At 47.8% G+C, this 144179-nt stretch overlaps 1 protein-coding gene across 2 annotated transcripts; it reads left to right on the forward strand.

Moving 5' to 3' along the window:
- Positions 1-10289: 10289 nt before the first annotated feature.
- ST8SIA2 (ST8 alpha-N-acetyl-neuraminide alpha-2,8-sialyltransferase 2) lies at positions 10290-72977 on the forward strand (the record flags this gene model as incomplete). 2 transcript variants are annotated; one of them, XM_080808979.1, is made up of 6 exons in its annotated part: positions 10290-10387; positions 43972-44034; positions 47508-47636; positions 51369-51626; positions 57089-57382; positions 72692-72977. In XM_080808979.1, 6 exons carry the CDS (start codon positions 10290-10292, stop codon positions 72975-72977), a joined length of 1128 nt encoding a protein of 375 aa, XP_080665105.1. The 2 variants fall into 2 exon arrangements, with proteins under 2 accessions (XP_080665105.1, XP_080665106.1); XM_080808980.1 differs by lacking the exon at positions 43972-44034.
- Positions 72978-144179: the final 71202 nt, after the last annotated feature.

Here is a 144179-nt window from a genome sequence, read left to right on the forward strand (position 1 = left end):
GTGCCCCGAGAATATTATGTTTTGACATGAGCCTTGCTACAGAACGCAAAATCTTCCTGGAATACCGGAGAGTCAGGAAGCGGGCAATTCAGGTTTAGGGAGAAGGGCAATGCTGGAAGTGGGAGAGGTCCTTAGAAAAAGCCAGATGAAGTCCCTTAGAAACCTTCCAGGTTTTTAAATTACAAAGTAAGTACTACAGGACTCATCTTGAATGGTCCAAACCGGGGATTATTCACACAGAGACTGAGAGGAAAGGGAGGACATTGTCGAGAAAGTGTTCAGAGTCCTGCAATCAATGGTCCCTGTTTGACCTTCCCTATGGACGCAAGAACCACGATCCATACACACAACTGAATCGGTGCACGGGAGCCTGTGGGTCCCTCCAGTAAAATTTAGAGAGTTTGGCCGAGGATCTTATGGGCACTTAGAGGAGTGTAATAACCCACTATGGGGCCTTTCTGGATCTGAGACCCTGGCATTTTCCTTTTGGAATAACACTGAAAGATCAAGCTTCCTAATCCCTCTTGGACGTTCTGCTGTATCGGGAAAATCACATAGCGGTTTTCTGACTCAGTATGTGAGTAACCTAAATGCTCACGGGGGGTGCTGTTATGTACCCTGTCTACCTCTCGTGATGTCACATGACTGGAGGCCACGGCTGCTCCCAGGGCCACTCAGGAAAATTTATTAAACTGCTTTCTGACCGAAAGGGTGACCCAGCACTTATCTGTCATCTCAGTGAATTTCCAGAAACCTGCAAAATGGACGGTGTTTCCTCCCTTGGATCAAATCTGTAACTGGGGTTCTGTTACTGATCTAGGTCTTGGAAGCAAATAAATCATGGCTATTACCAATAATATGTTGATCCAAAGGCCAGTACACAGCCATAAATCTCCATAATCATGGGGAATTGTCAAAATTATCTCCCTGTTGGTAAACATTTACTCTGAGCTTTAGTTATTTTTTATTTTTATTTTCTTTTACTTAGAGAGGAGGAGAGAAGGAAGGGGAGGAAGGGAAAGGGAGAGGGAGAGAGAGAATCTTAAGCAGCAGGGAGCCTGACTCGGGGCTCAATCTCATGACACTGAGATCACGACCTGAGCCAAAATCTAGAGCCTGACACTTGACCGATGGAGCCACCCAGGCACCCCTAAGCTTTAGTTACATGCAGGATCCCAATGCTCTCCAAAAAATATTTGTAAACAAAAACCATGCAACACTACTAGGTCATAAAGATCATCTCCCTCTCCCTTCAAAATGTTAACTATGATAAATGTTAGGTAGTAATAATGCCTTCTTAGAATCTGAAAGAGTTTGAGACAATTTGGATTTTACAGTTTGGATTAAAAAAAAAACTGTCTAGGGAAACTTAAATTATTGCCTTCTTTTCCATTTCAATAAATTTCCTCCCACCAAAAAAAAAGGGGGGGATTGGATATTCTTTTTTTTTTTTTAATTTATTTATTGGACAGACAGAGATCACAAGTAGGCAGAGAGAGAGGAGGAAGCAGGCTTCCCGCAGAGCAGAGAGCCCAATACGGGGTTTGATCCCAGGACCCTGGGATCATGACCTGAGCCGAAGGCAGAGGCTTAAACCACTGAGCCATCCAGGCGCCCCAGGGGGGTGGATATTCTAAAATATGAAGTGGTCACAGAGCTGACTTCAAGGTGAGGATCATTCTTCCCAGAGAGAGCTTTGCACAGTAAAGTGATCTGATGATTACATAAAGCCAAGGACTTTATGTAATGACTTGAAGAGGAAGGATTATGACCCTTGATTATGACCCTCATGTTGGTCTGCCCCTCTGCCCCTCATTTTAACGTATCCTCAGTATCACTGTGTGCACAAAACCATGGGCGGCAGAGTTTGAGCCACAGTGAGGTCGAGGGGAGAGTCCGTCCCTTCAGCGCTGGGAGCTGGAGAGACCGGGATGCCGTGTTGGTGTGAAGCTACTGCTTGCTCTCCCTGCACACATCTCTCTGAGTCACCCCTTTGCTCCAAAACCTGGGACTTGCCCGTGACGCAGAACGATCAACAGAGAAGCCCAGGTTAGGTGACCATCGAGTGACATCAGGTGAGATCCTAGGAGAGGGACTCATCTCCGGGGCTTCCCAACGCCAGCGGGCCAAGTTCTTTAGACGGTGTTCTCCTTCCTCAGGAACCGCATCAGGAATATTGGGCAGCTGCTCACAAAACATCAAAGAAAGGTTGGAAATTGTTTGCAAAACCAATTTTCTTTACTAAATATGTGTGTTTCTCTTGGGTTATTAAGAAAAAATATTAAACTCTGGCAGAAAAAAAAATTCAGAGCAGTGCAAATAGGCACTACAAATTGTAATGACTTTTTTTCCCCCTGATTACAGAGTAATTTATGGTCATCATAGAAAATTGATAAAATGGGGGAAAGTGTGGAGAAAAATAAAGATCAACCCAAATTTCAGCATCCGGAGATAACTGCTTTTGCATTTTGTGTATATATATGCATATATATGCGTATATCCTTTCTATTTTTGCATTATCCTAAATAATAAGCAGAAGTCCATATGTAATGAACAGTTCCTTTATGCCAGCATGCTCCTAAGTACTTGAGTTATACGATCTTCATTCATTCTTACCAAAACTCATGAGCTAAGTGTTATTATCTTCTCCATTTAATATCGGGAAAACTGGAACTTAGATCTAGATCACACAAAAAGCTAAGTTCCGAACAGCCATCCGTGTGGTCTCAAAATCAGCTCAGAGCAAGAACTACTTGGAGTGTGGGCCAGGGACCATGTGTGAACTGGACGTTCCTGGTCCACGCTGAGATGAGCCTAGAAATTGAAGACAAGCCTTTAGAAACGTTCATAGAAGCTTCATGTGTTGTGGCCTCTGCGTGATCAGTGACTCCCTCAATGAAGAGTGTGCAGGTGCTGTGCTCGACGCACGTGGTGAGGGCCCATGATGTGAAATGCACACTGGTCACGTGGTGAGACACCTGTTACCCTGCAGTCGATGAGATTTAAGAACAAAGAAAAACCCTGGTCCTGTACCGTAAGTAGTTTGTGAAGTTCAGCTCTAAAAACCTTCTTTTTAAATGTAGGTGTTGTTATAATTCAGCTGCGGGGAAGGGAAGCCCGTGATCAGGAGGACGTGGCCATTAAAAAGATAATCTGTTATACAGGCCATGCCACACGGGAACACACGGAGAGGCTCCTGGTCAGTCGGCAGGCGGAGGAGAGGGACGAAAACGTGGGCAAGAGGCTTCCTCTTGGTTGTCCTGGGAAGGAAGGGGCGAGTCGGGGTAAACAGGTTTAGGATTCACTCTGTGTCATTTCGGTGGGCTGTGGGGCACAGGGGGTGTCCCTGGTTGTCTGGTGTAGGGCCTTGGGGTGATTTAGGGCAGGGGGATACTGGCCCAGAGAGTGAGAGCCAGTACAGGAAGTGGGTGGGGTGTGGGCTCTGGATTGGCTTGATTTGCATATAGAAGACTCACTCCGAGGCAAATCCCTCGCTCTCTCTGGGATTCACCAGCCCTGGGAGAGCAGTTTCCAAGGTCAGGGAAGGCCGGGATGTCAGCACATTAGAATAGAAGGATCTGCTTAGTACAAATCATGCCTCCCAGGATGCCTCCCTCCGGTGATAACAAGGAAAGAATGTGGCAAAATAGGGCACTAAGAAATAGGGAACTGGGGCGCCTGGGTGGCTCAGTGGGTTAAGCTTCTGCCTTTGGCTCAGGTCATGATCTTAGGGTCCTGGGATGGAGCCCCGCATTGGGATCTCTGCTCAGCAGGGAACCTGCTTCCACCTCCGCCGCCCCCACCCCACCCCACACCTGCCTCTCTGCCTACTTGTGATCTATGTCTGTCAAATAAATAAATAAAATCTTAAAAAAGAAAGAAAGAAAGAAATGGAGGGAGAGAGAACTATGACAGTATGAAACTCAGCTGCATGAACAGCTCTTGTACCTGGCATTTCTGCCCAAGACACAATCATCTTAAGGCAGAGCTAACGCAGAGAGAAAAACCCTGCGGTGGTCTTTTCCGTCCCCATTGTGGCAGAGCCCGCCCGTTGCCCCTCACATCTGCCCTTCTGTTGGTCCACAATGGGTTTCTCAGCTGAGCGCACAGAAGGCCAGAGTCCCCTGCAGCAAGGTGTAGCCGTAGGACAGTGTTCTGGACCAAGGGGAGTGAGCCCAGGCCCTGTGCTGTAGTTTTCCGGAACTTTCCTTTCTTTTTATCTCTTCCTCCATTCTACCCCTGGGAATCTGGAGGTGATGAGCAGTGAGAAAGGGCCGCATCAAAGGGATGGCACACAGAAAAGCTGGAAGGACCTGAATCCTAAAGACTTTAGGGAGCTCCGTGGCCAGACCAGCCCAGGCTGCCTACTGGGGGCATTTGCACATGAGAGAGAAACAAACTTGTTTTGAAGAAGCCATTGGCATTTGGGATTTACTTGCTTTACCTAATCCAAAAACACTCACTGTCTCTTGATCCTTCTGTGGTTTTCCAGTCTATGTCAAACCAGACTGGGGGAACTGGGAAGAGGGGATGAACAACCACAAAGACTCCATGTGGGGTAGGGAGATGTAGAAGAGGACTCCCAGTGGGACATTTTACAAGAAGCCTACTTGGGGCCCAGGGCACTCTCTTCCGGCCAGTGTGCTGTGCCAGGATCGGAGCACGTTCACTTTCTGTTGAATGCTGCCACGGCTTTGGAAACTCTCCCATCTGGAATTTCCTTTAGAAGTGGTATTTTGCCAAGCATGCTCACCAGTTCATTGGGACGATGCCAACTTCTTGTTGCCAGTGGTCACCAGTATCGTGCTGTGCAGCTTGCGCTGATCGTGAAACAGAGCCATTATTAGAAATCAAAGGCTGCAAACTTTCAACAACATAAATTTATTAAAACAAAGGCCAAACATGCTCAGAACTCATCACTTCCTAACTTTATTTTCTTCCTTTTACCATTTTCCGTCCCCTTGAGATGATCCATCTGCTGTACGTATGTGGTAGACATCCATGTCATGGCGGGTTAGGGCACACGCTTCCCAGTGTTTCTTTCAGTGACATGATAGTGGTGGCTTGAAATTGACCATGGGGGGAACATGGATTCATTGAATAATGTGGGACCAGAAGAGGAATAAATCTCCCTACCTCTTGGGACTTTCATTGAACTGTCATGGAAAATGACATGGAAGAGTGTAGGTACGGGAAACCTAGCACAGAGCTCAGCTCGGAGACAGGAGAGGCAGAATTCTGCTCTCAGTTCTCAAACTAGCAATGGACCCGTGGGCCATCTCTTGGTCTCTGGGTCCCAGGGTTTTCCATCTGTAAAAATTCCACAGGACTCCAACCTCCATAAGGGCAGAAACTGTGCCTAGAGTTTATTCGAGACAAGCCATGGTTGAGTGAGTGAAGGGACAGGGGTGCACCTTCTCTGTCCAATGCCCCAGCTCTGAGAATGCAGAGGTCCATGATCCAAACAGAGGCTAGAGAAAGTGACACGAGACAAGACAGAGAGCCAGGGAAGGCTAACCAGGGCCAACTTCCTTAGATGGTCTTGGGGAGGGTCATGCTGGAGTTTGGGCAAAACTGGATGAGCTGATTCAGAGATCCCAGTCGTAATTTCACTGAAGCACTGTTGGGAATCGTGAGAGGACGTTCCTTTTCATTTATCTCTGCCATCTGACCCTTGACTTCACGCTTTGGTTCAAAACCCTCTCGAATCCTGACTGAAGAATTTGGAAAAATCCCAGCAAAAAATTGAACCTCTGCCCCCCACCCTCTGCTATTACTTCCAGCTCCCCATGGAGCTCAAGCCCACGTCCCTCCCAAGGTCTCTTGCAGATAATCCCAGAAACATTTACAACACTTGCCTGGGTATATTTCTTTTCTTTCTTCAGCTAATATACAATTTTGCTATTTACAAAAGCTACAAATGGAATGCAAATGTGCCCATTTATTTTCCCATATTGTTATCACTGGATTCTGATTTTGAAGGGGGAAATGTTGCATTTGTGAGAACATTCAAATTTAGTGTAAATTTCGAAAGGGAAGACTGGTTCTCTCAGTTATGGGAGGTGCAGAAATACAATAGCCTATTAGTCTATTCCAACTAAGATACTTTGTGACTTTACACCCCCCCCCCCAGAAGACCTCCAACACTAAGAATCCACAGCTCCTCCTTCAGAGATGATGATAGAGCAAAACTGTTACCACTCTAGGTTTTTCTCGAACATTCTAAACGGCTTTCCAAGCGAGTTCAAGGGTGGTTCGGTACCGGGTCTCAGAATTTTGGATAAGAAAAATTATTATTTATTGTTGAGGTTTTTATTTAAAGATTGGGTTAAAAGGGCTGGTTTCTTCCGTGTAGACAGATGAAAATTGAAATTCACGGTTACAGTCTCACCAATGGTGGAGGGTGGGCAGTGAGTGAAGATAAATTTGTTTCCCTAAACTTGACGTACCAGAATGAAAGGGATTCAGTAAAAATCAAAGGTGGTGCCTATTTACAAATTCATTTAGAACCGTGCTGGAGAGGACCTTGGCATTCCCACAATCCCAGAAGTCACCAAGGCTCAGAGGAGGCCAGCTGCCTTAAAATTCCCTTTCTGCCAACAGAGGTATCTTGGGCAAGGGAGCCCCTTCTGAGCCTCAGTTTCCCCCATAGTAAGATATAGATGATGGTACCTGCGTAAAGGATTGCCAAGAGAAGTCTTTATTACCCCCCAAGAAGCAGTTCAGATGAAAACACTGTATCTGGGGTGAGAAGCGTGGAGAGGTTAGTTGATGTGTAAATGATACATATGGTTTTTGGGTTCTCGGGAATTTCACCTCTGGGTGGGGGTCCCCACTCTTGAGGTCAGCAGCTGGAAGGAGAAGCACACCTTTAGTCAGAGTCAGAGATAAGGAAGGGCTGCCCGATTCTGGGCCCTGCAGAGTTCCCTCCTCCTCTCTCCCTCATTCACATGAACCTCCCAGAGCCTTGTCAGTTGCCTAAATAGCTAATCTACTCTATTAATTTGAGTTAAAATGTTAATGGATGGTAATGACTTTTAATTTGCTGCCACTCCCATATAACTCTTGTATTTTAACCCAAATACTAAATAATTTAACCTAAAGAAGCGATTACTGTTTCTTAGAAAGACCAACGCAGGAAAAGGGACTCGTTTAAATAGAGAGGGCAGGAAGAGTGGAGGGACCTGGAGGGCTGAGCCAAGTGTGTGCCCACGTGGCCGTTTACATAGCATCAGCAGACATGACACTTGCTGCCAATTCAATCATCTTCCCTCTTTCCAGACCCCGGGAACAAACTCGGTTTTCAGAGACAACCTCAAGGCAGTGGGCGTGCACAGACCACCATAAAAAGGAGCTGGCCCATGCGGATGCAGACGCAAGTGCTGCTTCCAGACAGGGTCCTGTGGTCAACTATCACGAGGGTCCCTACCACTCTGAAAGGAAAAGCCCATCTCAGTGGCTCTCAGTGCAAGGATTACATGTTACAAAGCTAACTCTCTCCCAGCAGGTGCACTTGGTGGATGTTGCTCTGTGTGGGTCTGGTTACAAGGATTTCTCTAGAAGGGATGGACGGGTTCAACAGTTTCCACATTTCCGGTCCACTCAAAATGACTCTTCTCAAGTGAGTCCAAAGAAGGGAGACCCTGAGCCTGGGATGACCACTGGGCCACCTAACAGGAAATGGACACACTGTTGTAACAGGAGCAATTCTGATGAGTTTAGGATGACAGCAATCTCTCCATGATGTTCACAGTTAAGAGTTGGTAGAGAAGCACAGAGCAGCGAAGAGACAGGCCAGCCAGTTTCTTGTGGCTCTCTTGTGTGGTCTTATTAATCAATTATAAGCTATACGGGAGACCATAGCTGTACTGTAGCTTGCTCACATCCCGTACCATAATTACATCTGTCTTCCTTCTAAACCATGAACCACTAGAGGGCAGGAAATGCCTCTCTCTCTTTCTTTCCCTCTCTCCCCTTCTCTCTCTCTCTCTCTCTCTCTCTCTCTCTCTCTCACTCTCTCTCCTCTTTGTAGCTCTAGCCCCAAGCACAGAGTGTCTAGCATGGGGTAAGTGCTCAACAAACATGTCGAGTAACGGAATCAATGAATGAACGATTGAAATATGGAGCAGTGTAACAGGTGCACCCTGTTCTTAACCTCTCTCTGTTCAGATATCACGACCATTCAGAAAAACAAGACAAAAACAACCAATACAATTCTACCACTCCTTAACCACCCATGAAGTAGGACAAGGGAAAGATCAACGCACTCAGAAAACTTGGAGATGTGATGGTTAAACCATGTGGCCAGCCACATTGATGGTAAACCCTCTTTTGATGCCCGTTATCACCTCTCATGGACCCGGAGACGGACATCCAACACGGTACTCAACCTCACAAAATCTCACTCCAAGAAAAATAAGTGGGATTCTGGAGGAGCTCCCCGTAGGCGTGGAGGTGCACAGGTTTTGCGAGGGGCTAGGAAAGAAATGAAGTGCTGTCATGGGGATCGGTACACCCCTCCTCTGGGGAAAAGACATCTGTACCCCATGCCCAGAGCTTTCCCCCTTTCTCTGGACTGCTTCCCTCTCCTGCCCTCCAGGCAGGGTGATGGGAACTCCTCCTGCAGGGAAGATCTCGGCTTCCAGGGTCAACAAGAGCTGTCCAGCAGCGCCCCCCCCCCACGCCCCCCAGCTTGGAAGACTTCCTCCTGTCCTCTTCCTACACACAAAGAGGCAGAAGGATCCTGGGCACAGGCAGCCCTCTTACCTCCCCAAGGTGCCCCTGAAGGGACTTAGCCATTGACATCCGCCTCTTCAACCCCAGTGAGAACTGGCTCTGTGTGGGTGGTCCTGGGGGAAACAGCCAATCTGCACCATTCCCCCTCATTCCGCAGTCCTTTTCAGGCCATTAGGATACCCCATATCACTTCTTGAACAGGACCCTTTTCCCCAAACTCAGACCTCAAGGACCCTTTCATAAACCAGATGATCACTTCTGGGAAGTTACATTTCCTGATTTGAGGATTGTTACAATTAGTGCAAGAAAAAAAAATAGGTAATTATCTAATTCCAGTAAAACTTAATGGGGCCCTTCCCAGGCTAATGGCTGGTGCAGAATGTAATTTCAGTTAAATTGTCCAAGGCTGGGGAAGCGAAAAATATTCGGCTTGGGGGGCACTACTCCTTGTGGGAGCCATAATTTCTAGCAGGCCTTTAGATCAAGACAGGAGCCTCCCTCCCGGGTGGGGGGAGGGCGGGTACTGATTTTGCAAGGAGAGGGCAAGAGCTGGAGAGGGAAGCCCAGCCCCGAGTCAGAAGGGCCAGGGCAGAGGCTGGGCAGGGCCGACGCTGAGTCTGCCATTGTGGGTAGAGCAGCCGCTCCAGCAGAAGCCCAGAGTTCCAGCCAAGACTGCGCGACCTCAGGCAACTCAGGGAGCCTCTCCGGATCCAGTCTCTCGGTTCTATCAATGGTGACCAAGATGACCGCTCGGAGGGGGTGGTTTCTAGGGGGCTGAGCACCTCGCCCACAGATTGCAATCAGCATCTCCCACTGAAGTTGGCCTATCTTGGATATCTCTTCTCTCCTCCCCTTCCCCCACCACCCCTCCTAATTCGTCAACTGCTGAAACATCTGCCTGGTTGAAACCGCCTCCTCGCCGAGCGCTGGGGACTGTCCCCAGGTGTAGGTCTTTGTGTCGCCAAAACTTTGCGAGAAAGCGAGGGCGCTGGACAAAGAGCGAGCGCGGGAGGGCGTTTGCCAGCCGGCTGGGGACGCCGGGCGGTGCGCACTCTTCCCGGGGCTCTGCTCGGTACCCGGACGCCCGCGGTGCCCCGAGCCCAGCCTCCCCAGGCGGGGAGTGGCGGGTTCTGGCCACATCCCAGCGCCCTCGGGGACTGAAAGAAGCCAGGCGGGAGGAGCAAAGGCGGATGGCTGGACATAGGAGTTGACTAGGGTGGGAGGAGGCGAGCAGAGGCGCGGAGCAAAGCTGTCAAACTGCACTCGGAGCCCCGCGCGGGGCGGAGGAGGGAGGGGAAGGGAAGGGGAGGGAAGGAGGAGGGAGGGGAGAGGAGGGGCGGGCGAGAGCGGAGAGGGAGCGAGCGGGCTCGCCGCGCCTGAGCAACCCCTGTCTGCCGCTGTCGCCGCCGCCGCCGCCGGCCCGCACTCGCCCGGAGCGCAGGGTGTCTGCCCCGCTGCGCGCCGCGCGCGGAGGCTCCGGCGCCTGCCGCTGCGCCCTCCAGCCCCCGCTCCTCGCGCCGGCCCGCGCGGGTCCCGGCGGGCGCGAACCCACCATGCAGCTGCAGTTCCGGAGCTGGATGCTGGCTGCGCTCACGCTGCTCGTGGTCTTCCTCATCTTCGCAGACATCTCGGAGATCGAAGAAGAAATCGGGTAAATAGCGGCACTCGGGCCCGTGCAGAGCCCTGGCGGGATCTCTCCCACCCCGGTACTCCGCCCCCCACACCCGCTTTGTGTGCGCCGCGCCCCCCTAACGCTCAGCTGGAGAAGTGGGGGAAGGTTTTGGCCCGGGGAGGCGGTGCCGGGGGACCGGGACGGTTTGGGGCGCGGAGCACGGGGGCGCGGCTGCCGTGGGGAGTCCCCAAGCGGGGAGCACGGGCAGCCTCCAGCTGGCCCGCGTCAGGGAGCAGACTCGCCTACCCTACCCCCCTTCCCTAGCGTGTCCGCGAACGATGTCGCCGGGGTCGAGGGAGGGCGCCGGGGAGTGTCTGGGGTGGGCGGAGGGGCCGAGAGTGGAGGAGGCAGGAGTTTCTTTGTCTCCAGCTCGGCCGCTTTCTCGCCTTGGCAAAGTGGGCAGGGGGCGCGCGGGGATCTCTGCGCTGGGGGAGGGGATCCCCGGGTTGGAGCGGAGGGCGGGGGCTCTGCACTGGCTCCCTGGAAGGGGAGTGTCCCCAGTACCTACCGACTGGCACACGCTCCTCCCGCCCGCCCGGGAGCCCGGCGTTGGGGCGCCGGCTGGTACCGCTAGAGGCGAAGCGCGCGGGGCTGGGCTGAGACTCTCTCCCTCGCCTGGCTTTGGACGCTCAGCTAACCCCACGGCGCCCCCTGCGCCCACGGGTTCCCGTGCGCTCTCAGCGCGGAGACGGAGACCTTTCGGGAAAGTCTGTGTTGCCGCGGGGTCGTCTTCGGGGCCCCCAGGAGCGCGGTCTCGCCCCGGCTCCTCTCCCGATCTCTCCAGAGGTGGGAAGGGACCGCGAGCCCTTGCCCTGGCGCGGGACTTCCAGGAGTGCTCACTTGCGGCGCGGGACGCAGCCGCTGTCGGGCCGGGAGGCTGGGACTCGCGCCCCGCCCGGCAGCCTCCCCGCACGCTCCGCCGGGTCTCTCTGCTTCAGCGCCACAAAGAGCGTCCAATCCGCGGCGGGCAGGTGGGGAGGCAGCTAGGGTTCTGAGGGGCCCTGAGGAGAGCTTCCTGGCCCCGGGCTGGGAAAGGGTGAGGTCGCCGAGGGGGCAAAATGTCCCCTCCTCCTTGGGGCTGGAGCCGAGCCGGCGCCCTACTCGAGGCCCGCGCCGCGTGCGCCCCCTCCTTTGTCCCATTTGTTTCATTCATTATCAGCTGGAGTTGAGGGCCCGCTGAGCTGACAGGTCCCTCAAAAGGGAAATGACAGGATCCCAAGGCCCTAAGGACCCAAACCTGGGGCAGGCGCCACTTCCTACCCTCTCCTTTTCTCCCGGCCTCTTCGGCCTCTTCGCATCTCAGAAACCCAAGAATTCCTTCTGTGAGCTCCGCTGCCTTTCATGAACCCCTCTGCCTGCCTCCTCCTCTTCCTCATCCTCGGTTTCCCCACGAGCTCCGAAAACTTTCGCAAATACTGTTCAGTTAATACGTGACGTGCTCCCACGCAGAAATAGAGAAACACGTTACTTTCCATAGCTGTTTGCCCCAAAAAACAGGGTGGGAGAGGAAAGCGGGCAAGCCAAGTCTTGGATGATGGATGGCCCAGTGGGGAGGGCCTTCCTCTCTGTTCTCCCTCCCTTCTCCCAGCTGTGGGCTCTGCTTGGCCCAGATCACTTGCTGACCTTGACAGGTGAGAGGGAAGGACCAGCAGCTGCCCATTGTTCTGCTATAGAAACATAAGAAGTGCAGAGCTCATTCAGGCATCCCTGGCTTATCCATTCCCTGAACTTTGACTGAATAGCTTCTACATGCCAGGGACTTTTAATTTTTAAAATGCAATCAGGAAATCACTTTGCACATAATGCTTCACTTTCCTGCCCAATGTTTTGCAGAACCCCCACCCCCCCCCAACCCCACCCCACATCAGGTTATTTCAACAGGGTATCCAGGAATAAGTTCCTAGGCCAGAGCTAAGAAGGGCCTTTACCTATATATTTAAAACCCAGGGCTCCTCTGCTATGCCCTGGGACCTGCTTCATTGGGGAGGGGAGTATCTGTTTGGGCTGACGCTGGGAAAAATTGTCAGACGGGTCAAATGTGTAATCTTCTGTTGCATCACCCTTCCTTCTTGGTGTCCCTGTCCTCAGGCTGATCCCAGCTAGACCCGTTTTGACCCAGGCTTGAAACATCTTCCCCACTCACTCCCTCCCCCAGGCCCACTCCCAATCTGTCCCACACATGTTTAAGGGGAGTGGAGGCATATCTGGGATTTGCCATGGCTGGAGGAGGAAGGATATCTGGCAGAGGACCAGAATCCCAACAGGTGTGATGTCTGCTTAGAGGCTAGGTTCCAAGCTCAGTCACTTTAATCCTTGGAACCACCCCAACTTAGAGTGGTCAGCCAGGGCTCAGTGGGTTAAGGGCCCTGGCACAGTGGCCAGTGAGGGGTGCCAGGAGCAGGGCTCTGTCTTCCTCATCTTATTCCTTCCTGGGAGACCTGGACGCATATTCAAAACCATGGTGCCACTGCCCCAGCCATGCCCACCCTTCCCCAACTTGATCTCTTGAACCAGGGATGGGTGTTTCTGGAAGGGGGGACCCCATGGTGTTATTAGGAAGGGAGGAAGGAAGACATTTCTTTCTGGACTAAATAGTCAAGGATTAAGGAATGAAAAGTGAATGAGGGAAGAGAATTGCACACGCATTGTCTGGTGGAACAAAAGTGAGATACAGTTTTCTTAAGCTCTTGTACCCTTTTTTTCTAAAATGAAGCTATTGGTGTGGTAGTCTCAGAGGTCCTGTCCTGCACAAGGAATACAATGGGTTGCGAGGGGCAGGTTTTTCTTCCTGAAGCTTTTTCTGAGAGACTCGTTTCTTTTCCTCGGTGATGCTTTTCAACTTCTGACTTGCTTGCTTGTGGAAATGCCTCCCTGGGGCCAAGAGGGAAAAAGAAAGGTAGAAAGATGAGTTCTCTGCAGAGCACTCAAGCAAAGAGTGGATTCAAGTTCTACAGCAGACATTGGGCGGGGCTTTGATAAAACAGCCTCCATCCATTCATGCAGTGCCTCAATTTTTAGTCCAAGTTGTAGGCTAAAATGTTTCTTTCTGATTGTCCCCTGAACTTTAGTCTTGAGGGCAACCTACAAGAGAGGGGTGTGAGGCATGACTCTCTTGCCCACCAAGATGTCCCCAAATCCAGTGCACAGAGACATTCAATAAACTTCTATTGCACCGGCCCAGTGATGGGCACATAGAGCATCTTTGGGCAAAGCAGACACCCACAGACCCTTAGGATGGGAAGGAAGTGTGAGGTTCCCCCCAGGAAACTTCCCCTTTTTTTAAAGTTAGTGTAAATTTGACCCTGCGAAGCAATATCGCTTATCCAGTATCACACCCTGACCTGGTAAAGAGAGGACAGTCCTGCACAGGTCTCCTTATTTGCAACCCAATGCCCTCATCCCTGATTGAGTTCCTTGAACATAGTCTCTGGTTTAAACGAAGGTAAATAGTAATAATAGTAATAATCACGATAATGGTGAAGGTGAAGGTGATGATGGTCATTAGCATTTATTGGTTTATCGAGTGCTGGCTATGAGCCAAGAGCCATTCCAAGTGCTTCATTGATATTAACACACCTTTTCGTCATGGCAACACAGTGGTCACCTCCCCAGGGGCAACAAGACCTCCTACTGGCCAAACTCTGTGTGCCAGACACTGGGCTAATTACTCTAAAGTACTACTTCGCTCAATCCTACTGTATCTCTTTAAGCTAGGTGCTGTGGTTATCTCCAGATTGTCAGTGAGGAAACTGAGACTCAGAGAGGTTTGGTGATCAAGCAAGGGACCCTAGTTCTGTAAGAAGCCTCGCTAGACTGCCCTGTCCTCTGGGTTCTTTCACGCTGCGGTAATACTACAGAACGGGTCTCAGAACTTCACTCATTTCCCAGGGATGTTGCACAGGCCCAGAGTTTTCCTAAGACCATGGTCTGGCCTCAGCAGCTTGCAAAAAAGGGAAGGTGAGTGAAGGACACTGTGGGAAGGACAGAGGGCTCGTCTCCCCGAAATGCCCCTTTGGTCCCATCAAGTTCAGTGTGATGCCAGAGGACAGACGATGGCACTACCTGTCCCCTGGCTGGCCAGACAAACTCATGTGCCACAAGCAGGAGCATCCTAGACTCACAGGTGGGACCTTGGGCCGAAGCTTCTGGAGGGAAAACTCTTGTCCGTTTGCAAGTCTGATTTAGATGTCAGTTGAAAGAGAATTCTGACATCTACACACCATGTATTATTGGGCGTCTGGGGGCCTGGAGCAGGCGTGATAGTAGAGATATTTCACAGTGGGTCCCTGTGAGCACTGGCCCATTGGCATGGACATCTGACTGGTCAGCACAGATACCATCCAGTCACGCTGGCCAGGAGTATCAGTGCACCCCAAGCAGGCATCAGACTACAACTGCGGAGAATTAAGATGCGGGGCGGGCTAGCTCTGGTCCTTGGCTGTGACCAGGTCTGCGAGGAGGCAGCCACTGCAGCCATCCGCCAGGAGTGAGGTGAGGTGCACCTTTTGGTCCTGGATGAGTCCAGGCTGATGAGAAAGAAAACGAGCTCGTCTTTGAGTCCTGAAGTGCAGGGACCTTGTCAGGAGAATACATATTTGCTCAAGACAATGCAATCTTTTTTTCTTTTTTCTTTTTCTTTTTTTTTTTTTTGGAAAAAGCTCATTCTTCTTCCCAATCCTGGTGTACTTCCCTCTCGTATAAACATGACTGGAGGATAAAATAGGAGAGAAGGCTCTGGTTTTTAACTCACTTGCCCAAGTCCTGTTGCCAACTGTTCCTAGCATCAAATTTAAATTGTAAATAGATATCCATCTTGGAAACCAATTCACCACTCAGGGCCTCGTTCCCCCTTATAAAGCAGGGTTGCTAGGTTTTAAAATTGTTTAGGTTTTACAAATTGGCGATGTTGTAAATTGCAAATTATAAATACTTCTCAGAGAGAGTAGAATTCTAGAAAGGCTCCCATGCTTTGAGCGCGCCCTGGGCTCTAGCCATTCTGTTTTGCTCACAGTTTCCTGGAATGAGCCATGACTCCATGCCTCCGTGCTTTTGAACACATTTGTCCTCCTTTCAGGAAAAACCTCTTTGCACGCCCTATCCCTCCTGACTCCCACCCCACGCTCTGCTCCCTTCCCCTGACTCCACCATCAAGGCTAAGATCTGGCCGCAGTTCCTTTGTAAAGCATTGCCAGGGCCCAGACCCTCCTTGGACGGTCTGGGGTGGCCGTCCCTCCTGTGTGTTACCCTTAGCACGTGGTCATGCCAGTATCTACACCCATGGAGATGGGCTCAGCAGTTCTGTTTTATTTCTCTCTGCCCCCAGCCCCTGGTGAGGAGCATATGGCTTAGTGCATGAAAGCCATAATACTTTTTTCTGGACTAGATGTGGCCAAAATAAGCTTTCAGTCTTTCTGCTCCCAAAGGCCTATACTATTTTTTTTAAAGATTTTTTTTTATGTATTTGACACAGAGAGAGAGCACATGCAAGCACAAACAGGGGGAGAGGGAGCGGGAGAAGCAGGCTCCCCACTGCGCAGGGAACCCGATGTGGGGCTCGATCCCAAGACTCTGGGATCATGACCTGAGCCGACGGCAGACGCTTCACTGAATGAGCCACCCAGGGGCCCCTATACTATTCTAATAACAAGTAAACACCCTCTGCTTACTTGAAAGGTCCTCCTTTTCCACTTTGCCTGCCTTCTGTATCCGACACGGAGGACACAAGCTCAGTGAAGGGCGTTGTTCATCATCTCGGAATGTCGGAGGCCGGCCAGTGGAAAAGCCCTTTCTAGTTTGTAAAAGTAGAGGACTTAGTGGTTCTGTTTCCAACTGCCAGTTCAGATACAAACCAAAGCTGTCAAGACCCACCCCACGCTTCTGTTCAGCCTCTTATTCTCCAGGGAACCCTTTCTAGCCCTCTAGCCCCCAGTCACCGTCCTTCCGACTGGACAGAAAGTGCCAGCTCTGTCTGCCTTTGCCACCTTCATGCTTTCATACTGGCCTTAAGAGCAGACTTAACCGGGAGCCAACTGTTTCCTTCCAAGGGCTGGTCCCCAGAAAGGATGCTGGAAGTTGCATGTTTGACACATTGAGAGAGCAAGAAACATGAGGTCGGGCCACAGGGGGTTGCGGGGGGGCATTGCACATCAGGTGGCTGTCTCCTGCCAAGGGGTGGGGTGGGTGCATTTCTCCAAGAGAAGCCCCAGGGCGAGACACTTGGGTGCCATCTGCGTCCAGGAAACCCATCTCCTGTGTCTGAATGACTGCCGGTCTGGGGCTTGTCCTTAAGTGTTGAGATTAGTCACTCTCCTGGGTGGCAGCTGGGCTGGTTTTAAATTCTCCCCAGTGGCCTGCAATCCGTCACTCGGCTAGGAAGCCGCCCCGGTGTCCTGACGGGACCTGTTTGTCCCGGCGTTTTCTCAGCTTCAGCTGTCACAGACTTCGCGGGGGCGAAGGGAACTGCTCCATCCGGGGAGAGAGCAGTGGCCGTGACAAGCCGCGTATCCGCGTTCCACGCCAGGAGCTGCCCCTCCCGACGCTTGTCCACTTGGAATCCTGATTCGCGGCTCTCCACTCTGAGTCCCGCTCTGTGGACTGTGTGTGTGTGTGTGTGTGTGTGTGTGTGTGTGTGTGTGTGTGTGAGTTCCTAAATTGCTCTGCAAGGAGGCTCATGCTTTGTCGAGAGTTTCCCCAGCACCTTTTTCTGTTCTTCCTGGGGGAACCCAGAGGCCCCTCTCAGCCGTACCTCCCAGTCCCTTGTTGAGCCTCAAGGCGACAAATTTTCCTCCTCCTCCTCTGGCCTCTTAGTCAGCGACTGGGGGATCAAAATGACCCTGAGGTCAGTGGTCCCCAAGGCTGATCCGCCAGGGATCCAAAAGGGAGAAGAAAAGAAAGAAAGAAGAAAAAGAACAAGCCCAACGTACCCACGGTGATTATGCTGGTTAGGGTTACCGACCGCCACTCCTGAGAATGAGGCTCCTTTATTGTGAGATGGTGCTCTTTGTCCCTGTGGGGTATAAAGGTGTCCTCTCTTTCCTGAGAGAGAGCGATGGTCTTCTGTGGCCCAACAGGTTGGTGGCCCTACGACTCCCCGACGCTACCGATGCTACCGACCCCTGAAATCTGACAGTCTGGGGTCCGAGTTTGCCTTGAAGGGTAAGCAGAAGGGGTCGCTCCCCAAAGCACAGCTTCTCTCCCCACACATCCTTTCCTCCCAGAGGCCGACGCCACAGAGAATAACGCATCGCCCTGGGATGCCTGCTCCGCGCCGAACGATACCTGAAGCCCGTTAGCCTTCTTCGCACCTGTCCTGTCAGCGGTCGCGTGAGGTCTGTGCTGCTGTGTCCATTGTCCATCTGTGCCATTGCGCAGAGGAGGAAACCGAGGCACAGAGCAGTTAAAGAACACGACCGAGGTCACACTGCTCGTGAGCTGCAGAGCTGGGATTTGAACCCAGGCTGAGGGAAGCGAGGAGAACAATCCAGAAACCACGTGCTGAATGGCATCCAGTGGGGGAAGTCTGCAGGAGGCTAACGCTGGGAAACACGAAGGTCTGCGGGGAGCCGCGGTGCTGAGAGCGAGCTCCGGGGCCGTGTGCTAGCGCCAGGCTGGGGTGGCCATCCTGGCAGCCTGTGGACCGATGCCCCGTAGGGCTGCTGGCTCTGGATCACCTGTTGCACGATGGTGCCTCCCCCAGCCCCCCGCTTGCCCTCACCGAGTCTCCTCAGAGTGGTTCTGGAGCATGGCCTCGCGTGACTGTCTCATTGCCAGAGAGACTGAGACACACTGAAGGGAGAGGAGGACAACACAGATGATTAAGGCCAGGAGGAATTTCCTTCTGCGGAAAGACAGAAGGGCTGGTGCTTCCAGCTCCCTCGGGCTGGGAGGGGCCCTTTGAGGAAAGAAAGAAGGAAGGAGGGAGGGAGGCAAGAAGGAAGGAAGGAAGGAAGGAAGCTGGCAGGGACGGGACAGGCTAGTGCAGGGAGGAAGTACGTGGCCAGGGAGCCCTGTTTTCCAGGGACCGACAGGTGCCCGCCGTTCTGCTGGGGGTCCCACGGCTCCCTCCCTTAACCCCCACAGACACCCTGTTTGCCTATTTGCAGATGAGGGCGGGAGAGGTTCTAGGATTTGCTAAGGTCACACGGGCGGGAAACTGAGGCGCTGGAATCCTAGGCAGGTTTGCCTGGGCAGGCCCGAGCAGGCCTTAGCTACTTTCGGGAACTGGAATGATGGGGCAGCTGCTCCTGCTCCGACAGCTCCCTAGGCCTCCTCTGTATCCTCCGTACCACACAGAGGGTTTGGAAAGGGAAGCCGGGGACATCTGAGACCGCAGGGAAGGCTCACGGCAGGTCAGAGGAGCGCCCCCGACACCGTGGTGGCCGCTGCCCTGCGGTGCCCGGTTTCAGTGGATGCTGAGGAAGGGGCGGCCACACTCCGACTCTGCCCAGGGAGTCGTGGGCTTGTGCTGTTAGTTCCCCATCTCCGATTTCCAGAACAAGAACGTTGGCTGCGCTCGGAGGAGCGACACCCAGGATTAATTCACACCTTCTCTCTCGGTAAATGCCAGCATGGCTTAAATAATGAAGGGAGGAGGCATACGATCTCCGGAGAAAAGGAGCTGGTAAACGGATAGGGCCGGGGATAGGGCCGGGGACTTTCGGTTGCTGCTCTCCCAGAAGAAGCAAAGCCTGCCCGGCGCACTGGGGGCTCCAGTCGGTGAAGCACCTGCCTTCGGCCACGGTCATGATCCCGGGGTCCGGGGATCGAGTCCTCCGCGGGAGCCTGCTTCTGCCTCTCCCTCCGCCTGCCTCTCCCCTTGCTCGTGCGCTCCCTCGTGCTCTGTCAAGTAGATAAATAAAAGCTTTAAAATCAAGAAGGAGAAGCAGCAAAGCCCTTCCAACCGCACCTCCACGGTCCCCAAAACTTGGGAACTGACGCTCAGAGGACTCTGCATGATGTCTGACTGTACCGGGATCCACGAAGAGAAGCAAAGAGGAGGGCAAGACAGAACCCCCGAGGGCCGTATCTACCCCAGCCCAGGGCAGGATGCCTCTTAGGCCGCTGTATACAAGGACAGAACCAGGGCGGGCCGGCCTCGGCCATGGAACCAGCCAACCTCTGCGGCCCCTTCCCCACCCTGTCTGGTGCCCCCCAGTAAAGCTCTAATCTCCACCGGTGTCAAAATAACTCACTTAGGTCTTCACAGTCAATTTCTCCCAGTTGCGAGCGCAAGGGTAACCGTGGGAAGGTTGAGGCTCTCGTGTCTGGAGAAACACTTACTACCTGTGTGACCTCAGGCAGGTGATGTCACTTCTCAGAGCCCCAGCTTCCTAATCTAAATAACAGGGTTAATAATATCCGACTCACAGTGTTCTGAGGGTTAAATAAAACACACATCATGGGAGTGAAAAATTGTGCCGCCGTGATGGGAATCAGTACGGCGGTTCCTCCAAAAATTGGAAGTAGAATTACCATAGGACCCAGAAATCCCACTTCTGGGAGTGGACCCAGAAGAATTGAGAGCAGGGGCTTGAACAGGTGTTTGTACACCTGTGTTCAGTAGTATTTGCAGTAGCCAAAAGATGTCCAAGGATGCGTGAAAGGGTAAGTTAAGTATGGCGTATAGTATGAGGGAATATTATTCAGCCGTAAAAAGGAGGGACATTCTGGGACCACCTAGGTGGCTCAGCGGGTTAAAGTCTCTGCCTTTGGCTCAGGTCGTGATCTCGGGGTCCTGAGATCGAGCCCCGCATCGGGCTCTCTGCTCAGCAGGGAGGCTGCTTCCCCCTCTCTCTCTGCCTGCCTCTCTGCCTAATTGTGATCTCTGTCTGTCAAATAAATAAACAAATCTTTAAAAAAAAAAAAAAAAGGAGGGACATTCTGACACAGGCTACGACATGGATGGACCTTGAGGACACTATGCTAAGTGCAAAAAACCAGTCACAGAAAGATAGATACTGAACGATTCTACCTCCATGAGGTGCCCAGAGTCATCAAATTCCCAAGACAAAAAGCTGAATGGTGGTTGCTGGGGCTAGGGGGAGGAGGGAGCGACTATTTAAGGCATACGGAGTTTCAGTTTTGTGAGATGAGAAGAACTCTACAGATGGGTTGTACAACGTCCTGAATGTACTTAACACTAGTGAGCTGTACAGTTAAAAATGGTTAAGATGGGAGGTGTTATGTGACGTGTATTTTAACTACAATTAAAAACACGCATACAGATGCAAGCCACCAAAAAACACCGGGCAGGTGCTCAAGGCACATTGATTTATTTTAAGAGGGTAGTTCTGGTCTTAACCAAGCAACATCAGTGGGAGTATTCTTCAATTCAAGAAATAATATAGTACCAAAAAGCATGGTGGAGAGGAAGTCGAGGGAGAAAGGGAACAAGGAATATAGAGCTAGACTTACAGAAATACAAACCACTTGCTGGAGGGGGCTGAACACCCAACACCTGGGATTTGGAATTGTGGGAAGTGCAAACACGTAATTTCTTTGTGGCATTCTGTAAATACCTGCTGGCCTGCTGACCGGCCTGTCTTAAGTTCAGTGGGAGCAGCCCAGGCCGCGTGGAAGGCACGGAATGGTGGGAGGCCTAGGTAGGGTGTAGACAGCCCAAACCATCCTCCCACCCAGATCTAGTTCCCTAGCTGCCTCTTGCCTTACTATCTGCATCCCAGTAGCCTCAGTTAGTGTTTTTGGGTCAATGGTGAATCTGAAAAAAGAAGAGAGCCCCCAAATGCTAATCCCCAGAGATTTGGCTCTCTCTGGCCTAGGGAAGGCTGGGATACAGCTGTCTCCCTCGCTTTTAGGCTCAGGCCACACGGTTCCCCTAACACAGGAGGAATGAGGGAGTGCCGTGGATTGCAGGGACAGGAAGTGCGGAAGCTGTGGGTCAGCGTCCATGAGGGCTGTAAGATACAGTGTTTCTGACTCTGGAGTGCGGTCTGAGAGTCCAAATCTCGAACAAGTTCCAGGTGATCTGTTACCATTGGTCCCTCCAAGGACCCCATTTGGAGAACCACGGGGCTAGAGCCTTGTCACGCAAAGGGTGGCCCTTGGGCCAGCCACATGGCATCATCTGGAGTTTTGGTAAAAATGCAAAATCTTGGGCCTCACCCCAGAACCAGACCTAATGAAATTGAATCTGCATCATTACAAGACCCCAGGTGATTTGTATGCACACTCGCTCAACTGGTGGGTATAGCTGGTTTCCTGGCCTTCTGCAGACCCCCAGCCCAAGTCAGTGAGGTCGGCCCATCAGACCGGGGGAAACTTGTCAGAGGATCCCTGTTACCCGTCACAGAGTTGGCCTCAAATGGATGTCAGAAAAACTTACTAATAGTTATTCTTAGAGCCACTTGCTGGGTGCCCGTGTAAGCACCAGGAACTTTCCATACATTATTTCACACATTTATTATAAAACCCCAACAAAACCCACTTTGTGGAGAAGTAAACTGAGACTCCAGTACAGTAACTGCTTCCTAAACACAGAAAAAGAGAACTGAATTTTCTCAAGGTCTAGCTGGCCTGGAGTCTCCCGGTGCTGGAGATTTAGTCCCAGAGATTAGTTTGCTTCCCTCTCTTTGCCCCTCTCCCAGATGAGGCCCGAGACACGAGGCAAGGCAAGGAGAAGTCCCAACCAAGAGTGGAACTGATCTATGAAATCAGTCTTTAAGGAGACTGCAGTGTGTCTACACCGGAAACAACCTCGTGCCTGGGCTATAGCACATGATTGAAATTTCTGGAGAAGCTGGGCAGCGAGGCCGTCCTTGGCTGGATCATTAAGCCCCACTCATGAACTTGGCCGGGATGTAGTCATTCACACAGGAAATGCCCCCCTTTTCTAGCTGGTATGTACAGTAACACACCCCTGGGGTTCCTGGGTTTTTTGGGTGGTTTTGGTGGCTTACCCAGCCTACAGTCTCATCCCAAACTGTGCTCTGTTATAGAAAGCAGAGGAATTAAGGTGGGGGAGGCCACTGGGGGTGATCAAAGGCAGGTATAAGAAAGCCATTAGAACCAACCTGCTCCTTCAGGTAAAGACAGCCTCTGGGCAGGCTGGTAGCCAAGAATTTAATTGTATTTATTCTCGCCATTATTTTCTATTTAGGGCAAGGGATATTGGTATTCTATTTATGGCACTGATATAAAGATTCCTTTTATGATAAATTCATTTAAGTTTTTAAGCGAGTCATTATAAAGAAAAGTATTAAGTCAATAAAGTGCAGTTAGCAAAACGCCTGAAGGAAGATCCAGGAAAAGATTGACGTCCGCACAGTGATGATGCACTAGCCTTACTTCTTCCCAGTGATCGTTATCTGCCCCTTTGGTAGCAAAGCTGTGACAATCCTTGCAAAACTTCTACAGGAAGAGGAAGAGAGCTCATCTTCCTAGAAAGTGCCTGGTTACAGAGACACTTGCTCACGGTACCTGGGAAATTGCCCAGGGTACAAATAAGGAATTGGCCAATGAAACAGTCTTGTGAATGCTTTGAGAAGCAAGGGTAATTTAGGCCCGAGAGACCCCTCACCCCCAGCAACGCCACAAGGTGAGACCCCCATCTCACTGTCTCCTGGCACGCTCTACTTCTGCTTTGCGCCGTACCTTAGGCTTCGTGTATCTTGCGTGATCCCTTTCTTGCCTGTGGGATGGTGGCCGCAGGAGGCTGGGGCCACCGCAGCAGACCTGTGCTGCCTTGTGCCTCCAAGCTCTTGACACGGGCCTTGCAGAGACTAAGCCCTGGTTTGGAGAACAAAGGCAGGAAAGGAGAGAGGGCAGGAAAGGGGGGGGGATTCCTTCCTTGAGGCTCAGAAAGATCCCTGCCGCCTGCATCCTGGGATCATGTCTACATTTCTCTCCATGGCCGAAGGAGAGAAAATGTGAATTATATGAGCCCCCTCCCCCATAGAACTGTCTGATTCAAAATCCATTAAGTGCCATCCTACTTACAGATGAAGCCCACTTTCCTTTTGGCTGGTTCCATGCAGAAAGACCAGCCCCCCCCCCGTTAACATAAGTATCCCTCGCAGGGGAACTCGAGGTTCTATACGGTCTTCGTGGCCTGGTACACAGAAGCCAGAGGACTGGAAGGATGTGGCCAGAATCAGGAATCCGCTGGCAGGCTGAGATCAAGCTGATAACACGGAGATTAATAAGGGTCTGCAACCCCCTCCATCCTGTAGCACGAAGGAGGGTTTTTAAATCAATGCTGGTCTGGCTGGCTTAATAGTACCTAATCTTACCTTTTGAAGCTGGAACATTTGGGAGTTGAGATCAATGGAGAGAAAATAAAGTAAAATGTGTTGACTTCGGGATTTTTTAGTCTTCATCAAAGTGCCATTGTGTAGCATTGTTTTTATTTTCTGTCTTGGAAATCGGCGGAGATTAGCCACTGAGACCATCAGCCTGGACGAGGTGGTGAGGTTATTCGGTTTTGATTTTACTGTTTTCATCCACTGCAAGACAATCTCCGTGAGGGAAGAGTCCATTTCCGCCCCGTTCACCAACGTGTCCCCGGTGCATGGTGCGTGGTAAATGCTTAGGAACCAGTTTCTCAAATGCCACATTTCGGTGTAACCAGCACATGCTACCTACCATGGAGAAGTCCTCTGTCCACTGTCCAAACCTGCTTCCGGCAAAGTGCAGAAACAGCAGCCTTGCAAGGCACTCGAGGTGCCCCTGGACAAAAGAGTCCCTGGTACCGAGATGTTGTGACCGTTACCGAGAGCCTCATGTGCTTACCACAAAGCTGTATGAGTAAAATGGATTTGACTCACCGTCCATAGGTGCTCACAAGCCCTGTGTTGGAGGCTGGCACCATGCAAATCCGAACCCAGTACAGAAAAAAAGGCTCGAGGCGTTTGTGGTCTAACAGGGCAGAGACTTCTTAGGGGTTGATGACAGCTGTGTCTGGAGTGAGCAACAATCTGGGGATCGGGGCTTTGGTTATGGATTCGCCACCTGCAGGCCATTCACCTTAAGGGCAGGCCCAAAGCTCTCTGGGCCTCAGTTTCCCCATCTGTAGAATAAGCACGAGATGAGCCCACAGGTCTTCTCTAGCTCCAGTGCCTCACAGCTGGGTGCCTCCACGATGGGTTTCCCTGTTGGATGGAGTCCAGACTCACTGGAAATAGCAAATCCTTTTGTTATGCCTCTGAATTCCTTGCCCCGAAATTTTAGAGCAGGGCAATAAATAGGTGCTGGTCTATTTTCACCCACCAGCTGCTCTACATTACACAGAAAAAAAAAAAAAAAAAAACGGCCACCACCGGAGAAGGCAAACTAACATACTGAGCACCTGTTACCTGCCAGGCACTGCAGTAGACACTCTCACATCTCAACAAAGCACCTTATAAACTTACAAGAGAAGTTCAGTAACATCACTGTTTCCTGTCTTTCAGTACCACTTGGAGAATCATTATATTACAGCAGGATTGGTGTTCCAGATAAATTATGCTCAATATTCCATGTGTTAGAAAAGCACTAAGTGTGTGTAATAAAATATAAAAGGCTATTATCAAATATAGCTAAGTCGGAGGACTTTTGGAAGCTTTCTTCCTTTGGTTATCAGGAAGATTCATTGTCACCAACAAACCTCTCGTGTGTGCAATGGCAGTGCCTGTCCTCAGCGGTGAGCCCTGCCTTGTAATAAAAATGAAAGTGACATTGTTGTGCTAATGGTACCGATGATTCATACTACAGGAGCTCCAAAGAGGGCTGAGGACAAGAAAGACATTTCGCAGAGGAGGCAGGATCAGGGTGGCACTTGCGTCCAAGGATGGGTCCAAGGACTTAGCCAGAAAAAGAATGAAGGTGGTGATCCAGGTGGGGAGAATGGTCCAAGCCAAGGAAAGGGTGAGTGACAGCAAGGAGCTGGGCTGGAGTGGAGGCTTCAGGAGGGCCTGGAGGTGGAGGGAAATATGGCAGGACAGAGGGCTAGAGCCAAGCTGTCAGTGCTGACGCTATCATACTTGGTTCTTTTGGAAGCCACTTTAGATCAAGCTGGGGTCCAAAGACCTCTAAACATTCTGTGATTGATCTCAGGAGATCAATGAACCTCTTGGAAATTCTAGGCATCTTTCTGGACAAAGGATCCATATATTTTCAAGGATTCTCAAAGGGATCCTTAAAGCTGAAGAGAAGCAGGAAACCTTGAAGGGTTTTGAACAGGATTGTGCAGAGAATATGTGAGCTGCTGAGAGGGGAACGAGCTGGGGAGACCACTCAGGTCATCCACAGGAGGAGCGTGGAGGGTTAGGGTTGCAGTTGTGTCAATGGAAAGGAAGAGAGAGTTAGGGCATCATTGTACAGAGAAGAAGTAATAGCCCTTGGGGGACCATCCGTGGTGGCTAGGACCATGGTTTGGCCTTAAACATGGTGATTATAAAAGGATGGAGTTTGTCCATGTGGGAATGAAGACGTTTAAAAATCACTGCCTGAATCAACAATTATCAGAGCATTGGGACAAAAGGCTAGCTGGCCCATTTTCCTTTATTCTTCAAGTATGGCAACAAAGGCTCAAGATGGGAAGAGGTTGTCCATGGTCATGTACATGGCGGGCAACTGGGACCAAGCCATAAGAGAACAATATCTAGGAGGAGGCTTGTGGAAGGTGGAGATGGAGATTGGAAGCCATTTGTAGGGAGATGTTAGTTGAGGCCATGAATGGAGACAAAGAGAAGAAACAGAGACCCCAGGATTAAGACTTGGTCATTGCCCTCATTTAGAGGGTGGAAAGGAGAAGCCAAGGTAGCAAAGGCCATGGAGAAGGGTGGACAAAGATGAGAGGGGAACCAAGAGACCAAAGCAGTGAGCAAGAGAGGCAAGTGCTCCTGGCAGGTTTGAGGATGCTCGGGGCCCCTGGACTTAGCCATCAGCAGGTCCCTGGTGACATTTGGGACAATGATGAGATAAAAGAAGATTTCAAAGAGAGGTCCCTGGTCAAAGAGGTGGTGACTACCGTCTGGCTGCACCAGAGGTTTGAGAAGAAAGGTTTGGGGTGTGAAAAGCAGGCAGGAGGAGAATAGTTTACAAAGGAAAGATCGCATTTGTAAAAATAAGGTAGAGAAACAAGGAGCGGGAGAAGGAAAGGAGAGGTTATATGATAAAGCTACCATGTTGAGGTGAAAACAAGACCAATGATCAGAGTTGGGGAGAGGAAGAGTGGGATGAAGGCTTGGAGACCATATTCTGGATTGGGGAGGCTCCAGAAATATGAATTTTAAAGGAGGGAAGATCTGGGATCCACCGACCCATCAGGATCTTCTTGCCTAAGCAGATCGCTCTGCCTGGGGCTCTTCCCGCAGCCGCTAGTGAAGCTGGCTCTGCTCAGGTTTCAGGATGCTGATGGAGTGCTGGCTTCTTCAGCAACTCTTCCTTGTCTCCCCGCCAAGCCTGCCCCCAGTCCCTACACACCCATCACTGTCCTCCTCCTTTCTTCTTGGTGCCACCAAGTACATGTTTATGACTCTTCCTTTGTTGAGATATTTGTCTTTCTCGTATGGGTATGTGTGTGCTTCCAAATTTAGATTTATTTTAAAGATTTTATTTATTTATTTGAGAGAGAGAGAGAGAGAAAGCACAAGCAGGGGGAGCAGTAGGCAGAGGGAGAGGGAGAGGTAGCCTCCCTGCTCAGCAGATGTGGAACTCAATCCCAGGATCCTGAGGTCATGACCTGAGCTGAAGGCAGACACTTAACTGACTGAGCCACCCAGATGTACCTCCAAATTTAGATTTTAAGCACCTTCAGACCTGGGGAACGGGTTACTGTCTATCCCCATTGTGCCCCCAGGGCTCAGCTTGGGGCCTTTCATATAGTAGGTGCCTAATAAGTGCATGCTAATTGGAAGAAAACAATGGGAAGGCAAAGGAATCCAGCCATGACCTGTCTCTCTTCTCAGTAGAGTTTTAATGAGAACAATAATAGAAGTAAAATTGAAATAGCATCTGCCAAGCTGTTTGTATATATTCATTACCTCATTTACTCTGCAAAGTTTACTCACTTTAAGGAGTGAGGAGGCTCAGCTTTAAATACTTTGCTCGCGAAGGCGGAGCTAGGGATCACACCAAAGCCTGTGTTCTTCTGTCGCTCTTTTCTTGACGGTATTGAATCAAAGAGGCATTTTTGTCAAAAAAAAAAATAAAAATAAAAATGCAGAGAGGCTAGATAGATCCTTTTCTGCCTTCCCTCTTCCAGGGGGTGGGGAGGTTCTGGGCGTCCTTTCCCCACTGCTCCCCATTCTGAACGTGCCCATGCAAAGCCCTTTACATGATAGGGTGGTTTACAAGAGCCTAAGAAGGGTTAAATTTCCCATCCACTAATCCAGTCCACTGTGGTCACATGGTGAAGTAAACTGGTGAAGAATTCTCTTTGCCTCTGGATTGTTCTAAAGTCCAAGGAGGGGACAGCCTAACCCTCACTTCCCCCTAACTTCTTCCCTGGCCTTTTCTAGGTGAATTCAGTGGCAGGAGAAGTGGAGAAGGGATAAGGCTCAAAGCCAGCCCCAGTCCAAAGCCTGAAATGCTACCTTGAGCCATTGTCCCCAGAGCACCATGCAGAGCCACCAGCCCAGACCCTGGAGGCAGATGAGCAGAACGCACCGCACACACCCGGGGAGTCCGGACTGATGCTCAGAGCACGAGGGAAAGCAGGGGAGGGGTACTTGTCCAGTCCTTCTTTGCGCCTCTCACTTTTGTGTGTTTGCAGCAGAAATAAGGCTCCCTGAAAAGCCGCTAGAATCATTTGAAACATTAGGGCCAAACCCTCCTAGAATGAGAAGGTAGAAATCCAGTGGGATAGACAACCCTAGGTCCCTGTGCACACACCCCTTGGAGCACTTGGTTCCCTGCTTCCTTCTCTTGGCTCTGCCAGGGGACAGCTTGGGCGTCTGTCTGGAGTCAGGTGTAGGTCCCAGGTACAATTGCTGTCTGGCCCTGCTCTCTGGCTTCTCTTCTGGGTTTGCGCCAATTACACAAAGCCCCAGTTTTGACTCCACTCAGGCTTTGACCACCCCTGCCCCCCAACCCCTTGCCCCATGTTCCCAGCTTAGAGACAATCTGTTAGACGAAGCCAGGTTCAAATCCTGCCTCCAGCTCCTCCTTGCTCTAAATCCTTGGATTCAATGCTTGACGTCTCTAACTGAATGGGATTACTAAAAATGCTCACCTCGTAGGGTTATGATAGAGACAAAAGGAGAAAATCCACAGTGAGGGCGTGGCCTGTGAGTGCCGGATGCTAGGTACCCAGGCAGTAGCAACTCAGGATGGTCACTTCTCTGGGCTCTATCATCTAAGCAAAGTCCTTAAGTCCCCACCCAGACACCTGTTTCTAGCATCAACCTGACACAGGCTTGGGTGCCACCATCTTCTCTATGCCCATCCCGACCCCACCCCGACCCGCTACAAGCTACAGCGATGTTGGTTGAGTGAAGTCATTTTCTATGCGCTAACTCAACATGGCAGGAGGTTGCGTTTTCCATCCTGAGCACCAGCTCTGGGCTTTTCTCCAAGGCAATCAGGAATTGGCTCACAGGGAAACTCAATGGGCAGAACCCCTCCACAATTCCTCCCCAGAGCCCCCAGACTCCTCCAGAACACAGGGTAGGGGTGGGACTGGAGGCCACGGCTGACACCTGAAGCCATGGGCGCTGAGTATCCTTCCAGAGCTCGGGCTGGTTTCCTCTTACTGTTCTGTTAGTTGGAAGTTCAATCAGCGAGACCTGGGCAGGCAGTAGCCTTGCCCTGTACGGTAGGAAGAAGGAACTTCCCAGATTTCCTTTCCAGCAGCTTTGCTTCTACAGGGGGCAAAGGACTCAGCCTCTGGGTGTTCTTATTCTGCTTATGGTTGAATTTATCAATAAGCATCTTGTCAGTTGTCATTGAGAAGGAGCAAGAAGCTAGTGCCCCCCGCCACTCCCCGCACACCCTCAGGTCCAGCAGGCTTGCTATACTGGCTTAAGAGGGGCTTCTGAGTCAGGGGCGTTAATGGAGAAGATGACATGCGATGCTCTGCTACGTGAGTGGCAAAGAGGCAATCCAGGGATCTCAAACTACAGAGTCCAGGTAGGACACATACATAAGTGAGGCATCTCAGCGTAAGACAAGAGGGAGTGGTGAGGACTGTGGTGAAATGTAGCGTATTCCCGCCTGCCCCCCACCCCTGCTCCCACCAACCTGAGGCACAGCCCCTTCTCAACTCAACTCAACCAACCACTCTGACTCAGTGTGGCCAGATCTTCTGATTGTTCATAAGGATCCAGAAATTAGCATGCTTTATAATAACTATTCCCTTGAGCTTTAAAATATTGGCCTCCGGTTTTTAAAACATTTAGAATATGCAAGTCACCCCCACCCAGACACGTATTGAGGCCAGATACAACCTGGGGCCGGCAGTTCATAAACTCGGAATTTAGTAAATGCAGATAGAATAAAGGATTCCCGAGGGAGAGCATGATGTTCAAAGATACGACCTTGGTTGGATCCAACCCACACAACCCACACATTCCAGAAACTTCCCTTGGTGGAGTTAGCAAGTGGCACGTGCGAAAATGGAATACGAAGACAGAGAAGGCTACCCCAGAAAGTGTCTCCTATGCTCTGCTCTTTAATTTGTGCTCTTTATTTGGAAAGCTGTGAGGGTCTGTAAGGGAACCTTGAAGAGCTTCAAGGAGGGACTGCCGGATTGCAATTTGCATCTCAGAAAGCTGGGTCCAGTGTGGGAGGGACCGGCAGAGAGTGACTCTCCAAGACAGAGAGGGAGAGAATATGGAGACCAAGCCATGATCCAGGGTGAGGCCATGAAGGTTGGCACCTGCTCCCCTCAAGTGTACAATCCCCACAGGACAGCTGTTCCCCTGGGGGGTCTTGGAAGGCGGAGCATGGTGAGGGTGCGTGGGGAATAGAGGTGCCACCTGCATTCTGAATGACCTGGGTAGGCGGCCATCCTGGTCGGGTCTGAGTTGTGCAGGGAGGTACCCAGGGTGTGCATGATTCTGGAAGCGGCAGTGAGGCGTGCCTGCCGGGAATCAGTCAGTCATGGCATCTAGACGAGCAGTGAAGCTGGGGTTTGGACAAGTGATCCATGCTCAGCAGGGCTCTGAGCTACCCCAGCATGGAGGAGAGGGCAGGCAGGTGGGGAGGAGCTGGGAGAAAGTAGTGGGAAAGGTTCAGGGAACACTTGGAGAAGTGAGGCCACTCGATGGAGGAGGACAGTGTCTGTGGCTCGAGGCATATTTCGGGTCTTGCTCAGTCCAGGGACAGAGCAGAAAGAACCAACGTGTGGTCGGACTCACTCAAGGACCAACTGGTACTCTGGGAGTTTCTGCAAGGAGTCCCCCTGGGAGCTCAGCCCAGCACAGCCTGCTAGCCAGTTGAGCCTAGTTCTCAACAGTGTGACCTCTAGAGGTGCTTCCTGCTGTTTAGCTGAGAGTTTCTTTGTTGAAGAAAAGGAAACGCACTGATTCAGTCTCTGGCACACCATCGGTGACAGCAACGGCAGCAGGTACCACAGCTCTGCCATGGGGAACACACGCATTTTCTTCTACCTCCCGGTCCTCATTTCTCCCTTGAGGGCTGCACGGCTGAAAGGCAGCTTCCCTGAGGACAGCTGTTCCCCCTGGGGTTTGGCAGAGTCCTTGCCCAGCAATGGTTCTCTCTGATCCAGAGGGCGGCAGCCATCACCGTAATACAAAAACTGAGGTCCCTGTCCGTCGAGTGCTTCTCACTGCAGTCCCACAACAGGTCCCTGCGAGAAGGACATCAAGTCCTAGAGACTCTAGAGCTGCAAAGCCAGAACCATTAGGACCCAGAACCCCAATCCCCTAACTGATGATCCTGGCCGTCCTCCTTCTGCATGACACCCACACTCCCTGCATGGTGACTGCTGGAAAGGCAGGGTGGGGACACATCTGACACCCAGAAGAGACAGGACTTCAAAGTCCTCCCCAACGTTGGTGCCCTCAGGGCGGCGGGGGGGGACGGGGATTTCCTCGGGGAAAGGCTGCTGCTGGTATTAATGGGGATGCTGTTTCTGAATGCAGCTCCATCAAGAAGGGAACAAAAGAGAGGGAAGAAAGGCCGGCTTAAGGTAGAGCCCTTTCAAGTGCTGCCGAGGCAAGGCAGGTTCAAGAGCAAAGCGCGGCACTGTGGCTGGGCATTCTGCTTCTCTTTAAAGAGCACAGATTTATCCATGGCAGGCCACATGAATGAAAGGAGAGGCTTTCAGAGCTGCCAAGATCCCACTTCAGGGGTTTTGCAGGAGTCTATTTCTAATGCAATGCAAGGGGTGGGGGGGGAATGACAGCCGAGGTTAACACTGTGTCTGCAGCAGGAGGTGCAGGGATTGCCGATAAACGGACACTGAGTAACTGGCCAGTGGAGGTGCTAGGGTCTGAATGCTTGTGTTCCCCACCTCCACCCCCAGATTCATATGTCAGAACCCTAACCCTCAATGTGATGCTGTTAGGGAGTGGAGCCTTCTGGGAGGTGATTCAGTCCTGCGGGCAGGGCCATCATGATAGGGTGAGTGCCCTGTCCAGGAGACCCCCCAGAGCTCCCTCACTTCCTCCACCACATGAGGTTAGAACAAGAAATCAGACCCAGATGGGGTGGGATGTGGAGGGCCGGGGGGGCTCCCCCGACCATGCTGCTCCCTGATCTCAAACTTCCAGCCTCTAGGACTGTGAGCAATAATACATTTCTTGTATTGTTGATAAGCCACCCCACTCCCTGGTATTATGCTCTAGCACCCCAAAAGGATGGAGACAGTAAGAATGAATGAATTTTCATATAAAACCACTCCTGGATCACGTTTCCTCCCTACTGGTGTAGTGCAGGTGAAGATTCTAACTTGACTATTTCTCCAGTCCGCTCACCAACTATCCCACAACTACTTGTGGAATTCACCTTTGCTTCCTTTTAACTCCCTGGCATCTCCCTGACAGTATATTGTATCCTTACCCGCAGCAGGTGAAGGGCGGGGTGGCACCATTCTCCAGGCACAGGAGACCCGAGTTCCTGCTCTGCCAGTGTTTTCACTGGGCAAATCGCTTAACCTTTGGGGGCCTGTGTGTTTTATTTTTAAAACTAAAATGTGAAAATCAACAGGTCCCTGTTACAGAGCCCCGCACATCGTGGGGTCAAGCAAATGAGGTCATTAACATTTTTCACTGATCTCTTGGAATCTGCATCCCCTTCCTAGAAATATGTTCTAGTAACATGTCCATCTGGGACAGGGATTTTCGCCTGGGTTGGTGAAGGCGTCACATTTAGGGAGTAAATCTTGCTGAGAAAAGAGAGGCTGATTCGTTTGAAAAAACAAAACAAAAACCATATTCCAGTATATTTTGTATTTGAAAATTTCATAAAATGAATAGTCTGTACGAAAAACTGTAGAAAGTCATGCTGAACAAAACCTTGCTGGGTATGAAAATAGAGAAAAATCAAGACTTTTAATTGGGGGCACCCTCTGTCTGGGAAGCGGTGAGACTCCAGGAGGGATTTTATCCATTGTAAGTGGAACCTTAAAGTGTTGAGTGGAGATGATTTAATATAATAATGGGTTTTCTGAGCCAGAAGGAATCTTAACGATGCCCTGAGGACTCTAACCCATCTCTTGGGTAGGGATTGTTCATTATGTCCCTTCCCAGTAGCATATTTCCTCTAGAGGGAAATCTGTCCCATGGCCAGACCGAGGAAGCCCTGACTTTACCTATCCAGGAAGGACAGAAGGAAGAAGCAGCCACTGTCATCACACAAGGATGGGGTTCAAATAAGGTGGGGAATGAGTAGCATCCATTGCGAGAGCTCTTTTGATGGGGGACATAGACCAGATTGGAGAGGCGCCAAGAGAGGGTAGAACGAGGAACGCAGAAGACTAGTGTAGACGATTCCTTAGGAAGTTTGCTAAGTGCTGGCAAGACATAGAGAAAGTACAGAAACCTTATCGAATTAAGGTTGGGTTGTTTATTTAAGATGAGAAAAGCAGGGGCACCTGGGTGGCTCCGCGGGTTAAGCCTCTGCCTTCGGCTCAGGTCATGATCTCAGGGTCCGGGGATCGAGCCCCGCATTGGGCTCTCTGCTCAGCGGGGAGCCTGCTGCCTCCTCTCTCTCCGCCTGCCTCTCTTCCTACTTGTGATCTCTGTCTGTCAAATAAATAAATAAAATCTTAAAAAAAAAAAAAAGATGAGAAAAACAAACATACATATAAATGCTAGTGGGTATGAGCCAGTTGTATGGCCGAGGAATCAGGAGCTGGGATCCTGAGCCCACCTCCTGGGTCCAAGCTCTGGTGTCCCTACTTGGTCCCTGTGCTGCCCTAGGAAGTATTTCACCTTCTCTGTGCCTGAGTATCTTGTCACGTGGAACGGGTAAGCAGTTCTGCCTCACAGGGCTATTGTGAGGTGCGAGAAAAATACCAGAAGTATGACAGAGCTGGAAGGATGTTGCTGAAGATATGCAAGGGAGGAGAAGTAGTTGATAGAAGAAGAGTCTCAAAGGCAGGGAGGGAAGCGATTCAGAGCACAGGCAGGTCTGGATAAGAGAACAGCTAGCTCTTCTCTTGTAACAAAGGAAGGGAGGAGGCAGACTTCTTCTGTTTACAAATATTCACTGAGCCCTTATGATGTCCAGGCACTGTGCCCAACACTGGGGGTGCAGCCGCAACAAGACAGACACGGCGCTTCCGTCACGAAGCTTACATTCCGGGGGCAGAGTCAGACAGTGTGTTTAATACAGGAATATGGTGATAAAAAGACAAAGGGAGATGGGAGCAGGGAGGGCCACGGTGGGGAGAGTAACAGAGCAGATGCTATTTTAAATGGGGTGGTCAGAGAAGGCCTCTCTGAGAAAGTGACATCGGAGCCCAGGTTTGAAAGGGCAGGGGGTGAGTCATGGAGAGATCTGCAGGCAGAGTGTTCCAGGGAAGGGGAAGAGCCCGTGCAAGAGCGCTGAGGCTGCAGCACCCCCTGGGGGACATGGGTAGGTGGGCAGTAGTGGTGGCAGTGAGGCTAGGATTTCCCTTCTTCCTCCCCAAGCCACGCTTCTGGGAGGCTGAGTCCTCTTCTCTACAGGTGGAGGGACACCTTCAGCCTTCCTGATTCATCTATTCATTCAGCAGCCCTCTCCTGGGCATGTTTGATGTGCAAGAGAGACACACCCCCACCCCTGCAACACGGACAGGAGCAGGACCCTGTCCTACGCTTGGCTGCGGTCTGGCGAAGTCATGTGCTAGGTGACACTGCAGTGGTGGGGAGCACCTTGGTGGACCCAGAAGTAGCACAAGCACTCAGGCTTGCTGTAAAGCAGGGACTTCAGGATGGGGTCAGGGGGCTCTCAGAAAAGTCTCTACAGCCTCGAATGATTTACAGAAGTCTTCTCGGCCGATAGCTTTACTGTCTCCAGCTCAAGCCACAGAATAAATGTGTCTCACCTCTGAGTTTTAACTGCCTTGGTTTCTGGGTTTTTGAGTGTTTTCAGGGTTTAGGAATGCAGCATTCTCTCAGAAGTCTTTCTATTATAAAGTCCGTCTCCTTTATAAAATGGGTATGGGTTTAAGGATGGAGAGTCCCACATGAATTGGTAAACGGTGCCTCAGTTTACACCAAAAAGACTCTGGTTTGAGTGAGAAATCATATGGTCCCCTTCTCCCCCACCCCATCAAAGGTAACAGTTCCATAATGAGAAAGGATCAGCAATAAACTGGGTACAAAATATTTGGCATCCAAGTGACTTACTTACTTGAATTTGGATGTGCAGATCCCTATCTGTGCTTTTATATGAAGACTAGAGAAATTGCCTGGAACATAATCAAAGCCCTAAGTTCGCATGGATGTTTTCTGAACTTGAGCAAAGAGAAGAGCCAGGAGTGAGCTGGTTCCTTTTTGTACACCGATGGAAGCTGATTAGCAAGCAAATTTTGCTGAAATCAAAGCAAACGGGTAATATTTAATAACTTAATGATACACTAATATTTAAACTGAAAGAAGGGAGGACAGCCGAGAAAGGAGCTAGGCGGTTGACAAGGAGAGCTCGGGGCGTAAGAGAGACACCTGTAAGCTCGCTGACTTCACCCTGGTCCCTGACACCAACAGCAGAGATCTCGATCGTCATGGAAACACCACTGTCAGGGTTAAACCCTACCCAGGTCTCTTCAGAGCCCTGTGCCTGGTGTGTTTCAGTATCTGTGAGGTTCAAGGGCTTCTGTTCAATAAGACTCGCTGTCCAGGAAAGGGTGTCCCAGAGACTGTTGAGCACATCAGGAGAGCTTCAGGCTTGACCTGATGAGCAAGAAGCTGAGTTCTTGGAACCAGAAGAGAGAGGCAAACTGGTGACAAGCATGGGTGACCCTGGGGATAAGTCTAAATCTGATGGAACTACCAAGCCAGAAGCGTCACTTGCTGCTTATAAAACTGAAGCTTCTGTGACCTTTAGAGTCACGAGGAGTCCTGGCTGGCAATCCAGAAGGGACCGGCCAGTTCCAGCTTTCAGTGTGATCCACGTCCGTTGTCAACGCTGGTAAAGAGCAGGCAGTGCAGGAGTTCATGGTCCTCCTTCTTGGAGCTGTGCCTTCAGGAAGCCTATGCTGGATCAGGACATCGTCAAAAAGAAATATGGCAAAGACGCCTCTCACATGGGGGATGAGAGGCGTTTTGCTCTTAACTCCTGAGAGCAGAGGTCAGCAAAGTGTGGCTCATCAGTCATATCCAACCAGCCACCTATTATCATGTGGCCCTTAAGCCAAGAATGTTTTGACATTTTTTAAAGGTTGGGAGAAAAAAATCAAAGGAAGTGTAACACTAATATCAAGGGCTTTATAATCGGTCCTGCAGTGTTCTAAAGCCCGGAATTCATTAGCTCATGCACTCCTTACTAAAACCCTGTGAAGTGGATACTGTTACTCATTTTGTAGACCAGGAAACAAACGGAAGCTTCTAGATAGGTTAAATAATAGTCAAAGATCACACAGCTAACGATCAGACCCCGGGAGTGTTATCACAGAGTCTTGTGCTCTTAACTTGCATCCCCATATGAAAGGTTCTCCTACCCCACAAGTGTAGACAAAGTAGAAGTCCAAAAGAGAGACTCGAGACACACATTTTGATGAGTTCGCAGGAGGGAAGACTTTACAGAGGAATGACACCACCTTTCTGTCATGATGACTACTAACTTTGGATCTTAATTAATCAAGCTCCAATCTCCCCCCAGAAAGAATTGCATTCTTCTCAGTGTAAAACCTTCAATTTTTCCTCTTGGTCCACAAAACCTAAAATATTTTGCTGTCTGGCCCTTTATTTTTTTTTTTTAATTTTTTTTTAATTTATTTATTTGTTAGAGAGAGAGAGCAAGCACAGGCAGACAGAGTGGTAGGCAGAGGCAGAGGGAGAAGCAGGCTCCCCGCCGAGCAAGGAGCCCGATGTGGGACTCGATCCCAGGACGCTGGGATCATGACCCGAGCCGAAGGCAGCCGCTTAACCAACTGAGCCACCCAGGCGTCCCTGTCTGGCCCTTTAAAGGAAAAGTTTGCTGACTCATATCCCACAGAATACAGAACGTTGGAGTTGCTATGGAATGTGACTAGAAAGGCTGGCTACCCTTACAAGGTGATGAATGGCATGAACGCAGTAGCCTCTAGTTCTTAGAGTTTGGAAAGTATGACCTCGAAATTCAGGTCTCTTGATGAACCCAGCCATTGCATCACTCCTGAGTAGCTAGTCACTGGGTCCAAGTCCTTCATCAAGAATTACCCAGTGGTGGGGTGCCTGGGTGGCTCAGTGGGTCAAGCCTCTGCCTTAGGCTCAGGTCATGATCTCAGGGTCCTGGGATCAAGTCCCACATCGGGCTCTCTGCTCAGGAGGGAGCCTGCTTCCTCCCCTCTCTCTGCTTGCCTCTCTGCCTACTTGTGATATCTCTCTGTCAAATAAATAAAATCTTAAAAAAAAAAAGAACTACCCAGTGGTATCTACTGAAGATGCCCTAGATCAGGATGGCTAGAATGCTGGGAAGAAGTTCCCACGAATACAGGTAGTATACAGGTGTTAGGGGGTGGTCTCACGGTGACCAACCCAAAACAAATGACTAAGCCTATGGACAACATCACATGTAACTGTCTTCTGCTCAGAGTGAATCAGACACCAATGACAGAGTGTCTTCAGGAATGCAAATTGGCCTGGTCCAAAGGATGGGGTGCCATGTTTCCCACTGTGCTAGGGCAACTGAAAATACTTTTATTGCCAGCCTCGTGGTGAAGCTGTGCACTGGATCAACAAGGCTGGGCCCCTTGCCCATCTGAGCACTTGGCCAAGTACAATGAGCTCCATGAAGGAGGAGATGGACAGCAAAGCTTAACTATCTGGCAAAGAATTCAGGAAGCTCCTCACCAAGTAAGCGCTGGACCAGGGAGCCTCTGACCCATCCAAGCACTGGTCAGCTGGTAGAACCTCTGCTCCTGTTCTAATCACAGGGGCTCAAGGATCAAGACACAAACACTTAGGAGGGGTCTTTCCCTCTCTTGTCTGTGAAGTTCTACCTCCTTCAAACAGCCACATCGAAAGCTAGGTTTCCAATACACGCAACTACATGGAAGAATCTTTAAAAAATTACACTAAGTGAAAGAAGCCAGACACAAAGGTCAACTATTGTATGAGTCCACTTGCATTTTTATATATACATAATATAGATAATTTATATATAAAAATTATATATAATTTTATATGTCATATTATTTATTTAATTTATATAATTTATTTATAATAATTTATATAATTTATATAATATATAAATATCTATATTAAAAATATGGAATAGACAAATTTATGAAGATAGGAAGTAGAATAGTGGTTACCAGTGGGTGGGAGGATAAGGGATTAGGGAGGTATTGTTTAATGGGTACAGAGCTTCTCTTTGGGCAATTAAAAAAAATTCTGGAGCTATGTAGTGGTAATGTGCCTACACAACATTGGGAATATACTTATGCCACTGAACTGTACTTTAAAAGGGTTAAAATGGGAATTTTATGTTAAGTATATTTTGCCACAATTAAAAAGAAACCCATCCTCTAACACTGAGCCCAGAAGCCCTAGCTCTGTCCATGTGACTGACCCCAAATGAATTATCCCTTTTCTTACAGTCCTCCCCACCATGCATTTCTGGGGCCATATATTTATAGTGTGTCCCTTAGACAACAGGTAGGAACCCCAAGGGTTTTTATACAAAAATTGAAGGAAAAGGGGCCCTTGGGTGGCTTAGTCAATTAAGCGTCTGCCTTCAGCTCAGGTCATGAGGTTCTGGGATCGAGCCCTGCGTGGGGCTCCCTGCTCAGCGGGGAGTCTGCTTCTCCCTCTCCCACTCCCCATGCTTATGTTTCCTCTCTCACTGTATCTCTCTCTGTCAAATAAATAAAACCTTTAAAAATTTTTGAAAAAAAAAATACCATTCAGTATCCTCCCAAAACTCTGAAGGAAGGAAGGAAGAACCATCTGCAAATTCATGATTTGTGCTTTAGTTTAATCTTTTATTCTCAAGACTAGTCAGTTGTTTAAGTTGGATCTAGACTCTTAATTAAAGCTGACAGTTTGTTTACTGAGCCTCACTCTCCAGTGAGAAACAGAGAACACACGAGATTCTAAACAGCTACAAGACCCCAACACGCTGGATGTTCCCTTACCCATCAACAACTGGGCTTGGGTGAAGAGACAACACAGAAATGCAGCTTTCAGGTTTGCTAATTGCTTTTCACTAAAAACAAAGTTAACTGTACATGATGCCTTTTATTTTTCAACGCATCATTTTTATGCAGTCTTAGTTTACCGAGTACACTCTACTCAAAGGGAGTATTGGATCAGAGGTGGAAAGGAGATCACTGTCCTAAAATGCAGGGCTGTAAAGCAATCAACTTCTATCATCACTGTGGCTGAGAATATTTAACAGGGTCAAATGCACAGTGGTTATTACTAGTATTATACCTTGTTTTATAGAGTTCTTTGTGTGCCAAGTGCTTTTCCATATGTCTTCTCCTTTGGATGATCCAAGTGCCTTTGTTTCTATGACTTCAGCACACTGTGAATTATCTTTAGCAAAATTTTTCTCACCTGATCATCTTCTTATGTCATTCAACCAAGCAGGTATCAGCATTCCTTCATTGTAAGGTAGGCAAACTTATTTTAATAACATTGAAGGCAAAATCCTAATCAGAAAAAAAAAAAAAATTCCTTGTCAGTTCATGTGATTCTTGTTGAGCCAAACATCTGCAGTCTGTTTCTTGGAATGACGGTGTGCCCCATTCTATGGATGTCTGAGAGGGGAAACCATGTCTTGTACAGGTGTAAACCGTATGCAGGAACACGGCATGCTCACTGGGAAGGGAAGACTTTGGAAGAAAAGTCCCACTTAACCTGGAAGTTAGATTTGATTCAATAAGCCACAGTTGGGGGAGGCTGTGAAGGTGAACAAGACAGGGTCCTCCCCCTCTTTTAATACAGGTTTTATCATTATTTAGGTACAGTCAGGCCAACAGGTCAGGGGATGATTGCCACTAAAAGGATAGTTTATTATACTTCCAGATCCCAGGTCACCCAGGAGGCAGAGAGATGGGGAAGACTGTGGACAAGAGCCTTTATTGTCATTCTCATAGGAAGGGAAGAGCGAGGCAGGGCAAGCAGGCTGAGGCTGGCTGGGTTGAATAAATCCAGCAGGCTCTGGGACATAGGGGCTGCCCCTAGCTGTCTAGTATCTGGCTCTGGGGTGATTAGGGCAGAGGGATAGTAGCCCAAAGTGTGAGAGCCCAGTAAGGGAGATAACAGGGGTGTGGTGTGGGCTCTAGATTGGTTGGCTTGCCTTTGAAAGATGCACTCCCAAATGAGTTGTTTGCTGAGTTGTTTGGCTAACCCTGGGAGGGTCAGTCCCTCCAGAGTCCACAGGCTTCAGAATACAGAAAATAAAAGACCTGGTTAATGCATGCCCTCCAGGGGCTGATGTTCTAGGGTGGTGAGCAGCCAAGGAACCTGTAACCGGGACCAAATCTCCAGGCCCTGGTTCCAACTCTAAGAGGAGGAGTTTAGACCATGCACTTGAGATTTCTTTTTCCTTTTTTCTTTTTTTTTTTTTTTAAAGATTTTTATTTATTTATTTATTTGACAGACAGAGATCTCAAGTAGGTGGAGAGACGGGCAGAGAGAGAGAGAGGAGGAAGAGGGCTACCCGCTGAGCAGAGAGTCCGATGCAGGGCTCGATCCCAGAACTCTGGGATCATGACCTGAGCCGAACGCAGAGGCTTTAACCCCCGGAGCCACCCAGGTGCCCCCATGAGATTTCTTTAAAGTCCCCCCATCTATGAGTTCAGAAATAGTTGAAATAATTAAATACAGCACGGAAGTCACAAATGCTGTAAGACAACTGAATGCTCTGGGAGGAGAAGGAAAAGATGGAAAAATGAAAATGGGGTGGTTTGGAAGGGAAACACAGATGTTGGCTCGGGGGTCAGCTGAGGAAGATGACAGCAGATCGGCTGGCCAGTGGGAGATCCCTCTTCCCAGGAGCACTGGGCAGGAACAAGAGTTAGAGCGGGTGGGGCGCCTGAGTGTCTCAGTGGGTTAAAGCCTCTGCCTTCGGCTCAGGTCATGACCCCAGGGTCCTGGGATCGAGCCCCATCTCAGGCTCGCTGCTCGGCAGGGATCCTGCTTCCTCCTCTCTCTCTGCCTGCTTCTCTGTGATCTCCATCTGTCAAATAAATAAAATCTTAAAAAAAAAAAAAATCAACCAAACCAGAAGCTACTCTGCACAAACTTCTTGTGATATGACATAAAACTTACTATTGGTCCAAAAAAAAAAAAAAAGTTAGAGCAGAAATTCTGAATGGAGACAATTTTGCCCCCCTGCCCCAGGGGACATTTGGTGAGGTCTGGTGACACATTTTTGGTTGCCATAAATTGGGGGGGGGGGCGGGGGAAGGGCTGCTGTTGGCGTAAAGTGATGGAGGCCAAGATGCTGCCGAACTCCATAGGTCTTGGTGCCAGTCGGGACCTGGCCTGGAGGCAGAAGAGAAAGGCCTGGGACGGCTGTGGTGGGGCACGTAGTTCTCTCCAAGTCCCTGGTCACATTAAACCAGAGGGCTGCATAGAGACAGTGCTCTCTCTCCTGATGCCCGCTTCGATTTCATGAAAGGGTTTGTTGAGGATTGTTTTTTTTGTATAAGTTGAGTTTTAAGTTTTTATAAAATCAGATCTGTCTTCTATTTTCTCTTACGACTTCTTCTTACCCCTCTGAGTTTTAAAAAGTCCTTTGCATACACTCTTCACACCTCATCAAAGATTTGATAAATATTCTCTTCCATTTTCTCACCGGTTTCTTATGGGATCCCTTCCTTAAACGGGTACCTCTGCAATTTAGTCTTTTTCAGAGGATTCTAGAAGTATTCTTGGGGATAATAGGGCTTTAGGAATTCCATTGATAAATATTTTGTATTAATGACATTGGTGTCTTTTCAAATGCCATCTAATCACTATATCAAACGTGTATTTTCACAGATGGCATTGCTTAAGATTAGGAGTTTTCAAAGATGACTCAGTTTTAAAACTTAAGGAGGTAATGTTTTGTGTGAGTGATAAAACACAGCAAACTGGTGGTAAGAGAATGGCTGGCATTTAGGAAACACTAGTTAAATCACTTGAGATCATTTTGCTGTATTGACCAAAGTAACACTCAATTGAATCCCCTCCGCCTCACCTCCAGGTTGTTAACCAACTACTCCAAACCATTTACTGAATTTCTCATTGATCATGATTTTTTAAAGTCATATATCAATTCTTATATGAAGTCTTTCTGGATGATCTTTTTTGTTCCATTAACCTTTCATTAGCCTTAAGCTATTACCACACTTTTAATTACTGCACTTGACTGAGTATCTGGCCCCACAGGTCTTCCCTCCCCGCAAAGAGTACTGATTTTGAGGACAGGGGTCAGGATGGGGGGATGTGCAAGGTCAGTGACATGTGGACTGCAGTACACCCAGGAAAGCCCTTGGGGTTTGATCTGAGTAGATGTAGTTACAGGTCCAGAGCTGGCCCGATATTCCCAGACCCCTGAGTTAAAAATGCCAGAGCAGAGCTCTGTCTTCCCAGGGAGAAACAAGGAGGGACAAAAAAGAAATACTAGGCATTGATTTAAAATGTGAAGAACCAATGACACTCCATGTAATCAAGAACTAGATCAGGAGGGACGAAAATTGGAGACCTGAGGAAAGACCTAAGGGAGGAGGCTCTGGGCAGGACATAGCGTACTTCCTGTTGTCGGATTGTCTGGCTGTGGAGTGGGAGAACGTTGCCTGTTGCCAAATAATGCTGAAAAGGTGTTTCAGTCCATCAGGAAAAGACATGTATGTTTTCACACACATGCATACACAAAACCCACACACAGCGTTATAATTACAGATAAGGTAACCCTAAAGAAAGCAGACAGAAAAATCCAGACTCAACAGTGTAGAGACAGGCATTCACTTCCCCCAAAGAGTTCTCATTAAATCACAGGATCCCTTGAAACACACAGCTTTGCCAGTGATTTAATCGTTTCTCTGGAGTGCTCCAACACCCTGACGGAAAAGCTGGATGGAAGTTTAGAAACGAGAAAAGTGTGAAGAAAGAGCTCCTCCACCACACATCCTATAAATCAGTGGGAGAAAAGAAATATTTAATTTAATAAAAATAATTAGCCTCACAACTTTTTAAAAACACACACAGGGCACAGAGTGGACTAGGTACTGAGGGTGGATGGATTCATCTCTTCCCTGGCCCTGTGTGAGAGCAAAGCAGGGTGACACTTCAGGGCCCTAGAGGCCCCCCTCAGAATGGAATTTTCCACCATTGAATAGGTGGTGGGGCTGGAAAGGGCGCTAGAAGGTTTCTACTCCAAAAACCTATATTCTAGAGGAAGAAGCAAAGGACCCTATTAATCACCCACCTCCTGCTCCTTGCCCCCAACAGAGTGACACCCCTTACTATTTTTCCTGCCACCAAAAAAGCAAATCATTACCACATTCAGTCTTCTGTTGAACTTCTGGTGTCTCAGGTTTAGAATGTGAGGGACAACATCCTAACACGTGAGTGAGAGCAAGAGAAGACCAGGGGCAGATGCTGAATCATGCTAGAGTGAAGGCCAAGTCATGCTAAGGCATGCTAGAGCAGATGCTGAGTCATGCTAGAGCAGATGCTGAGTCATGCTAGAGCAGATGCTGAGTCATGCTGAGTCATGCTGAGTCATGCTGAGGGATTAACTAGGGGAGATTCATCTCAAAGAAGTTAGTCTCAAGACTCAAATGATCTCAAGTGGAAACACTCCTACGAATTGAAACAGTGTTGAAGTGGGAGCCAGGAAAAGATCTGGGAGGCCTACTTCCCTGTAAAATGCTTGGGTCTGTGGCTGTGCCAGGATGTTGCCTACTCTGGAGAAGCCAGAGTGAGATCTCATCCTCCCTCTACAGTTCTCCAGGCGGGCTGCGGGATCTCCTGGTGATTGAAGAGGGCTTTGGGAAGAAGAGCTGGGTTTATAAATAATGCATTTCCTTTGTCTTGCAGGGATTCTGGAGGCAGAGGTACAATCAGATCAGCTGTGAACAGCTTACATAGCAAATCTAATAGGTTTGTAAATTAGATTTTGTGTTCATTTGCTTTTGCTGTAAGGCAGCTATTAATCTGCTTCTCTCCTTTGCTGGATGGTGCCCTTCTTACTTAGCAAATAGATCTGTTTTGTTTCACTTTGGCTTTGCATTTCCCTAATCACTTTTGGGGAGGAGCTGTCCATAGAAGAGCCCAGGAAATGGCCCAAGGTCTAGAGGCTATAGAGATGGAAAACTCAGATGGGAAAGAGCTGCTTTCTGGAAAAGAGCCCACACATTTTGAAGCACTTGAGCCACCAATGTGCTTATTCATAACTTGCGTTTTTGCTGAACAGTGGAAGCTCTAGAGAGAATCAGGTCTCTCACGCAATTTCATCGTAGTAGGTGGCTTATCCAGGAGATTAAGATGGAAAATACAACACTCAGGAACTTCACAAAGACCTCTTAAAAATATTTAGGGAGTCAACTCAGTGATGTTCATCTTGACTGTTGAATGCACAATCTAAATTCTGAAAGCGTGTTTTCTCCTGTGATGATCCTTGGCCAGAGGCTGCCTGATGCACAGAAGCGAGCAAACGCTTTGCACGCTAACAAACCCACACTTGCCACTGGCTATGGTTGGATCATACTTTTGAGTCCGCATTCTCCACTGATGACAACTGCCCCATAGCTCTGACCTACAGGCTATGAGCCTGAGAGCTTAAGGAACATTGGAAAGAAGAAAGAATGCCACATTGTTTGACACAAATAGTTACTACTGAAAATGAAGCCCTTGTCTTAATTTCTAAATATCCTACTGTGGTCAGTCTGGGGATGAGAGATCCAAATGGTTTGGAGTAGGGTCTCTTATTTGCCCTTCCACAGATTTTTTTTTTTTTTTTTTTAGGTCTCTTGACCATATCAGACCTATTCAATATGTCCATTCCTGACCCCACATGATTCAGGAAAGTGACCCCTCTCTCTCTGACATCATTGCTTCTAGCTCTCTAATGACCTCTTAACCACCTGGGAGCTATAGATGAAGCTTGCACTATGCCTAGTAAAATGCAGAAATAAAAGAGGAGGCCGTGTGGCCCTAAGTTCCTCTCTTTCTACTGTGGAAAAATGTCCCCTTTTGAAGAAACAAGATCTTGACCCATGATCTTGTCACAGCTGTGCTCCATGGTAACTTGAGGGAGGAAGGGTCTTCCTCAAAATCAAGTGTGAGAAGCAGGAAGAAAAAGCCTTGGGAGCCAGGCAGACCAGGGTTCATTCCCTGTGCTTGTTAGTTGGGGCCATGAGCAAATTATTTCTCCCATCTGAACCTGTTTCCTCATTGCATTGGAATGACCCACTAATCCAGCTGAGTTTGTGCAACATAGAGCATATAAAACCAGTGACTTGAGTTGGCTCCTGGGTCACCTAATCCATCCCTCCAATGTTACAGAGAAGAAAGCAGAGGACAGAGACCCAAGGTGACTTGACCAAGCCCCCCAGCTCAACAGCCACAGAGCCAGGATTAACTCCAGGAAGACCACAACTAGAGGCATAAGGTCTCCTCCAAGATTTCACTAGGAAGTGGAGACAGAAATGGAATTTTACCACTAGTCATGCCAGTGTTTATCTCTTTCCCTTCCTCCCCTCCACGACTCTGTCCCAGAGAAGCCTGGAAACTCCTTCTGGAGTTTTCCAAGAAAATTCCCTGGGCAAGCACCCAGGATAGGTACCTCTGCAGATCCTTCTGGCCTGAGAGAGCCTGGGGTCAACCAATGTGCCACAGTTTCTAGGAAGCTTGACCTTAAGACTGCATCCACATTAAGCCATAAGATGCCAGGTTCGGATCATTTATTACCAATGAGAACATCAGCTAGCCTGTTTGGAAAATAAGTCCCCATCACCAGAAGTCAAGTGTTTCTATCACAAATACTGTCTGATGTAAGCTACAGTGAAGTTTGGGATCTTGAGGTGTAACAGCCAGATCTGTGGTCCCAAGTGTCACTGCTCCTACCTGTGGCCTGTGCAGAAGGAGGCAGTGACAAAGGGTTTTAACCACAAGCAGCTCCTCCTGCAGCCTTATGAGAGGGCGGTCAGTGACAGGTGCAGGAGACCTCGTGGTCCTTACAGAATTCTAGGTCCTTAACGCTGGATATCTTCCTCTTTCTTTAAGTGGGGAAACTGAATCTCCGAGAAGTAAAATGATTTACCCACAGTCACACAGCCTGTAAAATCTTTCCATGATACCTTCTGCTTCCTTTCATGAAAACAACAAAATGTCCAAGGGTCTTCTGTTTCCTCTTCTAGTCCTCTGCAAAAGTTACCTATGTTTGAATCCAAAACAGGAGATATCAGCCAGAGGAGTCAGGAATATTGAGCAATGGAGGTGTGTGGGGAGAATGTGCAGAGATGATTTGCACCCCCAACTGAATTTCTTCTCTACCTACAAAAAGCAAAGCAGAGCATCGGCTGTAGACTTCATTAAAAGAACTGCATCTCTTTAAACTTGGCTGTTTCAAGATAAATGCTGAGGACATAGATGTTTGGTTTGAATTCTTTAGAGCTCCAAAATTTGGCATCACAAATCCACTTATCACTCGAAGGGGGAGAATCTGCTGTCAGCACAGACAAAAGCAATACCTGACGTGACCCACATGCATCTGTACGCATCTGATAGAGGCAGGCTGGCGACTACGCTGCCTTTAGAGATGTAATTGTAACCTAGTTTCTTAGAAACCTACTAGCATAGATTTCAAACCTCAGAATTCAAGTGGGTCCTGAATGCTTAGTGTTCCTGAGTCAGGTAGAGAGATGCTATGCAGCCAGAATTGTGATTTGCCCCGGACATGCAGGGCCAACCAGCTCCTTCACCCATCCAGGCTCCCCCAGGGTGAAATTCAAGTTCAACAAACATTTACTGATCACCTGCTATGTTAGACCTTTAGACAAAAAAGAAATGAATGAGGGAGCTCCCCTGCTTACATACAATGGGAGAGGGAGACTGAGCACCGAGGACTGTGGAACAAGGTGTGAGGTGTCATCTGAGAGTATGAAAAGGGCAGTGATACGATAAGAGGGAGGAGGGGAAAGCCACAGGCTGCTTCGCTTTTCCCTGGCATGAGCTTTTGTTTTATCTTTATTAAGTTTTGTAGACCATCTGATGCCCCCTAGCTGCTGATGCAACTGCAGAGTTTTGCAAAAGTAACTTGAAGGTGTATTACTATTCCAATGGTGACAGCTAGGTTTCATTGGGAGGAGACACTGGGGTGGGGGATGGGGAGAAAGAGAGTTCTACCACCCCTTCCCCGTCTCCAAACTGTATGTACCGTATACCTGAGGGAGAGGATTTGTGCATTCTAGAAGATAAATAGACTTCCTTCCCTTCTCAGGTAATAACTGCAATTTTGCTCTCCCGAAGTTTACATCCAAGCCCATGCAAAAACAAAACTATTAGACTTGTCATCGGCATGCTAACAGATCGTGTCTGCCCTCTTTCTTTTTTTTTTTTTTCTTTCCTTCCAGAGCTGAAGTTGTAATAAATGGCTCCTCGTCGCCAGCTGTTGTTGACAGAAGTAATGAAAGCATTAAGCACAACATCCAGCCAGCCTCGGCCAAATGGAGGCACAACCAGACGCTCTCTCTGAGGATCAGGTAGTGGTAATTACCTATAGGACAAGAGAGAGCCTTGGCCTTCTTTGGCACAAGCCGGCAAATTGCTGCTCTCCATCATCTAAAGAAGTCAGGATAGAAATAAAATGTTTACCTCCTGCTGAGGCAGGTTTCATCCGTAAGCAATCAATTGGAAATAAAAACCTGAGACAAGCCCAGCAGCCCAACACGTGTGTGCAGCGACTAGGGCTGGGGAGGTGGCAGGAGCTCCCTGCTGAGGTCCTGGGTTCTGGAAGGAGTGAGGCTCTCGGGTCAGCAACAGCAGGAGCCTGAGTGGTGGAGACCACAGGTGGCTTCTCCCAGACAATCCAAAGCAAGCGTCCTTCTCTGGCACTTGTGCCGCCTTCTCTGGGTGACCCAGGAGCTGACATAAAGAGGAGAGGTGTGCTCAGCCGGAGAGCGGCTCTTGTCCTGAGCTTCTAGGATGACGTCTCAGAGCTCTGCAGTCACTGCTGGGTGGCAGGGATGGAGAGCTGTAAAGAAGAAATCACAGCGTCAACATTTTGAGGACTTGACATTGATATAGCCATGACTGACCCAACAAAGCTTGGTCAGTAGAACCCTGGCATCGTGCTGGGGGCGCGGGGTGCTAACGTAGAGCAGACATGCTAGTGGGGAGACACAGATAAAAGACAGGACAGCACCACGTGACACACACATTAGGTGGTGTTGCATCGCATGAATCAGTGGAAATACAGAGATCACACTGAGGAGAGAACAAGGGGATGAAGCAGGATAGCCGGAAAAGGAGCAGCGGGATTAGAAAGGTAATTAGGAGTTTGACAGGCATGCCAACCTTCGTCTCACTTGCGCACAGCCTGGCATCCGGTGTCCGTGCCCTGTGTTGCTGGGGCACGAAGTGGGAGGTACGGAATGTGGGTGGGGAGGTTGGCGAGGTAGCCTGGACCGGATGGAGAAAGCCTGGACTATGGTGGCCAACCTTCCCCAGCCTCCCACCTAGGGAGGGGGGGGGGGGCCAGAGCTACCAGGTGTCCCCACAAGGAGCAGGGAGGTGCCTCCTCTAGGGAGGCTTACTGTCAGAATGGAAATGCCCCACCCCCTAGTTCAAGGTTTCATTTGGGGACATGAGGGGGCATGGGGAGTGGGATCTAGAGACACATGAGACCCGGGACCCAGCAGCTGAGAAGCCACCTGAAGGAACTGACTCCTGGCACCACCATTCTGCCACCCTCACCACTGCCCCTTCTGAGGCCCCCGGGGTGGACCAGCTACAGGCCTTTATCACTCGCCCTTGTATCAGCAGCACCCTTGGATCCATCCGTGAGATCATGTACAATAATCTCCCAGGGTTGGGTTGCTCTTAATCAATTCTCACCCACTTGGTGGCTTAGGACAACAGAAACATATTCTCTTCCAGCTCGGGGGCCCGAGTTCCAAGTGCTCCCTCTGCGTGGTGGGGGAGGGGTGTGCAGGGGAGAGGGGGGATCCTTCAGCCCTTCCTCAGCCCTGTGGCCTCATCTCTCCAATCCCTGTCCTCACCTCTTCATCTCTTCTGTGTCTGGGTGGTTCCCTCTCCCGCCTCTTATAAGGACACTTATCATTGGCTTTGGGGCCCACCGGGTAATCCAGGACCATCTCAAGAGCCTTAGTTTCATTACGTCCTCAAAGGTGCTATTTCCAAATAAAGCCACATCACAGGTTCTGAGGGTTAGGAAGTAGATATATATCTGGTGGGGGAAGCACCCCACCACACCATCTGTGAGTGAAATTCTCCCACCAGCACAAGCCCGCAGGCATGGCCCTGGCCCTTCCCCCACCACTGGGTAGACAGATGGACACTTACACACACACACACACACACACACACACTTTTTCAGAGGCGACCAGACCACGGAAGCCTACCAACACAGCCACACTGGCAGGAACAATGTGCCTTCACCCAGGGGGAAAAAGAATTTCCTTTAACTCCCTTCAATTAATCACCCAAATTATTATTAATAAAAGATGCTGTGAGTGATTCGGAATGATGTTTAATAATTGATAGTAATTTCTCATAATTAGGTATAAATCAATTCAGTCACAGAGGTGTTTATTCATGGACTTTCTAGGGACTCTCTTTACTTTTAAACACTTTGGGTTAAGTCATTGCAGAGGTTTTAGCAATCTCCATGCTGTATCAGTTTGTCCAAGATGTAGAATCCCTGGTAAAGGGCAGTAAATAAATATAATGCCTCTTTTCCCATCAAGAGATACAAATTATTCAGCCAGGTGTGTCTCCCCTGTGTGACGGCAAGAGGTCCAGGTCATTAATAAGACTAGTGGAAGAAGAACTTCCTTCCTGCCAAGCATTCTAGCCACCCCTTGGCTACGCCAGAGACTCCCAAATCCAGCCACACTTTAAACCTCCCTGCTGAGCATTAGGAAGCATGCAGTGCCTGAACCACTCTCAAAGTCAGGATTTCTCAGGTGTGAGCCCAAAGCTTCTGAATTCTTTATAGTTCCCTGGGGGCTTGAATGGGCATGCTGCTGGGACACACTGCTGGTGGCCAACATCTCCAGTCCTACAGGCTCTCAGGCATCAACGTTACCATCTGCACAATGCGGCAACTGTCTTGCAAATTCGCACATTTGCAAAGTGCAGGAAGAAGTTTTATCCTGCCAGGGCTCTGCGGAAAAGAAGATTGGCATCATTGTATGTATGCTCGAAAGGGGCCTACGGCAGAAAATGAAGTTCCTGTAGGGCTACTGTGGGCACCAAATTTCTTTCTCTGAGTTAAATCATTTCTAAAGATGTTTTAGGAGTTTCAGACAGTAAACACCCCCACCCCAGCTAGAATCCCTCAGCTAGGTCTGAGTAGTTTAAGTAAATCTCCCCAGGCAATTCTGAAAAGACACCGGTCCTTTTTCTGACCACACCCCATTCCAGCTCTGTACTTTGCTAGATGATTCTAGAACATTCCCCCTAAATCAAAGTCATCCTGGAGACTAGGGAGCTGTCCTTTGCTCACCTTTGCTCTGAAACAGCACAAAGGAATTTCTCTGAGGGACCAGAGGAGGATCGATTTTTTTATAAACTTGAACTAGATAGCAGTGGGGGGCAGAACAGCGCAGTCCACGGAATGGACCGGCTCAGGGATGGCAGGCCACGTTCTCGGTCTCTCAAAGGTAGAGGAGTATCTACACCTCACAGTATCTGCACTCCCATTCACCCCATGGGATATCCCTTCTCCTGAAGAAGATTTTTGTGGAAGAAAATAGACCGCTGAGGAGTGAGGGACATGTGTCATCCTGGCTTCCTAATCCTGGCTCAGGACCCCCTGTCAGATGCTGGCCCCGAAGGGGAGTGTGATATCTGGTGACACTGGAAGTGTCCAAAACAGGGGTTCCCTGGGACATGGGATTTTCAGTGCTAAAAGCAGGCTGTCCTGGGCAAACCAGAATGGTGGGACACCCTTCCTCCCAGGGCCTTCTGTGATGAGCTCTCACTATGTCCTAACAGAGTCACTTCCCTGGGCAGTTATCACCTCTCATAGGAAGAGGCCATAACCACAAAAACCAGACCGCTCCTCGCCATAGTTGCCTCTGGGCCATTTCTGATACTCCCCACCTAGAAGGCATTCTCAGAGAGCACCTGAACTCAGCTCCGCCTGTGTGCTGGCTGCATCAGGCCACGGGGGGACAGAGGACAGGAGGTTGACAAGGGGCAGCTGGCCACAGGGAAACTTGTTCCTCCTGTGTGTTTGGTTTCTGTAGGAAGCAAATCTTGAAGTTCTTGGACGCTGAAAAGGACATCTCTGTCCTCAAGGGGACTCTGAAGCCCGGAGACATCATTCATTACATCTTTGACCGTGACAGCACGATGAACGTGTCCCAGAACCTCTACGATCTCCTCCCCAGAACCTCTCCCCTGAAGAACAAACACTTCCGGACTTGTGCCATTGTGGGCAACTCCGGGGTCTTGCTGAACAGCGGCTGCGGGCAGGAGATCGACACACACAGCTTTGTCATCAGGTAACCATAGCAGGGGCTCTGGACCCGAAGCGACAGGCAGGTTTAAGTGGTGCGCGGCCAGGTGTCCCAAGAGGTTGAAACGAGAGACAATGCGTGGGTTAGTCCCCATTCTCACCTTTGTGCATTAGAATTTCTTGAGGTGCCTTTAAAAGTCCCAGTGTCCAAACTGCACCCCAAACTGATTAGGTCAGTCTGAGGGGTCAGCAGGATGTAGCCAAGGAAACCCAAATGGTCTGGTGCACCGTCAAGGTTGAGAATCCCTAACCTGACGCAGAGGTAGGCAGACTATGGCCAACAGCCTGTTTTTATCAATAAAGTTTTATTGGAACATAGTCATGCCCATTCATTTTCATATCCTCAATCGCTAGATTAGTTGGGCAGATTTGAAGCATAGCAACAGAGAGAGCATATGTCAGAATCCAAAAATAGTACCTAGCCCTTTACGGAAAAAGTCTGCCGACCCCTGGATAAAGCCTAGGCCAGCCAGTTGTCAGTTCAAGTTTGCAAACCTCGTACAAGTGTTCTCGAAGGCGGTGCTCTGCTAGTGACTATTATCCTGTAGTCAAAATCTGGGAAGTGAGGGGGTGGCAGAGAAACTTGGACTTGACCATCATTCTCCCTGAAATGTCAGCTCTCATTGTTCCGTCTCCTGGGACCCAATTGGACTCAGTTACCCATGGCCCTGATACCTGACCCCCAACCCAGATGGACTGGGAACAAGGCTTTGCTGTCCCCTGGTCAGAAGTAGGGCACACAGAGCCTCGAGTTTCGTCCCAAACAGTGCCCCAGTCCTGGCAGAAGGGCATACTGCATCTCACGTTTCCTCTGGGGCTGTCCTGATGCAAAGAGAGCCTTGTCCTGGGGCTTTGGGAAACGACTTCAGGCCGTGGGATTAGACACTGTGTCGACTCCTGCATCCGCTGTGACAGAAGCGCCACGGCTGCCTTGCAGCCAAACTTGGTTTAGCTTGGTAGCCTTTGCCAGATTATGCCTGTGCCTGGTGTAGCCCGGGACTCGGCCCCCATTCTCAAAGCCCTCCGGTCTACAGACTCCAGGACAGAGGGGGAGTGCAAGGGGGAAGGAAGCAGGGCAGGTGTCTGATGGAAGCCAGGGCAAGGGTGAGGGTTGGGTGGCGGGGTTTAAAGGTGCGGGCAGAGTGTGAGAGTAGGGGGTGTCGGGCCTTCCTGACTTGGGGTCACACGCATAAGCCATGCCTCTGCCTTTGCCACAAGCTTCAGCAGTGAGGTTTGCATGGCCCACCCAGCCCTGCCCTGGCAATTCAGGACAAAATTACAAAGGTGCACTGTGTACGGACCCCTCGTGATGCCGAGTGGCAGCCCTGGCTGTCGTCAGGGGCCCCCCTGGGCTCTTCTTCCTTAGGGGGACCACCCACCTTCCCTTTGGGGGATCCTATAGGCCACAGCCCCCACCAAGAGGAAAGGCAGTGCGATGCTGTGGCCACAGCCTGAGTTGGCATGTGTGTGTCTAGACGGTGGCACCCACAATAGAGCACACTAAGAGTTCATTCCCTGCCCTGCCTTCCCCTGAGGTGCGGGGAGGCCACCCCACAATTCCACACCACCTCTCCTATAGCATTTGCTTCTCTGAAGGAGAACTGTCCAGGAACCCTGTGTCTCCACCCCACCCACCCCATGCTGACCATGAGCTCCCCAAAGCTGGACACCAGTCCAAGCCTGAGCCTGGCACAGACAGGGGACTCTGAGCTCGGGCTCCAGGCTCTGTGGGATAGCAGACACCAGGAGGGTCCTGCTGGGATGTTCTCGGTCTCTGTCAATTGAAGGCTTCCATCACTTTGCCATGCTCCATGGTAATGGGGCCCCTCCCCTGCCCGGGAGACCCCAAGACCTTCCCCCTCTCGGAACACTCTACACTGAACAGTGGGAAGACAGGACTTCATGCAAAATGCAGTGAGCTTGCAAAACATTCTGCATTCCTGGATGCATTCCTGCATTCCAGGTCAGGCTTCTGGAAGAAGCAGACATTAGTAAATGAAAAAGGTGAGCAGGAGGAAGCAGCAGAAGGAAGGGCATAGAAGCAAGAGTCTGGATTCATGGATCGTGGAGTCTGGGGCTTGACTGAGCATGGGCTGCCAACCTAAAGTGCTGCTGGGAATTGGGGCCGGACAAGAGTGATGGTCCCCGCAGTGTCCCCATGAGGCTGCCGTGGCAGGCCAAGGGGACTGCCTAACTCGGGGTCATTTAGTACAGAATAAATTCCCAGATGTTTGGGAATCAAAACTTCATTGCATGCTCTCGCTCACTCTCTCTCTCACACACACACACACACACACACACACACACACACACACACACACACACTCACCTTCAATAGGGAGAACCTAATGAATGAATGCCCCCTCACAGACAAATCATCACTCTCATTGTCATGGTCATTGGGCACTTAGCATGCACCAAGTGTAATTCTAGGCACTTCATGTCAATTGACTTACGCAATTCTCACAACAACCCTATCAGGAATGTTCCATTTTAGGCTGGCTTTTGCAGGAAGGAAACTGAGGTGCAGAGAGCCACAGGTCCATAGCGTGCTTGGGTGGCCAGGCTCAAGCTGTGGGCCCAGGCAGTCTGGCTCAGAGCCAAGCATGAGCTGCCGCTCTCTCCAGCAAATTGCCTCTCCCCCTGGACCTGTAGACATGCCTGTTTCTGGAGGGGACAGACTCCTTTCCAGTCCAGAGTCATGCCCATCAAAGCAGTGCAGCCCACCGACAGTCCCCCTAGAATTTTCTTTGGGAGACCTGGCCTGCTGTTAGAGCAAGCTTATTCCCATCCTGATCCCCCCTGACCACCCCCATAAGGAAAACTGCCCTCTGAAGGAGGAGCACAGCAGGGCAGAGCTGCCTCCATCATCCTCACTCAAGGAGTGGCCCTGAGACATGGTCACGGGCATAGCCTGGCCCTCACAGCCCTCCCCTGCCTGGAACACCTGCCATGAGCTGGGTCCCAGGTTGAATGAGGTGGGGAGACTGCCTCAGGTTGCTCGCAGTCCCAGAGCTCCCCAGAGTCTCCAGCAGGGCACTTGGATGACACCCCAACTGACCAGTATTGTAACTGAGCGTGCACATGTCCGTTTTCCCTCCCTTGACCAACCTGGAAGCCTGCTGGGGGCAGGCTCCACATCACTTCCTTCTCTGCCTCTCCCGCAGCCCCCACTGGCCCGTGGTAGACTCGGTAGATCTGAACTGCATTGAATCCATTTCCCTTTCCCCTGCTCTCAGGACCTGGAGGTTGGCCCCGGGGAGGCCCCAGTCTCTCAGGAAGGTCTTGGAAACCTGGTTCAGCGGGGTTCAGGACAATAGGGATAATGGTACTCCATTCCTCTGAGGTCCGAGGCAAGGGTCCCTGAAGGTGTCCCAAACCAGTTCTACCCCTGCAGTGTGTAGCCACAGTCACAGACAGCAAGGCCGGGGTGGGAATGAGGACGGTGGGTATTTCAGGGGGTCTAGTCTGAGCACCAAACAGGCCTTAGAGTCAGACACATCAGAGACGGAATCCTGGGGCTTCTCTTACTCGCTTTGGGCAAGTTACATTGCACCTTCTGGCCTTGGGCTCCTCATCTGTAAAATGAGGGTGATTAACACGGAGTCAGAATGAAATGAGCTGACCTGTGTTAAAGGACGGGGGGCTGGCACACGCCAGGAGCACAAGGATGTTCATTTTCTTTCTGATCATCCTACTTTTCCTCCTCAAATATTGAAGGAAGAAAAGTCCTGGCTTGCAAGGAGGGTGAGTGGTGTCTCTCTGGGTCTCGTCGTTTGGCAATGACTTATGGCCCTGGTCTTCATATCTCCAGCCTCTCTTCTACAAACACTTACTCTAGTTCCTCAGACTTAATTCCTCTCATCGAAGGGCTCTTCCACCATCAGATCCTCTGGGCAGTAAGCAGTCAGGCCTCCCCTGTGGCCAGCGCAGGCCCATTAGCTTGCAGCAGAGGAAAGAAGTTGCAGTATGCACACCCAAGTTAGACCCATGAAGATGGGAAGATCCCCCACAAAGCAGGCCTCTGGTGAGATATCAGAGGTTGCCCACCCAGGGTCCCTGACTAGTTCAGCACAAGATTGCAACGGTCTTTTTAGTTTGTCCTCCCAGACCCAGTTCTTTTTTTTTTTTTTTTTAAAGATTTTATTTATTTGACAGAGATCACAAGTAGGCAGAGAGGCAGGCAGAGAGAGAGAGGAAGGGAAGCATGCTCCCCGCTGAGTAGAGAGCCCGATGCGTGGCTCGATCCCAGGACCCTGAGATCATGACCTGAGCCAAAGGCAGAGGCTTTAACCCACTGAGCCACCCAGGCGCCCCCCAGACACAATTCTATCCAATCCAATACCTACTACAATTTCATCTTATTGCCTACCTGTTGCCTAAAATGCAAATTTGTCGTGTTACTCTCCTGCTCAAGAATCTTCTGTGGCTCCCTTTTGCCGTTGGAACCACGTGCCCAACATATACACTCTGCTTGACTCTCCAGCTTTGTCTCCTCCACACAATATGTCCCAGGCAGAGCAAATTATTTGCCTCCCCCTAAATCCCCATACTGTTTTGCACCTCTACACCCTTAGATACACTTCTTGTGCCTATAATGCCAAAACGTAATGTTCCCTAAACTGCCTGGTCATAAGAATCACCTGACAGGCCTGTAAAAATAACTACCAGTTCCTCAGCTCACCTGCTGAATCTGGGTCCCCAGGTGAGAGACCCCGTGAATCTGTATTTTTAACTACCACCTGAAGTGATTCCTCTGCTCTGACAAGCTAGAGAAACACTCTTCTAATTGCCGCATCCACAAAGGGATTCATTCTCCTCCATCCTTCCAGATGTCCCTCAGTGGTCACCGCCTCTGAGAATACCATCTAACTCTCCTCCTTCCCGTAGTAACGTGAGACTAGATCACATCGAGATCTTAGTGTGGTCCAGCAGTGTTCTGAGTACTGGGTATGTGCTGACTCCTTTAATCCCTGCGAGGGGGTGCTCTTGGGATCTCCATCACAGTTAAAGACACCACCGTGCATATTCCTTAGCTGTAGGGAAGCTCAGAGAGGTTGAGGAGGTTGCCCAGAATCACACAGATGGAAAGTAGCAGAATGAATCCTGAACCTGGGAGTGTGCCTTCGGAGCCCTCGCTGTTACCTAACGTGGCCAGGTTGCACCTGCTTGTAGCACGGTCGTCTTGTGGGCCGAGGGCTGGCTTACTCGCCTCCTTCCTGCTCCACTAGATCTGGAACTCCAGAAGGCACACACTGTATAGCCCCAGGGACCAGCCTGTATGTGGTAAGAGCCTAGTAAATATGGGAGTCAGGGATGATGGGAGCGCGGGGGACGGGGCTGGAAGATGAGGAGGCAGGGACGGGAGGTAAAGGCTAGATGAAAGGAACTGTAGGCAGCAGCGTCTCATCTTTCCCAAAAGGACCGTGACGCCCTTCTCTCTGGCAGATGCAACCTGGCCCCCGTGCAGGAGTACGCGCGGGACGTGGGGCTCAAGACCGACCTCGTGACCATGAACCCCTCCGTCATCCAACGGGCCTTTGAGGACTTGGTCAACGCCACGTGGCGGGAGAAGCTGCTCCAGCGGCTGCACAGTCTCAACGGCAGCATCCTGTGGATTCCCGCCTTCATGGCCAGGGGCGGCAAGGAGCGCGTGGAGTGGGTCAACGAGCTCATCCTGAAGCACCGCGTCAACGTGCGCACTGCGTACCCCTCTCTGCGCCTGCTGCACGCGGTCCGCGGGTGAGCGGCCTCGCCACGGGCTGGGCGGGGGGCCGGTGCGGAGTCTGGGCGGGGCTTGGTGGGCCTGGGCGGGGCTTGGTGGGCGATATTCCCCCGCCCAGACGCATTTGCATCCCAGCTCCCCACCGGTGAGTTCTATGACCTCGGCATCCCCCCGGGTCTTCCTGCACTTCCCTTCCTGGAGAAAGGAGCTGGGGCTGGTGAATGGGTTTCCCCTGGCACGCCAAGTTTGACCAATCCGTCGTGCCCGCCCGGAGAGCTGGGTTGAGAGCGGTCCTCCCATCGGGGCTGCGTGGGGAGTAAACCATGAGGGGCGAGGATGGAAAGAGGAAAATGGGCTGGAAGCTCTTGCAATAGTCTGCCTCAGGACTGCTTGTGGCTAAGACTGGGGTCGTGGTAGCAGATACGCAACAGGTCGCTCAGATTAGCTGGAAACTCTGGCGTAGAGGCAGCAGGATTTGTTGGTGGGTTCTATGTGAGGACCTCAAGGAGGGAGAGAAAGAGAAGCATCTCCAGAATGGCTGTTAGGATTAGAGCTTAAGGGGCGCCTGGGTGGCTCAGTGGGTTAAACCTCTGCCTTCGGCTCAGGTCATGGTTTTAGGGTCTTGGGATCGAGCCCCGTGTGGGGCTCTCTGCTCAGGAGCCGCTTGCCCCTCTGTCTCTGCCTGACTCTCTGCCTACATGTGATCTCTCTCCATCAAATAAATAAATAAGATCTTTTAAAAAATATTTTTAAAAAAAGGATTAGAGCTTGAGAGTATGGGTGGACAGTGGTGCCATTTTCTGTGAGTGGAGAGCCCATGCGTGTTTGGGGGTATTAAGTTTGGACATATTAAGTTTGAGATGCCTGTTACAAATACACCTGTCCACACTCCTGACCTTGCAGCTTGGGATCAAGCCCTGTATCCACCTCACCCAGACACATGGCACTTCACCGTCCTCCTCCAGTGACACAAGCGAGCGCATTGTACAGACCCATGCTGACATTGAAATGCTCTTTCCTGGGGCCCAAGCATAACTCAGTGTGGCCCCCAGAAAGCTCTCTGTCCAACACACAAAGGCTCTTGCTGTCCTCACAAAGGTGACCCTCGAGACTCCCAAGCCTGTGACCAGCCCTGATCTCATTGGGATGTGTTGCCAGCACGGAAACACATCACCCCCAAGAAAAAACAAGCGAAACATTCAGTAAGAGGTGGCCACGCTTGTGGCTGATGGAGCAGAGTGACACCTGATGGACAGAGGGCTCACTGGGGCTACATCCCTTATCCTGGAGGTTGACCTGTGAGGTCTTCTTGAACATCTACCTCCTCCCTGTCTCAGCAACCCCCCCATCTCATGGAGTCTAGGCTCCATGCCTTATATGTTGTCTCTGCCTGGAAGGAGGAAATGTTTGGGGGTCAGAGGAGATGCGAGAAGGGGAAGGACTCGCTCATGGTAAAGAGAAATAGTCCCTCAGACAGGGAATGGGCTACTACCTATAAGAAACGTTTACAGCCAGAGCTATTTCCAGCTATAATTGACTCACTTTCATCTGTCAAAATAGCATTAAGCACCAGTAATAAGCCCTTTAAACAAACAGGCTGTTAATCCTGGGATGGCAACATCTTCCCTTGCAGGAACTCCCGGGAGGAAATATTGCAGGAGAGAACGGGGATGGTTTCTGCTTTTAGCAAGGGGAAGAGTTGGCAGGGAAGAGGGCTTCAGGGGCCTCGGAATCGATTTCTGCCAATGGCCCTCTGCAGGGTGCAGGTCCGGTCGGACATTACAGGAAAGGTGGGCAGTGTCTGTAGCGAGAGCAAGGGCTTACCCAGACTTGGCGGGAACTTACCTGGTGGTTTGCAGCAAGAGGAAGAATGGGCTGAAGGGATGGGAGAGGCAGAACAAAGCCACAGGAGAAAAGACTGAGGGTTCATAGAAAAGATGGCTGAAGAGGAAACTGGCCCAGAGGCAGTCTGGTCTAGCATGAGAACCATAGACTTTGGTGTTAGGGACACCTGGGTTCAAATCCCACCTCCATTACTCAGGTGGTGGAACAGGTCCCTTACCCCCCTGAGCCCTGCTTTTCTCTGTCTCTCACTTTTCTCTGTCTCTTGCCTGCATCCGAATGTGTGGTCTGAGCTGGCCAAGGGAGACACACAGTCAGTCAGTCATCCCTACGGCCACCAACCACCCAGCAAGGGATTGGACTTGCCCTATAGACTTCAGAGGTAGAAGTAGGACCGGAGGGTGAAACCACAGGGAGGAGGGTATATTTAGGCTCAATTGGATAAAGGATTCTGTAGTAGAAGAGTGGACAAAAGTTAGATTCTCTTGTCAGGAGGTCTTCACCTCAGAGTTCCAATGTAGACTGTAGTTTACAGAATAATCTTGTTTCCATACTTAAAAATCTATTGTTCAATAAACCCTCTATGAAGTGGAGGAGGTAAACATTTTTATTGCGGTAAAATAGACACAACATAAAATTTACTACTTTAACCATTGTTCACTGTGCAGCTCAGTAGTTAAGTATATTCCCAGTGTTGTGAAACAAGTCTCCAGAACTTCATCTTGCACATCTGAAACTCTACACCCATTAAATAACAAGTCCCCTTTTCCCCAACCCTCCCTCCCTCCATCCCATGATACAGTAACCTTTCTACTGCGGTTTCCATGAATTTGGCTACTTTAGATACCTCCTTCAAGGAGATTCCTACAGCATTTGCCTTTCTGTGACTGACAGATTCCACTTAACGTGTCGTCCTCAAGGTCCATCCGTGCTATAACCTGTGTCAGAACGGCCTTCTTTTCAAAGACTGGATAATATTCTGTTGTACGTGTGTGCCAGATTTTGTTTGTCTGTCCATCCATAGCTGGACATTTGGGTTGCTTTCGCCTCTTGACTGTTGTGAATAGTGCTGCGGTCAGCATGCATGGGCAGATAGCTCTTTGAGACTCTGCTTTCCATGGCTGGATCATATCCTTGTCCTGTTTTTAATTTTTTGAAGAACCTCCAATCCGCCTTCCATGGTGTCTGCACCATGTTGCGATCCACTAGCAGCACATGAGGGATTCAGTTTCTCCACATTTTCCCCGACACGTGCTATTCCATTTCACCACATCTTTGCCAACTTGTTATTCGGTAGTAACCCATCTTGACCACTTTGAAGTGCACCATTCGATTAGAAGTAATTGGCTGTTAGAGGAAAATGTAGCAGAAAATCTTTATGATCTTGGGTCTAGCAATGGTTGCTTAAGTATCACACCAAAAACACAGGAAATGAAAGAGAAAAGGAGTTAAAAGGGACTTCATTAAAACTAAAACTTGTCATGCACCAAAAAGCCAATCTAGTATGGCGGGGGGGAACCCACCCATAAAATGGGGGGAAATAGTTGCAAATCATGTATCTGATAAGAGATTAATATCCGGAGTATATGTTGAGTACAACTCAACAACACCATAAATAATCAAACAACCTAATTTTTACATGGGCAGAGGACTTTTTTTCCAGAGAAGATATACAGATGGCCAATAAGCACATGAAAAGATGCTCAACATCACTCATCATTGGGAAATTGTAAATCAAAACCGCAGTGAGTTACCACTTCCCACCCACTGGGATGGACGCTATCAAAACGTGGGAAATAACACGTGTCGGTGATGGACGCTATCAAAAAAGTGGGAAATAACACACATCGGTGAGGATGTGAGGAAATCGGAACCCTTGCGCCTGCTGGTGGGAATGTCAAGTGGGAATCACCTTTGAGGCATCTTAGTGTGTTCATTCTGCAAAGGAGGAAGTTGACGCCCAGATGAGTTGGGTGATGAGTAGGAAGCCACCGAGCCAGTAAGGGGCACAACCAGGAACTGAAGCACAGCACCTCACTCTAGCCAGGACACCAGAGGCAGCAAATTCAAACCCAGCCAGTTCTGGATTTGGGGCCCCCATCAGCTCAGTGGGGCAGGTGCTGTCCCACCAGAGAAGTGCTGTGAGGAGACCACACAGCAGTGTATCAGGACTCCCAGGGTGCACGGCAGTTCTTCTGAGTCTGGGACAGTGTTCCCACCAGGCAGAACAAGCTGAAAGGTCAGAACATCTTAGGGTCCCATCAAACACCCTCTGGCATCTGAGGCTTGACACAGTCTTGTGGAACCCCCCATTGAGGCTCTCAGTGTTGTTCGCCCCTTGACATTGCCTTGGCCGTTGCCTCCCTCCTCTGCTTGGCTGCTCCTTCACAGCCAAGCCATCTTTCCAAAGGAAAGCAGCCGTCCCCAATAGCAGCTGTGTGCCCACTCACTCTGAATGCAGCTGGGTGGCTTGAAATGCCCAAACATGTCCACATACAAGTCATTGTGCTCCTAGGACTGGTTTAGTGTCCCCAGTCCATCCATTCATGGGGGAAAAAAAACTGTGAGATGTTCTAGTAACAGCAAATAGGCTTGTCATGAGGACCAAATGAAATCATTTACATAAATCACTTTAGAGCCCAGTGCTGGTCGTATTAAGTCCGTCTAGTACTACAAGCTGGCACGTGGTAGAGCCAGGCTTCATGTGAAGGGACCACCGGAACACAGTTTCCGTTCTCCTGGCTAAACAGTCTCCTACACATTTGTGGTCATTAACCTACTTCTTATTATTCATTGTTCAAGTCGTCAGTGCCTTGAGGCCAGGATACTGCCACTTTGTGCTGCATTCCTCTCTCCTGCATAGTGCCTGATACTCAGAGAGCCTCTAGTGACTGATCAGGGGGTCCCCAGTGACCTCAGATTGAAGAAGGACATGTAGGAGAATAGAGGAGGGGCACAGATAACCATCCCTAACATGGCTATGCTAGACACCATGCTAAGCGTTACGTCATGTAATGAGAGAACGAGAACCAGCATTCTATGCTGAAGACAGCAAAGTGAGCCTCGGGTGGTAAGAAACTTGCGCAAGGTTGCATGGCTCGTGAGAGAGATTCAGGACTCCTCCCTTGGTCCTGATCACCACCCATTTGCCCCTGTGACAATAACCAGGAAAGAATGACAGGGACCCTAGAAGAACAATGTCAGAAGGCCAAAGCCAGAATGTGAGCTTATGAAAATATTAAGAAAAAATAGAAAGGGGGCAACTGGGTGGCTCAGTCATTTGTGCCTCTGGCTCTTGATTTCAGCTCAGGTCATGATCTCAGGGTGATGAGGAGGAACCCCTCGTCAGGCTCCGCCCTGAGTGTGGAGGCTGCTTAAGATTCTCTCTCTCCCTTTCCGTCCACCCCTCCCTCCCAAAAAAAGAAAGAAAAACAGAAATTGCATTTTATGGTTCAAGTGAAAAGAACCAAAAAGTTAAGCGCAGGCGGTGTAGAGGCTACAAAAGACAAAAGGGAACGAGACTCTTGGTTCGTCTTCTTCACCTGTCTTCTCAGCAAAGGAGAGCTGTCTTTTACCTGGATAGCATGACAAAGCCTTTGGTATCATTACGTATAATCCCATTTCGTTGCCCTAAACCAGTGGTTCTCAACATGGTCCCTTGACCAGCGACATCAGCATCACCTGGGTACCTGTATAAATGCAAATTCTCAGGCCCAACCCAAGCTTACTGAATCAGAAACTGCAGGTTCAAGGCCCAGAAATCTACCTCTTAACAAACCCTGCAGGTGATTCTGATGTACAGTGTAAGTTTGAGAACCTCAACAAAACCAAGACCTACTAATATCTCAGGAGATATCATGCACTAGGACCACTGAGTAGTTGGCCCTGATCTTCCCCCAAATCATGCCCCAATTTTCTAAACATGAGGAAAAGATGGACTCCAGTGAGCTTGTTGTCAACCCAAGCCAGAGTTTCAAAATGGCTCTCAGTGCAATGGCTCAGGAACATCTGAAGATGAAGAAGCAAATATCCAACACCAGATGTCCTCATGGGAAAACCGCAGGGTACACTGCCCCAGTCTGCTCTTCTGAGGAGGGTAGTAGACAGGTAGACCCAGGATCGGTGTAGTCATTTTCATATGTTGGTTCAAGTCAGATACTTCGACAAAATATTTCTTGAGCAGCATGGAGAACTGTGACATTTCAGGGAGTGAAAGGGAGCAAATGTTAAGCATCTTCTTAGAGAAACCTTGAAAGATAGATACTATTTTTATCCCTATTTTACTCACAAGGAAACAGGCTCAGAGACCAGGTAACTCAGATGAGGAGTTTCATCATGAGGATGAAACCCATGTGTATGGGTTTCAGTTGTGTCTACTGCCATGCCCCTTCTCATGTCCTTGACAGACTGGCCACTGTCTGTTGACCACAGATACCCAAATGACTAATTAATTAAAGGTTGACTTCGTGGGGGTCTCTAAGAACACACCACCAGGTTCCTGTACTGCCAACTGTCCCCATTTCTACCAATAACTTAAGTGAAGGCACCAATGGTCTCCTTAGCCAGTTTGCAGAAGACACAACTTTGGGGGGATTCCTAATAATTGGTGCCTCAGAGTTGAATCCAAACTTCTTTTGATAGACTGAAACAATGAGCTAATCTAAGAGGGAGAAATTTAATACAGATGAATGCAAGATCCTGTGCTTAGTTTCTAAACAATTGTACAGGTGTGATGAACAATACCAATCAGCAGCAGGCATGGGGTTTCTCAAAGGGATAAGATGATCTTAGATCATGGCGATGGATGTATAATGTTTTGAGACTCAAGAAGGTCTTCAATGACCTTGGTCAAATCTGACCTGGAGAAGTTTTGGGTCCCAGGCTGGAGAGGGACCACAGTGGCAGAGAAATTCGAAAGTCGAAAGGTTTGGGGAGAGAAGTCTCCAAGGAGCATGGGAGCAATCTTTCTTCAATTAACAAATATTTATTTGCTATAACCTAGAAGGCCCCGGGCCTGTGCTGGGGGAACACAAAAATCAATGAAACAAGGCCTTTGCCCTTGAGCGGCTCACAGATTTGGACTGCAAGTCTCCAGATGTAGAGCCAAGGTTGAGAAGGGATCTATGAGGATTCTGACTTCATCTGGGTGCTGAGAAGAGCATTCCAACAAATAAGGTTCTCTGAAATGAGCTTGGTTGCCTCTTGTTCAGGCAGCAGTGAATGCTCCTTGCTGGGCCATGACTTGGGAACTCTGCATCCTACAGAGTTAGTGTATGAGTCTGTCAGCGCTGCTGTAACAAAGGACCACAGGCCAGGTGGCCTAAATGGACAACAGAAAGTTATTGTCTTGCAGATCTAGAGGCTAGAAGTCCTTCTCAGAGCGCTGAGGGAAGACTCTCTTCCAGGCCTTTCTCTTGTGGAGGACCAGCTCCATCATTCTCTCTGTGTGCCTGTGTATCTCCAAATCCCCCCTGCTTATAAGGTTGGGTTGGAATAGGGGTCACCTTAACAACCTCATTTTAACTTGCTTACCTCTGTAAAGACCCTTATCTCTAAATAAGGTCGCATTCTGAGGTACTGGAGGTTGACCTCCACAGATGAATTCTGAGGGAATATCATTCAACCCATAATGGTTGGGCTAGACGGTCCACCCTTTCCACTCAGAGATTCTTTGATTCATCACACCTGTGCCAGCAGACCCTCTAACCACTGGGTCTTCTGGAGATTCCTGACACTTTGGGGCATTTATGGGGCCAGGGCATTGCAGGGAGGGGGCAGTGTGGGGCAGAGAGAGCCTACCCTTTGAATCTTATTTCCAGGGGGCTTTGGGTTCTGCCAGCCTGCAAGAGTGGCACAGTGCCCCGGCTGTCTGTTGGCAAGGGAGGCAAACAGCCCAGGGGAAGGACACCCCGGCAGTTGAATATGGCTGCAGGAAGGGGAAAACTCTGGTCTGCAGATGGTAGTGAATGGCTCAGATTCAATTACAACAATAGGGGAGGCTGTGACCCATGGAGAGGGTGGCCCTCGGGCAGGAAAGCAGCCCGCTGCCTGGCCCATTTAGCCGCCCAGACCACAGGCCTGGTGCAGAGGAAGCCTGTGAAATGGTGCTTAATTAGGCACCAAACGTGCTGAACGTCAGCCCTAGGATGGCAGTGGTCCAGCAGGCATCCCTGCCAGGGCTGGAGCGCAGATCAGCATTGTGGGCATTGCTGTCTGGCAGTGGGGAGCAGAAACCTGCACACTGGACGGGCAAGAGAGTAAGCAGGGTGCACAGAATCAGAGCCGAGACCAACGCAGGTTGGAGCACCCTCCTCCCAGACATGACCATCGTATGGTCCTAAGAGCATGTCCCCAGATTCAGTCCAGGAGCCGGGTTCTGGTCTCCTCCAGGGGACACAGAGTGCAGAAGTATATCCCACCACAGTGTTACATAGAGAAAAAGAGGGAGGTCTGTGGTATTAAGGCACAGATGGCATTTCATCATTTTTCATAGATTGTCTCAATTTTTTTTTCAAACAGCAATGCACATAGTAAAAAGAAAAATCCAAACAGTATAAAGGATTTAAAGTGAAGAGCGAGTAAGCCCTCCTCCACAGAGGCAGCCTGTTACGCTGGTTTTCTGTGTGTATTCTTCCAGAAATATCCACTTTTACACATAAGGAAGCATGTTTTAAACATCATACCTTGCTAAATTCTGGAAATTATTCCACATCAAAGCACGCTACCTTGCTCTCCTTCACAGTGTCTGGACCATAATTTATGGGAGCAGAAGCCGTTGGTGGGTATCGCAGGTTTTTCCAATCTTTTGCTAGTATAATCAGTGCTACAGTGATCATCTTATACCGACATCTGCACCCATATGTACATCTAGAGGCTCACTTTTAGGCATGCCATTGCTAAAAAGAGATGCATGTAAGCATCATTAGTTTTTATAGAGGTTATCAAATTGCCCTCCCTAGAGGCAGGTACCAAGTTACACTCCCACCTCCCATGATTGAAAATGCCTGCTTTCCCATAGCCTCACTAGCTCACCAGCGTGGTAGGTCACCAACACTTGTTCTCTGTGCGAATCCAGTGGAAAATGCCATCTGATTGTTGTGGGGAATTGGGTTCCTTTCATTATAAATGAGGTTAATTATAATTTTTTTTTCCTGTTTGGAGTGGCATCAGTTTATATTCCAGAATCCAACCAGCCATGAGTTTTCAGCCCACAAGAGGTGGACTTTCTGAAACCCTGCTGGGCCAGAGGTGATCCCTGTGAGTGAGTCATAGTCTCTTGACTCCCCCAGGGGCCACCCATGTAGGAGGAGAAAGCTCTGAAGTTATCAGCTATCATGATTTTTCTCCTTTCTTCTAAGGCACCACTAGCCTGCCTTTCCCATGTGCAGACCTGCAGGTCTGCAGGAAAGTCAGCCTCCTTGGCTTCTGCCAGTGCCCCCCAAGGGGACACTAGCCTCTGCTTGCTCATTTTCACTCCTGGCTTCATAAACTAGAGATTTGTGGTGCACCCACTTTGCACATGAGCTATGAAGATCTGGGGTTATATAAGGAGTAGGAAGTCAGTCCACTGGCTCACAGAATTGTACATTGTAGAGGAGGGGAAAGACAAGTAAATAATGATAGCATAGTATGATAAGTGCTGTGATTGGAAAAGAACAACGTAAAATGGACCCATCTGGGGAGGTCTGGGAAGTGACATCAAAGCTGAGACCATAAGACAGAGTTGCTGGCCAGGAGAGCTGGGAGTTGGTGGTGTCTTGGTAGGAATCAAGAAGGTCCTTATAGTGTGTGGATCTGAGAGCCAGGTGTTGGGAGGGATCTCAGCCCCAGGTCACAAGGGCTTCCCAAGCCCGGCCAAAGCCACTGGGTGTTGTTCTCGGGACTCTAAGAGTCCCTGGAGAATTTTTGGTGGCATGGTCATCCTTCAAGTCAACCTTGTTCACTTGAGTGAAGGACACTGGTTTGGGTAAGCAACGAGGCTTAGGGACCAGGAATCGACCTCAAGCATCAACAGGACTTGGTCAGCTCTGCACTCCAGCCCCTAATTTTGAGACAAAACCCCCAGCTCTCCATGCTCACAAAGCTGGGCAGTCTCATCCTGAGATGTTCCCCCAGGAGACAAGAGCCCTAGGCAGTGTTCCCAAGGAAAAGACAGCAATGGGCTATGGACCCCCAGACCAGAGCCCAGGCTGCTGGTGTGGATAATGGGAGACCAGGGGTCTGAGGGTCCCGTCCCCGACTTTGCTGCTCATCTTGCACAAAGTGTCCCCAAGTGTGCCATGGCAACCACCTGTAAGGCATTCCTGCTCCTTAAGGGACAATATGAGCTATGTTCCACAAAGTGCTTTTAGCATCTTAGAGAAGGCCCTTTTGGTCCCTTTTTCCCCACAGTGGCAGCCACTGTTCTTGCCACATACCGAGCACAGGAATTCAGAAAGAAGGACAAACGTGCTTTGGAGATGATTTTGGAGATCCTTGTCTATAGCTGTCCATGCTCATAAAATACGGCGCTTAATCGTCTTGGCAATTGGGATAACCAATTTGGAAAATAATTACTGCCTTCTTTAAGATTACTTTGCCTTCTAATTAAAATCTCAAGACTGGGATATTAAAGGTGCATTGTCAATACAACGTCCCGGATGCACCCAGCTAACCTCGTTTGGGAAGGCAAAATTAATTAGTTTGTGTTTTAACACCCAGCTGTTATCCTGAGGAAGGAAATCATCTACAAGTTGGCCACACACACAGTCTCCAAGCTGGCCAGAGTGGCTGAGGGGGATAGAAAGGAAATCAAGGGTGATTTGTTCCCACGTAACTCAGTCAGCTGCTATTACAAGCTGCTCGTTAAACGGCGCCCCCGCGTCCCAGGCAGACATGGCTCAGGAGTGTTCTTGTTCACCTGTGGTGCCGGGATGGGAAATAAGTCAGTCCCTCCATGCCACTGAGCTCCCCATTCATTCTGGAGCCTCCTGGGCTGTTAACACCCCTCCCAGTGATTGGTTCTTGGGGGAAAGCCGGCAGCAGATCCAAGAGGCTGCGCCCCTCTCTCCCTGTCCCTCCCAGCCACAGGTACAAACCTGTGTGCCATGCTGGCTTCCCTCTTCCTCTTTTTTGACTTTTTCCTATTTTTCAATTCCATGTGAGTCAGACTTTTGCTGAGCACCCCGAACCCTGGATGATAGTGGTTCTAGGCTGCGCAGCAGTAACAATCCCCCAGCCCCTTGCGATTTAGCACAACAAGCTGATTTCTCGTTCATGGGAAGTGTGATGCAGGTCGGCACTGGCTCTCTTCCAGACGGTGATCCAGGGATCTAGGCTTTTTCCTTGTTAGGCTGACACCGTCTTTACGGGAGGCTTGGAGGGTCCCTAAGGCAGAGGAGAAGGTTGACCCCCAAAGGACACACTTCCTGTCACAGCCTCTTGGCCAGAACTGGTCACGTGACCACCGCCCCATTGCAAGGAATGCTGGGAGATGTAGGAGGGCACATGGAGTGTTGAGTGCTGCTGTCCATGCCACAGTGCCCTGATTGCACCGTGCAGGGAGGCAGGTGCCTCTGAACCCCCTACCAGGAGTGTGAGGCATGACCCTTGCCCCCGGGGAGATGCCAGCACTGTTCTGTGTAGGAGGCCAACCCATACAGGGATGAATTATCAGGCCGGATTGATAAGCACAACAGCAGAAGTAGAAGCCAAGTTCATGATAATAGGTGGAAGTGATTACCTCAGCATGAACTAGGAAGAAGAGGGCGGAACAAAAGGAACATTTCCAGGAAGATGTAATTCATGTGCTTAGTTTTGGTGGGGAGGGGAAGACAGTTCACCCTGGGGACACGAGGAGGAAAGTCCCACCTGCAGGTAGGGCACAGCATGTGTCCGAGTAACCTCAGACCTCCCACAGATCAAACTCTTCCCTCCGCAGCGTCTCTGAGCACAGCACTGATGTCCTGAAAAGAAATTCATTTCTGTACGCCTTCTCAGGCTAAGGCCTTACAATAGGAAAACAAACAAACCACAAATCCCTAATAAGGCATTTGTGACCAGTGTTAGGGCTTGAATTTGCTCAGGGAGCAAGTAGCGCTGTGCTCTCAGGCAGGGACACTGCAGTGGCTTGCATGTCCCTCGGGAGGGTCAACAGCCGGCTCAGAATCACCATGGGGTGGAAAAGGCCTAAAACCAGGAGTGGGGAGGCTACACCACGTTTTTTCTAAGCCTTCCAGCAGCTCGAGGAGTGCCTCTACTCGGGCCTGTCTCCGTGGACTCTCCTGTTTTCCTTCTGAAACCTGAAACAAGAGAACAAGTACAATCTGGGAGGCCCGTGGATCACCCACACATATGGTCTGCTGACTCACCCAACAGGACCTCACATGATCTTTCTAATTTTTTTTTAATTAGTTGCCAACATTCAAAAATTGGGAGAAATGGCATAAAAATCCAGCTCTCTTATACACACTTTGACACCACTATACTGGACAACAATAAAACTGGCTACCCCTTTAGATGCCACAGCACCGTGGGATCCTCCCTATTGCCTTGGCAACCCTGAGGCCAGGCACTGGTTTTCCCTACACACATCCCAGCTCCCAGCTCACTCAGTTACACCTCCTGCCAGGCCACTGGGCTTGACAAGTTCCCCGGGCTCAATCGTCTTTAAAACTTGATGACTATTCCTGAGGCTTTCTCTTTGCCCATATTTTCTCTAAATATACCTCATTCTTAGCAGAACCACCCACCAGTGAGAGCAGGGCTTCTTAACCTTGGATGCACATTTGAATGACTGGAGGAGGTTTTAAAAATCCCAGCGTCCAGCCTACACCCGGAGGTTGCACTCAGGATCTGTCCTCTTAAAGCTCCAGGTGACTCAGTGTACAGCCTTGGTCGAGAAGCATTGAGTTAGAACCGAAAATGCAATGGACTAGCTTTAGGAGGGGGTGAGTTCCCCATCATCACAGGTAGTTAAACCAAGGTGGATGAGCACTTTGCAAGGATGTGTGGGGTGATCCAAACATTGGCTGCTACTCTCCTGGGGTTCTTTCCTCCTTCCACTTCCCTGCCTTTGCCTCTCAGCACCTTCCCAAGCTCAGTTCAGCCGCATTGAACCTACAGTGTGCAAGTGATCTCAGGAAGGGCATCTTATCTCATGAGCCTCAACCACGGACCCCCCTGGGCCAGCACCGTGCCTTCCGCATATCAGCTGGGAGTAAGCCTCTCAGCAGTTCAGGGAAGAAATGATGAAGGTCTGCGGGGTGTCCACACAGGCTTTTCCCTATTACTTCCCAGTTGTGTTTGTGGTTAAGGGAGCCGTTGTATTGCTCCCTGCCTTTGTCCCCTCCATCTGATTCTGGGTTGAAAAATTCACCCACAGGGAAGTTTCTTGGCCCAGACAGAATGAAACAGGAGGAGAAGCAAGCAAAGTGGTCTTCAACTGACAAGCTTACGACAAAAGACTGGTTGTCTAGGGGCTCTCCGGGAGGTCGGCACAGTGCCTCCGAGAATCATGTTCACAGGCTGGGGTGAAGGGTCCCTGAAATGTGTTTCTTATATAAAATATTACATTATTTACTACAATTATATGGGTTACTAGGAATCTATAACCTTGTCTGTTTCAAAGGCTAATCTCCAAAAAAAAAAAAAAATATTTCAGGTTAACTTTCTGGAATGTCTTGGTGTTTCATTTTTGGGTCGGTAGAAAGAAGCACTTGCAAGAGGAAGGGCGTGCTGGAACTTCTAGAAAATCTTCCCCTACCCCTGCACTGTGAAGAATATGAGACGGTTTCAACTTTCAGCAATATGTAAATGTTTTGCCTGGCATACGTTTGCTTCTGGCGTGAATTTAATTGGTGCGTTTGACTATAAAGTCACACCTGTCACTGGGCTGAGGTGTCCTCAGGAGCCGCGCTGGGGTTGGGGAGTGGATGTTCTTCACAGTGGCAGGTGGACCAGGTGCGATGAGGCACATAGAGTTTGAGGACAGAAAAACATGGCCGGTGTCTGGTGTGGATCCACAGTAGTGAGGAGCTGATAGTAAGGAACTCCATCTTTTCCACCAAGGCATATGCATTACATTTAAAGGGATTCAGCACAGGGTTAGCAGAAGCTTTTTATGAGAAATAAAGAGGTTAAACCACACGTCCCAGTGAGTTCTAAATCCAAGCAGAAGAACCATGGTGGAAAGCCAAAATGGTGGCAAAGAAAATGGATGTTTTCCCGCTTCTGGAGAAAGGTCTAGATTGTGTTGAAACTTGGAGATCCCCTAGTCTATGGCCCATCATCACAAAGATGTGAAAAATTAGGTCCAGCAGGGAGAAGTGACCAGCCCAAAGGCATGCAGGTAGCTGTTAACAGAACTGTCACTTGAAACGCAGGTCTAAAATTTGGTAGCTCCCCAGACCTCTGTCTCCTCGTCTGTGGAATGGAGATGGGTTCTTCCTCAATGCTGTCTTGGTTAAGGTAAACTGAGGCCTTCTATGTGCAGAGGTAGCTCAGTGCCTCCTCCAGCACTGGTGTCCATTAGCCCAACGCCGTGCTCTTCCCAGTTCTCCATAGCTCCTCTTATTAGCCCTGCCAGGTTCCTAGGTAGGAAGTGGGAACTCCCATTTCAGACGGAGATACACCAAGTGCCACGACAGGCCTTGAGAAGAGAGCATGGCAGAACCTGGTTTCACCAGGCAGAGCACCCTCTGGTGTCTCCTCAACTCTCAAGGCAGCCACCCATGGTCAGAAGTGGGCAACCCGCATCAGAGGGTGGGGGTCCTGCAGGCGGGGATGGAAGGAAATCCTATGACGCGAGACAAGGAAGTCTCTGCTGGAGTCAGGAATGGTGACATGCAGAGGGAAGCACCATGGGACCCTCCACAAAGGGAAGATGGGGGGGGGCACCGTATAAGAGCCGCCCCGTAATAGGGGGTCTGCATGCAGCGGCTGCAGCAGCAAGCTGCCACGCCCACATGAGTCCTCTGTGGCTGGCTCTCTCGTGCTCCCACAGCAGAGGCCAGGAGCGTGACTGCAAAGCCAAAAATATCTGCCAGCTGGCTCTTTATAGAAAAAGTTTGCCCGTTCCCACTTTAGACTTCAACAGGCCTGAGTCCAGGTCAAGGTCTTGCCCTTTCTACCAAGGTGACATGGGACAAGCCCCTTTTGTCTCTGTGCCTCATTTCTGCTGCGTCTGTACCTCCGAACAGGCTCCTCATGTTTCCATAAAAATCATATATGTGAAAGCTCACAGCATAGGGAACAGTTGTGTTTCTTAATAAAGGTAGGTAGTCAGTCTTCTGTGAAAGGAACCAGGGGTCTGTGGCTGGATTGGTCTCTGCAGCTCCTGGAGTGGTGAAGACAAGGCAGACTGCTGGACAGGTTAAAATTGTCCTCTTCCTGGAAAGGATGATTCACAAACTCATGTTTCTTTTCTCTTCTTTTTTTTTTTTTTTCTTTCTTTATCTTTTCTTTTCTTTTTCTTTCTTTCTTTTTTTTTTTTTTTTTTTTTTCAGATACTGGCTAACCAACAAGGTCCACATCAAGAGACCCACCACTGGTCTCTTGATGTACACCCTGGCCACACGTTTCTGCAACCAGATCTACCTCTACGGCTTCTGGCCCTTTCCACTAGATCAGAACCAGAACCCCGTCAAGTACCACTATTACGACAGCCTCAAGTATGGCTACACCTCCCAGGCCAGCCCCCACACCATGCCCTTGGAGTTCAAGGCCCTCAAGAGTCTGCATGAGCAGGGGGCTTTGAAACTGACTGTTGGCCAGTGCGATGGGGCCACGTAAGGTGGGCACCCCGTGGGACTCAGTGGCTCACATTTCCTGCCAGCTACACCACAGGCAGATGGGAGTCGGGGTGGCGCAAATTATAGAACAAGCAGGCTAGTGGTTTTCTTTGTTAAAGTGTAAAACAGTGACCAGAATATATATATCTATACCTGCATATATATATTGACCTGAGTATTTATAACTGTGTGGTGTTCATCTAGCATTAGGCAGATAAGCCACAGGAAGAAGGTGTGGAGAACCCACCCAAACCGGATTGAGACTCAGTCCATCTTTAGGGGCAGAAGGACTTGACATGAAAAGAAGCCAGTCCCATGACTTTGGATGATCTGGGTTGGAGAGATCTTTGGGCTCATGGATGAATGGAGAGCCCCTTCTTGGCAGCTGCCCCGAGCCTCTGAGACACGTGGATTCTGGGTGAGCCAAGACCCAGAGGGGACAATGGACCCAAGTCTAAAATGGTGCTGTTCACAGAGGAGAAAGAGGTTGAGGGGTTCATCCTGGCAGAGGAGGACAAGGACACCAGGAAGCAGAGGCCACTTCAGGGCCATGGGCCTCGTTCCACAAACTTAGAGTTTAACCGTCCGAGGGATGATTCACGGTGGACCCACCGGTTCTAGACAGGCTTTCACAGCTATGGAGCGACGGCTGGAGAAGAAACCAAGGACAGTCCATACTCCGGCTTCGCAAGAACCACCAAGAACCTGGACAGAGCAGGCAGAGGACCCTGAAGACCACGGGGGGGTGTTCACCTGGCGTTTTGGAAAAATTGAGATCTCCCGCTTGGGGACAGCACTCCACCCCACAATAAGGCAGAAGAGTGTCCAGAACGTGGTGGTCTGGTGGGTGTTCTTTAAAATGACTAGAGTCCGCCAAGGAGGAAGGGACCCTGGGATGTCACCCGCTGGATTAGCCCCCTTCCTGCTCTATTAGAATGTCACATGAGGGACCGTCCTGTCCCCTTCTACCACCAGGGAAGCCACAGCCAAAGCTTGAAAGGGCACCGTCAAGATAAATGTCATCCTTTTTAAAATACATATGATTGCCTTTCTGGGCGCCTCACAGAGCCCCAGAGTGTGAGACCTAAAAGGATGCTAAGCACCTTGCTTCATTTCTCTGTAACCACTCTGTTCGCTTCCTGCATCGTGCGCTCACGGGGCCTCTGCAGCCAGACTGCTGCATCCATGTCACTTTCTCGTCATTTTCCTATCCCGATGTCACACTAGCCGGCATTGAGCTCCAACACTGAGCTTCTCCAGCGTGCAGGGAGAGGCTCCACTGCCCACCCCCACCTACGCATCCTCTCCACGGAGGCAATGATTTGAGAATTTCACAAAATCCCTTTTGCCCCCATGAAGATTAATTGTAAATTTTTTTTTTTAACCCAAATCCAAATGCAGTATCCAAATACTGGGCACAATCTTCCCCGGGGAAATCTGGGCTCCATGCCCATCACTTAGGGGCTAGAATCAGAGGTCACATATAGACAAGCATTAGGCGGTTTGGATGTATTCCCTTGCCTGATAAATAACAGTGTTTTAAAACATATTTGAAAGATAAGTAAAAAACCATTATCTGGAAGGTGAAGGGAGTTAAGAAAAGTAACCGAGATCTGCTCCCAAGCACATGAGACCGGACATAATTAATCAGCAGCAATTCAGACCAGGACATTTGTTCTAAATTAATGGCTGGCGGGCAGCAAACGGAGGCGGTGGGAGGATGTTCAGAACCATTCACCTGCACGTGGGTGCTCCGTGTCCAAGCCATGGCTGCGACCGCCACCCTGCATCTCTGTGTTTCTTCTCTTGTTGTCCTTGCCGTTGATGCTTCAAGTCTGAGATTTGGGATTTGCGTTATAAAATGAATATTTAAAAAGCAACAGCCCTAACAGCCTCTGTGGGAACTGCGTGGTTTGGACTTCCTCTCAAGAAGTGGAAATAATTAGTATCATATTTTACACTTCTCCAGAACCTTTCATCTGGAGGATCTCAAAGGCCCTGGAAGACATTTAATGTCTGAAGCTGGGAGTGCCCTGGGGAGCAGGTAGAATTGCCTGGGACTCGGTGGATTAACCAGGGCTTTGGACTCCGGAACGTTCCAGTGGTGAGTCCTGAGGGGAGCTGGGACGTCAGGTCCTGGAGTTGGCCCCACGCTCTGTGTACCAGCCAGCAGTCCACCCTATGGGGTAGTTTAAGGCCAGAGCTCCGCAGAAGAGCTGGTTTTCCTTCTGTCCCATATTGGTCTAGGTTCCTTAAACGGACACCAGTGGTTGTTGAAGTAGAAGGAGCCCTGACAACCTGCCCTGGGAAGCCAGGACCCTCTGCACCCCTCCGTTCCCCAACTCACAGGTCCTGCGCTGCCCAAATGCACCGGCCACCTGATGGCAGGAGCTCCAGGACCTGGGCTTCCCCCACCTCCCCTTGCTCCTCTACCTGGGCACGCAGTCAGGAGGCAGCCCGTCCCCTCTGCCCGTTGAGAGCAGCTAAATGCACAAGCCAGCTAGCCTGGGTGGCCCCGAGGAGTCCCAGCCTGCACCCTGTCCCCGCCACCTTGGTCCACCGCCTTGTAACTGCAGTGGTCGCAGCCATCCTGGGAGCAGGAGACCCTTATAGTCACCTCCTGTTGACCGTTAAGCCGTTCCCCAATCACCCCACCCTCACCCACCCTGGAGCCTCTGAGACCTGCATGCTGTCCAAGCCCCCAAATGACCACCCCCTCCATCGGCCGCCTCCTTGGCTGAAGAGAGGAAGCCACCAGAAACACCATCTCTCCCCCAGATCTCCTGGTCCCTTTCCTCCACATGCCTCTCCTTCCGCCCATTTCTGAGGACGTGACATCTGTCCTCTGGGCAGTGACATTTTCCCACACACCCCAGACACTCCTCTGCCACCTCTGTCCTCACTTCCACCAGCACACACTCTCCCACCCATCCCGGCTCCTGCAGCCTCTTCCCTCCCTCCCTTTCCCTGCACCACCAGCCCCAGGAAGGGGTCTCTGGTGCTTGCAGTGCCGTCCCCCATGACCTGCCTGTTCTTCATGCTCGGGGGGGACGGGAGATTCAGCACCCTCCATATTGCCTCATCAGAAGACCCCTCATCACCACCAAGCTCACCACATCACTGGGCTCCACAGTGACCCCTGCTGGACACCCGTCCCCTCTGTGCCTAGGATGCCCCGTACTCACGGTGTTTCTCCTCCCTTCCCAATGTCTCTTCATCATTTATTTATGTATTTATTTATTTATGTATTTATGATTTATTTATTACCACCCTTCCCTTGTTCTAAAAAGGACCCGAGATACGTCAGGCCATTATTTCCCACCTCCCACCTTGCCCCACTGCATGGACACTCCCTACATTGGTGCCTTCCATTGTGTGCCCACACCACTTGTTCCAGGGGCGCCTCCATACCTCCAAAGCTAAGCTTATCATCTCTGCTTCCCCTTCCTCCACGATCCCCCCTCTTCTTGCTAGAAGCCCCGTGAGCCTCTCAACCACCCAAGTCTGAGACCCTAAAGTCATCTTTGACTCTTCTCCATGGGTTCCCTCGTCACCCTTCCCACCAGCGCTGCCTTGGCTTTTCCCTTGCTTGCACAATTTTAGCAGCGCTCTCTTCCCCCTCCCCACACCCCCCATTTCCCTCTGGGCATGCTTGCACACCCCCACCCATCCTGCATATGCATAGTGATTTTTATCTCCAGCCATTCAGAAGCCTTTAAAAGTTCCCCTGGCCCACAAAACAAGGTACAAGTCACCACCCTGACATTACAGATCACTGGATAAGGACCTGTTCCTTCTTTATTCCCTGCACTGGTCCATCGAGAATCGTCATTTCTGGAAGGGGTGCCTGGTTTTCCTGTCTCTGTGCCTTTGGTCTTGCAGTTCTCATCTCCTGGGACCCTCTCTTCTGTTCCTTTCAAGGCCGGTGCAGAAACCACATCTTCCATGAAGCCCTCCCCGATCTACCAACCACTGGGATCTCTCCCTCCGCTGAACCACCGTAGCACTTTATTTGTACCTTTCTCATGGCACTTACCATATTCTGCCTTGTATTATAGTTATTGTGCACTTGTCCTATGACCGTTCTTAGATTGTAAGCTCGCCAAGGGCAGGGACTGTGTTTTATTCATCTGTGTCCATCACAGCACCAGGAGTGGTGCAAAGCACACAGCAGTTGCTCAATAAATGTTTGTTGGATTAAATCCTTAATGCTTGTGGAGGGCTATGTAATTAATGAAGTCATTTTGCATCTGTAATGTCATAAAACTCTCCAAAAATTCACATGTGTTGGGCAGATGCAGAAATCGTTATTCTTATTGGATGGGTCATAAAATCGAGGCCAAAAAAACTGCGTGACGCCCCATAGCTCACTGGCAGAATTTGCACCCCAGTCTTATCCCCACTCCATGGTATCTTCTATTAATCCCTGTGGCTGGTTCACTGCAAACTGGAAACCGTCCCCAAGCACAGTCTTGGCTGTCATGGGTCTGGGATCACCTTCAAAGAGTCAGGCATACCTCAACATGAACCCTAGCTTGTGTGCCCATCAACAAAGGCAAAGTCTCCCTCCTTTGGGGGAGAGGACAAAAGCCATTCAGGTTTTACCAGGCCCAGGGGGTGGGGCTGTGGGACCTCATAAATCATTCCCACTGCTGTTGTCACAGGGTACGAAGCCGTCCGTCCAGATGGCAAAGAGACCAACAGCTCCAAGGGGCTGCTGTTTGATAAATCTCTTCATGCCTAATTAAAGCTCCCCTTCCAGAATGAATGGAACAGGGACATTTGTTGATGCCGGTCAGATGGGACTCCAGACGTGCGTGCTGCCTCATGAATGCCCTTAATAGCATCCCCAATGACACCAACAGCCTGCCCTAGCCTGCCTGTCTCTCACCAGCACTGCTGGATGTCATCATTCCTTCCTGTCTTCATTCCCATCCTTCTGCTTCCCTTCCCCAGGGCTCTTCCCTTCGGCATCCACCAGGAGCCTGGTGAGCCGAGGGACCTCTTCCTGGGACCCTAAGCCCTGACTGGGGTAAAGTGGTGGGATGGCGGGAAGGGAGGAGTTGGGGAGCGCTTGGTGCCATCTCTCCAGGAAGCAAAAACACCGGGGTCTGTTCCAGTGCCAGGTTATCCACAACAGAGGGCGGGTAGCGGGGTTTCCATGGTTACTATGTAAAAGCAATGTGTTTGTTGCCCTTGGGCTTCATGGGGAGGGTAGGAGTTTCACATCTCACCTTAGTGATCCAGGTGGTGGGATCAGTTTCCACAAACTGTGCATCGAGCCATCCAGCCCAGCATCATCCTGTTTCCAGAATCATCCTGGTTATGTACAGCCACAGCCCCACGAAACCACCCAGCGAGATCACTAAAGGTCACTTGTGACCCTTCTCAGTCTTCCTCACAACATCCCTCCCCTCCCTAGAACCTGGGGTGTGACACAGGTCTCCCGGGGGTTCCAAGGGCTGTGTCAGGAAGGACCCAAATGCTCCAACCATGACTGCATGTTCTAATATTAAAGAGGTTTCTCCACAACTGACCCAGCAACAGCTGCGAGCAACCAGTCCTTGGAGAATTAATAGAAAATGAGAGCCCACAGCCAAGCAGTGGGGCAGCTGCCCAGGGCCTGCGTGGACCTCAGCAGTGGGGATCCCACTGCGAAACACAGAGGTGAGTCACATCAGATTTGGCTCTTCGATTTGGTTCAAAGCACCTTCATCTCCTAAAATGAGGTTGTCACAGTAGAGCTGCTGGTCATAGTCTATGAAGGAAAAACTAACAATCAGAATAATTCGCTCTTCATGGAAGTTGGGTGCAAAGCTGCAAAGAAGACCACTCGGGGGCGAGCTGTTTTGCTCAAGGAGACCCAGCATTGTGCGTCTCCCTTCCAACCAGGGGTGGCAAGAATATAACTCACTGTAGTGACAACTGTGGCTGCTGGTACTCCGCAGCAACCCATCTCCCCCCAGGAGCCCTGGGACAGGCACCAGACGATCCAGAAGCCTGCACTCAGGAGCAGCATCGCACGAAGGAAGCCAGTCGACGTTGGTGCTGTCTCATCTATAACACGGATAGGATACCTACCTACCTCCCCTAACGGAGTCACTGTGAATAATGCAAATAAAGGACGGGGGAGAGAGAGAAGCTGGGTGGGGAGGAGGTTCTGGGCCATAAAGCAGATCAAGCGCATACAGCTGTGACTTTGCAGGATTCTCCCCATGTCACTGCCCCGCTGAAACATGTTAGTGGCTTTCCTTTGCTCTTGGAAGAAAATGCTTATGTTTGCAAGCCTGCAAAATTCCATGACTTACACGGTCTTGAAAACGCCTCCCCTCTGGGATACTACATTCCAGCCACACGGGCTGGTTTGTTTCTCCTAGAACTTTCCAGCCTCATTCCAATCTCAGGGCCTTTGCACGTGCTCTTCCCTCTGCCTGGGAAGCTGCTTCCCCTGTTCCTTGCAAGCTGCCTCCTGCTCATCTTTCAAGTTTCATATTGCATGTCACCTCCTGGGAAGTCCATCCCTGGTCCCCCTGAACTAATTACTCTTTACTGTCTTTCCTATATCCTGCTAGCTGGCCTATATAAACTATCTGAATTATCTCAGTTATTTCGTAGTTCTCAGCCCTGAGAAATTTCACAAAAGACTCTGATGCCCAGGCCACACTCTGGATAAGTTTAATCCAGATCTCTGGAAACTGATCAGGGACATCAGCACTTTTTAAAATCTCCTTCTAGGGGTGCCTGGGTGGCTCAGTGGGTTAAAACCTCTGCCTTCGGCTCAGGTCATGATCTCAGGGTCCTGGGATCAAGCCCCGCATCTGACTCTCTGCTCAGCGGGGAGCGTGCTTCCCCTCTCTCTCTGGCCGCTGCTCTGCCTACTTGTGTTCTCTCTCTCTGTCAAATAAATAAATAAAATATTTTTTAAAGATTTTATTTATTTATTTGGCTGACAGAGATCACCAGTAGGCAGAGGCAGGCAGAGAGAGGGGGAAGCAGGCTCCCTGCTGAGCAGAGAGCCCGATGCGGGGCTCGATCCCAGGACCCTAGGATCCTGACCTGAGCCGGAGGCAGGGGCTTTAACCCACTGAGCCACTCAGGTGCCCCATAAATAAAATCTTTTAAAAAAAATCTCATTCTAGTGCACAGCCAGGATTGAGAAACAATGACATGTTTGCTCCCCTGTTTATTGTCTGTCTGCCCTTCTAGAATGTTCAGTGGGAACTCATTTCTTATAGCAGCATCTTGTGCCCTGGGCAGTAGGTTATGGTTAATGCATTGGTCCTGGGTTCTGGCAATGGGCTGGCAATGTGACCACTTCCCTGGAACTCTTAGGAGGCACAGACTAGTTTTGAATTCTCCCAAGTGACACTCTGTCCCCTGCAGCCCCAGGTAGATGGTCAGCCTTTTACCCTGTTAGCGGGTGGGTGGGGTTTATCCAGTGCCCTTTTCACCTACTCAAAGGACTTCATGACTCCTGTTTTACTTGGGATCCCGGCTCATGCCTGGTCTGAGCGGCCATTAGAACCCCAGCCCCACCCCGCAGCAGACACCGGGGAAGGTCTCAGACCCACTGGTACCTGGTCCTGCCCCTAGGGACTCTGATGCAATTGGTTTGAGACGTGGCCTGGGCATCTAGATGCCCCCGAGGCGGGTGTTGATGTGCAGCCCCAGCTGGGACCGGCTGACCCAGACCCAGCTCCAGAATCCCCGCCCTTCTTCCTTCCCCAGCAGCCTCACTCAGGCCTCAGGTTGGAGGTCATTCCTTTGTTAACAGCGTCTGGAGTTTTCCTTCTTTGATTTTGAGCTTGGCTCTGTTTCGTCTGGTGGGTTCTGTTGTTGCTGCTGATGGGTCCCTCACCTCCAGGATGTGGGCATTTTCTGTGTGCTGGCAGCAGGAGGAAAGGCCTAGCACTTCCTGTCTCTCCTTCCAAAATACAAGCTCTGGGAGGACTGGGCCCTGCCTGGCAGGTTCACTGAAGCATCCCAGCCACTAGAACTGTGTGTGGCACACGGTAGGCACTTAATAAACTCCTGTTGCCTGAATGAAAGTATGGGCCTGGGTGCTTTAAGGAGACAAGCACCCCACGGACCTCCAGCGTGGGGAGGACTCCTACCTAATGGAAAGAACCCCTCCCGAAGAGGGGCAGGGCTGCTCCCGTGTGCTCTGCTCCGTCCTGCATTCTGGGCCCCGTGTTTTCCAGAACACTTATTCTTACAACAGCCCTGTGAGTTTTATTGCCTGCATTTTATAGATCGGATCACCCAGGTTCTCAGAGGCCCCAAATTTGCTCAAGATGCCAAAGATCCTGAGCGGATGGTTTGAAGCCAAAGCCAACACTTAGCACCGAGCCCCCAAACCTCTACTATCTGGCCATAGGGTGAGCTCACATACAGGAGGCACAGGGAGAACAGACTAGACTTATTCTCCTTCCATCCAGACTCGTCACAGGCTGCTGCTCTCATTGGCCCTTCCCATGGGCGGAGCTGCTATAGACCCAGGACACACTCACGTGACACTCTCAATTGTTAAAAATACTTCCTTGCCAGTTGGTTCAGAGCTATTGCACTGAGGCCCCTGACTCCCCAAGAGTGCCGTGCTCCGACACCATGACCGGAGTCCATTCTGACTGGCCAGGACCCCTCTGAGTTCGTAACTATTTCACCCATCATCTCCTGCTCCCAGACCCTCCAGACAAGAGGGCAGTTTGAGCATCTGGACCAAAGGGCAGGACACCAGAGCTTTGTCTCACTGGTGTGTTCATGGTAGCCAGGCCTGGAGAAGTGGCTGGCTTTCCCCCATTGTTTTCCATGGACATGGACACAGCCTTGACCCAGAGCAGATGTTCAGCTCATGTGAGTACAGATTGTAAATTCAATTGTGGAAGCATCAAGAGGCATAAGAAGCAGAAGAGGCATCTTTGGGCAATCAGCCAAGACTGGTCACTAGAAATGATTGCCTTGAAGAGTAACTGTGAGGCACCGTGGAGAGTGGGAGATGAGCCAGGGACAGAGGGAGCGGCAGAGGACCCAAAAAGGCAGGTTTGTTCACTGAACACTCACTGAGTGCTTTACGTGGATGGACTCATTCACCCTCACAGAGGTCCCTTGCGGGTGGACGTTATGATCATCCCCACTTTGCAGATGAGGAAAGTAAGTCTCAAAGGGTTTATTAACTTGCCCAAGGTCAAAAAGCTAGGCAGTGGCAGCGCTGGGATTTGAACTTAAGCCCACACTTTCCAAAGTGGTACAGGAAGCCCCTCAACGTCACCTTGATCGCCGTAGGTCAGTGCCCTGGGGGGCTGCATTTGCCTTGCTGCCGAGTGATGTGGCCACTTCCCATGGGGGCCGTGCCCACAGTAGTCCCAGCCCCCCGGCCGCCACCAGGCCCACTGAGTGGAAACGCTCATTCATGCAGGAACGGTGACAGGCTCAGCTGTCAAGAGGCTGCAGCTGCTGCCTTTTGAACTTGGCGAGGAAGCCGGGACTGGACATGACCCTCTGCACATGCCGGGCCACTCGGCCCGGTGTCTGGGGATGAGAGGGGGGATAGCCAAGCCACAGGCTGCTAGGAAAACGTGGAAGCCAATCTGGGAAGGAGAAGTAACAGCGAGGAGAGGACGGAAGTCTCTCTGGGTTACAGCAGAGAAGGGGCCTCAAGGCCTCCCTGAGGGCACTGAGGAAACCGAGGGACCCCGGATGACCCATGTCCCAACTTTTCCTCCACCGCATCCTATCTGAGCAACCTGGGTCCAGCCACTTCACCTCCCATCTCTGCTTCCCCGTCGGCAAACTGAGAAGTTGCCCGCTTGGGTGCTCCTGTGATTAAGCCTGACCAGGCACCTTGAGTCCTTCACCCCCAGAAGGCCAGCTGCACGTGGCAACTCGCTGCCTTCTCCGGGTGGCTCAGGCCAAGTGGGCAAAGACCAGTCCGTGATGAGTTATGGCTCATCCTGGCTCCGTCCCTGTTGCAGAAGTGAGCGGCATGCAGGAGGTGCCTAATAATGAATGAATATCTGTTGAGAGAATGAATGCTTCCCGGTTTCCTGAAACTGCTTCTCTCCAGCTACTCAGCAGAGGGGCTCCCCAGCCTTGTTTTCATTCCTGAAAAAAAGAGGTGCATTCCTCTGCCTTCCTCTCCCTGAGAGCCACAGCTGGGATCATAGTAGAGTGGCAGATAACTAGGGGTTTTGAGGGCCAGTCAGCACCCCTAAATTTCCTCCCCATTGCACGCCAGAAGAGGCCTTTTCCTAAGTTGTCCCTGAACAAGACCCTGACTCAGGTAGTCTTGGGACCTGCCATTTGTTGAGTGTCTATCATGTGCCTGCTGCTACCTTGGGCATTTTGCCCTCGGGGGTCAATCGTATTATCCCCATTTTATGGGTAAGGAAGTCAAGGCCCACCGCTTGTCAGATGGCCAGTATGGCAGAGCTGGGATCTCACTCAGAGGGAGAATTTCTTCTAGGAATCTCTCCCTACCTAATCCGTGCAGCTGTTTGAGCTCATGCATGTATGCATGTACCCCCCACCCCCGCTTACTCATTTACCTCTTCACCCACTTAAGAAACACTGTTGGTGGGGGCACCCAGGTGGCTCAGTTGGTTAAGCATCTGCCTTTGGCTCAGGTCATAATCTCAGGATCCCGGGATTGAGCCCAACATCAAGCTCCCTGCTCAGTAGGGAGCCTGCTTCTCCCTCTTTTTCATGTGCTCTCTCTCAATTAAATAAATAAAATCTGTTGAAAAAAAGAAACAAGCAAACCACCATGGCACATGAGCAGGCTGTCCTGGCTCCCGAAGGGCTCGCGGTCCAGCGACGGGAGTGGCAGAGGGAGGGCAGACACAGGGCACAGCGCTGTAAGGGCAGGTGTAAGGGGAAGGAGCAGATTGCCCGGGGAGAGCAGAGAGAAAAGAGTGAGGACCTCTGTTTGCGGGAGGGCACACCAAGGAGAAGAACCCCAGGAGGGGTGGCTCCCAGAAGAGGAGGCATTTGAGTTCTTACCATAGGTGAGTGTTCCCTTGCTGCTAATTCTCCAGCCCACCCAGGTCAGCTCCTTCCTCTCCTGCTTGTCTGTTCTCCCTTTGATGCCTTTCACTCCAGAGGAGCAGTGGAATTTTGAAACATGCCCAAGGAACTGAGACCGTGTGCCTGTGAAGATGACTCTCCTTTCCTCTACAGTCTCAGGGAACCACAAGGGGAGTGAGGGCTGGGACACTCTGGTCCCTTCTTCCCCATACCCTCAATGCTTGGTGACCCTCCAGCTCAGAGGCCGTGGGGTATAGCCCACCTACACAGCACACAGCCCCCACCATTGGGCTCACCAATGGGACCAGGACAAAGAGAGGTGCCTAAGCATGACTGCTTCTAGCTGTTCATTCAATATCAGACACACTGAGAGCTGGCAATGGACTAGCTCTGCTCTGGGCACTGCGGGAGACACAGTCCCTGCCCCTGGAAACTCAGGTCTGATGGGAGGAACAATTATGCACCACCAATGGCAGAATGAAATAAAAGGGAAACACCAGCCCAAGTCACTGGGGGGGATTCAGAGCGGACTTCACAGAGGAGATGATAGAAGAGCTGAGCCTTGAGGAATGAGTAGGATTTTGATAGTTGAATGTTGACTCTCCTGACTATCCCCTCTGGGATGGTTCTACCCTCCTCAGCAGCAGCAAGGGACAGGGGATGAAGGTTCAGGGAGCTGACTTCCTCTACCTTGGGCACTTTGCCCTCTGAGATCAATAGCATTGTCCCCATTTTATGGATAAGGAAGTCAAGGCCCACCGTTTTGACCCCAGAGGGCAAAGTGCCCAAGGTAGCTGACTGCCACACTGCTGCTGATCCCACCAATTTACAAAAGCCACCAAGAGAATAAGCCCTGCCGCCACCTGTCCAGCCTCCCCTCTAGGTCGAAAGGCCACCCCCAGGTGAGGTTACCTGGATGCATGAGACCCTTGCTCTGTCCTTTTCCTCCTGGCATGGTGGAGACACCCTGGGAGCCAGCGGTGCTCTAGGTCCGCCATGCCGGGGGTGAAAGGACAGGCAGGTGCCCACCCAAAATGCCCAAAACAAGCTGCAGTGGCAGCTTGTTTCCGAGTCCCCCCCTCGTGCCCTGATCCCTTTTCTACTTCACCTTCTTCAAGGGTGTGGCTGGGAAGACCTCAGTGTCCCACTTCTATCCACAGCCTCCTTAGTCTGTTTGCAGCTCTTCTCACTGTAACAGCAGTCACTGGCCCAGTCCTCGAGGATACGCCACAGCTTCCCAGGAGTGCTGGTAACCATGCAGGCCACCGAGGCACAGATTTGCTTTCTCATGATCTTTCTCAGGGAAGATGGAAGCCTCGTGCTGCTCACCAGTGGAAGTCAAGTGGATAGAAGGAAGGAGCCAAAGATGAAAGTGGTGGCCGCTCCATGGGTGAGCAGGCTCTTGTACTTTTTCTTCATCCCTGGATTAAAAAAAAAAAAAAAAAAGACCTAGGTATGAGAAACAGCCTCAGCACCTAATGATGTCATCAGTTGGGATCCCACCACACTCATCAGAATCTCAGGAAGACAGGATGGCCTATCCCAAATGAGGACATTACTCTTACCCTGCTGTGAGCATGAAGGTCCTAAATCTGAGCTCCCCCACCTCTAAGAGGAAGAGGCAGGTGGCGGGAATAAATGGAGCATGGCAAAGAGTGGGGCACCTCACAGCTTGCTTCCTTTGGTTAAAAAGAAAGGGGAAACTAACAAGACAATCTACCCTGAATCATATCGGGAGGTAAGGGTAGAGGACAGAAGAGAAGTCGACTCTACAACATGGCACATTTTCCAAAATATTTAAGATAATAAGCTGACGTGACAATCATTAAGACTGGTGAAAAGACGCAAGAGGGAGCGAGGTGAGATCAATGCACAGAGACATATGGCTAAGTGGTGGCATTTAGCTGGTGCTTACGACCTCACACCCAACAATGCAGGTGCCAGCAGGGCTCATCCCTGCTTTCATTCCCAAAGGGAGACACGAGCTACACTTCTGTCTGCAACAGATGGTGACTTTGAACTCAGCCTATTTAAAAACAGCATGCATGGGGGCCCTGGGTGGCTCAGTCAGTTAAGCATCCAACTCTTGGTCTCAGCTCAGGTCTTGATCTCAGGGTCATGAGTTCAGCCCCCACACTGGGTGCCACACTGCGTGTGGAGTTTACTTAAAATTAATCAATTGATTGATTGATTGACTAACCAATCAATCAATTGATTAATTAATCAATTAATTAATTTGAAAAACAGCATGCACAATGTGGGGGTCTAGCTGTTCTCAAGACCTGGGAGACAAAGAGGAGTCTTATCTGCTTTTGACTCGGGCATTGTCCCTGCCAGTCATGAAAGAGAATTTTTAAAACAATGGGACTTGCGTTATGGAATTACAATAAGGATTCCCAGGAAAACACTAAGTCATAGACTAGATTCGAATCAAACTTTTCCTCCTGCCTGTGGCAGAGATGGGAAGCTGGCCTAGATAGCTCATAATTCCAGCCCATGTTTCCTGTGCTTAACACAGGGCAGCTGCCACCAGAGCTTAACTCAGAAGGGCCTGAGCTGTATACCAGGGGACCAGATAATGTCAAATGCTCACACGTAAATCTGTATATTAGGGCTGAGCCCAAGATGACTCATATGTACCCAGAGTATGTTTAAAAGCAGAGTTGATTAACGGAGTCCCAACCATCTTCTAAACACTAGACCAGGGCTGAGAGGCCGAATCCCAAGCACAAAGCATGTGTTTGTCCTCCCTTTGGAAGGCACAAACAATCACCCACTTCTACTGGAGACAAAATAAGGCCTGTGAGAGCCTATTTCAGGCTCTACCTTCAATATAGTATGCCTGTGTCCCACAGACATCCCCTTGAAACCTCCTTTCATTCTGCCATATTCTCCCAAGGAAAAAAAAGAAACATAAATTACAATGAGTTTCTGGAAATAAGGTCTTTTATAACTCCCTATAAAGAGAACAAAGTGGGCTCTCATCAGGCTTTCAATAAACCATCAAATAAACTCTTAAAACATTAAGAGATGCTGTGCCTCTTCTAAGTTGAAAAAGTCCATCATAAAGCCACAATATGCTTCTCTTCACACCCTGAAGGTTTATGGTACCAGAGTCGCATCACAACCGTTTCAGGGCTTGAGGGCATAGGCAGTGGGCGAATTTGTGTTCCAGGTGGTAAAATAGAAAACTCCCTCTCCACATTCAGTCGTACTCTACCAAGCTTCTTTGAAATCACTACAGCCGGTCATCTACAAAAATGCTCCAAAGCTAAGACACTTACCTATCACCCTTACTAAAGAGAAGCAAGACAGGACGAGTAAAGGGCCCTGTTTTGCTTCCTGAACGGGAGTAGGACAGAGCTGCCCCAGGTTCCAATGAAAACAACTTGAAATGATAAGATGTATGTAAGACTGTAGGCGTTACCATGTATCAAGAAAGTGAGTTTTATAAGGATTGTGAGAATAGGTCTTCTGCATAAAGATGGGCATTGAAAGCACCCGTTTACTTCCACTTACTTTATAAGCCCTATTAAAATGATTTTTCAAAAAGGATACAAATCTTCTGGCACATAAATAATGGAAGAAAAAAAACAAGAGAAATTTTGGAAGATGAAAAACAGATGGAAGAATGGGAACTGACTGAACTATGTTGTAAGCTGGCAGCAGAAAAGGTGGCACCAGGTGCCCATGAATGTGGGGGTGAAGATGTGGCTAAAAACAGGAAAATTGGTTAAGACATATTAAGGAAGTGATTAAACCCTCTGATTTCATCTCCCCTCTGGGGAAACTGGGTGATGGCTCCTCACACACCTAACACTGGAGAGAATAAATCCAAAGAACTGTGGATACCAGGCACAGAGGGACTAAGTGACTCTAAGCATCATAAATGCTGAGGTTCCCACAATACACATATCCCATTTTAGCCTTCTTTCTCCTCCCAGAGCATTAGCTACAAGGATTCACTCTATAAATAAGAGATTAGAAGGACTTCTTTGGGAATCTGACCAGCTCAAGTCAGATCACTACACACTGGAGCCCATAGTCAAAAAGCTTGTGGCAAAGGCAGAGATGGTCAAAATGCATTCCATCTGCTCTCCCACATTTTCCAACCCACTTGCAGTGAGGCAGAACCTAACTCTAACTAGATCTGGCCAATTGACTATAGGCAGAAGTGGCATACTACTTTTGGAATAAGACATACAAGAACCGGCACACACGCAACCATCTGGCTACCTATTCCTGTACTAGGGTGCCCAGAGAGACAACAGGACCCAGATGAAGCAACTAGAGAATGACAGACCCTCCATCAACCCAGGTCCCTGAGTGTGGAGTAAAGTTCTAAGCAATCTCACTGAGTATGTTGTGTTAAGTCACTGAGCACTGGAGATTGTTTCCAGACATAAGCCTAAGGAAGCTCCCCTTTATTTGCTAAATGGGATACTGCCCAATTCATAAATTGCTTAATAAAGCTAATTAGATCTTCAAATTTAAAAAAAAAAGCATAAGTGTAGTCTCTCGTGACTAACACAAAGTCACACATACATACATACACATATACATACATACACACACACAAGCACAAGTTTTCAAATGCTGTTTTGGTTTGCAGTGCTAAAATATAAGGACTCAAGGATGACCAGACATCTGGTCCATCATCCTTCCAATGGTAACTCCTAGGCAAAGTCTCCAGACCAAATCTCCTCTTCACATCCATTGGACTCATGGAAAATCCATAACATTGCCTCCAAGCAGCCCCTATCCTCCCAGCTCTGGTGCTTCAATCTATAACTTAATCTTTATTCCATAATCCACAACTCTGACATCTATCAGGGTACAGTCCACTGTGTCCCTCAATTCCAGGGAAGAATAGCTTTCCAGGTGGTCCTCCAGAAGCCGCTCTCACTTCTGCCTCCTCTCTCCTGCTGTATGTGGATTAGGGTATGGGGCATGTCACATCACATACCAACAACTCTCCCTTAAAATATTGTCTCTTTGCAACTGCCATTTTCAACAATTCTATACCCTTGAGATGGGTGATGGGCTAAGGATCAGGACCTGGTTTTAGGTCAGCCCCTTTGCAAGTCCTACACAGATATGTAGATCCTGGCTTTGGAAAGAAAGAGTACATGGCTGCTTTTGTTTTGTTCTTAGCCTGTGGCATCTCAGCTAAAAGAGAGTCAGGGGCACCTGGGTGGCTCAGTTGGTTGAACATCCAACTCTTGGTTTCAGCACAAGTCATAATCTCGGGATTGAGAGATTGATCTCCACATCAGGCTCCTTGCTCAGCTGGGAGTCTACTTGAGATTCTCTCTGTCTCTCCCAATGCCCTTCCTCCACTCATGCTCTCTCTCTCAGACAAATAAATAAATCTTTAAAGAAAAAATTGAGAGAGGGAGAGAGACAGAAAGTCGCATTTTAATACACTGATGCAAGTAATGGTTCAGACACCTTGCCTGAAAGCCCATCCTGTAGGGTCAAGCAATCTCAGGGGCCTAGCTATCTCAAGCCTCAATCTCTAACAACCCGGAAAATAGATATTTGGTAACTCGAGGGCCATGATTATGTCCGACTGAAACCTAAAGAGCTGCAAGAAGATGTGGGCCACACCTTGGTGGTCTGGAAAACAATGAGATTCCAGTATCTGTCCTTTGCTTTTCATTTACAATCTCATTAAAATCAGAATTCTAGATTAGCTGCATCTGTGTTTCCATGACATCAGTCTGTTGTTAGAACTGTTCCCTAGACCGGGAGTAAAGCTTCACAGCAATGAGTGGATGGACATAGGGCTTTGTATGTAGGCACTCCACATGTTAGAGAATGGTCTGAAGCTAAAGCACACTTCTTCAGTCACTGAGAGGTTTCCAAATGGTGCCTAGTCTTCTTAAGGTCAATTGCTGAACAAACGGAATCATAGTTACATAGCTACAAAATTTTATTGCTGAAAAGGACCTGAGAGACATTCAATTTGAACCAAATAAAAGGACCATGCTCATTCTCAGATCCCAGGCTCACAGCAAATATCTGATTGGTCTCACCACTGTGCACACTAAGACCAGCCTCAGCCAATACCCAGCAGTGCAAGAGCATGAGAGATGAAATCTATTTGCCATTGTCAATGCTACCTAATTCCCTTATTCTATTTTTTTATTATAAAGATTTTTATTTATTCGAGAGAGAGAGCCTGAGCGGGGGTCGGGGGGAAGAGCAGAGGGAGAGGGAGAAGCAGACAGCCTGCTGAGCAGGAAGCCTGATGTGGGGCTCGATCCCAGGATCCTGGGATCATGACCCGAGCTGAAAGCACACACTTAATCGACTGAGCCACCCAAGCTCCCCTAATCCTCTTGTTTTATAGGTGAAGAACATAATCTTAGCACTTGCTCCAAGTCACACAGTTAGTCAACAGCAGAGAAAAGACCAGACTCCTCACTCAATGTTCTTTTCAACCACCTCAACCTAGATAAACAGAAAAATGAGCCCTTACCCCCTTACTACCTTTTCTCTGTTCCTCCTGTCAAGTCTTTCCAAACACTCAAACTTTATTCTAACCATAAATATGATTCATATGCCATATTTACCTGTCTCTCTACTTCTGCTTTTCCATTTTGAGATCCCAGAACAATTTAACTCATTATTTATAGATACTCCAGACCTTAACAAAAAGTCAAATGGTATGCTTTCGAGTTTAAAGGTCTAACATGTTCCTGGAAAAGTAAAAATGGAAGACTTCCAGTGCCATATTACAGATGCACTAAACTCTTCGAACTGATTTCATTTGAGGTCTTGAGTCTAGAAGGGGCCAAAGAAAACAAAAACCATCTCTTCAGACTCTCAGCATCTTTCAGAATCTTTTCCAGATGAACTTGTCTACCTCTGTCCAGAATAGAAAGTGCTTATGGGTTAGAGGTGACCGGCAATGCAGACATGAAGAAATAGTGCATTCTATTCTTGGATTGCATATTACTGTTCCATATGGGGGGGCAAGCCAAAACATATGGCATTCCATCTGCAAGATGGGGCTGGCTGGGTCCCATGAATGGCTTTTAATGTGAGTAGATTCAGCCTGATTTGGTCTGCCTCCAAAGGAGAAGAAAAACCAGTGATTCAAATATTGTGTAAAGCCATTGAAATTAATGGCACAAAACAAGACTCATTTGTATTCCGCCTAATTTAAAAGATGTCTGCTTGGTGTAAAGTAATGAATTAGTTACGGGGGTGTTTGGACTGAATGTTCAATGTTCTCCTTGAAGGAATAAATCCCTTTTTTTCTTCTCTCAAGCCACTCTCTGTTATTTTGTGCTGTTTCCCCCCAGGAAATCCACTAAGCATTTTGGCTTCTATAATAGGCCAGATTTGATGAAGTTCACAACACTGGGCACAGCTGATCCTGTTTCAACTCCCCAAGACCAGGTTGGGAGAGACAATTCAAAAGATGCTCTTTTAAAAGCTGCCTAATGGGGAGTTGAGTTCAAGACAGCAGTGTAGGAAAATCCTGAACTCACTTTTTCCCATGGATGCAATTAATGTACAACTATATATGGAATAATTTCCTCTGAAAAAGACCAGAAAACTGAATGAACAGAACATCCACAACAATGGCCAAAAAGGACAGTATCAAGAGAGGTAGGAGAGATAAAGACAGTACCACACCAAAAAGACAAAAACTAAAACAAAAATCATATCCCAGACATGGCAATGCACAATTGGGAGGGGTCTTAAAAACACAGAACTTCATCCTGAGGAGGAGGGGTTTATGTTCCACATCAGGTAACTCAACCTTTATATCCCTCACCAGAGAAACAGGCCCCCTAAATACCAGGCTTTGAAAAACACTGTGGATTATATCTACAGGGTTCATGCACAGACTCTCTCACCCTAGGACTCAGCATAAGTTCTAGGCATTAGTTCACTGTATGTGAAAAAGACCCACTTATTAGCCTTAAACCACCTGCCAAAAAGGTAGGAAACTATTCAGACTTCCTCCAGGGACAGAGACATTGGTGGACACCATATTTACAACCTCATTCTATTTTGCTAATGTTGGTGATGGTAGGCACCATTTTGAAACTATTTCTCTAACATGCTAGAGCTGGTGGGCTACCCAGCTGAGAACACTGTCCACCTCTGCAGCACAACAGCAGGTCGCAGATGGGCCAGCCTCTAGCCCTGCCTCTCCCTACACCATAGCACAACTGCACATTACAGTCAAGCCAGGTGCCAGTCTTACCTGTCTTGCCATAGACATGGCCCCTATGCCACGGACAGATGGCATATGCAGCTCACATAGGGGACATCCCTTGAGCGATGCTCTGGTAGTCAGCGGTGATTGTGCTTCTGGACTCCATATGACATCTTCTACACAAGACCATTCCTTCAAGACTGGGAGAGGTAGTTGATTTGCCTAACACATAGAAATAAATGCAGAAAGGCAAAATGAGGATACAGAGGAATATGTTCCAAATGAAAGACCAAGACAAAACAACAGAAAAATACATTAATAAAATGGAGATATGCAATCTACCTGAAAAAGACTCAATGACTATAAAGGTGCTCACTGAACTTGGGTGAAGAATTAACAGAATATGACCATCAATAAAGAGATAGAAAATATAAGAAAGTTGCAAACAGAAGTTACAGAGCTGAAGAATACAGTAACTAAACTGACAAATACCCTAGAAGTGTTCAACAGCAGACTGGATAAAGCCAAAGATCAGGTCAGCAAGCTGGAAGACAAAGCAATAGAGCTTCAGACAGAGAAACAAAAAGAACAAAGAATTTTTAAAAATGAAGAGAGTTCAAGGGGACTTTGAGACAACATCAAATGAAAGAACATTAGCACTACAGAGATCCCAGAAGGAGAAAAGAGAGAGAGAGAAGGGACCAAAAAACTTATTCGAGAAAAACGGCTGAAAACTTTCCTAATTTGAAGAAGGAAACAGACATACAGGTCTAGGAAGCACAGAGAGTTTTATATAAGATGAATCTAAAGAGAGCCACACCAAGACACTATATAATTAAATGGGTAAAAATTAAAGATAAAGAGAGAATCTTAAAAGCAGGAAGGAAAAAAACAACTTATCATATACAAGGGAAACCACATAAAGCTATCAAAAGACTTTTTTTAAAAAAGATTTTATTTATTTATCTCAGAGATAGAGCAAGAGGGAGAGAGAGAGTGAGCACAAGGAGGGTGAGGGGGGCAGAGCAGAACAAGAGGGAGAAGCAGACTCCCCACTGATCAGGGAGCCCAACAAGGGGCTTGATCCCAGGACCCCAGGATCATGGCCTGAGCAGCCAGGCGCCCCTAAGCAGAATCTTTGTAGGCCAGAAGAGAGTGTACAGAAAGGTAAAAGCTTCCAATGAAGAATTCTCTACCCAAGAAGATTATCATTCAGAATTGAAGGAGAGGTTATTAAGAGTTTTCCAAGTAAGCAAAAGCTAAAGGAGTTTATTACCATTAAACCAGCCTTACAAGAAATGTTAAAGGAACTTCTCTAAACTGAAAAGAACTGACACTACTTTACAACGAGAAAATACACAACATCTGCAAATAAATCAACATGGTACACCACAAAATGGTGTAGCATAAAAATCACATAATCATTTCAATAGATGCAGAAAAAGCATTTGACAAAATTCAACATCCATTTAGGATAAAAACTCTCAACCAGGTACCCATCTTGTTGAGGGAACCTATAGAGGGACCATAGCTAAACATAATAAAGGCCATATATAACTAACACAGAGCTAACATGACATTTAAGATCATCCTCTAAGATCAGGGCAAGAGAAGAATGCCCACTCTTGCTACTGTCATTCAACATCGTATTGGAAGTCCTAGCCACAGCAATTAGGCAAGACAAAGAAATAGAAATAAGAAAAAAAAATCTTCCAAATCATAAAGGAAGAAGTAAAACTCACTATTTGCCCATGACATATTATATCTAGAAAACCCAAAGACTCCATCAAAATAACTGTTAGAACTAATAAATGAATTCAGTAACATGATACCAAATCAACATACAGAAATCTGTTGTGTTTTTGTACATTAATAACAAATGATCATAAAGAGAAATTATAAAAATAATCCCATTTACAATTCCATCAAAATGAATAAAATACCTAGGAATAAATCTAACAAAGAAGGTGAAAGATACCTACATTGAAAACTGTAAAACACTGAGAAAGAAATTAAAGAAGACACAAGTAAATGGAAAGATATTTCATACTCATGGATTGGAAGAATTACTACTGTTAAAATGCTCATAGTACCCAAAGAAATATACAGTTTCAATGTAATTTCTATCAAAATTCCAGTGGCATTTTTTCATAGAACTAGAACAAATAATTCTAAAATTTGCATGGAACCATAAAAGACCCCAAAGAGCTAAAGCAATCTTAAGAAAGAAGAACAGAGTTGGAGGTATCATGCTCCCTGATTCAAACAATATTACAAAGCTATAACAATCAAAACACACACAGAACGATAGAAGAAAATTGAGACCCCAAAATTAAACCCACATGCAAATGGACAATTAATTTATGACAAAGACCCAAGAATATACAATGGAGAAAGGACGGGCTTTTCAATAAATGGTGTTTGGAAAACTGGATACCTACCTGCAAAGGAGTAAAACTAGGTCACTATCTCATAGTATATACAAAAATGGAGTCAAAAGTGTATTAAAGACTTGAATGTAAGACCTGAAACCATAAAATTCCTAGAAGAAAACATAGGTAGTAATCTCCTCAACATTACTGTGTTGGTGATATTTTTGTAGCTCTGACTCCAGACAGAAAGTCCAAGGGCCACTTATCATCAAGGGACCAGTGGGCAGAACTTGCCCTTCCTGAAGTAGCAAGACAGAATTTGGAGTTCATCCTTGAATAACTGGACTGTGCTCCCATGTGTTACATTTCACATCCTCAAGGGCTCACTGCAGCCCCCGCACCACTCAGGCAATGAACAACAGGCCATCCACTCTTGAGATGATGATAATGATGATGATGATGATGATGGTTCAGTGAGACTCTAATTTGTGCCAGAAAGCATGCTGCACATTACATGTGAATGATCTGATTGCATTTTACAGTAACTTCACAATGTAGGCTCTGTCCTCCCCACTTTTCAGATGAAGAAGCTGAAGTTCAACGTGTTAGTTGCCACAGTCACAAAGTCAATGAATGGCCAACCAAGAACACCGGTGTTCCCGCCTCCAAAGCCTATGCTGGGATCAAACAGGAAAAGGTGGGTTGGCTGGCCCTGTGAGCACATACCACCCCCCAGGCTGCTGTGTCTTTCAATGGGACGGTCCAGCCTGCTTAAAGTACCAGTCGACTCAGACCAGGGCTACTCTATCTAGTCATGACCCTGAGTCAAAACAGAACCAGCAGAAGAGGGCACATCACCTCCATGGCATCCTTCCCCAGCCATGGGACTGGCTTCCTCAACAATATTATGTGACTCAGATGAGGACACTTCTGATCAAGGCCAAAGTTAACCCAAAACCCCACACTCCATCTTTCCCTGTGGAGTGAAGACTTTGTGCTTTATGGTCCACTCATGGCTGTCCTAGCCACATGGCTTTTAAACCTATTTCGGCAACATAGATCTTTTCCCCTCCAAATCAAATCAGCAAACAGAACCCCTCCATTTGAAAAGTGGTGGGGGAGGGGCTCCCTGCCTTCCTTCTCCTCTTAAGGACAAACTCTGAAGATTCTAAGGATTGTAAAGGTTCCAAGCACCACGGCTGGAAATCATTTTAGACTCATTTTTTTCCACCTTCTAGCTGTAAGGGTCCTGATAGACCAGCCATGGACACATCCCCTGGCTTCTTGCAAGAAAACAGAATTGTTGTGGAAACCAGCCAGGCTTACTGTTAACAAGAGCCATTTTCATAATTGCACACACTAAGCAAACTACACCATCCTAGACAATCACAAAAAGTGGAGTTCAAGGGAGTTCCCGTCTGAATCATTTCCAAGAGAGAGTGTTAGTAGAACACTTTGGTCAGGAGCATCCTTCCCTCTGTGGCAGGCCACGTGGCATGTGCAAGGTGATCCTGCCTCGCTCATCACTTGATAGGAAGGAGGTCATGGAAGCCGCTGCACCTGTTCTATGTCTTCTGGTGTTTTCAAGATGGAAGTAAAATGTATAAAGAAATTAAAAGATAGATTTAGCTCTCCAGTATCCATTCTAAAAGAACGCATTCTAAAAGAATAAAACGTGGATTTCCTTTGCTGGAAAATCATGGACTGACTTCCTCCCTCCCTTTCTTCCTTCCTTCCTTCTTTCCTTCCTTCCTTCCTTTTATCCTTTCTTTCTTTCTGGTTCTTTCTCTTTCCTCATTTTGACTGAGGCTTAGCAAATTTATTTCAGATTCCCTTATCACAGAGCACACCCATCAGAGCATTCACTGAGAAGCTGTTTGTCAGTGGCTGGCCCAGCAAGTGCCAATGTAGGCGAATTCCAGGGGCACAGTTGTAAAAGCAAAGAAGCCATGTGAACCAGGAGATGTAGAGCAGAGCTGGTGGTCCAGGAAGGGGGCCTGACTGGCCAGGCTCGGAGATTTCTCCTGATTCTACAAGAAAATCGTTATGGCAGCCATGTTCTGGATAATCTACGTTATGCTGAGACATTGGCCTCTGCTTCCTCACCCCCTGCCTGGGATAAAAACACGAAATTGCCCTGCCCACCACCACCACCAAGCACTCCCTCCCCATTCCCACTCTGCCTCTACCCATACAAGTCTGTGTCCCCCTCCCCTAATTCAGGACCGGCCCCTCCTTATTCCTCAGACATCCAGTCTGTAAAAAAGGCTGGAGTTCTGCTTCCTTAAGAAAGGGCCTTTAAATCTTGCAACATGCCCCCCCCCCAATCAGTGTGCAAGTAACAAGACTTGCCTATCTGCCTATAACTCGGGTTTATTTCTATTTCGAGCCATCACTCCGCAAGGCTGGGAGAAACTCTGACTCAGTTCAGAATGTCCTCACCTTCCTGTGACTGTGCCCAAATCCTGAAGACTTCTGTGGTGTCACGGCATGGGTGTGGGGGGTGCCATCTGGTTTTTGGTGTCAACTGTCAACTCAGACATCTGCTGGTATTTCCTTTGTCCCTTTCCTCAACGCCCTTCAGGCCCGCTCTCCACTGCTTCTAAGCCTGGCAGAAGGCCCAGGAATGATTTTGCTCTTCCCAGCCCCAGGGTGGGGTCGGGGCAGCTAGGGGTAGTCACCCAGCTTCCAGCTTCTACCCTCAGTGTGTCCATGAACACACTTGCTGCCTGGGGTTCTCGACTCCCTTGGAACGGAGTTGCCTGTGGGACCCCACGGATTTTCTTTAGTTTGAGGTGACTTGGTGTGGTTTGTGGTGGCGCAGGGACAGCAAAGACAGGGATTATTAAGTGACAACAGCAGAACAAAACCTTAACATCTCTTAAAAATAGGACGACCCCTTCTAAGTGGTCACGAGCAGCAAGCTGGGGCGGGGGGGGTCTGTTTTCTACCGTCTTTAGAAGGTGAACCAAGCCTGAAAGGAGGGGAGACGGGGCTGCCTGGGGTCATGGTGGGGACAACAGGGGACCCTGTCCCTACAAGCCAGGTTGTAAACTAGAATGGGTGGTGGGGTAGTTCTGGAAAGGATGTCCCTGTGCAGATGGAGCTGGCCTTCCCCAGAGCTGGACATTTATGGGGCGAGCCCTAAGGAACCTGGAACCCCTGCAGCTAATACCTTCATTCGTCCAACACAACACACAGCTGGTGCTCAGGATGGATGCCCGTAGACTCCTGGGGTCCTCCCAATGACCCAGGGAACTGAGACTACAGCTGCTGTTGCCATGAAGGCATTTTTATTTATCAGCCTCCTCCTCTCAGGTGTGAGTTTTTAAGAACCCTCTCGCGAGCCCTCTCTCTCCACCCACTAAGGGAGAGTGGTGAGAACCCATCGAGAACCCTTGAGAGGGCAGCTTTCGGAATCAAGGGAATCCAGATTTCAAGTCTTGCCATGACTCAACCTAGCAGTGTGATCTGGGTCTCCTGGAGTCACCCATTTCTCTGTTTAGTAACTCACAGCTACCTGTAAGAATGGGATGAGAACGTTTGTGTGCAATCCTTCACACAGCATTGGGAACACTGTGAAAGCTGATGACCCAGAGAATTCAGGTAATTTCAATGTCATAATCACTAGCTTCAACCCCACCCCATTTCCTTGCCCCTCTGCCTGGGCAGGCAGACCCAGAGAGGGATTCTCCAAGATCCCCTCCACTCCTCTGAGGAGAGGGGCATGCCCCAGCTACCCCTGGCCCCAGAAAAGCCCTGTCTCTAGGACCTGACATGGTGAGCCCTGATTTTGTCCTGTGTTTGCAGAGTTAAGAGAAGGGGTGGGAAGGGTAATGACCACCTAGGACTGACTCTGGGACCCTCCCTTCTTCCCTACTCAGTTCCGCACAGGGACATGTTCTGAGTCCCCCCGCTAAGCATCAGGGGACAGAGACCATGCCGTTTCTGTGCCAGCTATGGCCAATCCTACTGCCCCTATAAGCTGAGCCTTTCTGGGCCATCCTGCTGTCCCTTAATGTCTTAGAATATCACCTTGACCCAAGTTTATGGGCAAAGAGACCTGCAAAACCAGGGTCCCTGACACTGAACCCCAATATCTTGATTGAGACTCAAAGAGCTAGAAGCCATTCCAGCCAAAACCTGGAATAGTCATTTCTAGTGGTTTTGGGGCAGAAGTTGTGGTTATTCTTTGGGGCAGGCTCTGCCTGGTGTTGGGAAAAGCCATTTCATTGGCTGTTTTCCAGGGTGCAGCCACAAGTCCCCATGTAAGTGTTCTGAAACGGGGAGTGCTTGACAACCCAGAAGCAAATGCTATGATCGGGATGTGGGTCTCTAGGTGCAATAGCTTAACAAGAGAATTTCACCAAAGGTAGGAGATCCCCTTCCAAAGACAGTTTTGTTTTTTTTTTAAGGATTTTATTTATTTGGCAGAGAGAGGTCACAAGTAGGCAGAGAGGCAGGCGGGGGGGGGGGGGAAGCAGGCTCCCTGCCGAGCAGAGAGCCCGATGCGGGGCTCGATCCCAAGACCCTGGGATCATGACCTGAGCTGAAGGCAGAGGCTTAACCCACTGAGCCACCCAGGTGCCCCCCAAAGACAGTTTTGACAACAGCTCTGGCCTGGCCAGGCATGGGGGGTGGGAAGGGGTGCCCCAGAACTGAGGTGATAACACCAGATTGATTCAGCTGTGGAAGGAGGGGACTTACAACCCGGGGACAGGCCTGGGGCTCAGCAAAAAGATTGCTCTGGGGAGGCGAGGAAGCTGGAGGCAGGACCTGGAGATGATACACTTTGAGAAAGTGACACCTCAAGACCACTTTTAGGGTTTCATTTTCTTTAACATAAATCCTTCCAGCTTTGGTGAAGTTTTTAAAAACAGATCCATGTTTGTGTTCATCCCTCAGAAGGCAAAGGGAAGAACCAGGGTTTAAGTCCAGGGCCAAGGCAGCTGGAGGAGGTGGGGACCCCCCTCCAGTGGAAGGTCTTCCTTCAGAACTTGTGGGTAGATTTTCCAGATGTATGCAGAAGTTGGACACTGACTTGCCAGAGAAGCACCTGAGTTGTGGTCATTTTTCTAATCGAGGGAGACTAAGAATGTCTACGAATTCATTTACTTATCATTTATTTATTTGTTTCGAGTTTTTATTTAAATTCTAGTTAGTTAACAGTGTAATATTGGTTTCAGGTGTAGAATTGAGTGATCCTTCACTTTTATATAACACTTAGTGCTCATCATAACAAGTGCCCTCCCTAATACCTATCACTCATTTACCCTACTCCCCCAACTAACCTCCCCTCCAGCAACCCTCAGTTTGTTCTCTATAGTTAAGAGTCTCTTATGGTTTGCCTCCCTCTTTTTTTTTTCATTCCTTCCCCTATGTTCATCTGTTTTGTTTCTTAAATTCCACCCAAGTGAAATCATATGGTATTTGTCTTTCACTGACTGACTTATTTCGTTTAGTGGAATACACTCTAGCTCCATCTATGTCCTTGCAAATGACGAGATTTCATTCTTTTTGATGGCTGCGTAACAGTCCATACTCACCATTTCTTTTGAAGCACGTATGTTATGTACTAAGCCCTGTGTAAAGTGGTCAGGATACAGGGTGAAGAAAACAATCACGGTTCTTGCCCAGTTGGAGCTTCCAACACCAGGAACAAATGAACAATAAACCAGTAATGTTTCATGCAGTGTATTAATTAGGGCTCTGCAGAGCACAACAGAAGAGATCAGAGAGCGAAGAGAGGGTATAATGAATGACTTAACCTACAACTTTTATTATTTTATTGGAACATTATATTATGCTCTGTTTTTAACAACAGATCATTGTATCATTTAAACATCGAATTTTGTAGCATTCCGTCATAACGGCAACTGACATCTAGTAAAAATGAGATCCCAGACACTGTTGTGGTTTGCTTCTGAGACATGCTTCCAGAATAAAATGCTGGTTGCTCCCCCCAACAAAACACGGCATGGGGACAAGAGTGGCCTAGAAAAGAGGGCTGGTCGGGAGCAGATTACTATTTGGGGCTGAACTGTGTCCTACCAAAGTTCTTATGTTGAAGTCCTAAGCCCCAGCATCTCAGAATGCAACCGTATTTAGAGACAGGGTCTTCAAAGAGGTAATCACAGTAAAATGGGGTCCTAGGGGTGGACCCCAATCCAATATGACTGGCGTTCTTATAAGAAGGGGCAATTAGGACATAGATACTCACTTGGGAGACCATGTGAGGACACAAGAAGAAGACAGCCATCTGCAAGCCAAGGAAAGAGGCCTCAGAAGGACTGTACTGCCATCCTGATCTGAGATTTCTGGCTTCTGGAACTGCCAGGAAATAAATGGTGTTCAAGCTGTCCAGTCTGTGGTATTTTGTCACGGCAGCCCTAGCAGAGTAATATGGGGGGAAGACCTTCTGGAAGGAGGTGAGGACCAGCAGAGCCCTCTCTTCTTCCTGGACACATCCCCATCCCCTCTTCCCTGGGTGCCAGCCAGAGAGTCAGACCTTCCCTCCTCTCAGAGCAGATGTGGGGCCTCTGCTTCTAAAGGCAGGGGGACCCGTGGACCATAGGCAGCACCTGCCCTTTCCAGGAGCGACCTTTATCTTCCGTGATGCCCAATCATCCCCTGTGCCAGAATGACTGTTAGCAAAGGATTGAGAACCTGATCTGTCCTCCCGCAGACGCTGGAGTGTCACATATTTCTTGCCTTCTCCCCTCTTCTTTCAACCATGGGGTGAATACAAAACAACCTCTTGAAAGCCCCCAGCAGCAATCGCGCATTCCAGCTCCTCTCCCAGAACAAGGAGCACCGAGCTTGTAGTGTAAAGGAGATTATCGCCTCAGATTTAATGAGAGTCACTGTGAAAACAGAGTCCCCAGGAAAAGGAGAAAAACACCACAATAAAAAAAAAAAAGAAGAAGAAGAAGAAGATGGAAGGAAAAAGAATATCCGTCCAATTAGTGTCTCTAACACGGACTCGTTATACATCCACTTCTGACATTTGCCAGTGGTGTTCAAATTGAACCGCAAAAGAATGTCTTCTGAAAGGCAAATTGACATTTGCCATAATCATCCCCCACCCCTTTACCCCCTAAAATGTAAGCATTTACCACAACAGCTGGGATGAGGGAAAGGAGGAGCAGGGCCGTGGCTGAATTCATGGCATCAGAGGAGAGGATGGTGATCTGGTGATTGGGAAGGGAGACAGGGGGAGAGCGCATCATGGTTACATGTGAATGACCCTCATCGTCCGTGTCTCTGTGTGATTTCCTTTTTAGGGAACATTTAATAAGATACAGAAGCCAGATTTGGTTGAGCTGAATGCAGGATCGCCATGGCAACCTTCCTTTGGAGGTTATCCAAGTCAGGTAGTGACAGCAAAGCTGAGTTAAAGGTCACCCCTGCAGAGAAAGATGGGCATTGATAAAGTATTTTAACAAGACCCAGAGGAGCTGGTATTTGAAAGCTACCTACAGAGGACCAGCCAGGCACCAGGAATGGGAAGTAAACAACAGCAGGGAGAGAGGGGGCGTCCTGTGGGGGATGCCACCAGCACGGTAAACACCTTGTCCTACAAACAGAGCACTCGGGTCTCCACCAAAAACTCAGACTAACCATAGAACATCTGTGATCAACGGAGCTTCACATATCCAGGCATTTGGATGGTAAAGAAATCTGCTTGTGCCCAAGACATGCATTCCTGAAACGTCTTGAACAATCATATTTTTGCAAATAGAACAGCACTGACCTTCTTTATCACTCCGATTTATTTACTCTCTTTTCTATTAGAACGTCACTTTAAAATCTTAGAGTTCAGAAGACCCTTCTTTGCGTGACGCTTAAGCCAGAAACTTTTGAGGAAACCACATATATGTATTATCTGTGTGGCTGGCCCCTCGAGGAAGATGTAAAGATGAATTTTACGGATAAGAAAATATGGAAAATTAACCCAACCTTCCTTATATATGAGGGACTGCCAATTTAAATAACAAATAAAAACATGTACATTAAAATAATAAATTTTTGCTTCTCAGATAAACAAAAATCTAGAAGTGTGGTATTACCTGGAGCTGGTGGAGAATGGATCTCATACACTGTTGGTGGGCGTGTAAACTGGTACCACTCCGGTGGGGAATAATTGGCAAATAAGTATCAAACTTTGAAAGAGACCTCCCCCTGAGCTGGAAATTCCACGTGTATACATCTGATCTCAAGCAAAGATATGCGGATATAGGTGTTCATTGTAGCGTTGTTTATGGTCGTCAAACTGTGGAAAGAACCAAGATGCCCTTCAACGGACGAATGGATAAGGAAGATGTGGTCCATATACAGTGTGGAGTATCATGCCTCCATCAGAAAGGATGAATACCCAACTTTTGTAGCAACATGGACGGGACTGGAAGAGATGCTGAGTGAAATAAGTCAAGCAGAGAGAGTCAATTATCATATGGTTTCACTTATTTGTGGAGCATAACAAATAACATGGAGGACATGGGGAGAGGGAGAGGAGAAGGGAGTTGAGGGAAATTGGAAGGGGAGGTGAACCATGAGAGACTATGGACTCTGAAAAACAACCTGAGGGTTTTGAAGGGGCGGGAGGTGGGAGGTTGGGGGAGTCAGGTGGTGAGTATTAAGGAGGGCAGGTATTGCATGGAGCACTTGGGTGTGGTGCAAAAACAGTGAATGCTGTTATGCTGAAAAGATATTAAAAAAAATAAATTAAAAAAAAGATTAGAAAAACTTCAAGGTCCATCAGTAGGAGACTGACAAAGTAAATAATGGCATATTCATGAAACAGAATAATATACAACTTTTAGAAAGACAGATTTATGGGTGTGGGCAAAAGACAATCTCCCTGATATACTGAATGAGGAAAGCAAGTATAGAATCACGAGCATTGTATGCTTATCTCTATACCTTTCCACAATTAGAAAATTTTGCTATGTGCGTGTATTAATTTTTCAATTTAAAAAGTTAGATTTAGGGTGGCTGGGTGGTTCAGTCAGTTAAGCGTCTGCCTTCAGCTCAGGTCATGATCCCAGGGTCCTAGGATTGAGCCCCATGTCGGGTTCCCTGCTCAGCGGGAAGCCTGCTTCTCCCTCTCCTACTCCCCCTGCTTGTGTTCCCTCTCTCGCTGTGTCTCTATCAAATAAATAAATAAAATCTTTTAAAAAATAAAAAATAAAAGATCATCTGGGGTTTGAATTATGGCCCATTTGCCCCATGTAGTGGACTTTGTTGGTACCTTTCCAGTTTTCATTTCTCCCTTCCCGCCTCACAGAACCTCAGCTTTGTTTGGGGCGGGGCACCTATCACTCCCTTACCTACCCTATGTGATTCAGGGGACATAACCAACACAGCTCCAGGGGTGGGCCCTGAGCCAGTGGGTCTCAGACTTGATGGGGCATCGGAACCAGCTGGAGAGAATTTCTGATCCATGGATCCGCAGTGGAGCCCTGAGAACTTTCATTTCAAAGAAGGGTTGAAGCTGCTGGTCTGGGAACACACACTGAGAACCCCAATTTAAGCCAAGTGCATAATACCCTTTTTTTTTTTTGTCAATGCTGGCTTATGTGATAGGGCATCTGTACCTTCTGAGATACAGTGAGATGTTTGATATAAGTGTTTTGGAAGAAAATTTCCTTCTTTTAAGAGAGATCTACAGGGCAAATTAGATGTTCTCTCCTTCTCACCTCAAACCCCTGCCCTGAACATGAATAAGAGGAGAGTGAAGCCCTAATCACAGGCAGGAGTTCTAGAACAACAAAAGAAGTCAGCCTTAAGTAGTAATCTGAAAGATAGTCTGAAAGCTGGAAAGATCTGAACACTTGGTGTGAGACCCATCCCACGGCCAGACTTCCCATTATATTAGCCAATACGTCTGTTTATGGTGTAAGCCCCTCTGTGTTACGTCTCCTGTTACCTGCGGACAAATACATCATCACAAGCTTGAGAGATATTATTTTAAAATATTTGAAGTTAAAACACTTTTTTCCTTTATGGCAAAATACCATAAACTTAGTACAAAGACTAATAACAGATTAAGGAAAATGTTTGCAAAGTGCACCTCATGTGTCCCGTCGACGTTAATACCCTGGTCAGGTGAGACTTCTTGCTCTCCTTAAATCCAGCGTCACACAGAGGTAAGTACGAAAGAAATGCAGCTCTGAATCAAAGCTCTGAAAAAGGATTTTGTTGAATAAATGGCCCAGAGAAGGGGGCAGAACAAGAGTCTACAAAGGAAGGGATACAACACCCAGAAAAATGTTTAAAAAAAAAAATGTTTAGCCCATCTATCTTCCCCATGCCCCAAAGTGAGGCTGTTGCCCTCAATCTTCTCTCTCTACATTCCCCCACATTGATTCTTCTCTTTATGTTTCCTGCCTTCTCTGGATACTGGATATGTCACATTATGTAGATGCCCCATCATGACTGCTACCAATACCGTCTCTCCCAGTTATCCTCAGAGGGGTGTAGTTGAGGTGGCACGGGTGAGAGGAAAAGAGTAATATTTTATACCTGCCAAATAAGGACTAATTTATAGATGAAGAAGTGACAGCAGATTTTGAGTATCTTAGCCCAAAATCACATCTTGAAAACCTAAGCTCTCACCCACTCCTCTAATCTGCTATCGACAAAGGACCAAGATCCCTAACACAAAAATAAATCCTACAAATCAGGGAAAAACCACCCTAATGGAAAAATTTGCAGAGAACATGCACAAGCAAATTAAGGAAGAAAAACAAATTGAAAAAGATGTTCAAGCTCACTAGTAATAAAATGAGTGGAAATTAAAACAATATTTCAGCTAGCAGATGAGCAAAGATTTTTTTAATTAATTACAGCCAGTGTTGGCAAGGGTATGGAGGAAAAGGAACTCCCACACTGCTGGCAAGAGAGTAACGGAAGAAAAATTAGGTAATACCTCTCCAAATTTAAAATTAGCATACATTTGACCCTGTGATGTTGCTTTGAGCAGTTTATCCTAACGAGTTCATCAAGACAAGTAGGAAAGAAATATGTACAAGAATGTTTACAAAGCCTGTGTTTTAATAGTAAAACATGAAAACAACTTAATGCATCCACAGGGGATTGTACAAGAGAGAGAGAGAAACAGAGAGAGATACTGACGATGGCTCCCCAATACAGAACCCCACCACTGACTGCCTTGCCTACCAGATCACAGGTGACCCTGAGCAAACACAGGCTCACTCAGCAGGACCAGATCCTGTCCCTATAAGACTTACAGCAGGGAGCTCCAAGTCAGAGGAGGGGCTCTCTGCATGTCTCAGGAAGGAGGAGGTGTTGAGTTTCTCCAAGCCCCTCATCTCCAGAGGACTAAGTGAAGCATTAGGAAAAAACTGGAGTGTTACTCTAGTGGTCTTATGACATTAGGAAAAAACTGGAGTGTTCCTCTAGTGGTCTTATGACATGGAAACATGAAGAGCAGAGAAAGGAGGTTCCCTCGACCTCCATGGAGCAGTGGATCCATTTCCTTTTCTTCTTTAATCCTCTATTCTAGCACATTGGGTTAGTAAGAGAATCAGAGCCTGACATGTGGTTGCCTACTACAGAAAAAGAAGGGAGGGAAAATCAACATCGTTTGCACATCTACTAAGTGCTGAGCTGGGCAGTCTATCTGTGTTGCTTCCAAGAGTATAAGTTGGCCAGTTTGGGATGCTTCTCCAGTGAGAGAGCAACCAGAACCTTCACCACTGAGGAATGCAGAAAGAAGTAGAACGTTGTGAGTCAGCAGGCCTGCAGTGACCCTACAGAGGGAAAGAAAGGTGAGCCACTGAAGGCAGAGTTTTCAGAGGAGATGGCCCAAGTCAGTGGCCAGATGGAAAGTGAAGAGAGATCTGCAAGGTCTACAAGATCCCAAGGAAGGCCCATCCAGTGGGGTTTGGGGTAGAAATAGGCCCCACCTTTGACAGTACAAGCAGCAGATACCAGTAGGATACCCACTGACTGGGCAGCACAAAGATCCTCTCCAGGGCAGTCATCAAGAATCCAGATGACAGCAAAAAGACCCTCCAGGAACCAGTTGCCTTCCTTATTGGCATGATATCACATACACCTATACCTATACCCAGACACCATCTTGAAAAGATGGAGAATAGAGAAAAACACTCAAAAGAAGAAAAATTGGCCCAGTAGACCTTTGAACATAGGAATTTAATTGAATATTTATAGATGAGAGAACTAACTCATGAAAGCTGTTACAAGACTACAAGTCTATGTAAACAAATTTTAAATTCTATTTGGTATTTGACTAGCATATGGAGGAAAAGGAATGCCCATACTCTGCTGATAAGACAGTAACTGAAGAAAAATTAGGTACTACCTCTCTAAATTTAAAAATCAGCATACATTTGTCCCTATGATTCTGTTTCTGGTAATTTATCCTAACAAGTTCATCAAGCAAAAAGAAAGAAAGAAATTCATCCTGCTTACAGAATCCTGTTATATTGAAAGAGTCCTCAGTCTCTACTAGAATTGGCAGTAACTGACAATCCCAGATGTTTTCTCATATCTGAGCTGTTAATTTCTACCGTATTATTTCCACCATATATTAGTCATATTTAATTGGGGGGAAAAGGGGAATTAAATGCTTTGCTAGTTGACCTCTCCTGGCATCATGTGAAGAACTTGAGGAACAGTTCTAGAACAAGAAAATGATATGAGAGTCTTGTTGCAGGAAGACGCTGGTGAGGTGTTAGAGGCAACTCACACCATGCCTTTAGGGAAGCTTGTAAGGATTTTGTTCCTACTCCTAGGCCTTTGCTTTTCCTCATGTTGGGGTGTGTTTAATGTGATTTTCTTTTATTTTACTTTAGAGAGAGAGAGAGCGCACAGTTGGGAGGGACAGAGAGAGAGTCTGAAGTCAACTCCACCCCGAACACAGAGACCCACATGGGGCTCAATCCCATGACCCCGAGATCATGACCTGAGCCAAAACCAAGAGTCAGACACTTAACTAACTATGCCTCCCAGGTGCCCCTAATGTGATTTTCATGTAAGATAGTGTTTTCAGCACACAGGATTTGTTGTCTGCCCAATTCTGTTTCTTTCCTCCCTTTCCTGCCTGCAGGCAAAGCCCAGGTCTCCCTCAAAGTAGAACATGTAATTTGACACCCCCAGCAAAAAGCTGGGACCTTAAAAGCTATCCCTTAGTGTAAGAATGATCTAGAAACAAACCCACCCCTTGAGGACTACAAGGAAAATGACTTGTCTTAAACCTCTGCAGCGAGTAGAGAAGAAAGAACATCTCCCCTGAGACTTTGTATTCTCAAATCTGACTCATGCAGGTTCAGACTGAAAGAAAATTACCTGCTTGATTTGAAGAACCTCAAGGAGAGAATGTAGTTCAAATAGTCCTGGGTTGGTGATTCCCCAGACACCTGACAGCAAGCAATGCCTTCCTTATTGGAGGGAAGTCAGCCCTCAAAGCATTTCCTTAGATAAAGATCCAAATAATATGAGTTCACCGTCTACAACAAGAAATCATGAACCGAAGCTAGCTGAAAAAACAACAGAGTGAGAACCAAAAAACATGGTAGGTAAGGGGATTATTGGATACAGAATATAAAGTAAGCTTAGTATTTTTTTAAAAGATTTTATTTATTTATTTGAGAGAGAGAGACAGTGAGAGAGAGCATGAGCAAGGAGAAGGCCAGAGGGAGAAGCAGACTCCCGTGGAGCTGGGAGCCCGATGTGGGACTTGATCCCAAGACTCTGGGATCATGACCTGAACCGAAGGCAGTTGTCCAACCAACTGAGCCATCCAGGCGTCCCGCTTAGTATGTTTTTTAAAAGTGAAGGCAAGTCAAGGAACAAGCAGAGCTAAAAAGGATGAAGCAGATTTGAATAAAAATGAACAGAACATCTAGAATGAAAAATATAATAATCGAAATTGCAAATATATTGCAGAAACACTATACACCAGCTACAGCAGCTGAACTTAAAAAGACTGGCAATATCAAATGCTGACATAGATTTGGAGCAATTGAAATGCTCATACATTGCCAGTAGGAATGCAAATGTTCTAGCAGTGTTTTATAAAGTTAAACATACCTTCACCCTGCGATCCAGAAATCCTACTCCAAGGTATTTATGCATCACAAGTGAAACTTATGTCTACACAAATACCTGTAAGCAAGTGTTCACAGCATTTTTTATTCATAATAGCCAAAAACTGAAAATAACTCCAATTCTGTCAAGTGAAGAACGGTCAACTGTGGTACATCTATACAATGGGATACTATTCAGCAATAAAGTAAAATGAACTACTGGTAAACAGATGAATCTCAAAAGCATGCTAAGTGAAAGAAGCCAAACATAAAAAGCTGTGTATACTATATGATTCCATTTAGGTGGCATTCTGAAAAAGACAAAACTATAAAGAATAAAAATACTTCAGTGACTTCCAGGAGCTGGGAGAGGATAGAGGGAATTGATTATGGAAGATCTGGAGGAAAGTTCTTGAGAAGATGGAAATGCTCTGTGTATTGATTGTGGTGATGATTACGCTACCATATAATTTTGTCAAAACATCAAACCAAACAACTAAAAATGGTGAATTTTACTGGCTGTAAATTATATTTCAATAAACCTACATTTTTTTAAAAAAGATAACATTGGGGAAATTTTCTTTTCTAAAAGTACACTGCAGAGGTGGAGCACCTTAGACACAGCTGAAGAGAGAATTAATTAACTGGAAGTTACAGCTGAATAAAATATCTAAAAGGCAGAACATGGAAAAACATGTGGTAAGTATGAAAGAAAATATAAGAAACATAGAGACAAGAGTAGCCTCATATACATCTAATCAGAGCCTAGAAGAGAGACATAACCTACAAGATTCATCAGCTTGAGTCTTTCTCTACATGACCCTCTAACCATAAAGAAAATATATTTTAAAATAAGACATAATTCCCCAAATCAATACAACTAGAAAGTATCTTTTAAAAAAGCTTCACCAGGGCACCTGGGTGGCTCAGTTGGTTGGCATCCAACTCTAGATTTTAGCTCAGGTCATGATCTCAAGGTGGTTGTCAAACCCCATATGGGGCTTCCCACTTTGTGAGGAGTCTGCCTGAGATTCTCTCCCTCCTTCTCCCTATGCCGTCCCCCCCCCCAACAAAATAAATAAATCTTTAAAAAGAAAGAAAGAAAGAAAAAGCTTCACCAAAAACATACATTTATGGAGAAACTTTAAAATTCAATAAAGAATATTTAGAGGTATTTAGTTAAATGCAGAGATATGGCATTTCATTTTCTCAAATGCTATAATTTAATATTATAAAATATACACTCTGCCCAAAATAATGTATAAATCCTATGCAATCAAAATTCTGTTTGGATTTTTTGAAGATTATTTTTTTATTTGAGAGAGAGGAAGAGTGAGAGATCATGAGGGAGGATAGGGGCAGAGGGAGAAGGAGAGCCCCACTGAGCAGGGAGTCAGATGTGGGAATTGATCTCAGGACCCTGGGATCATGACCAGAACAAAGGCAGACACTTAACCAACTAAGCCACCCAGACACCACTCTATTTGGAATTTTTAAGGAATTCAGTAAATTTACTTTACAACATTTAAGAACAAAGATTTGTGAATATGTAAATCACTTTTTTAAAAAATATTTTATTTATTTATTTATTTATTTATAAGAGAAAACTTGAGAAATAGAGCAGGCAGAGAGACAGACAGAGGGAGAGGGAGAAGCAGGCTTCCTGCTAAGCAAGGAGCCCTATACAAGACTCCTTTCCAGAACCCTGGGATCATGACCTGAGCCAAAGGCAGACACTTAATCAACTGAGCCACCCAACTGCCCTGGTAGATCACCTTTTAAAGTACAGTTAAGAAAAGATCTTGGCTTAACTTAAGTAAGACGGTCTACAAAGACATACTTACATATTAACCAAAAATATTTAAATAAATAAATAAATAAAAATTAAAAAATATATATTTTAGTAGTAGAGAAAAAATAAATAGGCCAATGGGAGAGAATGAAGAGCTCAGGTTAAACCTACAGATTCAGGCTAAACCTATGTACATGTACACACGAATACACACACGTATAAATGCATACGTACACACACATGGGTGTGCTTAGGAATGGAATAGGTGATGAAAGTGCCACCATAAATCAGTTGGAAAAGAATGGGTCATTAACTCTGAATTTAAACCTGCTACTCCATACAAAGGTGGACTTCTGATGGATCAAAGACCTAAATATGAAAGGTAGTATGAACATAAAATTAATCAAAGAAAATGCACGACAACATTCTTGTGATCTGCAAGGAAGGACTTTGTAAACAAATTTTCAAAAGTATAAATCATAAGGCAAACACATAGATAAAACTGATTTCATCAAAATGAAAGATTTATGTTTTACGAACGACATCATGTGCAAACTTAAGAAGTGGACCGAATAGGAAAAGATATTTGCAATGCCTAAAATCAACAAGGGGATAATATCTAGAATATACTAGGAATGCCTGTAAATCAACGGGAAACAAAAGAACACGAACCCAATGGAAAAATGAGGAAAAATAAAAGCCAGCATTTTATAAAACAGAAACCCCCGAACTGAGCCTGGGTGGCTCAGTGGGTTAAGCCTCTGCCTTCAGCTCAGTTCATGATCTCAGGGTCCTGGGATCGAGTCCCACATCAGGCTCTCTGCTCAGTGGGGAGCCTGCTTCCTCCTCTCTCTCTACCTGCCTCTCTGCCTACTTGTGATCTCTCTGCCAAATAAATAAATAAAATCTTTTTTAAAAAAAGTATGTGAAGATATGCTCAAACTCATTAGGTAAAGAAATGCAAATTAACAATGAAATATCCCTTTACATGTATTGGATTGGCACCATTAGGAAGATGGCACATGCCACAGATTGGAGGTCACGTGGACACAGAAACATCATACATGACTGGTGGCAGGTGTTCACAAGTACCATGTGGACTACTTCATCAAATTAGGAATATGCATCCCTATGAGCCCATGATTCCACTCCCAGCTACAAATTCCAAATATGGTATTCTGCAGGTCTATAAGGGGATATTTATGGAGATGTTGATTGTGGCTACCTTTGTGTGGCAAAAGGTTTTTCTGGACATCCATTACTGAGAAACGGAAGAAGCAAAATATGATAGATTTACTACAAAGCACTTAGAAACTATAGGTTAAGTTCTCATATATTGTTTAATACAAAAATAAAGAAACAGAATGACCTATATAACGTATTTGTGTAAATTAAAAATATATTCCCACCAAACAATAACGTCTATCTTCCAAGAATACATACAAAGGAACACACGTAGATTAACCATGCCTGAGCGATTGTCTCGGCAGTGTGGGGAGGGCAGTGGGAGTGCCAGAAATGGGGAATAAATAAATAATTCAAGAAAGGTGCCTTGCATGAATCAATTATGATAATTCACCATGCACCATGAACTAAGAAGCATAATTAACTTGACCCTCTGCTCTTGAGGCCTCAAAAAAAAAAAAAAAAAAACCAGAATAATAAAAAGAATTTTCTTTCTTCAAGAAAGAAAATAAACAAGGATTGGAAAGGAAGAAACAAAGCCATCGTGGTTTATAGAATATACTATTAAGTATGTAGAAAACTCAAAGCCTCTACAGATAATTAGAATTAATGAGAGAGTTTAAGGTTACCATATTTGAATTCAAAATACAAAAATAGAGATGCCTGGGTAACTCAGTCAGTTCAGCGTCTGCCTTCAGCTCAGGTCATGATCCCAGGGTCCTGGGATCGAGTCCCACGTCAGGTTCTCTGCTCAGTGGGGAGTCTGCTTCTCCCTCTCCTCGATGCTCATGCTCTCTCGCTCTCTCTCTCTGTCTCACAAATAAGTAAATAAAATCTTTTCAAAAAAATGAATAAATAAAAAATACAAACATGTTTAATTTCTATATACCACCAGAAAACTGTTCAAAATGTATTTTTAAAAGATGCAATTTAGGACAGTACACGATTGACAACATTTGTCAGCATATAGACAGTATCTAAGAATAAATTTAATTAAATTTGTGCAACATTGAGCTCTTTCCCTCATTATTTACATAGCATTATTGCTCTATATGAATTATATATACATCATTAATTTGAAGACAATTACCTTGGCCCCCTAAATCTTGTCCTCAAAACAAATACCTCCAGCTCCTTCTGTAGCACACGTCCAGACCTCTGTTTACCTTATTCTCGAAAACCCAGGCTTGTCACTACTTCTCTTAAAGTGTACTGACCAGGGACAGACCCAGTTCAGTCCTGGAAAGTGAGCCAAGGCAGGCAAGGAGTTGATTTTCCTGGCATAGCCCTCAGCAGCAAGGTGCTGGCAAGGATTCAAAGATACTGTCTTCTGATCTTGCATTCTGAACAAGCCCCCTCATCCAGCCACCCAAAACTGGCCTTCTGATCCAGACTTCACTCTTTCTCGACCAAAACTGAACTCCCTGGCCTTAGCTGCTCAGGTCTGGTCTGACCTCCAGAATTCTTCTGGTGTCGCTTACATTAAAGAGCTCAGCCGTAAGTGTTAGCATCTCCTTAATAAAAAAGAAAAGGGTTGAGGTGCCTGGGTGGCTCAGTGGGTTAAAGCCTCTGCCTTCGGCTCAGGTCATGATCTCAGGGTCCTGGGATCGAGCCCCGAATCGGGCTCTCTGCTCAGCAGGGAGCCTGCTTCCCCCCACCTCTCTCTGCCTGCCTCTCTGCCTACTTGTGATCTCTGTCTGTAAATAAATAAATAAAATCTTTAAAAAATAAAATAAATAAAAAGGGTTCAGATGGTAAATTTTATGTTATGTGTTTTGTGCCATGATGAAGGTAGGAAGGAGGGAGGAAGGGGAGGAAAAGCGGGAGGGAGGGAGGGACGGACAGACGACGGACGGACCAACGAAGGGAGGGAAAGAGGATCAGTGGTCCGTGCAGACTACATGTAGTGTTCGCAGCACCCGGGAGAAGGGTTCTCCACACGCCCGGCTTATCCTCTTTCTGTTCCCATCCTGACTTCATAGGACATCACAGAAGGCCTCCCACGAACACTTGTGTCCTGCCCAGCCCATAAGTGCAAGTCCACATGACTTCCTAAAGGCAGCCGTTCCTCTGACCTCGAGGTGTGCAGCCCAACCTCTCAGGCCCTGGAAGCAAGCGGGAGCCTTGTGAATAGAATATTCCTGGGCCCTGAGGCTCAGGGCATGGTCCCGACGAGGGTGTGGGCACTGGGTGGGCAGAGGCCCAGTTGTCTGGCTGTAAAGGGTCTTGCCCAGAATAGCCCAGCCCAGGGGGGCAACCACTACAAGAATGGCCCACCAGAGAAGTGACTCCTTGGCTGAATCTTCAGGGTTGGGCAGAACCTTGCTCATTCTAGGCGGGACAGACTATCCGGGGCAAAGCAATGATGCTAAGAGAGAGTCAGAGAACCCCAGGTGCTGCTGACCACCCTGTGCAGAGCCCAGGGGAAGAGAGTCCTGGGTGGGAGTGGAAGGGAGGGCCAGAGCCGGAAATAAACGGCCAGAAAAGCAAAGGCCAGATCAGGCCTGGGAGACCATGCTTGGATTCTGTCCAGAAAGCAGTGTAGAAACATGACTAATTTTCGGCTAAGGGGCAGTGTGATGGGACTTGTATTTTAAAGAGGCAGCACCCTGCCATGGAGGGAAATAATGGAACAGAAAATGAACAAGAACAAAAGATAATGGCTGGGAAAATAGAGCCTGATGAAAGCAGATGTTGTAGGGGGCAGCCAGAGAAAACAGGGGTCAGCGGGCGGGTGGGAGGCGGCGCGTGGACTTCAGACCCGCGCTGAACGCAAGTTCTCATTCCGGAGGAAGCCAGCGATGTTATTTGACCTCCCCGGGGCCTCGGTTTCCCTTCTCTCTAAAATAGCACAGAGATTTGCTGAGAGAATTGAAGTGAGTTCACAGAATAGACATTGCAAAGTCAGGCCTTACTCCTTGAAAGTGCTCGGTCTCGGGACCCTCTCCCCAGAAGACTTGTGGACAGCTTCCACGGGGAGCAACAGCTACAGCAGGAAAGGCTGGGGAGAAAAGCATCAGTTATGTCCAAGTTTGCTAGGATCCTTGGCAAAGGGAGCCAGAGAAGGAAATGGAAACAAAGACAGACATGTTGGAGCTTGATGAAATCCCAACACGCCTTGGGGATATGTGGCATGTTTCTCTGACCCACACCCTGGAAACTGCTAGTAGTAAGACAGGACTCGCTTTCATTTATTAAGAGCATGGTTTTTTATTAAGATTTTATTTTAGGGAGCCTGGGTGGCTCAGTCAGTTCAGCCTCTGCCTTCCTCTCAGGTCATGATCTCAGGGTCCTGGGATGGGGCCGCACATCGGGCTCCCTGCTCAGTGGGGAGTCGGCTTCTCCCGCTCCTTCTACCCTTACCCCCTGATCATGCTCTCTCGCTTGCTCTCTCTCTTTCAAATAAATAAATAAAATCTTTTTTAAAAAGATTTTAATTCCAGTTAGTTAACCTGCAGTTTAACATTAGTTTCAGGTGTGCAATATAGTGATTCAGCATTTCCATACAACACCTGGTGCTCATCACGGCAGGTGCCTTCCCCCATTCCCCACCCACCTCCCCTCTGGCCACTGTCAGTTTGTCCTCAATAGTGAAGAGTCCATTTCCTAGTTTGTCTCCTCTTTTTTTCCTTGCCTCATTTGTTTCTTAAATTCCACATATGAGTGAATCACCTGGCATTTGTCTTTCTCTGATTTATTTCACTTAGCATTGTACTCATTAGCTCCATACATGCTGTTTCATTTTTTATGACTGAATAATATTCCATTATATATTTGTACACTGCATCTTCTTTATCCATCATCTACCGATGGACACTTGGCCTGCTTCTACAATTTGGTTATTGTAAATAATGCTGCAATCAATGTAGGGAGCAAGTATCCCTTTGAAGTAGTGTTTTTTGTATTTTGGGGGTAAATACCCAGTAGTGGATCATAGGGTAGTTCTATTTTTAAGTTTTTGAGGAAACTCCATACTGTTTTCCAGAGTGGCTGCACCAGTTTGCATTCCCACCAACAGTGCCTGAGGGTCCCTTTGTCTCCACATCCTAGCCAACACTTGTTGTTTCTTGTGTTGTTGATTTTAGGCATTCTGACAGGTGTGAGATGGGGTCCTGGTGTAGTTTTGATCTGTATTTCTCTGATGATGAGTGAAGAGCATTTTTTCATGTGTCTGTTGGCCATCTGGATGTCTTCATTGGAGAAATGTCTGTTCATGTCCTCTGCCCATTTTTTAATTGAGTTATTTGGAGTGTTGTGTTGTATCTGTTCTTTATTTATTTTGGATACTAACCCTTTATCAGATATGTTGTTTTCACATATCTTCTCCCATTCCAAAGATAGCCTTTTAGTTCTGTTGATTGTTTCCTTCTCTGTGCAGAGGCTTTTTTTAAAAGATTTTATTTATTTGACACAGAGAGAGGGAGATCTCAAGTAGGCCGAGACGCAGGCAGAGAGAGAAGGGGAAGCAGGCTCCCTCTGAGCAGAGAGCCCAATGCAGGGCTCGATCCCAGGACCCTGAGATCATGACCTGAGCTGAAGGCAGAGGCTTTAACCCACTGAGCCACCCACATGCCCCTGTGCAGAGGTTTTTTATTTTTATATAGTCCTAATAATTTATTTTCACTTTTATTTCCCTTGCCTCAGGAGACGTATCTAGAAAATGTTGCTATAGCCAACATCTAAGGGATTACTGCCTGTGCTCTCTTCTCGGATTTTTATGGTTTCCTAGCTCACATTTAGGTCTTTCATCCATTTTTTAATTTATTTTTGTGTATGGTGTAAGTGGTCTAGTTTCCTTCTTTCATTTGTAGCTGTCCATTTTTCCAATAGCATTTGTTGAAGGGACTGCCTTTTTCCTATTGCATAGTCTTTCTTGCTGTGTCAAATATTAATTGACCATATAATTATGGGTTTATTTCTGAGCTTTCCAGTCTGTTCCATTGATCCGCATGTCTATTTTTACACCAGTGCTACACTGTTTTGATCACTACAGCTTTGTAATATAACTTGAAGTCTGGAACTCTGATGCATCCAGTTTTGTTTTTTCTTTTTCAAAATTAGTTTGGCTATTTTAGGACCATTTGTTCTACTTCTGTGAAAAATGCTGCTGTATTTTGATAGGGATCATATTAAATCTGTAGACTACTTTGGGTGGTCTGAACACTTTAACAGTATTTGTTCTTCCAATCCATGAACATGGACTGTCTTTCCATTTGTTTGTGTCATCTTCAATTTCTTTCATCAGTGTTTTATAGTTTTCAGAATACAGGTCTTTCATCTCCTTGGTTAAGTTTATTCCTAGGTATCTTATTATTTTTGGTACAATTATAAATGGGATTGCTTTTATTTCCCTTTCTGCTGTTTCATTATTGGTGTATGGAAACAACAGATTTCTATACATTGATTTTATATCCTGTGACTTAACTGAATTCATTTATTAGTTCTAGTAGTTTTTTTGGTGGAGCCTATAGTCTTTCTATAAACGGTATCATGTCATCTGCAAAGAGTGAAAGTTTTTGCTTCTTCTGTTCCAATCTGCATGCCTTTTATTTCTTTTTGTTGCCTGCTTACCGTGGCTATGACTTCCAGTACTGTGTTGAATAAAAGTGATGAGAATGGACATCCCTGTCTTGTTCCTGACCCTAGGGAAAAGATCTCTGTTTTTCCCCATTGAGCAAGCTATGAGCTGTGTGGGTCTGTCATATAGGGCTTTATGTTGAGGTGTGTTCCCTCTAACCCTACGCTGTTGAGGGTTTTTATCATGAATGGATGTTGTACTCTGTCAAATGTTTTTTCTGCATCTATTGAAATGATCATATGGTTTTTATCCTTTCTAATAGAATAATTTTGTGAACCTTGGAGAACCACCTTGGGTCTGACAGTGACCTCCAGCTCATCCACCCCCTCATCAAGAAACATACTTCCAGGGCATTGAAATAGGCCACATTCTTGGAGGGTCTCCCAAACAAGCTTTTCAAGGAGCTCTTCCCACAAAAATGACCAGAGCTAGAACCGCGATTTCCTGGTGAACCGAGGAACGAATAACTCTCAATGACCAGGACGCATAAAACAGGACAGTTTCAAGAAATGTGCTGGCAAGCAGTGATACGGGCAGGAGTTGGAGAGGAAATAGAAACCCACCAGCTGGCTCAGCAATTTATCCAGTGCCCCTTTAAGCCTCTACATACAGAATGCCTTCATCAAGAAATAACATTTGTTAGATAGACACCAAACAGTAAAATCCCATTAGATCAAAATCAATTAATCTTCAGTCTGTAGGCATTTATTTTGGGCTAAGTTAAAGCTTCCCCTTAACCTATGGCAAACAGGGCTCCCCAACCATATGGTAGTTAGGATAGCAAGAGACATGGAAAACCATCTCACACAGGTGCACCCTCCTTGCCATTTATATCATATTGTTCCAAACACACATTCTCTCTCTCTCTCTCTCTCTCTCTCTTTATCCCACGGAATAAAACCTGAAGCAAAATTAACTTAAAAGTAGTATTCTCCTTCCACTGCCACCCAATTTGTCAGTCGAGTCCTTTTCTCTGTTGGACTGAATGTCTTGTTGGTCACCGTGGCAGGAATGGCAAATACAGCACACATACTATCTCTCATCATGCCCAAGCCCCTGCAGACATGACTAGCTGATCAGAGCTGAAGGATCCTGCTCAACTCAGTGCTCCAAAAGAAACAAGGCATTCTAAATGTTCCTTCTTCCCAAATTATAAAAGTACCATCCTCTTTCCAATGAGAAAACATCTGTTCTATGCCCAAGGCCCTAGGAGCTGAGGATACTTTCCACTCCAGAAAGAACCAGCAAAGCAGGTGGTAGAAGGGGGCTTTCTAGGGGAAAAGAGAGGTAGGATTCCCTGATGCCCATTCAACTGAGAGTCAGCCTAGTGTGGCAGTTAGGCACATGGCTCTGAGTTCAAATCCTACCTCTCATGCTTGCTGTGTGTCCTCGGGTATGTTATTCCACATCTCTGTGCCCTGGTGTCCTCATCCATAAAATGGAACCAACAGTACCTGCCTCGTAGCATTGTGGTGAGAATTAAATGAGATAACCAGTGAAAAGTCCCTAGTGCATCCTACTATGGTATGACACATGTTACTTTTTTGCTGTAATAATTCCCAGTATCAGACAGTGTGTAAGTAACACCAGATTCAGATAATGGCCCCAGTTACCCCGCAGGGCATCCAGAGGCAGGGACCTCTAGGCACAGCGGTGTCCTATCACAGCTGCTTTCATCGTTTCAAGTCTCCAGGAGGTCAACAATTGCTTCCTCTCCAGGTACGCCTGCATTTCCAGATGTCACATGGCCACTAGCAAAAAAGGGGAGGGGGACAGGCAATGCCAGCAAAGGAGACAGAAGAAGACAGCTGGTGGGCACAATCCATAGAGCGTGGCTCAGACTGAATTTAGCGGGGGACGGGAAGGATGTATTTGCGGGTGTGCAAGTTCACACACAGACTCCATATGCTTATGTTCTGCTCATGGGGCCTCACCTACATGCCTTCCAGACATCAGGGGACATAGCAGAAGGGTTGTGCCAAGACATAGCGGAAGGGTTGTGCCAGCAGTGTGACCGCCCTCCTTGCCCTGGGGGCATTTTGCATGGTCTTATCTCCACCTTATCTCCACCCTCAGCTGGGTTTAACCAGGTTACTTCGCTCTTGAGGAATCAGTGCTTTGAGGGATCCATAGGCTGTGATTCATCAGACCCTGGGACCCTTTCACTGGAAGCAGAATTTCCTCTGGGTGCTACATCATACGAAAATATAGTTGCCTAAAACCACCTATATACTAATTGTGACAAGACTACAAGGAGGCAGCCTTCTTGTGTGGATTGTAAAACAGTTTTGAAGCAAAGGGGACTTGAAGCAGCCATGGTTTGGAGAAAATGACCCTTATTTGGGTATATCTAAAACTCCACAGGCTTGGGAAATAAGACCTAAGTCTATCTTCTGGCTCCCACTCTTGTGTGACCTTGGACAAGTCACTTAAACTCCCTGAAAGCCAGTTCAGTTCCACGGTCTTTAAAACGGGCACAGGATACCTACTGCAGAGACTTACTGTGAGGTAAGTGCCGTAATTCAGGGACATAAACTGCGTGGCCTCACAGCTGGCACTGAGAAAACACGTGGGGGGTTGGATGGTGGCCCCCAAGAGATGTGTCCACCCAGAACCTGGAAATGTGCCCTTATTTGGAAAAAGTGCAGATGTAATGAAAACTCTTAAGATGAGATCATTCCAGATTATCCAGCTGAGCCCTAAACCCCATGACGAGTGTCCTTATAAGAGAAGGGCAGAAGGAAATCTGGACAAGGCCAAGTGACCGCGGGTGATGCATCACTGGGGTGAGGCGGACCCAGGAATGCCATCAGCTCCCCCAAGCTGGAAGAGGCAAGAGCCGGTTCTCCCCTGGAGGCTTGGGAGGGCGTGTGGCCCTGCTGATTCCTTGGTTTCTGGCTTCCCAAACTGAGAGAGGGAAAAAGAAAACATCCCTGTTGTTTGAAGCCACTGAGTTTGTGGGAATCTGTTACAGAGCGTCAGAGAATGAGCGCTGCCCGGTATGTGTCCCTGTGTTCCCGTGGACGCTCCAGGAGAGGAGGGGCCGGGTCTCAGGTTTTCCTGCTGTATCTCCAGGAACGCGCGCCTTCATCCGTGTTTTGGGTTTTGTTCTGATTTTCCTTTGTTCCGCTCTTTCAGTTGTATGACCAAAACTGTAAGGGGTTTCCGGAATGCGTTGCTATGACGCTGCCTCTGGCGGGCCAGGCTTACAGACTGAAAAGGAGAACAGATCCGATCTCGCTCGTACAAACCCCGTCCAGCCTGGGGTGTGTCTGGAGAGGTGCAGCTCGGTGAGGACGGCTCTCCGGGTGAGTTACTTCTGCCACACGCGATGGCTCGAACCCCTATCCTGGGACGCGGCAAAGCTCGGTGCACCAGGATCAGGGATGAAGCAGGATGGGAGGATGTCAGAACTCCCTCCTTTGTCTCTGCATCCTGCCCTCTTTTGGCCTCCACATTTTAGCGAAGGCAGAGAACCCCGGTCTGAGCTAACCACCAGGCCTGGGTGACCGCCTAGCCCTCCCAAACATCAGCCCTGACCCTGCAGACGCCTCCGCGAGGCAGCTGTGGCTAATCAGACACGCCGTGGACAGCTGTCATTGTATTTCCCTTCCTCTGGGCAACGGCTCCCCATCCACCCCCACCACCACCACCACCACCTCGAGATTCATAGGCACTCAGGCCCTGAGAGCCCATTAACCTTCGATGCTCCACGGGGTCCGCTGTAAAGAGTCCTGGATCGATGTGGTCAAGCAAAGAGTTTCTCAGAAGTCTATCACACAAAGCAGCCAGCACGAGGCACCGTCTTTGTGGATGGCTGGCGGGGGCCTGGAAAGCTGTCATTTTTCTAACAGGCCTCAGAGTAGGAATGGATTTTTTTTTTTTTCTTTTTACCTGCCGCCAGAGCCGCCAGTTAGCAAACACAGCGTTTCCAGGAAAACAAATACACAGCTGGGATACTCGTTTTTCTTCTGTGACTAAATATTGGGAGCTCGGCTGAAAAAGATTTCAAAGACAGGCGGTCTTCAGAATTCCCTCTCTCTCGGTCCCTTCCTCTCTCCCTTCCTCCCGCCGCCGCCCTGCCCCTTGATGGAGATTTGCACGCCCCCCACAACCCAGCCACAGTCACAACTGCCTTTTCATCTTAAATTTCTATAGCAGCAAATGTAGGTCACTGATCTTAGAAGTGGCCTAGTTTCCCAGCCCCAAATAGAAATCTTTCCCCGGCTTGAGTTTTTTGTTTTTGGTTTTTTTTTTTCCCCCCCCTAGGTTTGTGGCTAATAAAAGTGTAACCTGCAGAGACAGGCCAAACACACTGAGCTCCGGCCTCCTCTTCACACCTCTGCGCACCGAGGAGCTGGGAAGGACGGCCCAGAGCACCGGCAGCCTGAGGGATGTGAGAGGCCGTGGCTTTCCCTGCAAGAGACACAAGGGCTCAAACATGCCTCTGAGAACGTGGGTGGCAGGGCCTCCCAAGGACAGCATGGCCATTTCTGCTGGAGCAGGTCGAGCAAGGACAACGCAGCCGGGATTTTTCAGATTCCCACCTGTGCTTTCTGCACCTGTCGTCGCTGTCGGGCTCGGCTCTGGGTTCTTGTCTTGCTTGCTTGCTTTCCCTTCCTTCCTTCTTCCCTTCCTCCTTCCTTCCTTCCTTTTTTTATTTTTTAATCCAAGTTCTTTACAGATAGCCAGAAAGTACCGATGAACAAAAAGAAAAACAAAAATTACCTGTAATACCCTTAGAGAAAAACTCTAACATTTCTTTGCATATCTTTCCAGTTATTTTTCTATACATATATAGTGATATAGACTTATTTTAGACAAAATTGGGATCATAGCATTCTGTGACCTGGTTCTCGCTCTTAACTTCTGTTATAAAATGTAAACCCTTTTCCTGGTCAATTCACCCGTGTGTGTGTGTGTGTGTGTGTGTGTGCATTTACACACATGACCTTGGGAGTTTTTTTCCTAAAATTACTGATAGAATTTTATAAAATGAAATCTAACCTGAAAGAGATAGCTTGCCACTTTATTTAGATTATTTTTTTTTAAAGATTTTATGTATTTATTTGATAGAGAGACAATGAGAGCAGGAACAAAAGCAGAGGGAGTGGGAGAGGAAGAAGCAGACCCCCCCTGAGCAGGGAGCCCGATATGGGGCTCGATCCCAGGACCTTCACGCCTGAGACACCCAGGCGCCCCTATAAAGATTATTTTATTTAAGGTGTAAAAACAGTACTCAGAGTCACCTCTCATGCCACCATGTAGGTCTACTTCCCCAGCATCCTACCTCCCCAATCCTAGTTTACACAAGCGATCACTGTTATCCGTTGAAGGGACTCGTGGACTAGCCCAATCTTTGTTCCTGCGTCCCTACAGAACCCACGATATACGCGTGTCTACATTTTCTCATGGGAAGACGCCATCTTCGTTTTGCAGCTTGTCTTTTTCACGGAACAATGTGGCGTGGACTCCTCCGTGTCAGCACATGCAGGAGTCCGAGCGTGTTCTGTTGAGTGGAAGAACCTCACCGGTTAGGAAGGTACAGTAACGTGTTCAACTTTTCCCCACTGAAAGGGATGTAGGACTTTTTGTGGTTTCCTGTTTGAAATCATGCTTGTGGATACTCACAAACATATCCCTGTAGGAGAGGGTCCTGTTAGAAATGCTAGGTCGTGGACAGGAGGTATATGACATTTTGACTGAGTTTGCCAGATGACCCTTCTAAAGATGCTACCGTTTGTCTCCCAGACCAACGCGTATTAAAAAGTTCCATTTCCTGGGAGTGCCTGGATGGCTCGGTCGGTTAAACGTCTGCCTTCAGCTCAAGTCATGATCCCAGGGTCCTGCGATCGAGCCCCACATTGGGCTCCCTGCTCAGCAGGGAGCCTGCTTCTCCCTCCCCTACCCCACTTGTGCTCTTTCCCTCTCTTTCAAATAAATAAATAAAATCTTTAAAAAATTTTCCATTTCCTCACACATCCTCAACACATCAAGTCTTTTAATGTGCCAATAAGATTAAATATATATATATATATATATATATATATATATCATTCATAATAGTTACACTGCACTTCACTTTATGGTAGTATCATAACTTATTTTTTTTTAAGATTTTATTTATTTGTTTGTCAGAGAGAGAGCAAGCGTGCACATGCAGGGGGGAACAGCAGGCAGAGGAGAAGCAGGCTACCTACTGAGCAAGGAGTCCGATGTGAGACTCTATCCCAGGACCCTGGGATCATCACCTGAACTGAAGGCAGACACGTAACCGACTGAGCCACCCAGGCGCCCCAGTATCATAATTTATTTTATCAACTGTCTCTTTTGGACCATAGATGTTGTTTGTGCCTTTATGTTGGAATCAACATCTTTGCACTATTATCCTCCCAGTTCCCTGGTTTTCTTTCTATATGACACAGCCACACATCAATTTCTGAATTAAGGAGTATTCTCAAGGCCTGAGAGATAGTGCCCAAGTTTTTTAAGTTCCTTAAATGACATGTCCGCCAATATGTTCAGCATTTTGCCCCGTGTCCCAGGAGAGGAATCCATGATGGATAAGTGTGGCTCCAAGTCCCAGACTCTGTGGGTCCAGGCTTCCCACGGTATCTGAAATGACCCAAGGGCTCGGTGACAGCACCTGTGACCACATGTTAAACCACTGGATACTGGGTAGAAAAAAGTATCCCTTTCCGATTCTCTTTCAGCCCTCCTGAGCCAATTAACGAGAGATTCTCAATTGGTACTTCTTGCCAATGACCCTTTTTTACGAAGAAGCAACTGGCTTCATGCTTACGTCTTCAACTATCCACGTATGTAGCCTGATTTACAAAGACTGATTTCAATGTATTTGCAGTTGCTTCCTCTGAAGCAAGTTATACTGATTTTCCATTAATGAAAGTGTTACAGACTTTCATTTTCAAGTCATTTTATTAAGGGTTAAAAAGTGAGTCAACTTTAACAACAAACAAACAGGGGCGCCTGGGTGGCTCAGAGGGTTAAGCCTCTGCCTTCGGCTCAGGTCATGATCTCAGGGTCCTGGGATCGAGCCCCACATCGGGCTCTCTGCTCAGCAGGGAGCTTGCTTCTCCCCCTCTCTCTGCCTGCCTCTCTGCCTACTTGTGATCTCTCTCTCTGTGTCAAATAAATAAATAAAATCTTTAAAAAACAAACAAACAAACAAATAACAGTCCACCTGGACCATGCCTATCACAAGAAAAATTATGAAGGTTGCATATATAGTTTAGTCCGAGAAATCTTGTATGGACCTTGTTCCCTCTCTGGGAGGAGAAGCAGACGGAGCGTGTGTTGATCTGATCCCCTGTGCCGGGCACGGAGCGCACCATCGGGAGCAGCCTAGCTGTTGCCTTGGGAAAGGTCTGGCCAAGCAGGCGGCTAGTGGGGGTTAAAGGTGGGAGGGTGGCCCAGGGCACAGAGTCCTTCACAATAAACACAAGATGTACTCTCTCAGCAGAGGGCGCTGGAGGGACACTGCCGAGGGGGATCTCCGGTGAGGCCATCTAGAACTTGATGGCATGAGGCCATCTAAGAACTTGCCCCCTCACCCCATTCACTGCCCACTGCTCAGAACGCAGTCCCTCTGCCACCGGGCAGCCTTGGCCTGGTGAGAACTTCCTGCAGCCCTTAGACGTGGAAAACAAAGCCACATGCTCTCAAAGCCTCCCACCCCAAGGTGCTCAGTCTCCCTGCCCCACACTCAGTCATCGGTTGACGATGGCTGCACTCCAAGGGCGGCCCGTTGTTTGCGCAGCTACCCCAGACCCACTCCGGCCTGGCCAAACCCGTAAACTTCTGCTACTGGGTGGCCAGTCCCCCTATCCAAGGAGGTCCAAACCTCTTCCTTGGCTAGACTCCCTCAGCCCTAGGGAACCATGCACCTTCCTTTACACCTTGTAGCTCTTCTGTCATCCTGGTTAATCATTCTCCAAATTCAGCTTCCCCTGTTTATTGTGCTTCTGGCTGTTCTCTCCTGGGTGGGCCCAGGCCACTGTGGTCAGTCTCCAGCCTTCACCTCCCCAAAGCTGTGGGCACTTATGTCAAGCCGTCCGGCACAAACTGGACCTGCTTATACTACAGCCAAATAGCAGTGGCCCCAGACTTCCTCTGCCCCAGCAAAGGCTGACCCCCCTACACACGTACACACCCTGGTTCACCTTGGTGCTCCTGCTCATTCCTCCCTGCTCTAGTCTCACCAAGTCTGCCACTAAACAGATTCCATGGCTCCCGACCCTCACATCTTGCACGCAAAGGATCACACCATCATCTCCCCTCCCTCGGTGGCTCCGTGAACTTCAGGGGTCTGGCCCTACTTCATCGTTCCCCAAGCAGGCTCATGGCTCTCTCTGCATTTGACCCAAACTGTAGCAGTGTGAGGAAGAGTAGGAGCCCTTGGTCCCATTTACTAGATGGGGAAACTGAGCTTCCGAGGTTAACTGTTGTCCTCCAACCACACTGAGAGCAAATGGCATTTCAGGACTAAATCTTCTCATTTCCAGTCCAGGATAACTGCAACATCACTGAAACACTCACCCTTTCACAGGGGGTAAGAAATGCTCATTTGTACATAGCTAAAGGGGATCTAAAGTCACACAGAGAGAATGTGACCCTCAGCCCCCATGGGGCCTCTGCATTCGGCCGAGAGGTTAAAGCAGCGCACAGCAGAGGACTTCAGTGGGCGCTGCCTGTGAAGCCACGCACTTGGACATGGGGCTGGCTCAGCCTGGGGAAGGATGCCATTCTGGCATTTGACCACACCCAAGAGGCATTTCGTGTAGTTCACACAACCACACCGAATGTGCTGACAGCTGAGAAGTATAGATTTAATGCGATCTGAGGGTATCCCCAGCTCGGGTCAGCGTAGAGTTAACATTCTCTGGGGCTCCAGTGCCAGGCACCTGGTAGGTAGGGGATGGGGTGGGGGAAGGGAAGAAAGGTTGACTCTGGAGCCCCAAGTCATTTGTCTCTGCAGATATCCACCGACTCATGGCTAATCTGTCTCTGGGCATCTGCCTACACACATCTTCATGGAGATGCTCTCTTGCTGGTGCCTATCTCCCCCACGTCCTGAGGCTTAGTCTGTCCCTTCCGTGCCATGTCCTGGGTAACACTCTAGGGCCCTCCCTGTCCGGAGGCAGCATGGAAACTGTCTGCATGGATCGTGCGCAGCCATTCCCCCCCACAGGTCATGCTGCCTCCCCAAGGGGAGAGAAGGCACAGGGATAGCCCCCGCCCCCCAAAATAGTCTATGTCCCCTTTACCTCTCCTCCTCCTCCCAGGCCAACCACGCATATTCTGGACTAAGCAGGAGAAGCCCCACTTTCTTTCTTGTGTCCCTACCAAACATCTTGTCCAGTATGTCCCTAGGGGCTCACAGTTTGGAAGGATAAAATCCAGAAAGCTCCTTTGTGTTACCCTCTATACAAAAGGCCTGAAAGGTCTAGTGACCCCAGTGAGAGTGAAGTAAAGAGAAGTTACAAAGAAGGAGGGAAAAAATCCCTAAATTGGAAATGGCAAACTATTATTACAGCTCATGGCTTTCCTAAACTAAGCACCCCGAGAGCCGCAGAACCACTCACAGACTCTGGTTTCCGGTGCCCACAGTGACTCCCAAGTCCTGACGCTGCCAGACCTCGTGGTCCAGGCACTCATGCGGAGTGATGTTGGGCTTCTTGGTCCGGCTGTATGAACAGCAACACAGCCTCTAGACTGCTGATGTCTTCTGAAAAACCTTTTGCAGAGTTAAGAAATTTTTCCTGAGCTCAGAGATGAGTGAAACTCCACGGCCAGAGAGGGACCGGGGAAGGGGTTGAGAATCCAAGCCACAATGCCAGGGCAACGCCTTGGGGACTCAGACGCAGAAGCAAAGAAGAAACTGAACAACGTGCCTCTTGAACATCCTGTCACCTTGGCCCCCAAGTCATACCTCCTGCCCAGCAGCTGCCGTCCCTCCACCACCGCCACAAAGGAAGAAGAAAACGGACGTTAGCCGACACTGCCCTCCGTGGATGCATTAGCGGTCAGTTCCGAGCTCCCTCAAATGCCTCCTGACAATGAAAGTCAAATACTGGGAGCGAGGGAGTTTTCAGAGACAGCTACCAGTGCAAAATCGCCCTTTGGGCAAATCAAAGGCGAAAGTGCTAGCTTAAAGCCCAGGAGACCCTAGACTTCCAAGACGCACATGAAAGGTTAAACTGAGCAGGGTTTCCATGACAAGCCTCCGTGCAAAGGCTGCTGCTCCCCAAGGAAAGTCAGCACGCCCCTCTGCTCCCCTGCACCCGTCTCCCAGGCTTCGGGCTGCTCCGGGGGAAACCCAGAGCCACCAGAATGGGGAAGAGAGGGACACGCTTGTTTGTTAGAATCCTTTGCTGCCAAAAGACAGAAGAAGCTTCAGAAATGCTTCAACCCACTCTCCCTCCCTCACCGGGAGCTGAACCCAGGAGTTTTCACCAGGAATCACAGGACCCATTGCCTCTCTTGGTGGGAGCGAATCATCTCAATGAGCCTTTTTTTTTTTTTTTTTTTTTTTTTTTTAGGAAATTCAGGCCAGACATTCTTGTCAGTAGATTTAGCAGCTAAGCATTGGCCGTTACTAAGTGAGACAATCTTTTTAACCTACTGAAGTTCTGAGCACATGGTTTTTCCTCCGAAAGAGAGAAGAACAGCATGGTGGCAGGGATCCCACCTCGCCCGCGGGGCTAGGAGCAGAGCCTGGCTCCCCACACCTGATGCGCCCTCCACCCACAGCGTTAGGAAGGTCCCCACCTCACCGTGTACGCATCTGCTCCTTCTCCTGGTTCAAAACCAAGGGTGAGTCTTAGAGCTGCTGCAGAAGCACTACGTGCTCTCAGCTTGGCCCACAAAGGCCTCGTGTCCCAGCATGGACCACGCTTTGGCAGGACTCGTGTTCACCTTCAGTGGAGAAATGGCACGAGTGAGCTCTGGGGAGCTGACAGTGTTTCTCAAACTTGAACAATGTGCACACCCCTCCCCTTAGCATACTTTTGTTTTGTTTTGTTTTGAACTCCCAATGCCACCTAAATTATTTTTATTATTGTGTTAGTTGCAACAGAAAACCTGATTCAAACTGGCTTTAACAAGGAAGGGAACTAATGTAGTTCAAACAAATTGAGGCCCCCTGGAGTGTAATGACTTCCAGAATTGTGTAGTCAGTCTCTGATTCAGCGTGTGTGCGTGCGCGTGTGTGTGTGTGTGTGAGACTCAGCACGGTGCCTCAGCCTCACACTTGTCCCGATCCTGCCAGAGGACTGGCTGCTGGGAGCACTTGGGGGTTCTGTGCTTTCTTGCTCATAGCTGGGGGACACACAGTGTGGCCTGGCTTGAAACCAGTGAGGCCTGAGCATGTGCTGAGTTCTTCGTCTTAGACCGGGACTTAGGTAAACGATCACCATGGCAAAGGGAGCGGGGTTACCCTTCTCGATTTAGACAGCGAAACCCGTCAGGGCCCACCCCTGGAGCTCGTGGGCCAAAGCCAGCCAGTCAACCTGGCTGCCGCACAAGGCGGATGGGAAGTGTGTGTGTGTGTGTGTGTGTGTACAGGAGCTGATCCCTACAAGATGTACTTCCCAGTCTCCTCTGTCAACTGGTTTCTGCTGGATTCAGCCAATGGGAAACATGATCGAAGAAATGAAAGCCAGGGAAAGGGAGAAACCATAGTATGTCTCCCGTCTCTATCTGCCTTGAGTAGCTTCTCTGGAAAGAGCTGATCTCCTGCAAAACTCCAGGTGCCCCAGACGGGCCCTTCATTGTCTCGGCTTTCATCTGGGGGCCCCAGGCTGGGCTCTGAAACCGCCATGTTTTGCCCCTCCAGCCTCAAGTGGAGGGAGCTGCCTGCTGCTGCCGGGGCCAGAGCACACACGCATCCCATCTGGGTCTCCCCACTCCCACCCCTGTGTACCGTTTCCCTGCGTGAAGCTGCCCTTGTTTCAAACATTTAGAGTAGTCTCTATTTTCCTCGTGGAACCCCCGCTACACTCCCAAATATGTACAAACATAAAACCAAGTATAAACTCTATCAGCACAGGGCTCTTCCAATAACAATAAAAACAGTAAAATTCAAAATAACATTAACTCAACATGATAGGCCATTGGGACTGTATTATTTTGCTGAACTAAACTCCCTCTTGAGATGTGAGTACAAACCTTCCCGCTGCGGGTCACGTTCCTCCCGAGTTCGGCGGGCTTTTGCCCCCGCGCATTATGCACGACCCTCTTCTTCCACTGATTTTTCTCCGTTGGAATTTCTGTGATATCTCATTCATAGAATGTGAACATTGATTGCTGGCTTTCACATCTGAAAACCGATGCGATGATAAGCTCTGAAATCTCACAGCCAAACTCAGTTATAAGATCGCCCAGATTTTCCAGAATGTATATATGCATATACACACAGATATCGTGTTTTTATGATCAACACAAAAGCACAACATCTTAAAATATAGAGGGAAGGAAAGACTAGCGTGGTTTTCACATAGGTACTGGCAGAGCGAGAAGAGCCCGGGCCGGGTCTCGCAACCCCAGAATGACATGATTGCGCTCCGGGTACGTGCTGGGAATGCCCTTGTTAATCCTAATGACACCCTTTCCGGGCAGGTGTTATAATTTTATTTTGTGGATGAAGAAATTAGGGACTTGCCTAAAGTCTCACATCTAGAGTAAGCGAGAGCTTCACATGTTCTAAAACCCGTGCCTCTCCGTTTGCCTCATTCAGTGGGCCCTTGGATTACAAAGTACATTCATACATCCAATAACTATTGGTTGGACACCTGCTATATGCCAGGTCTAGACATTGGGGTAGCATGGTGAACAAAACGGACGGAAACCTGCCCAGCAGAGCTTGTATGCTAGAAGAATCAGAAAATAAACAACACGAGTGAAATATATGGTCCATGGAGAATGACAAGTGTCAGAAGAGCAGGAAGGGGGGAAGGGAGATACTCTGCGGGGTACAGAGAGAGGTTGACATTTTGGACAGGGTGGCCAGGGAAGGCAAAGACCTGAAGGAACGATTCGGACAGATATCTGGGAGGAGAGTATTTCAGGCAGACCAACAGCCACTACAGGGGAAAGCATCACTGGAGGCCAGTGTGGCCACAGCAGTGGAAACCAGGGGTACCTGAGGGATAGCAGGGAGTCAGCCATGGAGGAGGCCATTGTTAAGGACGTTGGCTTTTACTCGGAGCCAGATACAAAGCCACTGGAAGTTTCTGGGAAGGATTGCTCTGGCTGTTAAATGTGGAGATGAGACTATGGGGCCCAGGATGGAAGCTGGGCCAGGAGTTAGAAATAAAGGTGAGAGTTGCCAGTAATGGGACCAGGTTGTAGGTAGTAAGAAGTCATCGAATTCAGGATATACTCAGGATTTGAAATATGACCAGGCATGCCTTAACACTCAGTCTTGCTGGCCTGTCAGTTTATAAAGACCAAAGTCTATTAGTCCAGGGAGACACAGAAAGATCCCAACACCAACACAGTCCAGAACAGCGTTGCCCAGGAGAATCTTCTGTGAAGACAGAAATGCTCTGCATTCTCCAATATGGCATCCACTGGCCCTGTGCGGCTCTTGAGCACTCGAGATGTGGCTAGTGTGATTGAAGGACTGGATTTTTTTTTTTTTTTAGCCTTAATTAACTTATATCTTACAGAACTGCATGGGACAGAGCAGCGCTAGAGAAGAAGGCTGATAAACTGGGCGCAGATAGCTCTCGCCCCTTGTTGGGATTTACTGAGAAGACAATCACCAGAGCCCTCATTGTGTGCACTCAGATCTCAACTCCTCGGGCACCAGGCAGAGTGCCTTGAGAAATGGCTGTGGTGTGAATAAAGTGCTAATTTTATCTCTGAAATGGCCCATTAATAAATAACAGAGTGTTTATAAATATGCAAAACACATAATTAGTCCATTCCACAAAGTCTCTGTGATGGGAACGTGAAAGCACATCCGAGAGCAAAGGGTGGGGGGATCCAAATAAATTTAGTTTCTCTTTAAACCCTACAAGCAATGAATACTGAATAATTTACTTCTGAGAGTCGTAACACAAAAGCGAGTCATTTATTGGTTCCTCTGAGCATGAGCAGCACATTCTAACTTAATTCATATATGTGGAAACCCATTATAAGAAGTAAATGAGTTACCAATGAGAGCGAAGGCAGATGGCGGCTGTTTCGCCCTCCTTCATGGACCCTGAATTACTCTAATCATCATTTTATTTAAGCCCAGAAGGCCATAAGAAATAAGTTACTGACTCCACTGAAATATGTCTCCCTTAAATATATAAACTAGAACCTGGAATAGGTACATTATTCAAACAATTTCTTGCAGTGACAGGCACAGCACTACGGGCCAAAGGCAGCCAAGAAATTCTGCAGTACCTCCTAGGATCTGGGGAGACCGCCTTCTGAAGATAATTGAGAAGGGGCCCTCTCTAGCAAATAAGACGAGATGCTCTGCCTTTTCCAGAATCCTTGTTAGCGTCTCCACGGAATTCCCTCTCCTAGGAAAATGATACTGTGTTGGCCTCTATCGCCTAAACCAGAAATCTGAGCATGATGTTTCAGGGGTTTTTTTCCAGCTTCATTGGAATATAATTGAAATATGTCAAAGTTAAGGTGTGCAAAGTGTTGGGGTGCCTGGGTGGCTCCATTGGTTAAGTGCCTGACTCCCGATTTCAGCTCTGGTCATGACCTCGGGGTCCTGAGATCCAGCACCGGGACAGGCTCTGCCCTGGGTATGAGCCCGCTTAAGATTCTCTCTCTCCCTCTGCCCCTCCCCCACTTCCTAAAATAAATTTCCCCAACTTTATCAAGGTATAATTGACATATAGCATTGTGTAAATTTAAGGTGTACAACAACATGTTGATTTGATACATTTAAATATTGCAATATGATGACCATCTTTGGGCTAGCTCATGTCTCCATCACATTGTATGATTACCGTTGCTTTTTTGTGGTAAGAACATTTAAGTTCTACTCTCTTAGCAACTTTCAAGGATATATCAACTATATATATTTGTTATTGTTATATTAATATATATTATATATATTAATATATATAACATATTATTATATATAAATATATATATAGTCAATAATATAACTATTAAATATAATCACCATATTTTACATTAGATCCCCAAAGCTTGTTAGTCTCATAACTGGAAGTATGTACCCTTTGACCAGTACCTCCCCATTCCCCCCTCTCCCCAACCCCTGCTACCAACCAGTCTATTCTCTGTTTCTCTGAGTTTAGATGTTTTATATTCCACATATAATTCTGGGCTCTACATTTCACTTTCTCCCTCCCTGATTCCAATCCATTGTGTCACTGGGTTAAAAGATCCTCATAATCCGGGACATCTGGGTGGCTCAGTGGGTCGAGCGTCTGCCTTCGGCTCAGGTCATGGTCCCAGGCTCCCAGGGTTGAGCCCCACGTCTGGCTCCCTGCTCAGCAGGGAGCCTTTTTCTCCCTCTCCCTCTTGCTGTCACTCTGCCTACTTGTGCTCGCTCTTTCGCTCTCTCTCTCTCTCTGTCAAATAAATAAAAGCTTTTAAAAATCCTCATAATGCTAACCCCCTTCTCTAGCTTCTTGCTCCTACCCATTCTTCACACAACAGTGTGAAATGTTCCTGTGCCAAGAAAGCTCTCTGGGTCATCACAGATCCTCAACAGTGCTTGTGGAATGAATTAATGCGGTCGGAGAGGCAGGCAGAGTCAAAGAACCAAAGTGTTGGCGAAGAGTTTGATTTCCATGCTGCGAGTCGTGGGAAGCAAACAGGAAAATCTCTTAACCTGATTTCGGTATTGTCAGTGCCCTCCAGCCCATGACCACCAGGAACACACCTGTGGTTAAGCCAGCTGGGTTGACGGACTCCTTGCAGTGAATCAGAACATACACCATGGGAACCGTGGGGGCATCACCGCTAAAGAGAGTTGGAAATGACAGGATTGGAGCTTGTGGGAGGTGATTATGGAGAAGGCTCAAGGAAGTGGGGTTTGCTCTGGATTCGGTGTTGTCAGGAAGCAGGGGGAGTTCTGTGACTGGATTTCTTAATAAGTCTTGTCTGGAGAGACACCTGGGTGGTCTAGTCAGTTACGTATCTGCCTTTGGCTCAGGTCATGATCCTGGGGTTCTGGGATCGAGCCTCACATCGGGACTCCCTGCTGGGCGGGGAGCCTGCTTCTCCCTCTGCTTGCTGCTCCCCCCGCTTATGCTCTCTCGCTCTCTCGCTCTCTCTGACAGATAAACAAAATCTTTAAAAATAAATAAATCTCGTCTCGGAGGTGGGAGGAACAGAGTGAACCTAAAAAGTGTGATTGGCAAAGAAGTAACAGAAACCCGCATCAGGCAGCAGGGAAGGCTCGCTGGTCAGTTCTGTGGTCTGGACATTGTGCATATGGTCTCTGTTCAGGCATGATTACAGGGTGTGCATGTTTTTGTCCTCATCTGTCTGTTGGGTTCTGGGATGCATTTGTGTTGGACAGAAGAACCCCACAGGCCAGCCCTCGCCTGCCAGGAGCTCCTCCTCTCTCTCCCAGTATTGGTGAGATACAGAGGAGAAAAGCAAGGTGTCCAGGACAGGGGGTGAGCTGGTCCAACTGAGAGATGGTGGGGTGGGGTGACGGCGGTGGGGCTGATAAGAAGTGACTGAATTCAGGATACAGGTGCGATCATGGCTGCACTCAAACCGTATCTCTCCCCAGAAGAACACCGGCCCCTCGGGAATCAACCAACACCAGCCTATATTTACAGCTTTCTCCAGACTGGTTTTTGGCAGGTTATTATCCACACCCGAGCACCAAGCCGTGATACTATTCCAAAACTACGCTGCCTCTTTTGGGAGTTTTTTTGCACATACTCATCAAATAATACGATATTCCTGACACCACTCTGTACATTCAGATTTCCTGAAAATTACCTCTAGAAACTCCTCAAAGAGCAAAAGCTACTATGGGATGCTGCCGTTAAGGGTCGGTAAGTGCCTTGGTTGTGAATGGTTTTGATGTAATTTGTTAGTAGGGGTTGAGAGATATTTACAGGCTTTCTACCCTTTATGATTTTATAGGTCAAAAATAGAGGGTTTTTCGTTTTGTTTTGTCATCCGTTTATTCAACAACTGATTTCCAAGAGCCAGCACCAGGCATGTTCCAGAAGCTGGAGCTACAGGAGTGGAAAAAAAAAGAAATAGACAAAAATCTCTGACCCAGTGGGGCTTGCGTTATAATGGATGGGAGAGACCATAACGAAATAGAGAAATAAAATAGAATGTTAAAGAGCAACATAAGCTAATGAAAAAAGAGGGAACAGGGAGGCTTTCCTGAGAAGGTGGCTTGGAGGAAGGGCCTGATGGAAGTGAGATGCCCAGCTCAGCGGATGTCTTGAGGGGGGTGGGGTGGAGCACTGTAGGCCAAGGGGACAATCACTGCTAAGGCTCGGGGGGCAGGAGAAAACCAGAGCTTGATGCAGATCAGGGAGACCGGGAGTGGAGAAGAGATCAGAGGGGCCGTGGGATCGAGATCAGGGCAGGCCATCCAGGCAATGTCAAAGATCACGGCTTTCTCTCTGAGTTGCGGGGGGATCTTCTGGGGGGATTGGTTGACAGTGGGATATTTAAAATATCAGCCGGCACTGAAACACTCTGTTGCTAAGGTTAACAATAGGCAAAAATCTGTATCTTTTGATTTTTTATCATTTTCCTAACTGTTAGTTTTAATACTCTTTTTGTTAGTAAGTGTAATATGCTCATGACAAATGATGTAGAAAATACAAACTCGATAAATAAGGCAATTAAAAGCCACTGCTTCCTACCACCCAGTGATGACCATTGTGACGCTCAGTGTACCTCCTATCTTTTTTTATACATATGTATTGTTTAAGGTTTTTACATAGAATTCACACACATGTGTATATACACATGTATGTATTATTTGAGCCTTCTCTCCCATTTTAATCATGACCATATCTGCAATGTCATTGAAAATCCCTTCCTATAATTCCAATGGTTTCAAAGTATTCTGTCACATGAATGAATCATGATTTCCTTATCGTGAAGTCCACTCCTTTCTCTCCCGTGCAGCAGCGGCTCTCCTAACAATGAAGATTCCAAAAGAATGTTCCCAACCATCTTTGTTCCCTAGTTCAAGATTACACCCAGGTGACAGCTTGCGTTATCCAAGGAGTCAGACTAGAACAGCTTGTGGGCGTATAGGGTGGTTTCTTCTTCTGTGGGACTATCCTTAGGTTGAACAGTCCTTGGGTGAGGATATTTTGTGCCTGAATTCATTCAGAGGTGATTACTGGTGCTTTGGAAATACAAATCTGGCAGCATTTTGATGCAAACTGTGGGCCTAGAGGCCCATCCTTCTTCCCTCTATCCCTGCCGCCACTGCACCATGTCAGATTTCAGCAATCAGGAAGGAAGATAGAAGTGTGACCCTCCTGCCTGGCGCAGGGGCCCCTGATGTGACTGGAGTGCCACTGGCCTACCCCAGCCAGGTTCCCCAAGGACTGCTGGTGCCCACCGCTACTCCAACATCCTGTCTCATTCCCAAGACTCGGCCAGCCTCACCTCACCCCTCCCTCCCAGCCCTGCCAGGCCCCAAATCTCAAGGCAGTGACTAAACATAGACCAGGTTGTCATTTATAATGTAGTAACTGGGGCTCCCCCAAAAGTCCCCAGATTCCAGCCCTCCCCAACCCAGTGCCCAGTAAGACCCATGACCATCTCCCAGCCCAGAAAGGCCAAATCAGAGAACAACAGGGTTTCGAGGTCCCTGTCTTCTTGTCCTTGAGAAGAAACAGACAGAGCCTCCTTCTCACTCTACACACTCTACACTCTGCGGGTGAGACTGACCCGCACCCTGTCATTTCAGGGTGAACGGGGCATAGCTGTGATGGCTCCAGAGGGTGGGTCTCAACCCTATCCACTCAGTGCTTGTTAGAAATGCAGAATCTTGGAGGCATACTAATGAATCAGCTAATAATGACTCATAGTAATGAATCAGAACCTGCCTTCTAATAAGATCCCCCAAGTGATCCTGATGTACAGTAAAATTTGAGAAGCACTGCTCTAAGTCAGTGGTCCTCAAACCTAAGTGAGCATTACCTGGAGTGCTTTTTCAAATAAGGGCTGCTAAGTACTCAGCCATAAAATGGAGTGAAATTTTGATATATGCTAAAATACAACATGAATGGGCATTGAGAACATTATGCTTGATAACAAAGAAGACATAGAAGGAAAAAAATCACATGAGTCCATGCATAGGACAAACTCATGGAGTCAGAAAGTAGAACAGAGGTCCCCAGGAGCTGTGGGGGTGGGGGGGTCAATGGGGAAGAAAGGAGAGGATGAAACCGTTTTTGGTATAAACCATGGTGATGGATACACACCATTGTGAATATGTCTTTTTTTTAATTAAATTTTTTATTTATTTTCAGCGTAACAGTATTCATTGTTTTTTCACCACACCCAGTGCTCCATGCAATCTGTGCCCTCCCTAATACCCACGACCTGATTCCCCCACCCTCCCACCCCCGCCCCTTCAAAACCCTCAGGTTGTTTTTCAGAGTCCATAGTCTCTCATGGTTCACCTCCCCTTCCAATTTCCCTCAACTCCCTTCTCCTCTCCATCTACCCTTGTCCTCTATATTATTTGTTATGCTCCACCAATAAGTGAAACCATATGATACTTGACTTTCTCTGTTTGACTTATTTCACTCAGCATAATCTCTTCCAGTCCTGTCCATGTTGCTACAAAAGTTGGGTATTCGTCCTTTCTGATGGAGGCATAATACTCCATAGTGTATGTGGACCACATCTTCTTTATCCATTCATCCGTTGAAGGGCATCTTGGTTCTTTCCACAGTTTGGCGACCGTGGCCATTGCTGCTATAAACATTGGGGTACAGATGGCCCTTCTTTTCACTACATCTGTATCTTTGGGGTAAATACCCAGCAGTGCAATTGCAGGGTCATAGGGAAGATCTATTTTTAATTTCCTGAGGAATCTCCACACTGTTCTCCAAAGTGGCTGCACCAGTTTGCATTCCCACCAACAGTGTAAGAGGGTTCCCCTTTCTCCACATCCTCTCCAACACACGTTGTTTCCTGTCTTGCTAATTTTGGCCATTCTAATATGTTTAATGCCAATGAGTTATACACTTACAAATGGCTAAAGTGATCAATACTATGTCGATTTCACCACAAGAGAAAAATAAAATTTTGAAAACCACAGGTTGCTGGGACCTACCTGTAGAGTTTCTAATTTCTGCTTCAGCAGGTCTAAACGGAAGTCTGAGAATTTGCATTTCTAACAAGCACCCGAGTGATGTTGATGCTGCGGGTCTAAAAACCATGTTTTGAGTGGCAAGAATCTGAGCACCATTTATTAACCAAAATTAAAAGGAAAACTGATGTCCAGACCCCATCCCAAGGAGTCTAGTTTGATTGATCTGGATTGGGGCCTGGGCCTGGGGAAGTTTTAGGCTTCGTCGGGTTGTCCCACTGGAGAGCAGTACATGGCTGGGGCTGTGTGGGGACCTCCTCACCTGCCTATGCTTCATCCTGGTGAGGATCTCCTGCTGTTGCTTTGTGGAAGCTTTAGAAGCAGGCAACAGGGTGGTGGAGGAGTTTCTCACGCTAGGAAAATTACCCAATTCTTTGTTCTCCGAGAAAATGCTTCCTAACCGTGGGACAGATCCTCGAGAGAGAGGATATTCACTCAACTACTGAATGACCAGGGTTGATAGACAGATTTGAGCTTTGTTACATTCCCACATCAGTGTGTGAGATCATTAATTCTTTTAAGAGATCTTCTTTGTTTTAGGAAAATTTAGGACCCCTGAGTCACACTTCATTTCTTAGTATCTGACAAATCTATCACAGGTGACCCTACTAGAACAGAATAGGAAAGAGAGTGAAGGCCGGTGTTGCTTTTCTGAGAATTCCTCCTCAACCCAAAAAAATCCCATGAATAGCTGGTTTGTTGATTTTCCACCCATTTAAAAAGTTCCAAAATGTCATAGGATTGACCATGGACATGTCCACAAGTGGTAACAGGACAATAAAACCCTTGAACATTTGAGTCTTTAGTTAAAATTTCTTTCGTCTTTGTGCACTTTACTCATCAAGATATTTATATTCCTACAGCTGGTCAATCACCTAAGTAGACACCATGGCCAGGGTGGGCAGAACCCCTTCCCTGCTACTTCCCTCCCTCCAGCCCACACCCACCCACCACTGTCCCCACCTGAGATTCAACTCACTCTTTTTCCCACCAGCTCTGGTAGGAGCAGGGAAGGGGCAGCTTCAACACCACATTCTCTCCCCAACTCAACTACATGAAACTTACAGTATGTTAAAAATAATTCATTGAACAGGAGCACTAGAAAAGACAGACATTCAGTGGTTGGGTGAGACCTGGAAATGAAACACTGACTTCAAGATAGCCTTTCTGAAAGACTCTGGCAGAAGCCAGCAAAAAGAACTCACTTTCACTTAAACCTTCTGAAACCTCCTCTCCTTGCACCTTTTTCTCTCTACTCCAAATTACGTTTACACACAGACACCTAACTCTACCTCTCTACAAGTCCTTCTGCTCCTTCTCCTGACCTCCAAAATGAACTATCCCTTCCCAGATTTTGTTCTCAGAAAAGGAACATATTTCACAATATCCCTTCAAAATTGCTAGGGTAGCATGCTGATCTAGAAGTCAGAGTTAAGGACTGTAATTAAGGATTCCAAAACCTCAGAAAGACAGACAAAAGTAGTCTGCAAAATTATGGATTTTGTCAGTTATTTACTATCTCGGACTGCTGGATCTGTACCAACTAGTCCACTTAATTATAAACCCCTCAGGTGGGGGAAATGGTTAAAGGGAATGGGGTAGGAAAGGCTAAGAGGGGATTTAAAGAAGCCAACGGTGCACAATTCAGATATTTCAGATATTGGTCTTGAGAGGACAAACAAAAAATAGGAAATGAAATACATATGGCCATTATTGGAATCTTTCCCTTGAGAGAAGATTGGATGAAACTTCAAAGTTGTAAATAAAATAAATGTGTCTCCATAGGAGACCTAAAAACTGACTTCAGGAATCTTTTCAACAACATCCTGAGATACACCTAGCCGCTAAAGCAAAAGGAGACTTGCCCTCTCTTTTGGTAAATAGGCTCACATCCGAAATAGGAAACTTAGACAGAAAAATAAATTGGACTGGGGAATTGCCAATTTAGGAGATCTCCAACATGTGGCTTAACATTTTCAAAAAGCCCTAGAAAATAAACAAGATAGGAATGAAAACAAACTTCTGGCTGTCCCAATTAAACAACTGGTCCCTGAAATAAAAACAAAAGGAAGAGCTTTTTTATTCTCTGAGAATTCCAAGAGTTTATGAGTAAGGACACCTGTGGATACAGTAGCCAGAAGGGCCATTGGAAAAACTCATGCCATATGTTGGTTAAGAGACAGAAAACGATGGTCCAAAGTCAGCCCTGGGGGTGCTGCAGCTGGGAGGAAGATTAGAGCCCAGTTGATTCCCTGCCCTTCATCTAAACTCCCAAGGCAAACGGTTTATAAATACGGACAACAATTCATCTTTTCTATTGATATGGGTACCACTCTATAGAACACTATCACAAACCGGCAGATCCCCCAAAGCACCGAAACCACTCCAGCAGCCGGAATTCCCCACAACTGTAAGCCCCTTTCCATGTCCCTATCCGAAACTGCTACACTGGAACCATTAGCAGGAGAACATTCCTTTCTTCTCTGGGACACAACTCCTGCAAATGTAACAGGTAGGGAACACGTTAGCAGGTGGCACTGCCAACGAAAATGTACTCCAGAGGGATGAATTTGGAAGGCCCAGAAATTGTAACTGATATTCATATCGAAAGACCTGCACTGGGTATGATTCAAGAAACTACTGAAGAATCAGCCAGGGTCTCAGAATCTCTGAAGGTCAAAGACTCAGCAAATACAAGCAAATTCCTTGGAATAGAGCCACAACAGTCCACATTGATTCTTCTAAACCTTTACAGAAACTTCTCAATACCCTATTAACACTCAATGCAAAGAAGGTCTTAGGCCAATTACAACCACCTGAATTGGGGAAAAAAGGGTTAATTATTCCTTGTGCTGGTCCCTGTAATACCTGTTTCACCTGTTTAAAAGCCTAACAGTTGAGCTTATACAGATTTGTCTAAGGCCTGTGAGCAGTTAAAAAAAGCTTGCTTCCCAGCAATGTCTTTTGTTTTTTTAAAGATTTTATTTATTTGACAGAGAGAGATCACAAGTAAGCAGAGAGAGAGAGAGAGAGAGAAGCAGGGTCCCCACCGAGCAGAGAGCCCGATGCGGGACTCGATCCCAGAACCCCGAGATCATGACCTGAGCCAAAGGCAGCGGCTTAACCCACTGAGCCACCCAGGCACCCCTCCTAGCAATGTCTTACTCAAATAGCACACCCTCCTTGGTCCCACCTGAAGGCAAATCCTATACTGTAATAGATTTTTGTGTTCAATGTTCTTTAGTGTCCCCGTTGATGAAGATATCTGGTATGTATCTGCCTTCACTTTAGAAAAGCAACAATTCTCCGGGATAGTTACGCCCTGGGGGTTCACCAAAGCTCCATCCTACTTTTCTCAAGACTTAAAAGAGCTCAAAGATATACTGTTTCCTTGTGGGTCCATTTGGATCCAATATGTAGATGACCACTTCTTATGTTCCAGTAATCTCGAAGATTCTAGACCCAGCTCTGTACTTCTACTCACAGAGCCACAAAAAAACAGGACACAAAGCTTCGAGGGAAAATTTCCAATTCTAAAGAAAAAAAAAAAAAACAACAACAGTTCATTGTCTAGACCATGGCCTATTAACTGCAGGAAAGGCATTATCTGAAGAGAGATTATAAATTATGTAAAATTACCCAAGACCCAACCACTAAAAAAACAAGAAGATGTCTGACATTCACTGGGTATTGTGGAGAATGGGCTCGAAGTTTTTTTTGGAATATCAAGCCTCTATATGATTTGACAGAATCAAATATCACACACCCTCCCATGGAACAAAAAAAAAATAACAAGGTCTTCAGTGATTTCATATATCCCTTTGACAGCCATCTAAACTAAATCTCCCAAATTATCATAAGCCTTATCTTTTGTTTGTGCTTGAAAGGTTAGACCATGCTCTAGGGGTATTAACTCAAAACCATTCTGCACATCAAAGACCCATTGCCTATTATATCTGGTCCCTTGGTCTGGTAGCTAGAGATTTTCCTACTTTCCTCAGAGCAATTGTGTACCCTCAGCTAAATTAAACAAAACACTTCAGATCCTGCAGTTGGACTGTCTTTAAACCTGATGGGACTACATGTAGAACAATCCCTATGGCTAATTGAAAATGCCAACGTTTTTCTCCTAGTCTATTAATAAAAAAATATTGTTACTTTCTCCCTTCTCATAGTACCATACACTATTCTGACAACTCCACCTGGCAACTTTATTATCCTTACCCCACAAAGGAGAATATTATAATCATGCGTCTGCTGTTGAAGACTTGTCCGTGCCCAGAATACATATCGTAGGCCTCCCCACACCAAATTCTAATTTAATGTTGTTTGTTGATTGGTCTTCGCCAATCATGGGTATACGTGTATACCCATGTTCACAGCAGCATGATTTACAATAAAAAAAAAAAAAACTGGAAGCAATCCAAGTGTCCATTGGGAGATGAATGGATAAACAAAGTGTGGTATACACACTCAATGAGCTATTATTCAGCCTTAACACGGGAAGAAATTCTAACACCTGCTACAACATGGTTGAACTTTGCAATGTTATGCTAAGTGAAAGAAGCCAGACACAAAAGGACAAACATTGTGTGCTGCACTTATATGACATTCCCAGAGTAGTCAAATCCATAGAGACAGGGAGAAGAATGGTGATTTCCAGGGCTGAGGGAAGGAGGGAATGGAGAGTTTTAATGGGTACAGTTTTGGTTGGAGAAGATAAGGAAGTTCTAGAGATGCATGGTAGTGATGGGTGTACAATGTGAAGGTAATACTACTTACCGTTTAACTGTACAATTAAAGTGACTAGAATGGTATATTTTATGTTACATATTTTTACCACAATAAAAAATAAAAAGAGATAATACCGGGCTGCTCGTGTGAAAGCTATCACACATTCCCTTGAAAAATCCCTTCAACATCCACCTTGTCTGTTAAAAGTCAAATCAGTGTAGGTAATCAAAATTACAGCTTTTTCAAGGGCATAGCTAAATTCACTTTTTTGCTTAAAAAAAAGGGTAAACATATTCACAGATAGCTGACATGCTTTCGGAATAGTTAATGATTTTGAAATGACATGAGAGCAAGGAGATTTCTTAACCTTCTCAAATACTCCTACACAAACAATGGACAGCAAATACATAAATTACTGACATCTTAATGCTACCTAAGGAAATCATCCTTGTAAGAATTAAATGAGATACTATAGAAATTAGAAGAAATGCTTTAGTAGATCATCATGCTAAACAAGCTGCTCTGATAATCATGCTCATGCAAGAATCTCCTACAGAAAAAAAATAAATATCCATATAGTCATTCGGGAGTTCCATAACAGACACACAAAATTTGGCTACCAACTCTGAAAATAGGCACTGGGAATTGCTGGAGAGTGAGATACATGAGGAGATCTGGTGAGGCCAGGATGGCTGAACCAGCTAACCTCCAAAGCATACTTTCTAAAATATACCATGAAACAACCCATCACAGTAGGAACAAGTGGACTGCAATATTGAACAAACACTGAGAAACTTTCCTAGAATATCCAGTTCATTCCTCATCTGTAACCAACATAATTTGGAGAATGCTGTAAAGATAGGTTATGGACCAGAGCTATGTCCTAAGAGATATTCACACAATCTCCAAATGGATTTTATACAATCGCCTTCCCCTATATGTTAGTTATGTGTAATCATAATCGTATGTTTCTTTTGTGGGTGGGTTGAACTTTTCCTCTGATACATATTTAGGTTCCACTGTGGCCAAAACACTATTGTCTTGTGAGACCCACTTGGGACCGTCCTACTTACCCATCCAGAGATAGAAGAATACATTTTACTGGAATAGTTAGTTGTGAATTATGCAAAGCTTTGCTCTTTTCTCAAAATCTCTGTTGTTCTTACTGCCTCCAATCCTCTGGGAATATAGAAAGAACAAATGAAATATTAAAACTGAAAGTAGTTAACCACCTTCTGGTCTTACAGTCCTGAGTTCTTGTTCTTCAGGAACTCATAGATGACCTCCTGGTAAAAGGGTGACTGGAAAACCCATGTGACTAGGAATATCGCCACCCATACTTGGTTTCAATCATTTATGAGCTCATCAAGCCAGATATTATAAGGGACTAGCTCAATACGCTCCGTCCACTCATTATGTAGGCTGTTGTTCCCCCTCCAATTACCTAATCAGCCCCTCTTTGACTTAAAACAAGGTCCTCTAGGGTGCTAGAAAAGAAATCAGAGAAAGATGCCCTTGAATCCCATTGGAAAAGACCTCATGAAGTGCTCTTAGCTTACTGGTGCATCTGTCAAACAACAAGGGATTTTCCTTAGCTACATGTTACTCAATCAACATGACACCACCCATCTGACAAAAATCAGAAAGCTGTATCTCCTGAATATCTTAAATTGAGATTTTCCCCCCAAAAGAAAGCTTCCAGAAGGAAGCCGCCCATAGAAGTTGGCTTCTCTCTCAAGAGATTCAGAACAACCTGATGAGAACACGAAGGGGTCCGTTTCCACCCAAGGTGATTAGAACAAGAGTTTTCTCTATGATGTACTTTCCTTTATTACTTTTCTCTGTAACCCTTTTGATCGTACTTTTCCTCATTGCTGTTTTAACACCATATACTTCTGAGTTGGCCGTCCTGTCGCTGTTATTCCTGATAATGATTTCCT

The sequence above is a fragment of the Martes martes genome (assembly GCF_963455335.1).
Source record: "Martes martes genome assembly, chromosome: 7".
Classification (NCBI taxonomy): Eukaryota; Metazoa; Chordata; class Mammalia; order Carnivora; family Mustelidae; genus Martes; species Martes martes.